This window comes from Atractosteus spatula, chromosome 15 (genome assembly GCF_055471065.1).
Source record: "Atractosteus spatula isolate fAtrSpa1 chromosome 15, fAtrSpa1.hap1, whole genome shotgun sequence".
Classification (NCBI taxonomy): domain Eukaryota; kingdom Metazoa; phylum Chordata; class Actinopteri; order Semionotiformes; family Lepisosteidae; genus Atractosteus; species Atractosteus spatula.
Window position 1 is genome coordinate 4,457,995 of NC_142720.1, and position 122,134 is coordinate 4,580,128.

General features: G+C 42.7%; 4 protein-coding genes across 13 annotated transcripts; 2 read left to right on the forward strand and 2 right to left on the reverse strand.

The window, feature by feature from the left end:
* The first annotated feature begins 20,104 nt into the window (after positions 1-20,104).
* oprm1 (opioid receptor, mu 1) lies at positions 20,105-36,315 on the forward strand. 3 transcript variants are annotated; one of them, XM_088933979.1, is made up of 3 exons: positions 20,105-20,434; positions 33,971-34,326; positions 35,783-36,315. In XM_088933979.1, exons 1-3 carry the CDS (start codon positions 20,181-20,183, stop codon positions 36,313-36,315), a joined length of 1,143 nt encoding a protein of 380 aa, XP_088790105.1. In that variant the 5' UTR covers positions 20,105-20,180. The 3 variants fall into 3 exon arrangements, with proteins under 3 accessions (XP_088790105.1, XP_088790107.1, XP_088790106.1); XM_088933981.1 differs by having other exon boundaries at positions 35,789-36,315; XM_088933980.1 differs by having other exon boundaries at positions 33,971-34,323.
* An 8,957-nt stretch (positions 36,316-45,272) lies between these two features.
* Positions 45,273-47,214, forward strand: sf3b5 (splicing factor 3b, subunit 5). Of its 4 annotated transcripts, none has more exons than XM_088934307.1 (2): positions 45,273-45,370; positions 46,616-47,214. In XM_088934307.1, the coding sequence occupies exon 2, from the start codon at positions 46,622-46,624 to the stop codon at positions 46,880-46,882; it is 261 nt and encodes an 86-aa protein (XP_088790433.1). In that variant the 5' UTR covers positions 45,273-45,370; positions 46,616-46,621; the 3' UTR covers positions 46,883-47,214. The 4 variants fall into 4 exon arrangements, with proteins under 4 accessions (XP_088790433.1, XP_088790435.1, XP_088790436.1 ...); XM_088934309.1 differs by having other exon boundaries at positions 45,273-45,345; XM_088934310.1 differs by having other exon boundaries at positions 45,273-45,345; positions 46,619-47,214.
* Positions 47,215-56,334: 9,120 nt separating this feature from the next.
* ltv1 (LTV1 ribosome biogenesis factor) lies at positions 56,335-66,337 on the reverse strand. Its single transcript, XM_088934276.1, has 11 exons — positions 65,953-66,337; positions 65,577-65,708; positions 64,796-64,987; positions 64,389-64,476; positions 63,777-63,909; positions 60,831-61,083; positions 59,667-59,794; positions 59,223-59,356; positions 58,640-58,692; positions 58,140-58,340; positions 56,335-57,285 (listed from the first exon to the last, which is right to left on the reverse strand). The coding sequence occupies exons 1-11, from the start codon at positions 65,953-65,955 to the stop codon at positions 57,172-57,174; spliced, it is 1,431 nt and encodes a 476-aa protein (XP_088790402.1). The 5' UTR covers positions 65,956-66,337; the 3' UTR covers positions 56,335-57,171.
* Positions 66,338-69,724: 3,387 nt separating this feature from the next.
* phactr2 (phosphatase and actin regulator 2) lies at positions 69,725-117,735 on the reverse strand. Of its 5 annotated transcripts, XM_088933786.1 has the most exons (13): positions 117,344-117,732; positions 91,831-91,998; positions 89,387-89,461; positions 86,925-87,053; positions 83,564-83,782; positions 81,466-81,982; positions 80,558-80,742; positions 78,889-79,045; positions 77,130-77,185; positions 74,950-75,011; positions 73,384-73,521; positions 72,155-72,231; positions 69,725-71,802 (listed from the first exon to the last, which is right to left on the reverse strand). In XM_088933786.1, the coding sequence occupies exons 1-13, from the start codon at positions 117,384-117,386 to the stop codon at positions 71,787-71,789; spliced, it is 1,842 nt and encodes a 613-aa protein (XP_088789912.1). In that variant the 5' UTR covers positions 117,387-117,732; the 3' UTR covers positions 69,725-71,786. The 5 variants fall into 5 exon arrangements, with proteins under 5 accessions (XP_088789912.1, XP_088789916.1, XP_088789913.1 ...); XM_088933790.1 differs by lacking the exon at positions 83,564-83,782 and having other exon boundaries at positions 117,344-117,735; XM_088933787.1 differs by lacking the exon at positions 89,387-89,461 and having other exon boundaries at positions 117,344-117,583.
* Positions 117,736-122,134: the final 4,399 nt, after the last annotated feature.

Sequence of the window (122,134 nt, forward strand, 5' to 3'; positions counted from 1 at the left end):
AAGGTGTGAGCCTGGTCAGTACCTGGATGGGAGACCTCCTGGGAAAAGGTAAGGTTGCTGCTGGAAGAGGTGTTAGTGGGGCCAGCAGGGGGCGCTCACCCTGCAGCCTATGTTGGTCCTAATACCCCAGTATAGTGACTGGGACACTATACTGTAAAAAGGTGCCATCTTTTGCACGAGACATAAAACCAAGGTCCTGACTCTCCGTGATCATTAAAAATCTCAAGGCGTTTCTCGAAAAGAGTAGGGGTATAACCCTGGTTTCCTGGGCAAATTTCCCCCTGGCCCTTATCAATCATGGACTCCTAATAATCCCCATCTCTGAACTGGCTTCATCACTCTGCTCTCCCCCCCCACTGATAGCCGGTGTGGTGAGCGTTCTGGCGCACAACGGCTGCTGTCGCATCATCCAGGTGGGGCTGCACACTGGTGGTGGTGGAGGGGATCCCCATTACCTGTAAAGCGCTTTGAGTGGAGGTTCCAGAAAAGCACTATATAAGTGTAAACAATTACTAATTATTATTATTAAAAAGTCTTAAAGGTATTGTTGACAACAAAATAATCTAGAGAGGCAACTTAAACTTCACCTTCGAGCACCTAAAATATAAACATTCAGTGCCAAAAACACAAATCTCATCAACATGCTGTGAACTGATGGAATTTCAAAAAAGAGATCAGATTCATGTCATTGCTTTTGTTATGTTTTTATTATTGCGAATTGCTTGAGATTAAGGTTTTGAAGTTGGTTGTGCACAGTACAAATCGAATTATCTTAATGGGTGTGATTTGTTTCAATAGCAGAAAGCGAGAGCTCTTCATCCATTCATGTTAGAAACGAGAACCTTTTCTTGGAAAACAACATTTTCTATAACTGCAGTAAGCAGTAGTTCCTGTGAGAGAATGCACCGCTTCTGGTCCAGCCTGTGAACTCTGTGTGAAAATAGTAAATGAAATGGCCAAGTGTAGTTTGACACCTCTTAGACGTGGTTTAAACTTATTAAGTAAATGAAACAAGTCACCAGCCCAGTAATCAGTCCCCACGAAGCCTGTATAACTTCTATTGATTTATTTTTGGACCTAGCCATGACCTCTTCATTTGCAATCTCGTAATGAGTAAATGAATAATGAATAAAAATGATCTTGTGCACCCAGTTGGATTCTACATGATTGAGCAGTGTCCCTCAGCGATTTCTAAAACGGTGCAAAACGGTGATGAGTATTTGTCTGCTTTTCATAGAAAAATACAAATTTAAAACAATACTTGGGGGTATTGTATCATATTATTAAGATGTGCGAAATAATGTTTTACAGCTTTTCTTCAAACTATTTTTGGCATTAATAGAAAGGTCCTTTAGTTTTCTGTGGTACCTTTAAAGAAACTGTAGTTTTACAAGGTACTTGCTGGAAAGTAACAACTCAGTAAGTATCAATCTACAGTATCTATTTTATTGCTCTTTCTACAGTTTGTGCTATATTTGTTCTTATTAATTGGAAGTAATAATTAGTTAGCTGATTGTGGCCTGATACTGTACAGTACAGTATCTCCAAAATGAGAAGATGGTAGTATTTTTGACTACAAAATCTGGCCATTTTTAGGGAGACAGTTGAGGAGGCAGATCTTCACCTCTCTCTCTGATCTGTCGTGTCGTGGGGCTGGTTCAGAATGGCTGCTGTGCAGGTGGGGTCTCCTCCCATATGTAAACTGCTATGGGAAGGGTTTGGAAAAGCGCTATATATACATATGCAAAGAAGTCTTAAAATTATTATAGCATTAACAAGCAAACTAAGGTTGCTGCTGGCAGAGGTGTTAGTGGGTCCAGTAAGAGGCACTCTCGCTGCAGTCTGTGTGGGTCCTAATGCCCCAGTATAGTGACAGGGATGCTATACTGTAAAAAGAAACTGTTATTCAGATGAGACGTAAAACCGAGGTCCTGACTCTCTGTGGTCATTAAAAATCCCAGGGTGTTTCTTGAAAAGAGTAGGGATGTCACCCCAGCTTCCTGGCCAAAATTTCCCATTGGCCCTTACCAGTCATGGCCTCCTAATAATCCCCGTCTCTGAACTGGCTTCATCACTCTGCTCTCCTCCCCACTGAGAGCTGGTGTGTGGGGAGTGTACTGGCGCATCATCCAGGTGGGGCTGCACACTGGTGGTGGAGGGTCGAGTGGAGGTTGTGTGGAATGTCTAGAAAAGCGCTATTTAAGTGTAAGCAATCATAATTAGTGGTAGTATTTACATGGCGTATGTGTTTTCCACTTGTTGGATTATAGACATTTACTCTTAGAGAACTACAGATCACAGTGTTTTGTTTCCCTTCCTTGGTGCTGTGTCTGCGGAAAGCTTCTGTTTGACCTCAGTTGAAACTGTAGATCATGTGGCAATTCTTGTTCAGTCCTTTTGCCATACTTGCTATTGATTACCAACACAGAGCACACCGAGCCGGCTTTCAGAAGGGCAAACAGAAGCACTCCAGGCTCCGTTGAGCCTTCTGAGGACATTAGTCACTAAAATGATCATGCAAGGAACATGTGTACCAAAGAGACCTCCGGTAATTCATTGATTACCTGTGCAAAAACATTAAAGCCATCACAAACATCAAACAAAAGCCATCTGTTTCTGTTTTTTTGGATTTTTTCCCCAACAACCCTGACCCCACATCAGAACATCCTTGCAACACAGCAATAGAAAAATAAAGCCCTTGCTATCACCCAGAGCTTGTCAGGAGATACACAGCTATCGTTTAGTATTTTTACCATGTTTGTTGCAGACATACTGTAGATGAAAGAATGACATAATCTACAGTACATTAGGGCCCTCCACCTCCAGTCCTGCAGAACTCCCATCCAGCAGGAGTTACAAGTAAAAACTAAATCATCAAGCTCTCAAGACTATAATTCATGACACATCCACATGCATAAATAGGGAGACTGGCATGCAGTTATGTTTATTGTTTGATCTTGGGTTGGGTTGTCCATTGATCTTAAACTGTTTTACATGTTGTGAAATTTGTCATTCAGCAGGCTCCAGGAGCAATTATCTCATATGATGCTTGTTTTTCTCCAAAGTACTAGAAAAATCCACCATACTTCCTTCAAAATAAGACTTTTCCAGGTATATTATGAAGTTAACTTTAGAAATATTAATGTCCAATTTTCCAGCTGAGCACCTGAGGAACATTTCTTTACAGGTACCTTTAGGCTAAGAACATTATAATGTTTTTCAGAAGCAGATTGCTTTGAAATGTGGGTTTCTTCATTTCTTAGGCAATGTTAAGGGCAGCTTAGAGGTTGTATTCTTTAAAACACCACTTACTTCACACGGTGTCAGGGTAAATTTGTATGGACAGCAGAAAATATTAATTTTGTTATATAACACTTTCTTCTTTTCTAACTCTAACCACTTAAATTAAAGTGGCTCAAGAACAGATTTGTCTCTCCAGCGTTATGAGTCAACAAAGCACTACACACAACAAAGGCCGCTATCCAACAGGGATTAATTTGGGCCCTTGTGCCAATCTATAATTACGGCACACAGAGGAGTCAGTTTTTATTGCTACATACAATAAAATCTAGAAAACTGAAATGACACTCATTGTCCCTTGGTAAATTTCTGTTTAAAAATAAGGATATGACTATCTTATTTTTATAAGGTATCTGGTTATTCAATTTGTGCATTTATAATGCCAAAGCAATATAAAGGAGACCTATTTATTATTATTTTTAACAGGTTCCACGCCATTTACGGTTTTAAATGCCCATAGCAAGTTCTAAATCACATGGTAGCTTTGTGCCACTGTAGAGGAAACTGGCACAGACCGTGTGGCACATGTGTCCTAATTGTCAGGGTGTCCTGAAACAGCAGAGAGCACAGAGAGTCTCGATTCTGCGAGAGGAGAAGTGGGTTAGCTTTCCAGCTCGCTTCCTGAGATCTTGTTATCCAGCTTAGCAACTGAGAGGCAGAGGACATGTCCCCCGGAGAGGTAAAGTGTACGAGAGGGGAGAGCACAGAGCAAGCAGCAGGCAGGATGGTGGGCAGAATCTGAACAGTGCAGGTCTTGTAGATGTATTTCCAAGAATCCTTTCAATTGGAACTCTTGTCTGGAGTTTGGAAAGGGATGACGACAATCAAGCCAATTTCATCCCAGCTCTTCTAACTCTTAATCATTCCTGACGTCATTGCTCAAAGCTGTATACAGTATAAATCAGACTGTAACCCCTCTCTTACATCTCTCCTCCACCCATCTCCACCTGTGCAGCTGCCTCTTCGTCCTTCCTCTCCCAGCAGGGGGGTCCAAGCCTCCTCAGCTTCTGGCCAAGTGGGTTTATGCCAATCTAACTCTACCTACTGTACATACTCAATAAACACCCTCGAACAAACGCATTCTCGGGTGTCGTTATTCTTCATGAAATAATGCTGCCTGGGATGGTGTCACAGCCATGATTGCTGTTCCCTTGCTGGAAAAGGGATCATACAGTAGATTGAGCAGGAAAAAGTATTTTCCCTTTTTTTTTAAACATGAATTCTGTTGTCACGGCAATGCACATGACAACAGCTGTCTTCAAGCCAAATATGCCTTTCTGCTTCTATGACAACAGAGATGAGAATTCATAAGAGGAACACAGGTTTCTGTGGCATTTTACAAAATGTGCAGAAGGGCTCAGTTCAGCATGTCTTTTCTTTTTTATTAATATTTGATGCTCCAGGTTCAAACAGCCCAGGGAACTGAAGTGGCTTCAAAGCCAGGAATTAGCACTTTTCCTAGAAGACACCCAAGTCTCCTCATTTGGTTCCAGCTGAGATATCAGTTACTTAATGATATAATCTGTTTAATCCGGTATTAGTGCTTCTCTGTGGTGTCTGTTACATCTGGGACATGCTCTTGAGCCGCAGGAAAGCAGAGATTCTGGACAGCAAGCCGCTCAATTCAAACGAACAGAAAGTGTCCATTTGGTCTGTTCCAAGCAACATTTGGAGATAAAATGCAAAACTCATTGTATAAAAGGAGGTTTGGTTGGTAATATTTTCCTCTAACATTGTTAAACATAATATTTTAAGTCCAGGGTTTTACCTGGGGTTATATATACTGTATATGAAATATTATTTCACCTCTGCTACACTGATGAGAAGTAGATGACGTTTCACAGTTATTCGTGACAGCTCTAAATTGGATGTATGGGCCAACACACAAACATACTAGCATCCACCAAGCTACAGCCTTGCAGGATACAAACTGGGGCATTCTTTGTTTAAATAAACAGTTCACAGAGATGATGTGCGATCAACCATCGCAAAATCTATGCATAATCAATTAAATCCCAGCAGACAATCACACTGCTGTTCAAGATTGAGAAAATCTTTAATGCTTTAATTGCTGGAAAATTAATGAAAACCATGAAAAGGATAGAAATGCTTGGCCCATACTTAGTGTGGGGCCATGTTTTTGTTAGATTTGAAACTCGAGCTGTGACCATAGTCCCTTGAGGCTCTGCTGCTAATCTGGTCATAGCCACAAGCTATGTCCAGATGGTATTGATTAGACTTCATCTCAGAGAAGACACATTTTAATGAATGATTCTGTCCAAGATGCTTATAATCATGAGATATTTTACATTACAAAAGACTCTTGACAAATTGTATTGGAGAACATCCATCTATCGGCTTTTAGAATGCTGCCTTATTCCAGCAGAAGCAATCTGCAACCCACTTTTTACAGCAAAATAAAGACAAAGAATTCATGCTAGAAACATTAAAAAGCTGCATAAATTTATACAGGCATGTTTCCAACATTAAACACTTAAATTCTGTACTGATTTCTTGAGACTGATCATTTGTTGCACTAAAATAAATTTAGCAAGTCCATCCAAAAAGACCGTCCTGAAGCAATTTTAGCATAGTCTCATCTTTAAGCCTTTTTAGTTTTGCCTAAAAACAAGAATATACCAACATAGAACTTATATTTCTCAAATAATCTGCTGGACTTTTGAATAGACTATACTGTATTCACTGTACTGCTCTGCCTTCTCATCAGTCATTGGTTTTTGTGTGTCTGATGTTATGTTTTTATCAGTATGATCTGTGATTTCTGAATTTGTTTTTGAGACTGGCAAACAGGCTCATCCCATCTGCTCACCTGTTAGAACAATTCACCTTCTACAGGTTACAGGCTCCAGAGAGCCTGAAAGAAAGGTACTGTGGCACACATCTTACTACTCACTGCAAGTCTGCCTGTGCCCAGCAAATTAAGAAAAATCACTTGCCATCTGGACCTGGGATTCTCCACGTGAAATGTTTTCTCTTGCATTTCACTGAAGTGCTTAGATTGAAAATTTGTTATTCATTAGAAAACAGAGAGCACAGATAAAGAATGAATACTCAAATTGGGGTGATGTAATTAGTGGAGTACCACAGGGATCTGTACTTGGACAAGTGCTCTTCTTAATTAATATCCATGATCTAGATTGGTCAATTGACCAGTTAGACACATGACTCCTTCCATTCTACAGCACCTTAAGAAAGTAGCCATTAAAGGCACTTTTGTAACTTTTCATGGGTCATTAAGGCTTTTAGTAGATACATTACCACATAATCAGGAATTGTCAACAGTCCATTATATTTTAAACTCCTCTTACTCCTCTGTAAGTTACAAAGCTCAACTCTGTTAACTGGAAAAAAAAATGGATTAACTGGACCAGTTAAAAAATGATTGGGTCGATTATGTAATCAATAATAAAGGTCTAAAGAGAATGGGAAAACACATAGACTGCACCAAATATAGTTGTCATTATTGACTTCAGGATTCCAGTAGTTTTGCTTAAATAGAAATGGGTGTGCAATCATATTAAAATAAAACAGATGTTTATTTCCTGTTGTAGGTTTTGGATTTAAATATATTGCATGTGGAACTCATTGTGGGAAACATATCTTTCAGTGGAATGTCTTGGAATTGTGTAAAAAAGATTGCATGCAGAGGTTGTTTAGAAATTGCTAGAAATCAAAAAAAACATTGGCAACAGGTCTAGATCAAAGGATACATTAATCCGGTAATTTTAATTAAAACATCAAAGCAAGGATCTGTCTAGAATTTTAATGACAACATCTGTTATATGTGCATACAAAACACTGCCACTCAAAGCTATTGTAAATGGAATGTTAATACTGTCTTTGATTCTTGGTTCATTTTTTAAGTCAATTAATATGAAATAATGGAAGAATGTCAGCACAAGTTAAATGCACAAATGCAAATAACACTAAACGCGAGGAATTTCTGTTTCAGGAGTTACACACGAACCTTGTATTAAATAAATGCTTTTGAAGTGTCCTTGACTTTAGCACGCATGGGCAAAGAGGCAGCACCTGGCACTGTGAACTAGGTGGCATGGGGAGGGTGCAGGTTTCTAGGCTGTGACTGCAAAAAAGGAAAGGCTAATTAGAATCAGAAAGACTATTACTGTATATTCATTATGTAGGGTGTTTGGTAGTATAAAATGGGGCTTGTCTTCTTCTTGAACATATGTTATGACTTCCAAGAGGAACAATTAAAACCAAAAAATATGCATAATCAAGAAAAAAATGTATCAGTGCATCTTATTTTCCAAGTACACCAATGCACACCCGAGGTGGACAAAACCTGAAAATATTCAAATGAATATTCAAACGATCATGATCCCTCAAGGCACTTGATAAACAATACCACCAAAAGCAGCATTCTGTTGAGTCCTGACCTCAATCTCTGAGACCAGCACTGGGCTGAGCTAGGACACCATCCCCTGGCCTACCAGGAGGAGAAGGCTGAGCCCACAAACTGTCATCCCTTTACTTTTGCTAAAAGAGTGGTTTACTGCTTGCGTAGTCAACTCAAGAATGGTGACAATTTGTCTACAAAGAAATTATTTTTTGCAAATAGCCAGAAATAAATCTAAAAATAAATATTTTCATCATACACAGATTGCATGCAAATAAAGTTTAAAAAAACATACATCCATACATAAAATAAACATATTACTGGATGTATTAGATCTAATATGAATTAGGATGTACATTGCAGAAATGCAACAACTCTGCTCTGCACAAGAGATTAACCTTATGGCATCTAAGTCCCATTACTGCGCTGGTAATTGCTTTCAACACCATGTTGTACCATATGTGTTGTTAGCAGCCGTGAGACAAAGTCATTTTCAGTGCCACTTTATCACTGTCAGTCTCCCTGCTATTATGTGCTTCAACACTTACAATATTGCCTGTCAATCCAGAATGAGTGATACAGAGTGAACTACACCTGAGGCATTGAAAATCTGCCCTTAAAACAACATGAAAACAGACAGAAAGAGCAGGTTCATTTTATTTAAACCCCTTCCTTCAAAGTACGAGATATACAGTATCATGACTCCCTGTTCTTAATACTCATATTAATGAATCTTACATCTGTTACAAATGTCAATACCAGAAGAGGGAAGTCATTTCCATTACAGCCTGGAAATGACATAAAATACCATAGATAAACTGGGCTGTGTTAATCCCAGAACTGGCGTGTTTATACAATACTGTACAGTGTAGTATTGCAGTATCCTTCCCTTGAGCCCATGCAGAATCATGCTGTATCTCCTTTCAGCAGATCAGTGGCAAAGACTGGCTGAAAGAAAATCAAGCCCAGTTGATTCTGTAGGTGGCATCTCGCTGTATCATCACCTCTTTGAAATGATGCTGAAATGACAACACATGCTGCCTTTTCCTTTGGCTCCAATGTTGCTCTCTGCGGACAAAGTGGCTTTGTTGTGTTTCTATATCTTTCTTTTCCTTCATCTCCTGCTGATTTCTCAGCCTGCTATCTCACAAGTGGCACCGGATGGGAGGTTTTGCACCTGCACCCAGTTGGCATTACACAACAATTCAGGGAACATAAAGGTCTGACAGGAATGGAGTTTTAATCTGTGAATTCTACAAATGGTTATATAAATGAGAAATATCTGGGCATCAGGAACATCTTAACAGTTTTTTTACAGATAAGATTAATGTTTGTCCTTAGTACAGTAAGTAAAAACACTAAAACATCTCATTCAAACAAGCCATTCTCATTTTCTTAAAAGAAATGTATTATATGTTGTAACCCACAAAGGATTCTATGCTCCCCTTAATTGCAAGAATTCTTCAGAGCTGAAGAGCTTTACTCACGCAGTAAAGATTTTCAAGGTAAAATAGTATATATAACTCGGTGGTATTTATATCAGGAACAGGCAAAACAATTTCCATTTCCATCGAAATATATTGATGTGTGTACTCGCACTTTTGGACAAACTCAGTTTGTCCTCAGCCACACTTTAAAGGCTGTGTTCAGCAGCTTGATAGCCTCATATGAACTTTGCTGTAATACTGTTTCTGTCAGTACTATCTAACTAACAACAGACAGCTTAATCTATAATATTTTAGTTGTCAAAGCAATTTCGTGCTCCTCCCCCTGATATTTTGCATCCATGAAAAGGATGTGGGACAGATTTATTATTATTATTATTATTATTATTATGTGGTCTATTAATTTGTTCGTGTTTTCTGCTACTGTATGTTGAGAACTAAACCTATTATTAGCTTGTTTATCTGAGGGTAGAAAAACTATGCACGGAAAAAACAACCAGCAGTGTGCAAGAGAAGCCTTGCTTTTTTTTCTTGAGACCTTTCCATTGCTTTGTTCAAACTTCATTTTAAACTTACATTTATTCTTTTATTTACATTTTGTTCTTACCCAAATGCTAGAATACCTTACCTCTGATGTTCTCTATTTAATAAATAACATGTATATATTTATTGACTAACATAGGAGGTTTTATATGCTGGGCTCTATTGGACACGGGTTCGATGGTATCCATCATGCAACCCAACGTCCTCCCACCTGACGCCCAGGTGGAATCTACTGACCTGAACCTGGGCACAGCTCCAGGAGTCGAGACTCGGCTGCAGCAGGTCTGGGTCACTACCTCCCAGCAGGCCTGCAATCTGGGCTGGGTTTTCCTCCGCAGATCGGTCCACTTCCTGAGAGGTCCAGCGCTCTGCCTGTGCACCACCTGGCTCAGGCTGCCCTGGACAGAGCTGCTACTGCCCCCAGCCCTGGTCTTTGCACCCCTTTACCCTCCTGGGGGGAGGTGGTGTCAGCCATTCACCCCATTATCAGTCGCCAGAAGAAACTGCTAGTCCACCTCCAGAATTTTGAAGGTTCCCTCAAGGGGAAACTGTAGCGTTCTTTCCCCAGAGCTGGGCTTCAGGGACAACTTTCCTGACTCTTCTCCCTTCCCTTATATAAAGGGGGTGGTGGACATTTTCATTTGGGGTGTCCTCAATCTCCACAGGGGCAAGCATCAGACCATGATGAATATCTGTACATGATGAATATCCGGACAACAGAATCATTCCATTCGCAAAAAAAAATCTAAAATTTCGTTCCTACTATGACTTTAACACAAATGCAGAAAAACGCCATTACATGCCTCATTCCTTTTTAGTTAATTTTGAGTGTGTATCTCATGTTACCTTTTTATCTTTCGGGATGTTTCTACTTTGTGGATTCACAGACCTTGCAACTGTTGCTAGGCTGTTAGGATTTCCATGGAAACAGTCAAATTCCCTTGCTACTAATAGCAGTTCTATATTGCAATTCATGCTTAAAAATGGCCAGTAGTTTCTAATAAGAATACATCCACCAGGAAGCATTCTCCTGACACACTGTATGTTCAGGTCATGTATATAAGTAACTACACGTGAACTGTACTGTACACAGTTTCAGTGATTTCCATCTCCTGTTCTGAAAATGATAAATATCCTTCCCCTCTAGCACATTTCCTTTTCCTTAATTGTAGATGAGTTTAAACTTCGCTTCAGTGCAGTCACAGAAGTTGCAGAGAGAGGTTTTGAAGGTACCTTCAATTGTCGTGTTATATAAATGCACAGCTAAATAAATTGAATCCCCTTCTCTTCCCGCAGTGAAGTCTGGATGTTTTCCTGCCTATTTTCTTGATGCATAGAGAAATATAGGTACTTTTCACCTGGCCCTCTATGTTCCCTCTAAGCTTTGCGTTATGAAAAGGTTATGAAATCAGCGCACATAAGAAATTGAGCTGTGCACACAAAATTAAATTTAAAAAAATTATAATAATAAAACAAACCCGGTCGTCAATTGAAAAATGCTAAATTGACCACATGAGACCGGCTGCAAGAGGCCCAACTTGGCTGTGTGCCTTATTATTGCTACTCAATCATCGATCTCTCTGTTCTCGTAGTCTCGTACCTCCCTGCTCATGCTTGCTCGGCACTCAGTCTCTATGACTGGGCTCGTTGAATTGCTGTCCTGCTCTTTTGAGTCTCTATGCTTCTATGAGGATGACTATATCAACAAAAAATAATTTCAGGTTTACAGTTTCACATACACGCAATTTAGTGCGCACAAGTTTTTGTAAACTTGTGTACAAGTGTAACAATTTGCATAACTTGAAATGTTTGCGCACATGGGCCATTAAAAATTAGAGGGAACATTGCTGCCCAGTGCCCAAGCACTTTAAATTGAATTTACATTCGTGAAGAGCATGTGGGACAGATTTATTGTGGACTATATCAAGGAGGCATCGTCAGAACCTACACTAGCTCTTCCTCCAGCAAGAGGGGTTATGTTCCAGTAAATCTTAAAAAAATAACTCCCAAGTACTCAGTTCAGTTGTTAATATTCTGTACGCAATAACATGTCTTATTGTGGAAACTCATATTGCAAACTCAGCTTTAAATTTGTTGATTGTGTGAAGACTGCCCTTCTGTTAGAGAAGTAATGACTGTGGACTGAGAAACAGGAGCACCGTCAGCCTGCCTTCTGAAACACGTGTTGCCATTACCAACTACAATATATTCCCGGTTGTTCATGAAGCTGAACTGTGGCTCTCTGAGGGAGAAGCTGAGGACATTAGGCTTTTATTTCAAACTGAGTCTCAATTTCTCTCCTCATTGCAACGTCTCTTCTCAACGCCTGTTGCTAACATATTCTCTCTCTCTCAAGGACAACTCTGAGAGGCAGGGATACCAAAGAGAGTGCATAGGGGAACAACAGCCAATTTGCTGTTAAAATTAAGTCTAAAACTATGGCTATAAATAATTTCAATGATAAAGGTGAAATGGAATGTATGAATGCCACCAAGTAGAGCAGCTAAACCATCTGTTAAACAACCCACTGCTTTCAAGGCCTTGGGTCTGAAACGGAATCTTACAGCGAATACAGTGAATGTTATAATTACATGATATGGTATCTGATTGTTTTCTGTTTATTTTTTTGCTTTGGCTTATAGTAAAATCAATGGGCTTAAGCGGTTTTTCCTCTACTAATTTTACACAATGCCTACAATGCCTGCAGGATGATCGTTTCCGGGTTTTTAGCTGTCGGCAGTTTTAGACATCGTTTTCCTGTCGCAGGTTTCCAGCTTCCTCAGTTGTTCTGTATATTTAGCAGTTTCCCAGCTGCTGACTCAAAAGATAAATGAGCATCACTCTCCATAGATATTATTACTGTTTTTTACAGTAGTGATATGTGATAAATATGTATTACACACTGTTCCCTTTTCTTTCTCATTCTTCCAGGTGTCCAGTGGCCTTGTTCCCAGGAGGTTCCTTTTTCATTTCCACTTACTTGGTGCTGATTTATGTGCCATTGGATTGTTTGTGAAGCTCCCTGCACTTCGTCCTGTAGACAAATCAGATTTCTGGTGTCACCAGGGGCCTGGAGTTGAGAAATCCAGCTCACTGAAACACCACTATAAAAGTTTATTCAATAGTTTCAGTGAATCACAGCAGGACTAGCAGTCTGACATTCTGAAGAAGGCAAAAGGCTCTGTCATTCTGTGTCATTTAGTAATAAAAGATTTTCTTTTTCTTGTACCAGCTGAAACAGCAGCCTGCCATTAATAGAGTAAAACAACCCAAAGCTCGTTTTTGTTTCAAATCTTCCTGCTCACTGAATCATACAGGTCGTGGTGGCAGAACTGCTGTCTTCAAGGGTTTATTTAAATTTCAGCCTAAAAGATAATTTAAGATTAATCTCTTAGAAATCTCCACAGCCCCACAGAATGAAGTAGAATACCCAAGAGACAGAGTAAAGAAGTGAAATCAATAAGTTTAAGATTGGGATTAGTTCTATGGAGTAATTCCAGTAAATTCAGAATTTCATTCTTTTGAAAGTGCCTCAGACTTTTTGTGTAAATCCTGCTTCCACATAGAGAACCTAAATCCAGATCACCGTGTTTTAAATGAAACCAGAAGCAGAAATCCCTGTTGCTTTCGTGTGTTCTTTTTAGGAAGCGTTGGTGACAGTGGTGCAGAATGAATAATTCTTTATCCAAAGGTTTATAGTCATTCTTTGGTTTAATTAACATTAACAGTGGCTTCCTTCACATAGCATTAAATACCTCACACAATGAAGACGGGGCCTCAAAAAGCCAACGCCAAGAGGAATTCCTGCAGCCAGAAGCTCATCCCGCTGTCCTCCTCGTCCACTTCAATATCCCTTCATCGTCAAGCACAATGCCGTTTTCCAGGGTGACCCTGTAACCCAGGAAACATGCCGTTACATTGCACATGTCAGAGCAGTGAGGACTGGAGAGCCCATAGTCCCCTTCTTACATCTCCTGACCTTGCTGCCTGCGTCCTTTCACAGGCTTTCAGAGACATGTAGATCAGAAAGGCATCAAAGTCAGAATGATCCTTAAACGTCACGACTCGCCTGTCACTCGATGATCTGCCAGTCTCTTTCCCGTCTCTCTGTCCATGTCCATATGCTGGCTTCTAACCTTCCCCTGGAATTTTTGCCCAGATTTCCATCTCTTAAGTACCTTTTCCCTCCCACCCTCAAAGCATTCCCACATCTTCGTTCTCTGGTCCTCCCCACTCTTGCCTTCACTCCTACACATATTCTCTCGCTCTCTTTCCCCCACTCTCCAGAAGAGACGTTGCCTCTTGTCTTCATTTTACCTTTTAGAGTAGAATTAAGCTCTGCTTTTTCCTTTACAGCCTGCACACAGACAAAGCTCCCCACTCTAATTCTTATTTTCCATTGGCACTCCATTCCCCAGTGTATAGTACAGGCATGTTCACATAATGAGGGTTCTTTGGCTCATGTTTTCTTGCCATAAGAGTCACACAGACTAACGAGCTGTGTGTGTACAAAGTGGCTGGACACACCTATATTAATGCCTTGAGCTCCAGACAGACCAATGCCAGTTTTTCTGGGCAGGATGCAGCAGGCTTATACTTTGTACTGTGTTCGTAGGCTTTTGTCACACAGCTGGATAATGAAACCCTAAACACTTTACAGCGCTGATGAGAGAGTTAAAGGGGAACTGCAGTCTCTCTGACCAGTTATTAAATCTCGGTAAAAAAAATAAATCCATTGGTGTTATAGAAAAATGTTACAAATTTCGAATTAAGCACAATATTGTAAACTTTGTGAAGGTACTGTAAGTCGCGATGTTGTCGCAAACTCGCATTCGAGTTCCCATGAACTGTGACGATGCTGCCCTTCCTGCTCACTAGTCACTGCAATGACTAATGTAATGCGATGTAGAGTACAGGTTGTGCCGCACACATTTCACCGCAGAAATATTCCAACTTGATCCGTATGCAGAGTTAATAAGTAAGTAATAATAATTATTATAATAATTGCTTACACTTATATAGCGCTTTTCTGGACACTCCACTCAAAGCGCTTTACAGATAATGGGGACTCCCCTCCTGGATGATGCGACTGCAGCCATAGTGCGCCAGAACGCTCACCACACATCAGCTCTCAGTGGGGAGGAGAGCAGAGTGATGAAGCCAATTCATAGATGGGGATTATTAGGAGGCCGTGATTGTTAAAGGCCAATGGGAAATTTGGCCAGGACGCTGGGGTTACACCCTTACTCTTTTCGAGAAATGCCCTGGGATTTTTAATGACCACAGAGAGTCAGGACCTCGGTTTTACGTCTCATCCGAAGGACGGAGCCTGTTTACAGTACAGTGTACTGGGGCATTAGGACCCACATGGACCACAGGGTGAGCCCCTGCTGGCCCCACTAACACCTCTTCCAGCAGCAACCTTAGTTTTCCCCAGGAGGTCTCCCATCCAGGTACTGACCAGGCTCACACCTGCTGAGCTCCAGTGGGTTGCCAGTGGGTTGCAAGTAGTATTTGTTGTCAAAACCGTCTGGAAGTTGAGAGCAATATTTGAATTGGATTAAAAGAGATGTATTCCCAAGCCTTCTTCTATACAATGTAAAAGGCCGCTTCACCTCACAGGACATTTTGTTACCTGCAGTGGCACTGCACATACCTGGAAATTTAGTTTATTTTGTGATGTAAATAGGAGGTTTAACAAGTTACTGTGCACATTCTACTTTTATTGTGGTTTGAAATGCACTTATTAATGCTGATTCTTTCTAACCCCGAAATATACAAATCGCGTTGCAGTTCGTCTTTAACAACTAAGACAATGTTTTGGTACGCTTGCAATACCAGTGTCTTCGTATTGCCATATCCCACCAAAAGGTAAATAACTGAAGATGCAGAATATCACTATTAAAGCCCTTTGAGGCCTGTGAATAGAAAGCAGTCTGACAAAAACACATTCGTTCCAAAGAAAATCGAATGTGTGAATTTTGACAGCATTGCAATCCAATTTCACAAGAAAGCTATCAGCGTGAAGTTATGTTTGCTAATCACAGACCACAAATGCACATTCTAATTTTTGAGAAAAAAAAGAAAAGTTTAATTTTCAGGTTCACTAACTCGAATCAGTATATTGGCTGAGATCTCAAGCTTGGTTAATTTTCCAGCAATAAATCCTAATGCCAGAGGCTGATAAGGAAACAGAAAGAGGAAAGAAATTACCCGTTCTGATTGGGATGCAAGTCAGAATCCAAGTATGCTCTATCTGGACAGGCCTGAACTGTTAGTAATTATATTGCAGTTATGTCTGAACCATACCTGTAGCTGCATATACTATATAATGACTCATCAGGGCCAGGTGGATGAGTGAATTAGTGGAAAACAAGAATAGAATCCTTGGTAACAGCACTATTCTCAAAATGTGCCACATGTGGGCAAATTAAATGGTCCCCTAATCAGTAGGCAATTCAGTACACAGCTCTCTTTGGAATGACTGCACACTGCTAAGCTCCTACATTGGAAATTCACACAGAAAACTTAAAAAACTATGATCTGACACCTGATTATTTAACCATATACAGTATATATGTTGCAAAAATATTGAGATTGTTTTCACATTTTCACATTTTGCTTTGAAGCTTGCAGTTATGATACTTGTACTATACAGCACACAACACACTCCACACGTTCAAAGCACAAAACTAAAATATGTAAATAGACAATAAATCTGAAAGAAAAATGGCAAAGTCAAGATTGCATGAGTTCTCAAACCCTTTGCTGTGGTTGCTGAAACCTCAGCTCTGCCTGATTGCAAAGCTGTAAAGCTAGCTGTGCTGTGCTGCTTTGCTATCAGTGTGTACACATTAAATAGATCATCCAAACTGTAACCTCATGAGTTCTATCTCTATAGCTGTCTGTGATGCACTTTAATGAGAAAATACTCTGAACAACTGTCATTAAACCTTTGTGCAAACTACATCGAAACCTCAAGTCTTTCCGGTCACAATTTTAAGACAGGCATCGCTGACTGGACATCTGCTGAAAAGTGGGCAGTATGTCATTTGCAGGCCTAATGTTTTGATGACATCCAGGCTTTGGTCTTTTATCATCATTTGCAGAACGGCCATAATTGTTACATATTGTTGTTACTATTATTGTTACTTTATAAATAGCAAATTCATTACCTCTTGAACTGTCAAAGAATCAACTTGATATTATTCAGAGTCCACACTCTGAATAATATTATTCAGAGTGATTATCACTCAGGGTCTGATTATCACCCTGATTATCACTCAGGGTCATAATCACTGCAAAACTGATGGATGATTTTGAGCTAAAGAAATTCCATATTGTCTTCATTTGTATGAATGCATTAGCTATTTTGTTGTTGTTAGATAGGAAAACAAATTCTGATCATGTTTGATTATGCCTATAACTGGACATCAGGATTATTGCATAGTGGCTCAACAAATAAATTTGTTTCAGGATCATTCAGTGCAGGCTTATGATTCTTTGATTAATTTGTTTCTGCGCTATTACACACATTTACTTTCCAATGTTGTCAATATTGTGGTGCATGATTTCCATATCAGCTCCCAGTGGGTGCTGCTGTGTCTGTGTGGGCGCACAGTGTGAAAAGAAGACGATGAAGTGCTGGCATACCCTCTGTCTTCTCCTGGGCAGGTGGGGGCTTGCAGCACACACCTGAGCTGATGGGAGGTGGTAAATCTGAGGTCGTCAGGAGCTCGGCCACCTTGATTCGATTCTTGGGATGACATGTCTTGAAAGAGAGAAATATTTTCAAATGCAGGGGAAAAGAAACACTGTGAAAACACCTTATTTTAAGATGTCGCAAGTTGCAGAATTCCCGATGCAAACTGGAGTGGGAGTCTAGGGGCAGTCGGACTGGTGTGGGGACATAGTGGCCCTACACCTGAAATTGGTAGATCAGATGATCCAAAACAAAAACAGCATTTAGAAATGGACCTGTTTCTTGATTTAGCTGTTTCTGAATCAAGCTACTATTTAGAAAAAAGGGTGTTAGAAGGCATCCAGGATTTAAAGGGCTCTAATGCTTGAAGTCCTTATATATCACTGCGACATCGCTACTGGAGATCAGGTTTCTACTGATGTTGAAGTACCTCTTGCTGATTTCCTCCCAGCCCACATGTGAGCCCAGCTCTGGGCTCTTCACTCCCATCAGCAGAGCCCGGCGTTGCCAAAAGCATTCAGATCTCAGCGCTCTGCCAAAGCCTGTCCTGAAGCTGCTCGTTTGGATTCTCACTCCGAGCTCGGCTGATTTTTTGCTTGTTTGTTCTGCTCTTTCATACCAATGAATAATCAGGCTCTTCAGTACTGATAGCCTGTCTATCGCTCAGCAGGCTCACAGTAAGTAGTCCTCACTCTTTGCCAGATATGGTCTAAGAATTCTTGAGCTTATGAAATGGATCTTTAACCCTGGTGATACAGGAGGTGTTTACTGACTTCACTGTCAATACTCCCACTAACAATAATGCAGCTCATCAGCTTACAAGCTCTTTTCATAGGTAAGATGGTTTTCTCTCTATTTCTTTCTACATGGGACCCCCTCTGGAATCCTCTTTTTTGCCACGGTCCTTTGAATGATCAAAAAGACAGCCCTCTTATCTCAGCTCAGCTGGGATATGAATGCCTTGATCAGTTTTGACTCAGGGACCTCAGCTCAGCTTTCGGTGAGTCTCAGGTTCGAGCCCAACTTGAATCCCGTAGAAAATGTGTGTTGACGATTGCATCAGCGATCCCCTATAGAGAATGAGCTAGGATGACTGAACACAATTGCACCATCCAACCATGCAAAGTGATGGAGACCTACCCAAAAATACTGACGGAAATCGTTGCTGCCAAATGAGCCTTAGGTGGCAGAATACGCAATCAATACATTTCACTTTGTGCATTTACTTTGCAGGTTTTGCTGACATCTCAGTTTCTGGGGTGCTATCTGTGCAGAGTTTGCATGTTCTCCCTGTGTGCCTGTTGGTTTCCTCCAACTGCTCTGGTTTCCTTCCACAGTCCAAAGACATGTTGGTAGGTTAACTGGCATCTGGTGTGAGTGTGTGTGTGTTTGTGTCTTTTTCATGCCCCGCGATGGAGTGGTGTCCTACCCAGGGGGTATCCCACCTTGCTCGGGCTACCCATGCAACCTTGCACTGGATGACTGGACTAGAAAACGGATGGAGGATTTTGCACTTTAAAAAACAAAAAAGGAAGTCGCAATATAACTTCAGCATTCCTTTTAAAGGTTTCAGTTTCTTTGTTTCAGATTTCGCCACACAGCGCTCTAGACAAACATTTCCACACGTTTTATTGGGGGTCTTCTATAAATACCTTCTATAGATTTTTTGCAGGACTTCCTTCATCGAAAATATATAAACAATGGATCCGGTTCCAAGGAATGGCATCGGAGGGTTTAAATATTCAGAATGTTTTAATTGCGTCATCAATCACACTCCGAGACGAGCGTATTATGTGAAACATCTCAAGCCTTGTGATTTGCAAATTCTAACACAACATTGGGTAATGCAAAGGTGTTTTTGGAGGAGGATGTTCAAGTCTCAGTAACGTTAGATTTAACAATTTCTTGAAAGAATGATCAGTAACAGCCTATTAAATCTATATGAAAATAAACCCATAACAAGAACAAGCGAATTTTTAAAAATGGGTGGATAAGTGCAATGAATATAATTTCTCTCATGAGACAAAACCTACCATTCCTATCTGAGTTCAATACTGAGGTGCAATACAACTCTACAGTATGTACTGTACAACACCAATGTAACTCTTACTGTATAAACGGAAAACTGCGCTAGAACCCAAGACACACGGAATTGATTTCAGAACCTGATTAACCCCAGGTATTTTTTGTTTTTGATTTTGGTAACACGTATTAATAAATGTGATTATTATTATTATTAAAGGCTTCAGAAGCCTACACACAAACAGGCGTCCGATTTAAAGAAGGATTCTTTTCGGCCGTGGTGGGGAGGCTGTTACGTGGTGCAAAGCAGATAGCGCAGCTTGATCTGCTTGGGTGCTGTTTTTTAAATAGACGTACTGTAATCAAACTCTCCAGCTGATAATCAATTCAAACCAAGATTCCCTTTTTTAAGGCTGTCGGGTGGTCATGTGGTTTATACAGTGACGTAACGTGGCTTGATAAAACGAGAAAACGCGACGTGAAAGTGATCGGCTTCAGCTGTACGTTACACTACAGGCTCTCCAGACGCGTGCAGACGGGATCGACAGTATTTGCAAATCAGGCGGCAGATCCGGAGAGCTGACTAGCTACAGTACCTGCCACACGTGTTGAGGCAACGGGTCCTGCGTGCAGGAGGGGCACAGCGACAGTCCAAGCAGTGCCGCTTCCCGCAGAGGTACAGACAGGGAGACTCTTTGGTTGAGCTGCTCCGAGCCCGAATTGACTGCTTGATTCGTTTACTGATCGCTTGATTGATCGATTGGTTTCCTCATCGATTGGTGCCATCATGGAGAGTGCGGGCAACGACACGGCAGCGGGGAATCACCTTGCCTCCCCGCTGGTACAGAACGGCACGTATTTCTGCAGGAACCTCAGCGACCTGTTACTGCTGGAAGGCAACCTGTCAAAGTGCGACAGGGCGGACGCTCTGAACAAGGGTTCGACTCCCATGGTCATCGCGATTATCATCACAGCGCTCTATTCCATAGTGTGCGTCGTAGGACTGGTGGGCAACGTGCTGGTCATGTATGTCATCATCAGGTAAGGCGCTCGGAAGGTCTCTGAACCTGCGATCATGTTAGCAGCTACTGTACGGTCAAGGTAACACTGGATTGCTATGACAACTAACTGTGAACCGTCCTTAGCTCCGAGGGTATCCATTCCTTACAAAATTACGACTTTTTAATCCTGGAAGATAACGCACATTGGGATAAACCAGACTCATATTTGTTCTGATTAGTGGTTATTAAAGCAACAAAAAAAATCTGTACTCGTATAGTTTATAACTTAGTTGCGTTTGATTGATATTGCAGTGTATGCGTTTATCTTAGCCGTAGTCAAGGGGACAATGAAGCACAACTTTTCGGGCTTTCTGTTCACGAACCATTAGTGCAACTCCGGACCGGATAGACAGACGTGTAGCTGTCAAAGAAAAGGCAAGAGTTTAAAGTCTCCCGTTCTCCTTTGCTCAAGATTAAAGCATTCCAGTCCAAGAGGAGGAGTGGAAGTAGACACCGAACCGAAAGCGTTTATCTGGTCCTGCTTTAGTGCCTGAAGTTCCTGTGGGCAATTACTGGAGACACCGAGCTCGTAATAACTGTGGCCAGTATCTATGCACCCGTCTACAGTTTATGCTAATTGTGAAGGGCAGCCAGGTAGATAAGAAATATGCTTTGTAAATGCGTGTTCTAACATTGTCTTGATTTGATTCTTGGGATGACTCCTCTCTGAATAAGAAATCAACTTTCTCCGGAACAAACAATAGTATGCATAGAAGAGCGTCGTGTGTTTAAGACATTTAAGACATGATATACTGTGCAGTACCCCGCGTATAAACAGCCTTGGCTATCATTTCGGGAAGCAATAATAAGATCTCGTCTCGCCAGGTCGCACGCGCTACCCCCCACCACCCGCATTCCTCTCCAGACTCCGGCTGCATGCAGTTATGTAACAGCCGTTCTTGTTGGATACAGTTTATTAAAGTAGGTCTGGTCATTAAAACACAATTAGCCAAGTGCACTGACTGCTCCGGGAAGGTCGCAATGTAGATTTCGTCGCCAGTAATCGTAATCTTTTCAAGTTTCCAATTCCTTTAGACAAAGAATCGCGAATTATGTGATGCCATCCTTTATTTAACGGGTGAAGTTAAGTACCGAGAGCCAATCCTCATTTACACAGACGATACAGCAGGTGAGATGCGGTTCCTTTACTGGGGGTACAACTGGGGCGTCCTTTCCTGAATTTGAACGCACTATTCTAGAATGAGGACAAGCTGTAGACAAACAAGACTTGGGACTTGGGGAGGGCAGTGATGTAAGCCCATCAGGTACAGGGCACCTGTCTGCAGTGACACAGTCTTTGCTACTGCCACTAGGCAAATGACATTTGTCTCACTGTTTGTTTTGCCCAGTATGTTCTCACTTTTTCCCCCACTTAAGCCAGATTCAGTCAACAACAGCCTCAAATTCAGTGTCTGAGGCTTTTATTTCTGTCCAACACCAGCCTTTCCAGGCTTGTTTTACTGGGTTAGCTGCATGATGCAACTTCACAAACACACCATATTACAAGTTGATCTTTGTATTTATTTACTACTATAACCTTCTGCTGCTTTTTAAAAAAAAATACACCTGTTTTCAGGAAGAAAGGAATACAGTAATAAATGTTTCTTTTTATCCCCTGAAATGTTGTCCTGGATTTTGTTGGCGATGTTTGTTTTTGTTGAGTTGGACTCGGCCACAAAACAGATTTTCCTCAGGGGACAAAAGAGCTTGCATTGAATACAGCCAGTCACTGGGACATTAGTGACATGGTGACACGGTGACACAGTGCTATAGTGACATAGGAAATACAAAAGCCCTCCAGGTCATTTTCATTTAGTACAGCTGAGTGCTTTTCCCCCCAGAAAATATTGTTACCAGAACAGGTATAGCAAAGATTTCTTCAGCCTTATAGAAATGCACAGATCTACAAACCAGCACCTCACTTTTTGTAAAGGATGGAACTTCAACTTCACCCAGGACTATGTTAAGCTTCAGAGTAATCATTGTTCAATTATTCTGTGCCTGATAGTGTTTACTTTGTTTTTTCATCCTTTTCCGACAGTCATCAGAAAGACTAAATAATAATAATTATTATTGCTTTCACTTATATAGCGCTTTTCTGGACACTCCACTCAAAGCACTTTACAGGTAATGGGGACTCTCCTCCACCACCACCAGTGTGCAGCCCCACCTGGATGATTTGGCCAGGATGCCAGGGTTACACCCCTGCTCTGGGATTTTTAATGACCGCTGACAGTCAGGACCTCAGTTTAATGTCTGATCAGAAGGACAGTATCTTGTCCCCATCACTATGCTGGGGCATTCAGACCCACACAGACCGCAGGGTGAGCACCCCCTGCTGGCCCCACTAACACCTCTTCCAGCAGCAACCTTAGTTTTTCCCAGGAGGTCTCCCATTCAGTTACTGACCAGGCTCACGCCTGCTGGGCTTCAGGGGGTTGCAAGTTGTGAGTTGTAGGATGCTATGGCACTTGGCAAGTAATTCTTGGTCTTTTTAAAAATAGGTTTTTCCCAGTACACTATTTTCAAATGATCTATAAGCTATGTAATCATGTTTTAAAATAAGAACATGAAGTTAGAGGTTTCATAAAATCCCTAAAGTTTTAACCACGTATTTCACATGTTCACTGAAGTACTGTGAAATCCCTGATTAGATTTACTCTGTAACCTCTGTAAATTAAGGAAATAATGTGGTGAGACAAGGATTTTATTTTGCTACCTTGCAGTCTGACTTGGGCCTGGTGGGGACTTGGGTGGGAGACCAGTCCCGGTGGAGGTAGTGAAATGGAGGTAGTGGCCCAGTAGGTGTTGCTCTTCCTTCTGGGCCAGCATTTCCAACCCAATGTCCCAGCATGGAGACAGGGGACACACCGCTGTAGGGGTACTGTCCTTCAGAAGAGACTTTAATCCAGGGGTCCCAGGGTACTTGTCCAGGAAAAGATCCATGCAGTTGCCTTAACCCCAGTGTCCTGGCTGCAGTCCTGTCAGGGCGTGTACAATCTGGCCTTCCTTAAACTCCACCTCAGTTCTGCTGGTGAAGTAATTTCTCACTCCGGCGCCAGACCTGCTGTGCAGGGGGGCCACAGTGTGTCGGCCAGGTGGGGGAAGTGAGTCCCCACTATGCAGTATGTAAACCACTTGGAGTTCTTCAGAATAAAAAGCATGATTTAAAGGTGATATAAGGAATTATTATTATTGTAACTGTTACCAAGCATTTTTCTTTTAGTAGTAGGACCTGTAATTTACAATTAGGGGCCATGGTCAGGATAATTTATTAGTCTTATATTAAAGACCAGTTTTTCAGTAATTTACAGTACTCCTCCAAGCACTAGAGATCACCTTAGTCTCCATAGTAAGTACAGTAATTAGCCATCATTAAAGCGGTTATCCACTACTTTTTTTCATCTTTAATAATTTGGTCGCCTCCTTGCTCAACCCTTCTAATTTTCTTCATGGAGAGGCACAATCTGGGAGGTCTTAGGGAGGTCACCCTCAAATAATTAATTCATATTACAATTAATTTGTTACACTTACAATTAATTAATAGATAATTTCTTAACACTTGGAGGTTCTGTTTTAACTACTTTAGCATGTGCTTTGTACAACTGAGCAGTTTAGAGATTTGTTTTTAATTACATTTGCCAACAACTCTAAAATACCACAGCCGGCCATTCTTGACTTAACTTAATTACTTTAATTACTAAATCGGACAACCCTTACAGCACGTGTTCCAGGCCTTTACAAGGCAAGAATGGCCTGCAAGACCTGCTGGATTTATTTTGGCTGTGCAGGACCAGGGCTGGCCACCTCCCTACTGTGTTTTAGCCGATCACTAGATTATAGGGGAACAAGTGGGGTATATTCAAACATTATGTTTCTGTAAAAAAAAAAGAGTTTTTATCATTAGTATTTCAGAGTATACGTAAGTTGAATTTTTACCTTTGTTATGTCGTCAGGTGTATTTCACTCAGCCATGAGGTCTGTGAAGACTTAAACCCTTCCAGTTTAAAAAAGGACCACCAACCTGAGACAGCTTTTGTAATTGTTCAAGACGTACAGTATAACTCCCCACCAAAAAAGAAAAACTATTGCCAGAGGGGGAAAAGAGAGCGATCCAATATTGCCTTCAACCCCATTTCACAATACAAGGCTGGCACATCCTCTGCATTTCAGAAAACCATTTGAAGGCTTCTAAGTGGGACTCACATTGTCAGATGTGAATCTAGTGACTTCACTCAACTCGGACAATTTTAAACATTTAGCACATTCAGCTCTTGATGTATAAGGCCAGGTGAATATGTCAAATCAAACACCGGTATTCGAAACAAAAGAAACAAAGCAATGCAGAAGAAGCAATATCATAAACCTGCTAAGTCTTAGCTGAGACATGTTCAGGTATCGGTAGGTGCTATTACCATCACAGATGAAGACCTTAAGTTCATAAGCAAGGATACAAATGAGAGAGTGCCACTCAGCCCATCTAATCTATTTGGTGGTTAGTGATTACTTGATTTAAGGATCCTATTCAGACATTGCTTGAAAGAGTCTAAGATATCCACTTCAACACCATGGATGGGCAGCTTGTTCCAGACCCCACAACATTTTAGGTAAAGAAGAGCTTCCTGTTCTCCTGTTAAGTGCTTCCTGTTCTCGGCTTAAAATGCACTTCCCTGAGGTTTTCATGCGTGACCTCTGGTTCATTCTGATTATATCTACTGGGTTCTCAGGGCTTTTGAGGATTTTGAATTCTTGTATCAGGTCTTCACGTAATCTTCTCTGTTCAAGACTTCAAATCTTCTGTTCCTACACTGTGGGACATTCCTTAAAGCCCCAGAATGCTTCTGGTTGCTCTTGTTTCTGGACTGATTCCAGGGCAGCAATATCTGCTCTGTAACATGGTGATCAAAATTGAACACAAAATTCTTAAAGAGGTTGACTGGTCGATCCATCACTCCATTTTCTGACTGCTTCATTCAATAGAGGGGCGTGGGGGAACCGGAGCCTGTCCTTGCAAGCAGCAAGCACAAGACAGGGGCCTGACTAGTGCGTTATACAATTTTAAACTCGCATGATTTAAGTAAAACACTGCCATATGCAGGCAGTTCAGTGATGTGGCAGTTACTACTGCTGTCTTACACCTCTAGGGTCCAGACTCCTGACTGAGGCTTCTGTCTGTGTGGAGTGTGCGTGTTATCCCCAAGGGTTTCCTCCCAGCAACATGCTGACTAAGTGAACTAGTGTCTCTAAATTGTGTGTGGGTGAGAGTATGTGTTGATTGTTTGGGAGCATTTATTGAATTATTATTCCTATAAATTTACGTAACTTACATTTTGATAATATTGACCACAGTGCATCACATGAAACAATTTGGCTTTATTGCCCATTTGCACAACTACAGGACACCCTGCTACTTGTTCTGCTCTACTGATTATTTGCTGTGCTAAGTAACTTCCAGAGAAAGAGAGCTTTTAAAATGACTTCTCATAATAACATCATCTTTGCACCAATAAAGTAAATGAGACATTAGCAGGCAATTTCAACAAACCGTTTCCTTCTATTTTATTGACTTTTATTTCTGTTGTTCCGTTTTTAATGATGCAGTGATACACAGAGAACATTTGGTGTACTAGAGAATGATTTACTAAGACCATTTTCCCTTAGCTTTGCTTATCAATTCTTCTTGATTGGCTATGAAACCCATTGTACAAATAAAATAAAAAGCTTCATAAAATGGGAAGAATGGCTGTCGGGTTCTATATTATGATGTCGGCTGTATACAAGCTGAGAAAGAGGAATACTTTAGTGTCACATTTAGAAAAAAACATTTTTCAAAGTGTCAAAAAACTTTTTTTTCTCTCTTTGAAGTATGCTCCAAAGAGATCACCATCATCAGACATACTGCAGCCTTAGTTGAGTCCCAACAAAACATTTTCTTACAGCTGATGTTTTTGATGACAGATTAGAAATATGCTGTGGTCATTAAGTTTCCTGTGAAGCACAGCAAATCATTTCTAAAATACCCTTGAAGTATTTTAGAGTAGAAGAGTATTAGATTAGAAGATGTCTAAAAGTAAGTGATGTACATTCATGTTTGGAAATTTGACATACGGTACCCAAAGATGGCTAAAATTATTCACAATACATTTAAGTCCACAACAGATCTTTTTAATATACAGTAACTCACTTTGTTCAGAAGGAAAGGGGCTGAACTGTGAATGCAGGTTAATGAAGGCTTAAAGAAAGGTGTCATCCCCCAGTGATCAGCCATCAACCTGGAACCAACCATCTCTTGAGTATAAGGACCCAGCCCACTGTCTGAAGTCGGATCTTTACCGGTGGAGCTGTCTGGCACCCCACCGTGTGCTTCAGTAGCCAGGCTCTTACAGAGGGAGCAAAGCTCTGACTTCCCCTGGGCCAATGCAAAGCCATCTCTCAGACACCTCAAAACACCTGACCTGCACAGCCCAGACAGCAACCCAGCTGTGCTAAAAGGCCAGGCCTTTGAAGGATTTGGATATTCTTTGGTTTCCTGGCGAGTAGCATCTTGATGCAGCAGTCTCACCTTCTGCTTCCCCCCTGAGGATTCACTTAACGAAGCCCATCAGATGAGGAGCTTGCTTTATCATTAACCCGTCTCGTTGGGAATGGCCTATGGTGTGCGTGGGAGATAAAAAGCACAAGAACAATGCTGCGCTGGTCTATGCAATGTCCCAGAAGAGGGAAAGAAATTCAGGCTCTTATGAGATCACATTGTTCTCATGCTTTCAGGGCATAATTTCCTTCAGTTGTCCTTTGCAGTCTCATTATCATTTTTCCCATTATCATAATCTCCTTTTCAGTTTACAGACCTTTCAATGTTAAGAAGCAGGGGAGGCATAGACAAAAGAGACAGCATATCAACAAAGAAAAAAAGAGAACCTAGAGATAAAAAAATAAAAATAAAAACTATAAAACTGTCAGAAGTAATTAACATTTTCTTTTTGGCAATGTTGTGGCTGAACAATTGTTTTTTAGGTGCTTTTGCCGAGCTTGAATCACAAAATTAGCATTGACTGGCATATTGTAATTTTCCTCTGAATGATGCATTGTCTTCTAACAATGTCTTGTAACGACAGAACCATAGGGTCTCCACAAAACATACCCTCAAGGGTTCTTCAGAACAAATAAGAGAAACTCTCTGCAGTGTCACGCACACACACTGCCATATGCAGAGCTCTGAATTTGAAGGCTGTAACCTTGAAACATTACCTCTTTTATGACCATTACCATTTAAATGTTCAGGCTTTGTACTTGAGACAACAGACAACACACTAATGTCTGTACCCTCCTGCTTTAATTCTTTGAGGATCTGTGTCAGTGCCCCCTTTCCTTAATGCAAGACTTTTGAAAAGATTCAGCTCAACACTATGCCTTCCTTTGTCACACTAGACAGTGTGACTGGTTATGCAGAAAAACACTGATGCAACACTGTACAAAGAAGGTAAAAAACATCCTTGCACATGCAAACAGCTCCATGTTCTGTCAGAAATCAGTACAGTACAATACAGTACAATAACTGTCCTGTTTGCAGCCTTAGCTGATGTTCCCTAGTAACAATCAAGCATATACAGTACAGTTGGTTTCCATTACAGCCCGAAATCTTTTTTTGTCTCGGTACACACGGAGTGACAGGGGTTGATCAGATTTGCATTCAGATGGTGAGACTGTGAGCAGATAAAAACAAGGCAAAAAGCTAGTCAAAGTGGATCCAACACTTTGTCCAGTTCTACACCAGATATTAAACCAACATACAGTAAGATTGCCCTTGTCCCAGCACTGACAAGACATGCATTTTGATATTGCCCCTAATGTTGGAAACCTAAATATGACCCATTGAATTTCAAGGTATGTTCTATATATTACAAGGTGTATAATATACACTATTGGTATTATTTGAAGATTCCCAGATGTTGTTTTCTTTTATTTTAGACCATTATGGAAGCTCTTTTTTGCTGTAATTAAGTATATTGTGCTTTTCATCCCAAAGGATTCAAGACATCTCTCTGGAAATGCAGACTGCATCCATCAGTAGCAGCAGTAAGACTGACTGATTGAACATGCTTATTGAACAGCCTGAAAGACCATTAACTTTTGAAGGCAGATCTTCTGGAAAACATAGTTTTGGTCAGCAATCTACCTTAATCAATGTCAGTGTAGTGTTCACATGTCCTGGGGTGGGTTTTTTTGTCCCTCTCAGTACAAACACTCAACAGGTGTTTGTTTTTGTGTTTTTCAGAGAGCTGTCGTGATCAGAGATCTTGCCCTTGGGTTTAGCAGTTCTGCTTTGTACGCTTTGCTTTTGTCTGATGGAATTATTCAGCCAAGAAGCTGCTGCAACGGAAACACAAACTGCCAGTCTTGTGTCTCCCTAAGTGGCAGATTATTCTGGATTTTACTAAAGCACTTCAGAACACAGATTGAAAAACAGGATCCTAAAAATCTATCTTAAATAAATGCACAATGTGAAGCACATTGCAGATTTAACCCCATATCAATCAGTATTCTTCTTTAGGGCAACAGTAGACTTCAGTTCTAATTGTAGCATCAGTTTTAACTGGCCCTGCAGTCACAGAAACAAAGTCCTGTGATAGTTTATCATTAATGTTGGAAAAATCTGAACTGATTTTCTACACCTTAAATTGTACTGTTAATGAATAATTTAATTAGCTGTAATGGCAGTTAGAGGAATTACTCATCCTACGCACTGAAGCAATACAGTACTTTTACTGGACAGGACATTCACTTTAATTGAAATTATTTGTTACACGGTCAATTTGTTAATCTCACATTTTGCCAGGTAGACAGCATTCTGTGACAGCAGCATTAGCTCAGCGAATAAATAGTTAACACAACAATAAGTAAAGGTTTGGGGTTTTGCTCCACTTTGAGTTAAAATAGAGCAGACATGTAATATCCTTATACAGTAGGTCCTTAAAAAACAATGCCTGCCTTAAGTGATTAAGTTCACAGGTAATTAATGCTGACATCAGAATTAGTTCAGACATCTTGTCGTGACATCAGTGCTCCTTACAAAACTTTGTTTTTAACAGCAGACAGAGCAATATATTTGTTAATTAACTTTTGAAGTTATTATAATAATTTTGGATTGGATTAGAAATAAAGGTAGTGTTTCTTGATGAACACTCAAAATGCTATACTCAAAACCGTAAGGGAAATGTACTGATGTAATTTCACAGATTCTTCTTGACCAGGTTTCTGTTTTTATTAGACTCTATCCATTTTAATTGGGGCGGAGCGGTGGCTCTGTGGCTCAGGATCTGCGCCTGTGGCTGGAATGTTGCTGGTTCAAATCCTGCAGCCAGCAGAAGAATCTTACTCCATTGGGCTCCTGAGCAAGGCCCTGAAGCCCAGCTGCTCCAGGGGTGCTGTACAATGGCTGACCCTGCGCTCTGACCCCAGGCTCTCTCCCTGTCTGTGTGTCTCGTGGAGAGCAAGCTGGGGTCTGTGAAAAAGACAAATTCCTAATGCAAGAAATTGTAAAGGGTTAATAAAGTGATGTTATCATTATTATTATTTTAGCACCTACAGATTTAGTGTTTCAATAATTCATGCTATCTTGGAAAATGAGCCAAATGCATCTCATTAAAGGCTCATTAATATGATCATTAGAAAAGTGATGAAATTCTTCCAAGGAATAAAAAAAAACTAGGGCAGGTTTCCAATAATCTCTTTCCTGTTTCATTTTTATGTGCTAGATTAGTCTTCGAATTTCTAGATTTACTGCATTATAGAAAAAAACTCAGCGATAAAACAGACAATATGTCCTGTTCGACTTCTTTAAGTGTATTACTGTAGCTCTCTCATTGGTGAGTTAGCACTACAGTAGTTACTTAGGCCTTCAATACCTGTACTACTGTATGACTCACATTTGACATTTGCTTTAAGTGAGCATGGTTGAACAAAAGGTTAAATTCACTTGGCAAATATATTTTTCATAGAAATCTTACAAAAAGAGGAACACGATTTGCAATTACAGTATTTATTAATGTAGTGCTATTGATGTGTAGTTTTTGTACAGCTCCCACAACCTAGAGTATAGGATTCCACTAGCTCAACAAACCATATTTAAGAGAAAGGGGTTGGTATTATTTCCACTCACCTTCATGAATATCAGCCTGTTTTGACATTGCTTCTGTACCTTGCTTATTTTCATTATCTCTTCCAATATATTCTCGATTATCTAGTGAAGAGATGTCTTGAGGGAAGGTAGTAATTAAATAAAAAATCAAGAGTAATCTTTAAGAGTTCTTCATGGTGTTCTCGGATGAGATGATCAAAAGCCATTTCTAGCTCCAGAAGGTAATTTTGCTGCTTGTGTTCGGGGTGCTTTGATGATATATTAAAAATATCCATATAAAAAGCCTGTTAAATAGGGAAAGATGAGTGCCTGCTCAACTAGAGTCACTTTATTAAACAGTCTTATTTTTGGTATTTCAAGTGCAAACAACTTGTGGAAAGAACACTCATTTCCCTCTTTCTGTACGGTAATAGACTAATTCTGCTTTTAAACATACCCCTACCTTGGGCGTTCGATCAGTTAATGGAATTCCACATTGAAATTCATAGGTTTCATGTCAATGGAATTGCCGGTCTCAATTCCTGAAGGAATCAAGATTTACAGCTATTGTATGTGGGGCTTCTATCTTTCAGTCTTGCTGTATTCAGCTCTTGGATGCCAGTGAAAATATAGGACTATTTTCTCTGTTTTCTTTCAGCTATACAGTGACGGTTTTTGGTTGGGTGGCATGGTGGTGCAGTGGTTAGCGTTGCTGCCCTGTAGTGCTGGGGCCCTGGGTTCAGTTCCAGATGTGGGATGCTGTCTGTGTGGAGTTTGTATGTTCTCCCCATGTTTGCGTGGGGTTCCTCCGGGTGCTCCAGTTTTCTTCCACAGAGAGAACTGGCCCTGGCGTCAGTGTGTCTGTGTGTTTTCCCTGCCCTGCCCTGTCCTGGCATCCCGACCAGCCAGGATCTATCCAGCCTTGTGAACAGTGATTCCAGGAATTGGCCCCGACTCCACCATGGCCCTGTACTGGACTGAGAGGGACGTGATGTGAATTTCAGGCTGTCGCCTGCAGATGGATGGTTTTTCTGGAAGGGCTACCATAACAGACCTCAGGCCTTTGCAATATCTGGGTAGGAGACTGTTCCTATGGGTTGTGCAGCATGGTGCCACAAAGGGAAGCCATTGTCAGAACTCTTTGCTTTCATCATGTCTTCGCTCATCGATGCACAACGCACTTTGGGATGTACAAGAAGTCTTGTCAAAATTAGCCCTTATAATCTGATATTTTTGCACAATATTTGGCATGAAGCAAGTGTTTACAACTACAATGTCCACTACAGTATTAATTACTTAAGTTAATTAATACCGTGTGCTTCTTTCATCATTTCTTTACATAGAGTTTTTCTGTGCAATCAGGAATAGTGATTTTAAGGAGAATTAAACTATTTCAAAAATAATTTTGTGTTTTACAGATGCTTAAATAATTTCTTGGTAGACAATGTCTGAAACAGTTGATGTAAGAACAAAAGAATTTAAGAGAGGCCGCTTGACCCATATAGGGCATTGCGTAAAGGCTTGAATGAAGAACTGATGTAAATTGAGATTATTTTCGTCTGTTCACCAAGATAGACTGCAGACTGCTTTCAACCCACGTATATAATTCAGGCCAGGAGAAATTTGCTTTGATCGTCTCAATGATCCTTATTTTCCTAATTCCTATTTATGTACTCATACAAAGGTCAGATTACAGTTGAATATAAACTCTTTGCTATTACACTGGCAGGAAAAATGAACAACAAACCCATTATGGTACTGTATAATGCACAATTGCTCCAGAAAATGATGATGAACAAAAATGCATAATGTTCACAAAGAGCAATGGAAGTTGAGGTTCTTCTCTGATAAAATATTTAATATCAACAGGAAGAAATTTCAATTAAAAAAATCATTTTATCGTAGTCTTATGCATCCATAATATTTTTGGCTATACAAAGTCTGAGACCTCTGACACATATACAGAAATCCTGAATCATAAACATGTTACAGTATAATTAATAATAATCCCTTTTATTTCTATGCACTTTAAAAGCTCAAAGGTAAACATCGATCTCGTGAATGTAGACTATTTTTTAATATAGCAATTATTTTAGGGCAATCAGTTTCCCCCCCTATAGTATTTGTAAGGATTATAAGCAAAGAAATTTCCAATACAAATAATTTTATTTAAGAAATGTAAAAATGCTGTTTATTCAAAAGGAGAAAAGGTGTTCATCTCATAGTTTCACATTGTTGTGATTTCAAGAGCAGCAGGATCTCCAATGCAGTTGTGAAGAGGTGGGCTGATTGCTGAGAGGTGACTCAAGAAATATGGGCATGGTCCAGACTGGCCCATTACAATTGTAGATCCAAGATTTGTTTTGGTTGTTCAGCTTGATTGAGAGCAACATGCATCAGCCTTTGTGATACTTACCAATACTTTTCCTTCCTTTAATTTGTTGCTTCATCCTAGTGGATTACAATCTTAATGTTGCTAATGATACAGTCATTGGAATGTTTGTTGTATATTGAAAGCGTCATAAAACACACAGCAGAGGAAAACAACAGAAATTCCTGCCAGCTCTCTCCCTGTGGAGAGATCACAAGCTGCCTTCCAATTTGCTCATAATTTTCTCTGTAGTGTGCTGCAGTGCTTTCCATAGATCGTATACAATGATAGGGCCAGCGTTTGAAGTAAAGGCCATGAAATATGATTCTTTTTTCACCCTGTTTAAAGGAGGCAGTGTTATGATGCTTTTAACCTGCCATTGCTGTGGTGACATAAAGATATTATGGCTGTCATTAAAGGCAGGACTCCTACGTGCAATTAATCATCCTCCCCTAATTATCCTTTCATGCAATCTCTCTTTAATGTGAGAAGAAGAATTGCACAGAACTGTGTATTATATGCAGAAAGGATTGGACTGTATGAATTATTTATATTGCATTCTTGGTTATATTTCTGATATGTCTATCATTTAATTGCTGTATGCATTGAAATACTTTGTGAGTAAAGATTTTAAAACCTGCCAAGGTTATACAGTATTTTATGATTTTAATTATTTTCGATATTTCCTTTGCTAATGATGGCCTCACATAGGGCTACACTCTGTTCACACAAGAGGAATATAAAACACCCTATTTGTCTTGGTTTGGTCGGTCAGTGTTGCTAAAACATGTGGTCTAGGCATTACTCTACTGCCACGATGACCTGTATACAGATGTCATGTTTCCTTTATAAAGGGCCCTTAAAACTATTTTCTTTTAATGAAAGTAAACACTTTTCCAGTGTCCAAAACTATATTCTTCTTTACCTTTTCTGCATAAAGAGGTTGTGTCTCTGACCACCTGCTGAAGGGTTTGTAGAAATGACAACTGCAGTAGTAAGAGTTCTTGTGGCTTTTTTTTCTTTTCCAGATATACGAAAATGAAAACCGCGACCAACATTTATATTTTCAACTTGGCCTTGGCAGATGCTCTGGCTACAAGTACTCTGCCCTTCCAGAGCGTGAACTACCTGATGGGCACCTGGCCTTTCGGCGACGTGCTCTGCAAGGTTGTGATGTCCATCGACTATTACAACATGTTCACCAGCATCTTCACTCTCACCACCATGAGCGTCGACCGCTACATCGCCGTATGTCACCCCATCAAGGCCCTGGACTTCCGGACCCCAAGGAACGCCAAGATCATCAACGTCTGCAACTGGATTTTGTCTTCCGCCATCGCCCTGCCCGTGATGATAATGGCAACCACGACCATGGAATACAGTGGCAAGTATCTCGTTAGTTTCACAGTCTTCTCCCTTCCACGCTCTCATCTAACGTGTCTCTGTGGATTGTCTTTCCCCAAAAACGAGCAAATAACAATCTTGATCCATCGGGCAAGTAATGCTCAGATCTGACCACAGGGTCGTGTCGTTGGTGTGGCGCAAGAAGTTCTGAAGTGATTGAAACATGACCAGTTAGTGAAAAAAGGAAAGAGCTGTTGGTGACACTTGGTTAGGGGCTGAAAACCTCAAGAACTCATTAACCACACGCATTCTGCAGGCAAACAAGATCTAGATTATTTTCTGAGTGAGGGCTTTAGATAGAGATCTGTATCAAAATAGACTTTCTACAGAAGATACAGTGAGAATTTAGAAGTTGAGTTATTTGTCTAATTTAAATCATTTTAATAGTTTTAATACAGTATGTATTTAATTTAGAATTGCTTAATTTAATGAATCATTCAAGTTTTTGGTCCTTCTTGCCATCTTTATTATTTTTTATTTGTATTGTTTACGATACTAGAAAACGTGCATCCTCACAAGTGGTCTGTGGTGTTTCGGGCTTATCGCTGAGCTTTTCTGATCACTGCTTGTAAATCTATTACTATGCATCCCTATGTACTGTATATTACATTACTATATTCTGTTCATAAACCAATACCAGTACATGTAGAATCACAAGCTCAAACCGTTGGCATGAGGGAATGTCTTTGTTACCAAGCCAGGATTAAAAAACCCTGCAGCTGGCAGACCTTTAAAAGGATCAAGATGCATGTTTGAAAAAAAGCCCACTTCAGCTTCATGTCCATAGATCAGAGAGAAGGAGCCCATATGAAGCAGCACTGTTTTTGGCAAGCTGACTCTCGTGACCTATCTTGAACCTCGTTGAACATGCTTTTGTTTATTCAGTTCTTTGTTTTGTTAAGTTCGGTTTGTTAATTGGTTTGTGATTACGCTACTGTCTGATGCAGTATTACAGCTTCACCACACTCGGCAGAATATGGCCTGTCATGCAGACCTCTGAGCATGTCTGCAGAGGGTAAAGCTGAAAAGTGTGAGAATCCTTCATGCCAGCCAAGCACAGCAATAGGGACAACAGGATCTGGCTCAAACATCAAGGAAAATCACTAAGATGATTTTAAGCCTTTGATCATTTTAGGACTGCTTACTGTATATTGCACCGTGTGCAATAGCAGACATTTGAATAGAACAACAAAGTACTTCCTCAGTACACAAAGCCAGGGCTTTTTGACTCATTCTGGAGTCATACTGGTAGCCAGCTTCTAGCACTCAAGTTTCCTGAACATGCAATTTTAAGTCTCATTCTTTAACACGGTCACAAACAAAGTGAGATATTAGTATCCCTGTGAATTGCATTGCATTAAAAATAATCCTTTAGTCATTATTGAATTGTGCTTTTTTACTGCTCCTTTGTTTCTTTAAAACGCATCTGATTTTAGCTCCAGGATTCACAGACTGCACTCTGAAATTCCCTCACCCCTCCTGGTACTGGGAGAACCTGCTGAAGATCTGCGTGTTTATCTTCGCCTTCATCATGCCGGTGCTCATCATCACCGTGTGCTATGGGCTGATGATCCTGAGGTTGAAGAGCGTCCGGATGCTGTCCGGCTCCAAAGAGAAGGACCGTAATCTCCGCCGGATCACCCGCATGGTCCTGGTGGTGGTGGCCGTGTTCATCGTCTGCTGGACGCCCATCCACATCTTCGTCATCATCAAGGCCTTGGTCACCGTTCCCAACTCCCTGCTGCAGTCCGTCACCTGGCACTTCTGCATCGCCCTCGGCTACACCAACAGCTGCCTCAACCCCGTCCTCTACGCCTTCCTGGACGAAAATTTCAAGCGATGCTTCCGAGAGTTCTGCATCCCAGCCACCTCGGCCCTGGAGCTCCACCAGTCCAGCCACACCCGGCACGCCAACCGCGAGCACAACTCCAGCGGCCACACGGCAGAGCGCTCCAACCACCAGGTATGACTAGCCGTGGAGATGTCATCGCTGGACTATAGCTCACAGCCCGCCGATGACATGAATTCGGAGATCACGCAGGTTACCACAGGGCTTTAACTAGTCCCAGCCTCGAGCCCACTGCCAGCTGTTGGAATGGGTGATGGCTGCAGCTCAGAACCTCTCTTGATGCTTTTTCCCTGACTTACTGGGTGTCAAGGGTGTGGCTTTTGAAAGTGCTTCATGCCAGCCCTGTGAGACTTTCGGCCAGGTCAGGCAGAGCTGTTTTACTGAACAGTGTGAACAGTCAAGCATTTCAGGGGAAAATGCTTGTCAAGCAGTTGTTTTACATACATTGGCTGTATATACCCAGTGATACTCTTCTGGCGTGTGATAAACTGTGCCCTACCTTGTGGTCCCAGAACAGCAAAATGCTACAGTGTATTCAAGGACTGGGAATGTTAATTAATCTTTTTTCTTACTTCAGACTTTTTTCCAGAGCAGAACATTCTGGAATCCCTGAAAAGACCTTTAACAGAACCTTTAAGAATTTAACCAAAAATGAATTTTAATGTAACTCCAAGCCAGTGTGTCTTTTGGGAAGGGCAGTGCAACTGTTCAGGGGATTGCGTGTGCACCAGTACATTCACTGAGAGTACCAGCTCTTAATTTATTGGTGACCAAACAGATCATCTCCTCTTAGGAAATGCAGAGATATGCTTTTCTAAGCATTTATACGCATTTTCAGTTGGATATTCTCTTAGTATCTAGCTGATTTTTTTTTATATTGTATTGTCAAACAACCTGGCAGTACATTTGACATTTAACTTTGATAAACAGGTAACTATGAGCTGTTGATTGAAGTTATCAGTTGAGGAGACTCAGAGGTCTTTGGAAATTTATACAGATGTTTTTCCATTTACAGACTGCTGTGTATTATTCCCTTCCACTGAGGGCACATTGCTTTGGTCATTCAGACCTTTCAGCTAAAGATTGTTATTGAAGCTTTACATGTTATTTATTGAACATCTAAGCTTACAACGCTCTTGTTTAGATATTTTGTACAGAAATGGTGGATTTTTACTTTTTTCTTGCTCTTTCTCACAGTTTGACTTCTTTGCAGCTCCTGATCAGAATATTGTATTTTTGTATTTGAAAGATATTCTGTATTAGTATGTATAACCTGTCCTTTCTGGGCATCCATTAAAGTTACTGTGTATTGTGATTTTGTACAGTGGGCTCTGATAGAGGAAAGGTTTGGACACTGCCACTGACTGATGATTGATTGATTGCAATTCTCAGATGTTATACCATTCCACTGGAAGGCTGTGCTAATGCAGAAACAATATACAACAGAATCATATTGTAGATGTTGCCTTCTATTTTAGTGCACATTTCTCAAACACTTACAGTATATCTCACTTCTTGTTTTTGTTCTATGCAGCCTTTAAATTCCTGATTAATTATTCAACAAGTTGTAATAATTTGACACTTCTTGGCCCTATTCTCTCTGCTATCAGCATACCAGATCAGCACAGCAAGTAAAGAATTGCCCTACAACTCAGTGCTTAGTACTATAAGATACAATTAAGGGGCTCTAGACTGAAGAAAAGAGGCCAAATGATAAGTGACACCAGGCAAGATGTATTTTAAATAATTAGTGACTTCAATTTGTATTTACAAGAAACAATTGCTCATAAACAGAACCCGTGTCTTCAGACTCCTTTTTTTATTCACATTTTTCCAATGAAATAACGAACAATGTTTTCTTACGCTGCACAACACATTTGATTTCTGAAGGTCGCAACACATCCAACCCCTTCTCAAAGTTCAGCACAACTCTTTCTTAAAAGCTTGGGTGTGAAGAATGAGGACTTTGTGTCGTGTGGAAGGGTTTGAATGGTTTTCTTTCTGCTTCAGGGCTTGCCTTTCGCGTTTTATTTTGACCGGATTGAAGAAAACAAACAGCACACATTTTCTGCTCAATTCAGGGTTGTATAAGCGCGACTTCAGGTTTCTACAAACTACAGGCTAGAAGGATAAAGGGCGATAAAGATATTATTGTCTCCATCTAAGAGAAAAATTACTATACTTTTCTTTACTTTTTGAAGAAAAGAGAAGGGTTTGATTTAAACCCCTGTATTGGATTTTGCAGACAGTAATTTACCTTGTCAGATCCTGTCCTCCATTTGTGAAATAGCCTGAAAGTGACTTATTCAGATGGGTGCCTTCAGTCTCCATTGTAACTATTGTAACTATTGTCGTGTGTAAACTGAGCACCATGAAACTGACTGTTCTTTGTATTTTATGTTGTAAATTAAAAGTATACAGTTGATGTGTGGCTAATTAAGCACTGGTGAATGTACATGTACAAGACTTCTTACATTCAAGTTATGTTTTATTTTCAGAATTCTGAAATTTGCATGACATTGTGTTTGACGTTTACATTTCTGAAAAGTATATTTGCGTCATTAAATGTCTTAATGGATCCCATATTTTTTTATGTTTTAGGCTTACTTGTGTCATATTTTATTTTTGTGAAATACAGAAATTACTATTAAAAACACTTGCAATATTTATTTTATATACTGTAGACCAACTATGTCATTATTTCTGCTTTGACAGGGGAACAGGGAACTACATCAATAATTCATACAGAGGAAGAGGGGCATTACCATAGTGTTTTCTACATGAGCCTGCATGTTGGTGCAGCAGGGAGAGTTGTATTATATGTAATAGTGGCATTTTTTATATTTGTAATAGTTGCAGGAATCTGTCCAGCTTTCAGCAGAATAACGGGTGTCTGACAGTTAAGTTGAAGTGAACATCATAAGAGAAAGGCTGAAAGGCTAGTGGGGTTTTTCTGTGTGATTTCTGTGTTTCGGAAACAAACATGTCGAAAATGAAAAGGGAAGGCCGACAAGCAGTTACAGTCTCCTCGGTTTTTTACACTTGCTCCTGGGCTTTCCAAGCGTCACTTGAAAAAAATCTTACCTGACAGAGTTTTGTAATGACGAATTTTTTTACAATGTCCCTGTTTTTCTTAGGTGCACCTTGATTGTGTTTGCCAAGGGCAAGTGGGAATGATTTCCAAATATGCAAGTAAAGGTGTCTCAGGCAAAGTCATTCTTGAGGAAGACCTGTGATGGGATTATGTGTTTTATGCTTCACATCTGGACAGTGCTCTGCTGGACACGTTAACCAATGAGGGAACCACAATATGTATTGTAATAGTATTGTAACGCTTCGGGGTTCAGGTGGGCGCCCTTGCCGTTGCCCCTCACCGTCGGGGACGCGAACCCGGGTCTCAACAGGGACCCAGCCCGGTGAGCTAAAGAGAGATCTCCCCCCAGCCCAGTGGCTGTGGCCCTGCTATCACAGGGAAGGGCGGCGACGTCACCGCTCTGGTAAGCCGGCTCTTACAAAGTACCTGTCGACCGTATGCGTTACAACATTTATTATATATGGTGTTTAGAGCTGTATGATGTGACAAGAATGGGCTCTCCTGCTGATCCCAGATTGCAAGCCCAGCACTTAATGGCTGCATTTTGTCCGATAAACACTGGGTGTCAACTGGGTGCTGTTGCTGGCCAGGTCAAAATTCTGATTCAATCCAGACAATTCTTTTGTTTTTCGTTTTTTGGGGGGGGCGGGGGGAATTGGGGTTAATAAGTCTGCTTCATCATACGTTGTAAGAGGAATTTACATTTTGTTAAAATGTTGAAGTAATCATGCTGAGCCTTTTTTTTTAAATGAGTGAATATTTCAATAAACAAACCTAAAAAAAAAACATTCATTATTTCTTTTTCATATTATATATGATTTATATATCTTATCTATAAAGTGTCACTTTACTTCTTTCACCATGAAAAAAGACATTTCTGAATACCACGAACAGCTCCCATCCAAAGGATTATGAAAAAAAAAGTTTTAGTTGGTGTTTAGTTTTGCGTAAATGCTGATATTAATCTGATATATCTCAGGGTTGTGATCACCGTGATCGAAATTGGCCTTTTAGCCTTAGCTACTCCACAGTGCTGCTCCACAGAACCTTTTGGTACACATGTGCTCCAGAATACTTGTGAAGGTAACCCTCACTCCGTTCAGTTTCTCAGCCATGGTGCAGATATGGTACTTACTTGCAGCCCTTAGTTTGCAACAGTCCTTGGTTCTTCGAATGATTTAGCCCTGACACAACAACTGTAACCCAATTAGCAGATACTTCCTGGACTGGTGATGATGTCGTCAAAAGGAGACAGCTCTTGTTTATGAGCAGCTACAGTATATGCCCCTTCATCAAATACTCTTTATTATCGGAAATTATATCTTCTTATCTTATAATGTTGTGAACAGCAGTGTAAATAACCTTTTCTGTTTTTTCAAAAAATATGACTGCAACAGTCAGCATGCAACAGACACCCTGGAGTGTGAAACATATTTATCTGGGCTCTGACAGGCCCCGTCTGAAGAATATTTTTCTCTCTGTGCTTCAGAAGGTTTTCTGTAGACCGTGCCACTTGTTGTGCAGCCTTGGGTCGTTACCACGATAGGCAACATGCATTTAATGAGTTAATTAAAATTAGTCTGGGTCTGTAAATACGTTGAAGCTCTAATGGAAAGGAGTGGACATACCGTATAGTTGATTTCACGTAAAATATCCTGCAACAAAAGTCCAGCAACTGACTACCTGTAAATTTTATTCCCAATGGCACAGTGTCATTGTGAGCGTGCTCTGTCATATTGCACAGTGTCTCTGAGGTACTGATGTGTGAAGGGACTACAAGCAGGTCCTTGTGTTTGACTCAGTGGCCCGAAAGTTTTCTCATGCCCTTAGGCTGTGTTTCCCGTTAAAGAACAGCCAGCTCTTCACCCCCAGTTTTGTGTAAAACAGTGTTTTCACTGTACGAGAGCATCTTATTTAGTATTCAAAAATCTAAATTTAACCCTAATAGAGGGTTTCGTGCACAGAGCCTAGGACTTTACACATTCTGATTGGCTGAGAATTTGGCAAATTTAGCATGGTTCTCTTTGGAGGTAAATTTCTGATGAGACTGCATTTTCTACAGATCGATTCCTCCCTCTTTTCAGAAGGAGGCACACATCGTGTGATGTTGTGTGCTTTCCTCTATTCTCTCAGTGATGCACCACAGCTCTCAGGTGGAGTGCAGAATGGCTCTAATGCTTTTCAAGCAACAGCAGATATGCTGGATTCTCGCCAGCTACTGACCCCACAACAGGAGATCATATCCTGCAGAGACAGATTCAAATTAAATTCTATGGGAAATTAAATAATGACATATTAATCCTTTTATGTCAATTTTCAACATTTGTTATCCTCCAAATAGCACGTGCTATTTGGCATTGTAGCTTGAATGAAATTAAATAAACAGCTGCTCTGCACAGAAAATAATCATGTCTGAAATGTCACAATACTGATATTAGAAGAGATGCACAAAAACAGTGGGTGGTATAGGAAGTGCCAGTTTAATTATGTTTGTCTTTGATATTCCAGTATTGTGCATCAACCAACATTTTAAAATTTTAAATTGATTTTACATGTTCTATTTAATACTTCTCAGTGACCAAAAGATTGCTGTTTGAAAAGTGCAACAATATACTGTAGCTGGAATGAAAGAATTTCAGGCTGATATAAGTAAACATGTTCTTTAGTAGAGGGTTACTTGTTTTTAGCTGGACAATGCAGTTACTTCTTTGTGCCCTATAAAGCTTTGTGATACAAAAATGAAGAGAAACATTCCTAGTGGAGCCAATTCATAAATAACAGTTGCAGATCAGTTTCTATGGAGCAGGGTTCTTAGAAACTGGAAATTAACTAGATTATACTGGGTTTATTGTGAAGGGATAATGTCACAATAGTTAAATGTAAATGTTAAAATATAAATAAGAAAACGAATTACTGCTGTGCTGTTGCCTTTTAGTTTATGCTGTTAAGAACAAAAAAGAAGTTCATGTGAGCAACGCACATACTGTAGCTCGGTTAAAACAAAATATAGGGTTTAGGAGTGGGCTATCATTGAAGTTGGCACCAGTCAGCTATCGAGATTCAAAGGCATCCTGGAGAAGATTCAGGTCTGCAGTTTCATTCACTTAGGGTTACTTAGCAACAGTGACATAAGTGACTGGAAGGATGAAGCAGTTTCATTTTCTACCATTACCACCCCTTTTCCTACGAGAGCACAGAGCAGGTAAGATGTACCTTGAGAAAGCCTGGAATTCCACCTTTTTACTGGAAAATATGTTTTTGAGCTTCCACTCTGCCGCAAGTGTGTTTATTCTGGACCACCTGATGAGGAGGGGCCGCCTACAGATGCATCAGGATGATTGTTCAGTAGCACCGTGATCATGTTGCACATGCTGGGGCAACTCTGTTGCACTCAACTAAGTGAACAAGACCTTATATGTCATTTTCATTCATTTTTTTCCCCTTCATTTCCCAGAGCTGCAGGGGAGAGAGAGAAGCAGGGCCTGTTTTCTCAACTGCAGTCCTCAGACAGCACAGGGTCTTCTGGTCTTCTGGTTTTCCTTCCCCCTGAGTGCTATGTTCTGCACTCAGCTTGTCCTTCCCTTAGCACTGTGACCCCTTTCCCAGACGGTGAAGCACTGGAACTCTCCTCTTCTTTGCAGCTGCCTGTATCCCCAGCCTCCTGGCAGCAGGAGAACCTCGAATCAGGCTGAAGTTATTCTGACTGCTTCAGCTGGGGCTGGGGGGGGGATGCAGTGAGGGGAGTCTTTCTCTAGTTCTGTCAGTGCGGACCTCTGCCAGCTCAGGCAGACAGTGGCACTATCTGTAACATCAAAGACTGCAGCTTAAACGGTGCCCAGTGCCAGCTGAACAACCCTCTGCATGATCACAGGATTCATGTAATCTCAGCACCTCTGTGGACTTTGAACTGTAGGGCGTGGGGAGTTTAGTTTTCATTGATCTACAGCTTAATTGCACAAAGCATCTGGTTAAGCAGCAGTCTAAACCAAACTGATTCAAGTGCTTAGAAATTGGGTATGACCCCATATACTGTATAGGCAGGTTATATGGGTTATATATATATAACCCATATAACCTGCTGGATTGTTGCTGTCCAGGACCAGGGATGGCCACCCAGACAGGAGTTCCTCTCCCCAAAGCAGGATGGCCAGGTTTGATTGGCTATCCCAAGTCCTTTCTTCATGGCCCTGTGATGGACTGGATTCCCCTCCAGGGGCAGAGTAGTGTTATTGACTTTCTGATAATGGGGAGATGGGTATGTGATGGAGCCTGTGCACTTTAACCAAGCACACACCTGTTAACTGTTGTGAGTCTGAGCACATTATACATTAACAGTAGGAAGGCTGGTGAAGTCATCCTTCACCTGGGTCATATTTTCTTTTTCAGAGGTGCTTCTACAGTACCTTGCCTAGTGTCCCGACTCATTACAGCAAAAATCAACGTGGTGAATTTACAACTGGTGATCACCATACCGCCGGCATTTACTGATACTAGAAAAAGTGTTAAATTATATCACGGCCTTTTTAATTTTCACTGGTAGCAGCAGTTTAATTAGCAAGCAGATGAGGGAAAATCATGTTTGAATTGGAGACCCATCAAATTCCTTTCAGTGTAACGGATATACAATTCTAAGAGAAGATTTAAAACTAGAAATGAGCACAATAAAAATGACACATATCCCTTATAAAGTGCATTCACATCAAGGGGATGGGTACATTATACACTGGTGAACTGCTAACGGGTTGTACAAATACTAAAAATTGCCCTGAATTTTTCATTTTTCAGTGAACTAGCTATTTTTGCACATTATAGCTACAATGTGTACTTGCAACCTGCTCCTCGTTAAGAAGCTAATTATATTTGCTCGGTAAATGCAGGACGTCTAATCTGCGTTTGGGAGCTTTGGGAAACGGCAGGAAAAGTTTCATGTTTATGCGGTCCGTGAAGCCACAGCACCACAGCTGTGCTGCTAATTGAGCCCATTTCCTTGTTCGGAGGTCTCTGCCTTTTACTTCTCGTTACTATAGCAATGACAGCAAAAGCACTAGCCCCGCTCACTGGTAAATACTCCACAACTGGAACATCATTCACTCCAACAAGCCATGAAGGTGAACCCTCAGGTTTTTGGGTGGTTCAGCAGCAGGGTGGAAGGCCGGTGAGAAAGGTGTGTGAATTGCATCTGGTGGCCTGAATCCAGAAATAAACAACCCCCATTTCCATCATCTTTTTTTTCATTTAGGAGGAGATAAAGAGATACTGTATGTGGGCATCAGTGTGCAGTAGTGAGACTTGTGGAGTAGTGAGTTTCAACGTAATTGAAACTTTATTTAAATGAAAATAGAGCAGTTCCAGTTAAGTTGATAGTCCAACATGGAATGCATGTAAAAGGCCGGTTTTGTGCGTAGTACAGGATACTGGACCAGTCCAGTGGAATTTGCCATTCAGTGACCGGTGGTGCTGAAAGGTCAGAAAGACAAACTTAAAAATAGTTACCCCAAAGGGTATTAAGACGACATAGTCATAGTCCTGAGCAGCCTTCATGCTGGAGATCCATCAAGACTTCGGATCTATGGCTTTCTTCCGTATATTAAAAGATCAGATAGGATAAAGATGAGGGCAGGCCATTCTTTCAGGAGCTATTTTAGGAGCTGACGATCTCAGCTAGGTCTATCTTGAAGAAAGACAGAGTATCAACCCCAACAACATGGCCAACTAACATGGTCCAGACTCTAGCATCCTTTCGTGTAAAAACCTACTTCCTTTTCTCAGCAGAATTGCCATCAAATTAGATATTTACAAGAAAAAGAGTTATATTTATGGGGTACATCAAATGAAACCTATTGTTAATTTATCAGCGAAAGATAAATCCTACTAAAATTCGTTTAATTACGTTCACTTAGGGAGTCTACTGTCGACCCAATGTCAGTGTTTCCGCTCAATCGAATTTTGCGAAGGCAAGAGGAGACTGTTTGTCCTTGCTCGCTTCCTGTAGAAAGCGATTTCAACGTGTGCGAGTGGAGCGGTAACTAATTCCGTAGGAAGAAAAGGCTATTCAGGTTGTTTATTTTAAAGTCATCGGTGGTAAGAATTTATTTTTAGAATTGTTATACATTAAATGTCTGTAAGTTATTTATGTGAAGGTAAAGGGAAGGTTTTATTTCATGTGCGTTTGTTAACCGAATGTGTTAAAGTAGTTTACGACGCCATTTTAAGTATTTTAGCTACTTTAGACATGAGTTTTCACGTTATTTTAAGCGAAAAAAAAAGATTTAATTCCATTTTTTATCGTACGACGTTCGTTGATCTTCAGGAATAGGCTGGGATTAATTTGAGATGTATTTTAACTAGTTTTGAGATAGTTACGTAAAAGCAATGGGATTGTTTTTGTAATTCATTCGAGTAGCCTTTCTGCACTCAAAACCTAACTCAAAACCTAAATTTACTTTGTATGGCACATTCTGAAAAATAACTAACATTGTACTCTTTGTATCACAAGTTTTGGTAATTGTTTCTAAGCCACTTAGACTGATTATATTGCGTTTTATCTTACGAATTAATGCCGGAATGTTACAAATATTTTACTTGATTACTTGAAAACACTAGTCTCGTATCAATTACTTTAACTGTATATGTTTCAGTATGAAATAAATACCAATACTCCTACCACTATAATTGCTACTGTAGGCCTCCGTCTGCAATTCAGTTCTTAGACTTAGTCAGGTGATAGCATTTATCTTATTCTTGTCTTCACAATTGAATATTTTAGTTGTTTTTAATAACTTTTGTTTCTCTTATATCTAACGTACTCTCCCACATTTAAGCCGCCGTAAGTATGCTTTGGCAGGGTATATTTTTCCAATTATATATGTAAGTCGACGGAATAAGACCTGGTTTGTTTCCTGATACCTATTCAAATGTCTCTTAATCACAAATCACTAACATTAGGAGCTCAAAGCTCTTTTCTGGCACATGTTCCTGAATGACAGCCTCTATGAAACGCTTTAATGATAATTCAAAGTGAATGAAATTTCGGAGGCTCTTGTGATTTACTGTTTCTGTACATTTACTGTAAGTTTACTGTAGCAACAGATTGAAGATGCAAAATCTCAGGCACCCACTAGGACATGAAGCACCAGATGCTAGAAGCCGTTTGGTTAAAAAGATTAAAACTAACTTGTGTTTTGCTTGTACCCTCATCTAAAGTGAGCTCAGTTCTTTAACTGATATTTAAACGCAAGGAATAAGAAATGATCAATCCGACTCGCGCTGATTAGCTGCTATTCCCGATGGGTCTCCTGTTTTGATCGTTTTGCGCTGTTCTCGCAGTAGAAGATGACGGACCGCTACAACATCCACAGCCAGCTGGAGCACTTGCAGTCCAAGTACATCGGGACGGGCCACGCCGACACCACCAAGTGGGAGTGGCTGGTCAACCAGCACCGGGACTCCTACTGCTCCTACATGGGCCACTTCGACCTGCTCAACTACTTCTCCGTCGCCGAGAACGAGAGCAAGGCCCGGGTGCGCTTCAACCTCATGGAGAAGATGCTGCAGCCCTGCGGGCCCCCCGCCGACAAGCCGGACGACGCCTAGCCGGGGGGCGCTCTGTAGATCGTTTCTTACCGCCGGCAACATCTGGACGCCTCCGGGACTGCGATGATGGAGACCGCAAGCGGATTCGTGTTGGAAAGGAGGGCCGGAGCAAGTCGGTTTGGACTTTGCACGGCGCGGCGGTTTTATCTTCATCAGCTTTCGGATAAGCCAGCGGCGGCGGCGTTTTCAACCGATCAGTTTGTTCATCATTTCAGTTGTGGTGTCTGGTGCTTTTATAGAAACAATTCATTCTGGTGTTCTTCATTGTTAGGTGATATTTTACTGATTTAGTTTTTTACATTTTTTACAATAAATTAATGCTGACTGATTTGACTCTGCTGTTGCTTACATGCTTATAATGAGGGTTTTGTCCGTTTCAGGTGTATTTTGTTGTTATTATACAGTGGTCTTCATCAGTTATCAGGGCGTTGTCCATAAAAGTCAGACAGTATTTGCAACCTGCTTAGAATTTGGCTGTTTTTTTTAACTGTCTCCTTTAATTCGGAAGGGCTCTTCAGCTGAGCTGTCTATCCTAGTTGTAGCTCTGATCCCCCAGTAAATATACCGAAGAGGAGGTAGTTACCATTCAGAGATGCACAGGATTCAGAGAATTGAGTGATTACAGTAAAGAATCATTGTTAATGTCTCCCTTTGTCTCTGCGCAGTGTTTCCAAACTTGATTGATTAGTACTGTAATCTTACAGCACTAATAGAAAGTTTGTATTACTGAAACTTTCAAAAAGGGGATATTTCTTATAAAACTGAGCAGGAAAATAGGTAGTATTTAGGAATCCTTCTGCTGTTTATCTAAATCAAGGTTTTTACTAGACACTTGTCCAGAGAAACAGACATTGAACAGCTCATTTTCTTACTGAAGCTACATCCTAGTTTATCCTATATAGTCAAAACAAGAGGGATTGGGCCACTGCCTGAGCACTTCAGGACAACACAAGTCTGACAAATTGGTGCCAAACCTGGGGATCCTGTTTCTGAAGGGATGTAAACTTCGAAATGGGTAAGCTACTCCTGAAAATTGTAAAGTTTCTATCTTTCCTTTTTGATCTTTAAAAGTGAAGTACTGTATGACCAATTACACTAACTCCAAGTTAAAACCAGCTGTGAAATCTGTAGTCGGCAGCTGTTAAGAACATGCACTTGTAACTAGGGCTGGGTGATATGGCCAAAAACAGTCGATATCGATAATTATCACGATAAATGTCAAATCATTATTTCTTTCAAGTTTAAAGGCAGATTTTTTCTCCTGAGTGAAAGTTGAAGAAACCAGACAGTTAATTGGTAAATTAAACAACTCTTTATTTTAAGAATACAACAAACACTTGCCAAACAGCAGAAACATTAAACAAGTCTGAGGTAGAGAGTATTCAAGTCTTATGTCAAAATATGCATGAGTAAAATTTACAAAATAAATATCTTAATAGAAAAATTAAATACTGCAGTGTGATAAAACACACATAGAAGATGGCTCAGACAGACTGCAATGTTTAAAGTGCTCTGTTTTATGTCTGATCGTAAAAAGCCAAAATATCTCCAAATGACCGAAGTTGAATGACCTTTTCTGTCGACGATGCATCGTCCTTCGAGCTGGTCGTTGGCAGCACTACATTTGCTTCAGTGTCGCTCATGTCTCCACTCTAACTACAGTCCTGTCAGCCACCACCGTGTGGGTAAACAACACCGCGTTAGCTGCCCGGTCTGCAACACGCACCCGCATTGGCGCAGTATTTTCTGCGCATATCGAACATTTATCGAACTTTTAAAAATATATCGCGATAATTATCGTTATCGAATTATCGCTCAGCACTACTTGTAACACAGCCATTTTACTTTTACTTGCAGGGAAGACGTTGCAATTCCTCCTACTGCTAAAATAATATTGGCAAGAATGCTGGTAAATATTCAGTTTTTGAAAACTTTGTTTAACACTCTTAGCAGGATGAATTTCAGTGTGATTGGCAAAAGCCAGACTGGTGCATTTGGCTGCTGCTTAGTTTCCAAGGTTTATTTTGGTGGTGATGTGCTGTTAAGCTAAAGTTGACGCGTGATTGTTGAACACGGGCCCTTGAAACAGCACTGACATTTAATGGCAGTCTGTTCTTGGGATTTGCCTTTTTTTCTGATTTGCTTTTAGTCATGGGGAAAGTTTGATGATCATTAATGCAGTACTTGTCTTGTTATGGCATTTAAAAAGCAGACCTATTGAAATGCCTGTTGGAGTTTACAGAACTCTGTAGTGTGCTTCAAGGAGGACAGTAATTATCTTTTGATATGTCATGCATATGGTATTTATCAACCATTTGATAAAGGAAAGAGTAACTGAAATGGTTTCCCTTGGCAACCACAAGTACCATAGCAACAACAGGCTTTTTTTACAGGCTTTGCATTTGTATTTGGAGAAAGAACTGTGGATTTTGTTAGTTTTCTTGGCAGCATGATCGCATGTTCTGTGTGAGAGAAATAGATTAGGCATGTCTTACGATTTAAATTCAACGGTGACAGATGTAAAGCATTTGTGTCACTGAAGGACTTATTTTATCATTTCACTTTCTTTGGCTAACAGAAGGAACAGTTCTAAAATTTTCTTCTGGGAGAAAGGTTATTTGATCATAGTGTTTTTTTGTGTGGTCTGCATGTGTCTACATGATACCAAGATAAAACTAGAACAAATTCCACCGTGCCCTATCGAAGAAAATTACTTGTTTTGCTCCAGTGCAGTAATCCGTATAAATATAATGTCTTTGAAAATGTTCTGTATAAATCTCTTATGTCCCCAGAGTAGATTTATGCTATAAGCCCTGCATCAATACAAAGCATTTAAGCCAAAAATACATATTCAAAGTGTAACAAGCTTTTTATATATTGAAAACTAAAAAAAGAACAGTAATTTAACAAATGAGATAATATAACATTGGCTGTTCTCTTCTGTTTCACTGATACCTTTATATTTCAATGAGAAATCCAGCCTCACACAACAATAATTAAGTTACTTCTGTTGTGCATGGAGTGTTTTCAAGTAAAAAAAAAATCAATTAGTAAACCTTACAGCTATTATATTAATGGTTTGTCTTTACTCTTCCTCACTAGAAAGTAAATACTTAAGAGCATAGTTCTTGTAACATTTTGAACTCGGCAGCAGCACTGAGGGTTTTTGAATTGCAAATTGATTTTTATAACTGTCGTGACATTTACTTGAAAGTGGATGTTAATGCAGTGTGCCCTGAAGCATGCAGGGCATGTTACCCATCAAGCCAGGAGCCATTAGACACCAGCACTGAATATGTGGCTCAGGTGAAGAGAGAAATGGCAGCAAGCTTAAGATGCTGATTTTATAGGCAGGGGAGGAGAAAAGAAAAGGCAGAAGGCACTTCATTACCCACACAGTGGGATTCTGGCATAAGCTAACTAGCCATGTTGTTAAAGCTGATAACCTGGTGTCCTCCAGGAACTAGATGGATGAGATCTTTCTATCAATTGCATACTAACCTGCAGGCTTAGTTCCACAGTTCTGGCAAAGCAAGATAGCACAGATTAAGGGAGCAGCATGTCTCTCTCATGTCACTACAGGGCTGCTATCACTCCCAGGTGATGCTGTTTTTCCAGAAAGCCCATAAAAAGAACATCCCTACCCCTGCAGCTGCAAGGAGAATCCTGGTCAGTCAGCAAGTGACATGACCCAGTCCTGAATTCTGTTTATGCTACTTATCAACTTTGTAAAGCCAATCCTGAAACCCTATCTGTAGATGGTTCTGTACTTGAGTTTTAGTCTAAATTGAAAAACCTTGGGGTGATATTCGATTCTGGCTTAACATTCGACCCACCTGTGCAGCATATTGTCAAAACATCTTTTTTGCACCTCAGAAATATATCTAGACTACGCCCTATGCTATCACTAACTGGTTGAAAAGCTAGTCAACACATTTGTGTTCTCCCGAATTGACTTCTGTAATGATCTACTCGCTGGGGTATCTAAATCTACTCTGAACAAACTGCAGTATGTCCAAAATTCAGCAGCCAAAATCCTGACCAGGTCTAAGTGATGACATTACTCCTATCCTGGAGTCCTTGCACTGGCTTCCTGTCAAATTCCATGTGGACTTTAAAATCCTCATGCTCACCTATAAGGCTCTGGTTTGGCACCTCAATACCTGTCTGAACTATTATTGCCCTACTCCCACCTCGCAAACTTCGCTCTTTTAATTCTGGTCTCCTAAGTGTCCCCCAAGCCCGTCTACACTCTATGGGTGGCAGGGCCTTCTCCTGTTATGCCCCCAAGCTCTGGAACTCACTCCCCAAGGATATCAGAGTCACCTTCTCTAAACTCCTTCAAATCCAGACTCAAAACCCTCTTCTTTAGAAGAGCCTTTACTGAACTGGTTCCATTCTTTACCCCTCTGCTCCTATTTTACTTAGGACCACCATCCACAGTCTCCTCTGTGTATTGTAATTGTGTTTTATCTTGTGTATTCTTTTTTTATCCATTGTTGCTGTCTTTCTGTAAAGCACTTTGAGAAGCCGCCTTTAAGGGTGCTATATAAAATAGTTTATTGTTATTTCCAAAGCAAAATATTTAATTATATATATACTAGTATATACAAACTTGTACCTCATGTACCAGACCAGATTTGCCTAAGTAGGGGCAATTCTGGCTTCATGAAGTTTTTGTTAAATTATTTAAAGACACATTTATTCCCGTTAAAATCTTATTTCTTACAAATGAGCTGTCAGCAAAGCCAATTAAATATAACAAAAGAAAACCAAGCTTCCCTTGCTGAAAAGACAGATATACAGCAACGAGCCATGACTGGACGGATGATTGGTTTTCTGTCTCGCGGCTTCTCGGGGGGAATTGGATCTGTGAGCAATAACAGCTTGTCAAGTTGCTGGAGATTAAGGTACTTGAACTGGAAAGCAGACCTACTGGCCTGTGCTGTGTGAGGAGCGAACTGCACACACTGGCTGGCCAGTTCCTCTGAGCGCACACATGGCAAACACATGGTGGCGCAGTGGGAACTCTCGGAACTCCAGAGGCTAGGAATCCACATGCCAGAACCCAGGCAAGGAGATTTCAAGGAGTGGGGAAGCAAGACGAGGGTGATCTCCTGGTAGAGAGAAGAGTGTGCAGCTGGCTGTGCTCACAGAGATACCTTTCATTTAGCCGATTGTGCACATCCCAGATGGATAGCAACGAGAGCAAAGTGTGAGTGATGCACTGAGCATGAGAGGATCGAAAATTGGTGCATTGATGGACAATTTAATACTGTATTGAATCCATGAAGCAATTTTAAATGCAAAGCATGGTGCAGATTCACAGGCTGAATGGGAAAGCAGTGCGATGGAGGATAGTGACATAACAGGCACCTTAGAAAAGGATAAAAATGTTAAATTGTACTTTTGGAAGTCACATGAGTAATGAAGTTATTGAAAGGTTAAAGTTTTTTCAGGATGGAATTTGTTATGCCTAAGGTATAAACTTCTAATTCAAAGAAGAGATGGTGGCTAATTGCAATGTCCTAGTCATGAGTGGAACAGACCCTACAGCTGTTTCTTTAAGGCCACCATAGACTTCCTCCTGCTTGCCAATTGCTCTCTGCAATCATGCAGCTCAACAGAAGTCTTTCTCAAGGGGTGCATGCTGATTTATGGGTAGACAATTACATATTGGATTTAACTTTTAAATTAGAGCTCATCTCGTACATGCCTTGAGCCTTTGCATTCTGATGGCTTGTAAGCAAATGTAGCATATTCAGTATAAAGAACGAATGAAAACCTGCTGGATTTTATTCCAGTTACACAATGGAACCTTTAATTGACTTAATAAAAGGATTAATTTGGACGCTTTGACGGTTTTCAGCTCTTAAATGTGTTGGAGACTGCCTTGTGACTACAGCATTTTGTCTCTCTTTCCTAGCGTTAATCCCACATCAGCAGGGTCCGCTTGTCGGCACGCCTGTCTCCATTTGGTGGTTTGAACCAAATCTTTGAGCTGACGTTGCCATTAATTGCGACCGAGAAATACTCCAACCGGCACGTCGCTCCGCCTGCCGTCGGGGAGGAGAACAAAGTAATGTAGCCAATTCATAGAGGGGGATTATTAGGAGGCATGGGAAATTTGGCCAGGACACCAGGGTTACACCCCTACTCTTGTCGAGAAACACCCTGGGATTTTTAATGAGAACAGAGAGTCAGGACCTCAGTTTTACGTCTCATCTGAAAGACAGCGCTTGTTTTACAGTCTAGCGTCCCCATCACTATACTGGGGCATTAGGACCCACATGGACTGCAGGGTGAGCGCCCCCTGTTGGCCCCACTAACACCTCTTCCAGCAGCAGCCTTAGTTTTTCCCAGGTGGTCTCCCATCCAGGTACTGACCAGGCTCACACCTGCTGAGCTTCAGTGGGCTGCTAGTAGTGAGTTGCAGAGTGATATGGGTGCTGGCGATTATAGTATTTTCTAAGTAACATAAAATTCCCAACTTCTGAATTGAAAAGCAAGATGACTGCCTCTGCAGTCTTCCGAAACTGCGGTGCCTCAAATGGGCCACTGTGTACAGATGCCTTAGACAGACTTGTTTTTAAGCATTCCTTCTTTTGGCTCTTCTTTTCCTATGGATTTAGGGATATGCATGTTTTGCACACAAAGTGCCACATTTTCATCGTAATGGGAAAAAAAAATCAGTTTGTAATGTGCATGTTTGCCAAACCCCTGATATGGAATTAATGTTGAAAGTGCATCTCCTTGGTGAGCACTTGCGAACACACAGAGGCTCCAGATGGCCTCTACATCAAGCGCTCCCAAGCTGGGTCCTCAGGGCCTACAATCCAGAATGCTTTCTACATCACCAAATTATCAGCAGCTTTTCACCTGACAGAAATATGAAATTGAGACAATTAAGCTTTAACTGAACCCGTCTTCACAGCCTGTAGCTGTTAACCGTTTAAAGACCCAGATTCCAGAACCTGTGGCTTAGTATAGTTGGATAACCATTTTACTTTACGTTTCAGCTAGTTACTCCTCCCATAGTTCAGTCTGTCTTGCTTTGTTAAGTCAGGGTGATTACAGCACGATGGGCTGTGGGGTGGCTCTGTGGCTGAGGATCTGCGCCTGTAGCTGGAAGGTTGCCGGTTCAAATCCTGCAGCTGGCAGAGGAATCCTACTCTGTTGGGCCCCTGAGCAAGGCCCTTAACCCCCACTGCTCCAGGGGTGCTGTATAGATGGCTGACCCCAAGCTTCTCCCCCTCTGTGCCTCTCATGGAGAGCAGGTTGGGGTATCTGGAAAGACAAATTCCTAATACAAGAAATTGTAAATGGCTAATAAAGTGATCTTATCTCTCATTTTGTAGCATAGTAAATCCCAAATTCTATACTTTCCCATGACCTCATGGGGGCAAAAGTCACATTTTACTCAAACAGGAATAGACGGTCAAAGTCAAATGAGTGCTGGGTTGTGCGTAGGGCAAGAGGTAGCATTAGGTTAGGGAGGGGTTATACCTGGTTCAATCATTTAGAGGTTCTAGAGGTTAGGATATAGAGGTTTAGGCTTTCATTAAGGGGCTGGGCATAAGAGGGTGTGATTAAGAATTACTGTTACCTTTCAGGTTTGGGTGTATACAAACATAGACACCCATGTATATGTACATGTTCTAAACAAACCACGTGCTTGCTGTATTACTGCTATTCTATATACCCATGAACAAACACACCTGCACTCTGTAAACTGTGGCAATTAAAGCCAAAAACAGGAACCACTTCTTTACCCAAAGAGTTGTGGCAATATGGAACAAGCTACTTGGCCATGTTATTGAAGCCAGTTTTTTTTCCAGAAACGGCAGGATGAGATCTTGTCTTGAATTAACTCCTAATGAGGACTGATGGGCTTAGTTGCCTCCTCTTGTTTGTAACATTTATGTTCCTACACTTTAATATACTTGCTTACAATTTACAGAGGGAGTTAGAAACAGCAGCACAGTTTCACAATTCCTAAAACAAAGGAGCTTTTAATTAAAAAATAGTCCAGGCACCTCACTCTTTATTGAGTAACAGTTGTAGTCATGATGGGGACTTTGTGGCTGGTGTTAGTGACTCTAATCTTTAAGACGTGAAAGCACAGGTCAAGCTTACCGACATGAGCCAATGGCAGAGTGGAGCAGCGCAAGGCAGTGTTGTCAGTGAGTCACACATCACCTTGGTAACCAGAAAGGCTGAGCTCCTGGTGCCTGGAAATGCAGTATCCGGTGTTTTGTAGCTCTAACACAGCAGCAGTCATAGGATGGGTTAGTGTGTGCAGAGGTCCATACAATTTGACTGTTCACCCAGGGGACCACACACTTGCTGGTTTTCATTCCACTCGAGCTTAATTACTTAACTGAACCCTTGATTGAACTAATAAGTTGCTCAAATGGAATGTTTGCAATATTTTTTTCCCACTATTCGAAAGTTCAAGTTAGGAAATGCACTAGTATAATGGTAAGTTTAAAACCTGAAAAACCATCAAACAGTTCAGATTAATTCTGTTAAGTTGTAAGTAATTTTGTGATTGAGAGCTGTGCTGGAACAAAGAACTGGCAGGTGTATGATCCTCCAGAAGCAGGAATGGGGGACCTGTTTAATCCACAGGGATCTGGACGAATTGGGCTGTATTGCATGGCTTTTAAGAATTACACTGCTGCTGCTAATACCACCCTATAGCATTTCACACCACAATTCATAAAGAATAATTTATAGAAAACTTGGTTCTAAATAACGGTTCTACACATTTGCAGACTGAATATTGTTTTGACATAGCAGATGTAGGGTCTACAGGATTCAGGTACTGTTGTTAAGTCTCCTTTTTCTCTGTTAACAAAGACTTTCCAAAAACCTGGCTCACTGAAGTCAATTCTCACTGTTTTTAAAACTGTGAAACAGCTTTAGGGGGAGACAACTCACATATCTGTCTTTGCCGATTTCACACAAAGGCTAAAGAAGCTGTAGTACTTGCAAATCTGTCCAAACAAGCTTGGACATCCACCTCAAGCAGCCAGAATTTGGGACAGTCATTCGCTGATGAATGTATGACAATTCTCAAAGGCTTGACAAAGCTTCCAAGCTGGCTTGTCCCTGATATTGACACGTGAACATGGCTCAGAGAATACAACCAACTGCAGTGAGCCAAAGAAAAAAAGTCAAATGTACAAGAATATCGAGAACATATTAAACATGAAGCCACTTCTGGGATGATCAAACGTTTTCACTGCTGAGAACGTGGACTTAAAATTGGAGAATGTTCCCTGTGATCTTGCTTCGTCTGAACAAGCACTGCCGGTATTCGAAATTAACTGATGAAGTGTAAAGATGCCCAATAAGTTAGGGACCTTTAATAAACACTTCATGTAACTTCTTTCTTATGATGCAGTGACTGAAATATAATATAGATTTATGATTAAAATGAATTGGTGTTTACCAAGGGCTCTGGAAATGTTTATTCAGAATTGTATATATTAGCTGACAGTTTTGCTCAGAAATACTGTATGTTGCACTTCTGTGAGTTGTGCACATTTAATAACCTTGAAGTCAGATAGTCAAGAACATCAATTTAAACCACATAAAAAAATCGGTAATTGAATGTTTTGCCTCAGAGACCTAATATAATACATTTTTCACAAACTGCAAATAAATAGAATGTTCCCAAAAGGGGTGACTCAAACCTGAATATAACAATAAATGTATTACTCTGGAAAAATACCTACATCCACAGCTTTTTTGAATTTTGCTGACTCACTCGCATAATCTGCAGAGAAATATCTCTAACTCAAGATATATATATTCGTAATCTGCTTAACAGGAGTTCCAGGCAGTGACCTTTTACAAATAGGCAATGTCTTCATACATGAGCGAAGAGGTGGAAATGCTCAAAATTAAAGCTTCATCCGAGCCTTGGTCTGTTCACTGAACCTATGTCTGCAAACCTTCAAAATGTGTTATTTCAGGCACTAAAGTAGTTAAATCAGTGAGTAACTGAAACTGATCCAATGAGGACAGAAAGCCTGCCAAGCACGTGTGGCCCTGGAGAATTGAACGCTATTGACACGAAGCGCAGCTCCCCGAAGAAACTGGTATTTTCATAATTAACAGCATAAAGAACCGGGAGCTGCTACTGCATACATGAAGTGTTTATCTGAGAAAAAACAGGCATTACAGCTGAGGTAAAGCTCTTTGGATACTCGCAGTCTGACCATTAAAATCATTGATGTCTAAGACGGTCTTGAGCACGTGAGCTCCCTCAGTCCTGCTGCTCAAGAGAGTTTGAGGCCCTGCACGTTCGCTCGGAGATTCAACAGTTCTTTTTCCTGCCTGGCCTTTTCTTGTTTAAAAGCCATTTTGTTTGCTTTCTTCTCTGTCCTCCTTTCCTGTAAAGGAAAGAAAACAGAAGTATTAATTCTTGCAAGGGTATTCGGTAGCTGCGAGATTAGGAGCACAAGGCAGAAATGTCACTATATTAACTTATGTTTTACTAATGGAAATGTCTGCATTCTGCAGTAAAATGAAATCCGAGAATCCTCCGAACACACGGGAAAGTTTTTTTTTTACCTGTGCACTACACTGAAACCAGACTTCCTGTATGAACTGTGTTACCTTTGCTAAACTAAAACCAGACTTCCTCTTTTAGCAACACATGCAGGCTCTTTCAAGATAAGAGAAGATCACTTTATTAACCATATATAATTTCCTGCATTAGGAATTTGTCTTTTCACGTACCCCAGCTTGCTCTCCATGAGACAAACAGGCACACAGACGGGGAGAGAGAAGCTTGGGGTCAGAGTGCAGGGTCAGCCATTTATACAGCGCCCCTGAAGCAGATGGGGTTAAAGGCCTTGCTCAGGGGCCCAACAGAGTAGGATTCCTCTGCCGGCTGCAGGATTTGAACCGGCAACCTTCCAGCCACAGGCCCAGATAACTTAGCCACAGTGGCACTGCTCAGCCCCATTCAAGAGCCCCATTACTTGCTGCACCAAGCAGTGTACTATACTTGCTGTGTTGTGTTGGGATTCTGTTTAAGTAGTAACCAAAAGGAAGTGAAGGTGATTAACTGTACGGACTTTTAACATACCTTCATTCTAGCAAGACAGGCACCATTACTTCTTGTATATTTTAGGCCTGTCTTTAGTGAAACACACAAATGATGAAGCTCAGCCTCTTAAGACATGAAACATCCAACCATGCTCTGCACGCCTGCGCTAAGAAAGCTGGTGCCGCGACTCACTTTCCGTTCCTCCTTTATCGCCTGTTTCCTGGCCTTTCTCTCCTCCCTGGTCTCTTCCCTAGGCCGCGGCTGCATGCCGACTCTGGGCAGGTCGCTGTCCGTGATCATCTGCATGCGCTCAGCCTGCTTAGCAGTGAGACCCCTTTGAGGAAGAACGTCCAGAGGAACGCCAGTCTTGCTGGACACCTTGATGGGCTTTGGCTGCAAGCAGAGATCATCTCACTTCAGTCAGTTTCACATCTAGAACAACGGCTTTGCATTGCAGGTCTTGTATTATACTAAACCAATATTTCTGATAAGGTTAAAGCATTAGGGTCAAACCAAGGCAAGACCTAGGTTTTTACAACTGCAGCTTCATTGCACTGATTTTGACCTGTATGGTGGTCTGCAGCACGTCTGTGTATCAGTATTTTGACCAACACGGAGTTGAAATGATAGAAAATGAAACGACCTATTAAACAACCAGCAACAGAAGTAAAATAAATTGGTAATAGTTTCACCTTTGGTGGATCCTCTATGAGTTTTGGGTGGTTATACAAGTTAGAGTAGGTACCTGAAATAAAAAAAAACAAGGTTAGCAATTTCAATTTCATAACTCTGATAATCTGTTAATCTGATTGCTGCCTTGAAGTACAGTGATAAGCCATAGAGTCCACTGTTAACACAGGAAAAATAAACTGCAAATGCTTTTTTTAACTGTATCCTGTAAGTAAAGCCCCAGGGTGGCTCATCAGTAACTCTCCAAACTGTGAATTTTCAGAGACAAATTCAGAGAACAATTCTGCCACAGCTCATGACACTTACCTGAAGGGAACTCAGTGCCCTGGGCACACTTTCTGCCTGTTGTGTGAGCACCTCTATGCAATCAGAGCCGGAAATGTGGTGCCCTGGAAGCACTTTTAACAGGGCGATTTCAAAAAGCTGATTGCTCCAGGGATCAATCTTCCCCCCCCATTTTCTGAAAGCAACTGTTTAAACATTTTAGGTCTGAATTTAGCAAGAGACAAGACAGAGCTGAGAGCAATTTCTGCCTTGCAACAGCAAGCTGTGAGCGGGTCAGTGGAGACACAATCAGCAACCTACTCAGTATGGACTCGCAGTCCCACTTCTCCCTGGGCTCTTCCACCACCACAGTCTCCATCTCCTCCTGCTCCTCCTCGCTGTCCTCATTCATCACTGGCAGCTCCTTGGGACCCAGATCGTCCGGCTTCTGGCATCTGCATAGACAAAGATGCCACAGACTGTAGGAAAGCCCTGAGTTTTGAATGGAAACCAACAAAATTGAAGTTGTTTTCTCTACACCCCAGTGGACCACATTCCTTGAATAGAGGAAGCCAGCCTCACACTCCCCTCAGAACTGCAACTGTGTCAGAACAGAACAACAGGAAGGGAGGAAAGGCGACTGCATCTGAGGATCTGCACATTGCAAATGCCCTTTACCGGAACTAAAATATCCTCCAAAAACTTGAGTTTTTTTTTTTAAAGCAGGATGAAAACCAGTCTTCAGAGGAGGACTGTGCCACTCACTCTTTCTCCTTCTGTCTGTAGTAGTCCTCAATCACTTCCTCCAGTCGCATGCTGCTGGGGTCTATAAACCCTTCCAGCTCTGCATTGTCCAGAGCCCCGATCTCATCGTCGTCGAACTGCTCATAAAACTGGGGGGAAACAGAAAAAAAAACTTTATCCAATTACACAGAAAAGATATGCTCCTTCACGATGACTGTTTTATAGCTCAGTCCTCTCTCTTTTAGCCAAAGAAAACAGCCGGAGAAAGCAATAAGGTGTGAGATAAATTCCTCTTTTATTGCTTTGTCTCTTTTCAGAAATAATTACCAGAGCAGCAGCTTGGAGGAGAACTGATAGAGTAACTCTCACTCTCCTGCTCCTCTCACACAGTATTTGTGCAGAGCTAATTGAAATCTCGAGCTGAAAGCATTTGTAATATAAAGAGAAACAAAATTCTATCTGTATTATCAAGCAGCTCACTCTCTGAACCAACAGGCTTTTGGCAATTGCAAATTAAAATTCAAAGATTCCACAAGAGATTTGGAGCAAATATACATCCAGTATCCTTTCAAAAACTAAGCTGCACATTTTCAGTTAATTATAAAATGCTCCCATGATGTTTTGCATTACACACAAGAATATCTGTCCCAGTTGTACAAAATCCCCTCAGACCCATTCAATTTCTTTATACTGGTTATCTATTTTCATAAACAGAAAACTGTCATTTTTCACTATCCTGCAAGGTTTTAATTAGTAGTACTGATTTACACAAGAACCAAAATAAAATAATTACATGGGCAATCTAAACTAAGTATAGATTTCCTGCCAAACAGGAAATATCCACTGCAACAGATCTACATTATACATATAACAGTCTCCTTTACTTGAAGCACGTGTTTGTCTGGCTGTATAAGACAGGGGTGTCAAACTCCCTTCTTGATGAGCCTGATGTCTCCTGGTATTTGTCCTACCTGAGCTCTGAGTTACATACTTGGTCTGATTATTTAATTTGCTGTATAAAGGTAATGCATCTGATGAGATGAATGTCTTCAGTAATCAACTGCAAAGGAGGCTGAATAGAGGCTGAACTGAGGCTGACTGATGTAAAGCAAATTAAAGGCTTCTACCAGCAGAGCAGCAACCCCACGACTGGCGATCGTCTTTATAAACAGCAGCTGGCCTCACTTTTTCAAACCTGTCGTCCAGAAGCGTCAACTGCTCGTTCCTCCTCATGACGGAGGAGGTGATGGAGTACTCCGTGAAGCGACTCCTGGTCTCCTCGTTCATGAACAGGAACTCCTTCACACCCTCAGCTCTGCTCTCCAGCGGCGGACATTCGTCATCTGAGAGGAGATCGTCCGAACTGTAGTCCTCCTCCTCTTCACCGCTCTCGCCCTCATCTGCGTCTTCCCAGTCGTCATCGTCATCGCCGGAGCCACTGAGGGTACGAGTGAAGAAACGCTCAAATGAGAGATGAGGGCAGACTCTCTGTTTTTATTTCTGTCAGTGGGTGAACAGCAGTGGTCTCAGTCAGACTCGTCCTGACCAACCTTTTACAGGGGATTCTGACTATGAAGTGTTCAGTTGTCTATGGGATTATGGGAGCTTTGCATCACTGGCTCCTCTGCTGTCAGAACCTGAGGTTTCTCTCTTATCGAGTAGGATTGCTACTGCAACAACACGTTATCAGCATGGTGAGACTAACCTCTCTCAAGAGGGCCTAATCCCTAGCATTACAATCTAATGTTTCCTGTTAGTGGGTGAACAATTAAATCAGACGATTTTCCCCCATCTGAAAGTTTCTGACCGAGGTTAATAAAAATACAAAACAGCCCAATTACAAAACAAACAGGATTTCATATTTAACTTTATCACACACACTCATATCAAATTCCCCTCCTTTAAACCAATAAATTAAGTGAATTTTAATTAACAGAATTTACAACGGGGCCTCCTGAGTGTCTCAATTGATAAAGGCGCTCATCCGAGTGAAGACAGGGCTCTGCGATCACGGGTTCGAGCATGGGTCGCAGCAACTGTGTTTGGGTGTCCTGTATCCCCCTGCAGTTCCGTCAGGCTTTCCGTCCTGTAGCAGAGTTCCGAACGAAAGATGCAGCTTCTGTCTCGGTCTTGAAAAGCGTGACTTCTGAAAGACGGCAGCCTGCACAGGTCAGGACCCAATGTGGGACATCAGCTCCATTCCCATGGGTCACTGCATGGGTCCGAGGGGCGCAAAACCGCCCTCCCTGCACGAGGCGTCTCACCATCCACACCTAGAACTGCGCTGCTCCTGACAGGGACCCCATTACTGCCGGTCACTCGCTGGAAAAGGCTGGGATCCCTTAACTCAGTGGTTCTCAAACTGTGGTGCGCGTACCGGCAGTGGTACGTGGAGTGCCGCCAGGTGGTACGCCAAATGACCCTGGAACTGTGTCGTGTGCGCTGAAAAATCGGGACGGGTTTTCATATTTTGTATTTTAATACGTGTCGAATACGCAGCCTACGTACTACGATACAGTGTGCGCTAATACTTCAGTGGACACAAGAGATACTCTGTAATTCTATACCACTCTATAGGAATGCGTGCTAAAGATGCAAGCGACCAATTGTATTTAAAAAAAGCTACTGTATCTCCAGCAAATAGGGAGAAAGGAGAATGTGCGTGATTTTGGAACAATGCCAACGTTGTAAACACAGGAATGCATAGAAATACGTGCTACGAACGCAGGTCACCTTATAAGCACACGAAAGCGTGATAACAGAAAAATATTTAAGAACTGTTCTAATTTGAGAAAAATACCCCGAGCGTCTCTGTGTTTCGCTCCCATGCGCATGAAATAAAAACTTTAAATAAATACGGAAATAAAAACGGAAACGCGGAAAAATGCAAGCTTGCGGATTGCTAAAGCAGGTAAGCTACACTATTTTTGAAGAACCTTATTTACCGTTGGCAAAAGAGCTGACACGTATTATGTGTAGAGAAAAAGCTGCTAAACAGCTCGACCTGCTGCCCCCCTCCCCCTGAAAGACACAGTCATTCATAGAATTATTGAAATGAAGGATTATATCAAAAGTACACTGATAGAGTGCGTTAAGATGAGCAGATGTTTTTCACTGCAATTAGATGAGTCTGTAGTCGATTTGACCAATTTGCTCGTTTACGTTAGATACGAGTTTGAGGGCATGTCCCATGAAGACTTTCTGTTCTGTAAACCGCTACCAACAGGAACTACAGGAGAGCACATATTTCAGCTTCTGAATGAATTTATCGAATAGAATGGCCTCGACTGGATAAAATGCGTCTGAGTTTGTACAGACGGTGCTAGAGCAATGACAAGCCGACATAACGGTGTAGTTGCACGAATTAGATAGGTTGCTCCAGAAATTAATGTACGCATTACAACATCCACCGCAAGACCTTTGCCGTCAAGAAAATGCCTGACGATTTAATATCTGTTAGACTCTGTTGTGAATTGTATCAAGGTTCGAAAAATTAATTCACATCTGCTTTGCTCAACTAAACAGGCTCACCCCTCTCACTGAAATGGTGCTTTTTTATTAGTTGTTGTTAATGTTTTTTTTCTGTAAAACAGTTTGAGAAGCCACCTTTAAAGGCGCTATATCAAATAAAGTTTATTATTATAATATTTATTATATGTATGTGTGAGTGTGTGTGCACACGCGCTCATGTTGGTCATTGAGAATTTCTGGGGTTCCTATGAGATGATGACTTGTAGGTGGTACTTGGATGCTTTGGTTGGATTAGGGGTGGTACTTGGTCCAAAAAGTTTGAGAACCACTGCCTTAACTTATTCAGAACCAACAGAGAACCAGAGAACAGGGAAGCATGGAAACTACGGATAAGTGCCTTCGAGACTGAGAACAGGAGGCAGTTTTTGAAAACAAACTTTTCAGCAATGTTGAAACCAATGCAGTGGCTTCTTCCAAGAAACGGCTGGATGAGATCGATCGTTGAGTCAAAAAGCTACAAGCAAAGGAAGGGCCCTTCTAGTGCTCTTACGTTCCTCCGCGCTGGCACGGGCAGACAGGGAAGATATACAGAGGAGGGTGGGATCAAGCTCCACAGTTTGTAGGTCGACACAGAGAGCGATAAGCGAGTAACAGACGTACCCCACGTCGGCGTCCCCCCCAGGCTGGTTCGCCTTCAGGACAAAGTCGTCCTCCAGGATGTTATCCGGATCGTCAAAGTTGAAGTCCTCGTCAAGAGCCGCCACGATGTCAGGATCCATGTCCAGCCGAGGGCCTTGGAGACGGAAGCACAGGGTGACTGCCATGCAGACGCCACTAAGGCACAAGTGCACTAGTCTGCACTGCACCAGGGGTGGAGGCGATGAAGTCTATACAGAAAGACATCTTCTAGAGAAGCCACTACAGCCCTCTACAGCTATACCGCAGGGAGCAGTTGGTAGGAAAAAGTATGGTATTGAGTGGATTTATCTGATTTATGATTGCTGTAATACCGATTTTCTAACTGGTTAATCTCCAGTTAATTTAATTCCATCTGTAGCTGGATATTGAATGGTTTCCAAAGGTTCCTACGTCAGAACTAAAAGTGCTCCCTTTTATCCCGGCAAGCTAGTACTGGCTCTTGACATACTCGATCCGTTTATGGATCATTTCCACGGCCCGCATCCTTGCTTCCGCGAGTGTCAAGTCACAATGTGAAAAACCAGCTCTAACTGCACTCCCATCGCGCACAGCTCCCTCGCCACAGCGCCGTACCTGTAACTGGTGCCGCTTTATTGAGCAGTCCCACCTCCTCCTCGAACTCCGAGGCAAACACAGAGGAAGGCAGGTTGATGGAAAGGGCCTGCGGAAAGACACCCAGCAGTTTGAGGGTTATAAAAGGGAAGATTTCTCCTTTCAGGTGCGAAATACCTGTGCCATCCTTAAGCCCTGGCTGTAGAGACGGGTTACTCATATACTCTTCTGAGAGACCAGGTGGCTCATGTATTTTTGATTGATAGAAAAATGATATTATTGCAGGAAGCACTGTTGGACGTTTACCTTTATAGTTGTTCTTACTAGAAAAACACCTAAAAAAATAAAAAAGACTAAACGAATGCTTTCACTGCAGCATCAGCACTGATAAGACAGCTGCTCTGTAGCAGTGCGTTACAGGGCCTTACGGGGATGGTTTCGACCTCCTCTTGCACGGGGCCGCCTTCAGTGACGAGCAGACGCCCGTCTGTGTGCGGTCTGCTGGAGGAGACCAGCTCTGTGGGGGCGGAGGGCTCTTTGAGGTGCTGCAGGTAGTCATAATCGTCATCAAAAAACACCCCATACTCCCTCTGCTCCTCCTTCCTCTTCTCTGCATCTGCCTGGAGAAAGAAGATCTGCCGTGAATCACCTCCTTTTACACACTGACCTCTCGAATACAAAAACACAGCATTAGCTAAAATGCAAGCAATAATTTGTTCAAAAACGAGAAAGCTGTGGCACAGTTGCCACTGTCGTTTACAGATCTTTTTGTTTGCTACCGTTTCTTTGCTACTAAAGTTTCGGTTAAATGCGAGAACACTGGGAGCTCAAAGCAGTGACTAAGTGAAGCCTGTTCTCCCTCTTTTAAGGACTGAAGTTGAGCAAACTGGCCGTTGTTATTACACACAGCAGGGCTGAAGACATGTGGGGCAGTCGAGCTGTCTTTACCTCTGGTAAAGTTTTGATAAGCGTTCCGTTAATGCATTTAGTACATTAAAAAAAACACAACATCACTTTATTAGCCCTATACCATTTCTTGCATTAGGAATTTCTGCAATTTCCCTCACGGGATCAATAACGTATCTATCAATCAATCAATAAATAATTTACTACATTAACTTTTAACTCCTCCTTGGCAGTTCTTTTTGATGGCGTGTAAATGAAATGGAACAAAGCAGGAAATGCAGAAGACGAGAGTGACAGGCTCACCTTGCTGGCAGGTAACAGCACATGTTGGGGTGCCTTCTCATCCGCGGCTAGGGGGTCTCGCTGGCTCCTGTGCACCAGGTGAAAGGTCACTGCTTTCTTCTTCTCAATGAAAGGCTTCTTCTTCTTGTGAGGCTTTCAAAATAAATACGTACGACATCTCCAATTTAATTAAACACATTAGAAATGGATTTCATACCTCACATACTGAAATTCAGAATTATCTGTTTTTATTTTATTTGAATGTTTAACCCAAAGTGGAATGTCTTGGACAGCAAAGGTCATTAAACCCAGTTAAGATAAATTCAACACAACGAACACAGCACAAGCAGGTAAACTGAAAACACATGTTAAAAACGTAATCGGTAAAGATTCGTACCATGCCTTTGCTGAAGTTCTGTAATTATTCCAGTGAGATGCAACTACGGGAGAAGTGGATGTATTTTCTGACTCGCAGGTAACTTAATCTGAAATCACAACAGACAGCTTTCTAATTAATTTCGTTTACTCTAAAACGCATATAAACCACGCTTGCAGCCCAGCTGGGAACACGCTACCAGCGCCATTACGGAAAAGACCATCTCATTCGTGTAGCTGCGGTGTCCTCATAGGCGTTTTAAATTAGCCATTATGTCTTCATCTTAAATGTTGCCATAACGATAAAGCAAGACACTCAAATAGGTCATTTTTTGTGGCGTCTCAAAATAAAATAATATAAATGTTCGAAAAAGAATGTTTTCTTCACTTGGTACTTTCCATCAGACGAAAGTAATCGAAAATAGACCTTCGACTGAACACTTCCCAAGACATATTAATCAAATTCATGCAATCCAGTTGACGGGGTTTCGGTGAAATGTTCAAAACAGGATTACCACGTTACAAATGCAACAGATAACAATTATACATACACTGAAAAAAATAATGAAAAGGAATAAGAGAGATTTGAGTTTTTTCAAAAGAAATATTAATTTCTTACAAATATATAGTGTTTAATCATTCTTTCCATAGTATCCCAGAGTGCTTAACGCAGGGGAGAGTCCCACTACAGAGCAAATAAATTCAATATTTGAACTAGAATTTATCCAGGACACTGGGGCTGACAATCCTACTCCTGAAAATAGTGCTGCCGAAGGAACTGCTACTTACTGGGCCACTGAAACTTGTTTTCCTTTATAGTACAGGACTGTTCAAGTGTCGAGGGGAACAATAAGGGCTCATCCTGATATCTAGAGTAAATATCCATTAGGTTGCATCCTTCTCAGAATTTTTTTTTTTGGATACGCGATAGGGATATTTGTGAAATAAAAGATATAAAGCAGACTTTCGGGGAGGATGAACTATTTTTCGTTAGCGCTAAACATTCAAAAAAGCGAAATAAGTATTCCAAGTGATAATACTGTACCACAGTTTACGCACAGCCTACTGAAACAGGAATTCATCTAAATTGTGTTATACATCAACCACAAAACTCAACCCCCCGAGAAAGATTTTTTTGCAATTTTCTGAAATTTCCTTCCTGAAACGACCTGTAGTGACGGTTTATACAGTTTATGTAAAATGAACAGAAAAGGCGATTTTAGCAAATGATTTTGAAATAATAATAATGACGATGATGGTGATAATGAGACTGACTACACTTCCCATAGATGACATCATAGTTCCTCAGAGTTATATAGCGCTTTTCTGGACACTCCACTCAAAGTGCTTTACAGGTAATGGGGACTCCCCTCCACCACCACCAGTGTGCAGCCCCACCTGGATGATGCGACGGCAGCCAGAGTGCACCAGTCCACTCCCCACACACCAGCTCTCAGTTGGGAGGAGAACAGAGTGATGAAGCCAGTTCAGAGATGGGGATTATTAGGAGTCCGTGATTGGTAAAGTCCAGGGGGAAATTTGGCCAGGACGCCGAGGTAACACCCCTACTCTATTCGAGAAACGCCCTTGGATATATAGTGTCCCCGTAACTATACTGGGGCATCAGGACCCACAGACCGCAGGGTGAGCGCCCCCTACTTGTCCCACTAACAGCAACCTTTCAGCAGCAGCCTTTGGTTTTCCCAGGAGGTTTTCCACCCAGGTACGGGCCAGGCTCACACCTGCTGAGCTCCAGTGGATATACATTGTGTGTTACAGCATGATATGGCTGCTGGAAAATAATAAATCACATCTGTTTTCTAGTATATCGTAATGCTATTTTCCAAGATGTTAACACAATGTTGGAAGCTAATCTTATTTCTCATAACATGACCGATATGCCTGGAATACTGTAATATGCGTGACTTCGTCATGTCTGCACGTGTGAAATGCCATTTAGATAAAGACATTACTGATAACCTATAGCCTCTCGTCCTACATTTACTAGCGTTAATATCCTGTGCTCATTACCTTTCCTCACCTAACAATGCTTTGTGGCAGTTAGTGTATCACAATGTTGAAATAATGGAAGAGAAACGTTGGTCTAAGAGCACAGTTATTTGGTTACCCGTTGAAGTGATCGGACAGTCAATGTCTGTTTATATCCAAAGTTATACCGGACATGGTAGAAAACAGTTAGAGTGCCCTCTTCTGGCCTAAGATAAAGACCCATCTTCAAAAACTAAACAGTTAAATGTTTCCTACTAATGGAAAAACGTGTTTTGAAATGTAGAAACGTTAATATTCAATTCAATTTATTTTTATATAGTGCCTTTCACAACAAGGTTGCTCCAAGGCGCTTAATGCAAATGACCGTACATGTAGTCAATACAGAACAGAAAGGAGAGGAACCAAAACCTCCTTAGTAAGGAGAACAAAACCTCTAGGGGTCCAAGGTCAACTGGTTGCCCAACCCCTTTGGGCATTCCAACATTATATAATTAAAAAAAAGGAAATAAATGAATGAGGGTATTAATCCATCCATCATGTCTTCTGTGTGTTAGTACTCCATGCAGATCTCTGTAGACCAGTAAATTCCTCCTAAACGATAGCTATATCCACGATGTCCCTCTTGGATCCCATGGCAGTGATGCAGCATCCAACTCAGATGGTGCCCAGCCCGGGCGCCATCTGGACATGTGGGGAGGAGACTAGGATAGTTTGGTCAGAACAGATGTATCTACCTGGTGGGCCACCAACAGAGACACAATGGCATGTACAGCAGCCCCAGCAGCCATGGCTGCAGCAGGCTATAATGTACTACGACACCAGGGCACGCTAGCTGAGCGACCTCACTCACCTGGAGGAGGAAGCCAGACCTAGACCTACAGAATTGAAACCCTCAGTCGAGCTGGGAGTAGGATTCATTTGAAACTCCTAGATCCTAAAACAGCTGGGCATTGCCTTTTAACCTCCTGTGTTTTGGAAATACTTTATCTTAAGATCTGCAGCTTGAGCAAAAAAAACATATTTAGAAAAGTGCTAATTAACCAACTCATTAGTTCAATGAAGCAAAGAGCTTGGAGGAAACTAGAGCCATCAGGTGTGTGAGTTCCCAGAACAGGGTCCTAATAAATAGAGGTCTAAAGCTGAGCATTTCTACATATCGTGTGGTAGAGGTTAAAACAACAGGGAAGCCAGGATAGGTCCTGTCTAAATTCCAGTTCAGGTTTCTTCAGACTCGCACCCCGTAGCTCCACTGGTTTAGTAATTCTCTGCCTTACCCCCACGCAGTGAGCAGCTGGAGCAGCACCTAGGGGACACGGTGGGTGACATCTCCTGGATGTACAGTACTGAGGGACCTTGTGGGAAGAGATGTGCCTGACCAGTGAGCAATGCCAGTCACAGGGGAGCTCCAAGGGGAGCACTGCGGCCTCACAGCTCCTGGGTCCTGGGATCATTTCTGGATCTCCGGATTCCATCCAGAGAATCTGTGCTACCTGGGCCCTGTGGTTCCAGGGATGAGTGCCTTCCTGATACTGTACCAACAGAAGTTAAATCAGTTGATTGTTAGGGATTACTGAGCGTCCAAGTGTGAAAGACCTGTTATTTGAACAGTACCGCAACCCTCTCGGACCAGTTGTCCACCCCTGTACTACTATATATAATCATAGGATGTTGTTTAACAAAGGACAACCATTTTCCACTACATTACTTAAATACCACCCCCTAAAGAAAATTAAACAAGCTTAAGGTAAGAAGCAATACCCACACACAGCTTCGACATGTAAAAGTTTCAGTAAAACCCTTTTATTGTACATTTGGTAGTTTCATACTACACTGTGCAGTGGACATAGTCAGTTGATGCTTCAGTAAAACGTCCCACAACCACAGCTGTGCCTCAAATTAATGCTACAAAAAAGGTTTACAATTGGCAACTCAAACACACTTTACAATACTTGGACAGCCCAGAGTGTGGAATGGCAGCAAAGTTTAACATACAAAGTGTCCTTAATGTTTTGCAGTGAATTTACACAAATCAATGTTAAGCGGCTTTTAACATAAAGGGCATTCTGCAAGAGATGAAGAAGTCATTCCAACACAATCCAGTTCCCTCTTCAACATCAGATACATGCAAAATATTTAAGATGTGTAGTTCTGGAATGTGGGACACTTCATATTTTATGTCTGCATGATACTTTTGATGCCTCTTCACAACGTGAAGTAGATAAAACAGAGCCCCCTGAAATCTCTTCACAGAAACTTCACATTCACACTTCAAGTGAATTGAGGCTACTGACTGTTTGGAGAAAGGCTTTGAAACTGTCACGTCCTTCAAAGAACTCCTGTTTATCAGAGCTCAAGAGCTGCTCCACTGCAATGTAGCTGGCACAGAAATAAATACAGTGTTATATACAAAGTAATATATGCAATTGTGTTTTTAAATGTTTTCACTATATACTGTAACAATGTAGGTTTTAAAAAATACTCAAAATGATTTTTCACATAATATAATAATTGTTTACAAGAACACTCCCTTCGAAGGTAAATGAGAATTTAATGTAGTTTATATACATTCTGTACAGGACACATAGAATTTAAAAATAATTACGTTCATAAATTACATTTACAGTTTCTAAAATATCACCTAGGCCTCAGCTGATGTTATTAAAACTCCATCAGGGCAACATTAAAAAAAATAATCAGAGCATTAAAAAAATAAACCTGACCGCCAAGGGTAACTGTCTCAATACAGACAAGGGGAAAATGGGCAGGGACTGGTGAAATATTTCCTCCTGCTCACATATGCGACTCCAATCATGACTCTTGCAAGGCTCACAGAAACAGTTTTGGCCTTTTCCATTTCCCGAAAACAGCCCAATTCTGAGAGGCTTTATTTACGGTATCAAACAAGACAGGATATTGATCTGCTCCGTCCTTTCCGAAGGAAGATTCCAGAGCCCTATAATGGTGCTTTTAACCCAGATACCATCTATTATTTACAATCTATCTTAATAAGTAGCCGGACCATTTCTGGAAATTCTAATTTTAGAAGATAAGAGGGAGTATGGCAGGCTTGCACAGGAAAGAAAATCAATATGTTTTTACCTCCTCTGAGGTGTTGATATCTAGTGTTTTCGCTGCACACATACAGAAAGTTCTATGACAGCAGATACACAGGACTTAACATTATTTCTGAGAAAGTGCATACTGTATCTACGGTTACTTAGATTAATTATGAATACTGGCAATGTTAAGAAGCACACCACATAAGAATAGAATAATCCTAGACCAAATCTTCCAGCTCTCTCCTTGGTCTGACCCCTGTCTGGGCTCTTGATTTTTAACAGAAGATGAACTCCATGTCTCACTTATGCATGTCGATTCCGAGACTATTCCAGCTGGCACAAAAGAACCATAAATACAACTGAAATGACAATATTTTCAAAACACTGGATCCTTCCACAGTGCTGAGTTTTATCATGGAAAAACAAGGCTGAGTGTGTGCAGGGAGAGAAGGGAGATATGATAAAAGCCCAGCTTTCTTCTCATTGTGCGCAAAGATCCTGAGAACTTCCAGGAAACTGGACTGTCTTTCACATTACATGGTGAACAGGAGAGCATGTAACAAAAACTGAACACAGGCATGTTATGTTCTAAGCAACTTGGTGCTGTGCCCAGCAATCTTTCTCCACAGCTGCACAGAAAATACCAGCCCTGGGCACAGGAGGCTGGATCTGTCCTGGGCACCATCTCCCCCAGAAGGCAAAGCCTGGCGCTAGGGCTCTTCAGCTGGGCACTGTGATGAATGACAGAGTCTTGAAGCACAGACTGCTTGTGTTCCGCCCCAGGCGGTCAGGGGCGATGATACCTGGAAAACAATACGATCACCACATTTCTGAGGACGTCATTTAATACGATCTACAAGTCAGAAAAGACAAAAACGTCCTACTGACGTGAGCTCCCGGTTGCAATCTAATCTTCAATTAAACTATACTTTAGCTGAGCTCAGAGATTATTTTATTGAACCTTTAACTGTACAGACATTCCAAATTGGCTCTGTACAGCCGTAGGTCACTTGAAATCTGAAACTTTTTAGGAGATTAAATCAATTTAAAATCAATTAATTGGGCGGACAGGCTGCTGAAAGAACAGCAAGACGTCACTGGACCAGGAGTGGACAGCCCTGCTGTCCGGCTTGGAGGGCCACTGCAAAACCCTACCTTGTGAACTGCCTGCTCTCTTCATGTACGGCCATCTCTTTGCTTTTAAACTCGTTGAGCTCTTTCCGAATGGCGGCCTGTGGAGACCAAAAACAAGAGCGCTAAGTGGGACACAAACGGGTAACCACCCCTGCAGGCACTCCTCAGCATTTCCTTCACAGCATCGTGGCACAAGCTCTGCAGAAAAAAAAAACCCTCTCTTCTCTCTTGGTAGCAGAGCTACACAACGTAACTGAAATTAAACTGGGGTTTTCACAAGGCTGTTCTGCTACATCAGAGTTTCATTGCAACGGGGAACAGGACTTCACGCTATACAGCTCCTGCAAAGCTTTCTTAGTTTGCTTGTCTAGGGGATGTAGTGAGGGGTTCTACACTCCCAGTTCCTTTGAGCCAGTGGCCTGAAGGTCTTACAGGTGTTAATCCGGGGCCAGAGTCTCGCAGGTTCTCTGGTCTGGTCACAGGGTGGGGGGGGTTCTTGTGTGTAGTGGTGGCAGCAGGGAGCAACGCTGAGGTGATGAAACGGCCCTCGTCGTCCCCGAGATCACCTCCTGTCCGTTTCTTCTTCGCTCCTGGTTTTTACAGCGAACCTTTGCGAAGACCCTCTAAGGGCCACATTCGCATCCTCCCTCTTCTGCTTCCTCTCTCGTATCTCGCCCCCACTGTAGTATTTTCTAAATTTGTCCCTCTCTCTGCTTGTGCTCGCCATTTTCCCCCACCGGCTAACTTTTTTCCCCTAAGCTAGTTTAGTTGTGCCGCGATCACTTTTAGCTCGGTACTGATGGCCCGTGACGTACTGTAGGTGAGTGTGGGACGGGCCTCCAGTTCTGAATTAAGCATCTACTCTCCCACTGACTTTAGATTTCATCTTGAGTTAAAATAAGAGTTTTGTGCATCTCTTTATTAAAATATTTAAACATATATGTATTTATATTTTTATATAACTAGCGGGAGGCGGGAATGGGAACTGGCCAGCATGGCCCTGTCTGGGTACATCATCAATAGCTGGAGACCCTAGAAAAGTGTTGGTTCACCTAATAAGTCTACAAGGACACTAAGACGAGAGACTGGACTGGAGCTGTACACCACTGCACTGAACTGCCACATGAATGTGCACTGTACATGCAAATGCTTGATACAATTCAGTCATTCGGGACTCGGCCCTGTCCAGAATGTGGATTCCTAGTGCACCAAAGCATCTGAGCCGCAGCCCCGTGGGGTCTCGGCTGTACCTTATCCGCAGGCGTGAGTCTAGTCCAGGGCTTGTCGGCGCGGCGGTCGTAGTCCTTGGCGTCGGTGACTTCCACGTACTCGTTGAAGCGCAGGATCCGCCGCGCCACCAGCTCCGCCACTGTGGGCCTCACGCTGAGCTGGGGGAGCGAGCAGGGGTCAGGGGTCGGCAGAGGCAGTAAGGGCCGGACAAATGGGATTCGTCTAAAGCAGAAGTGGTGTGGGGGTTGAGCACAAACCCCTTCCAGAACCTGCCGGCTTTCAGTCCTGCCCGGCTCGTCCCCGAAGTGAATCCTCAATTCTGCTGCCCAACTGGCACCTTTGCCAGCTTTGCCACAAAAGTTGGGAGATCTCGCGTAGCACAGCTAAAAGGCTACATCAAACATGTTTAGCAACAGAAAAAGAGTTCGGGTGTATTTTATTAGCAGGTCAATTAAGAATTTAATAAAGCAGCTAGGCGCTCAGTTGGGACAAAAAAAAAATCAAGCCTGGGCTGCCCAGGATCAGTTTTTGGAACCCCTACCTGATTTCAGATCTGTTTTTCTCTCCCGACATGAATACACGGTTTAGCCATCGCGCAATCTACTTGAAATATTTCACCACAGGTACAGCTATTTCAAGACTGTTCGGCGTGCCATGTACAATAAATTCAGCTTTTTGGCCAGCTGTAATGTTAGACATGGTCACAACTGTTTATTTCAAGAGGTGGTTGCATACGTCAGACTTGATTCGCTAGTAGTTACAACCATGACTTAGTTGAGGCTCCTAAATTTGTAGCTGTTAATGCAACAATGTCAATGCCAATTGACAATAAAAATGAACAATACAAGAAAGAAAAAATAATAATGAAGTTCCTAATTGGCCCACTAGGTGGAGCTGTCGATCTGAAGATGCAGAATTTAAAAATTGCTTTATACAAAACTCATATGCACCAACGTCTATCTGATAGTTAATAGGAATAAATTGTAGCTGCCAACATTTCCTATGATGAAACGTTTTGGGACTGCTCTCTATATTAATTATTTAGAACCGTACAAAGTAAAGTCTATAAGAAACTCAACTGTAATTGACATTTTAACAAAATCAATAGGTAAATCACTAGAAACCAATAAAGTGTTTGAGAATAAGATACCAGATAATCACCAAAAAAAGCTAACACCAATATGTTCACAGTGTCTACCCTTTTCATGATGGAATAAAAAAAAATAGACATTAAAATTAAAATGGAATTAAAATGTTGTGGACAATTTTTCTGAGTAAAATCTTTAGGAATTTGTTCAGGAAAGAAATAGTTTTAAAAGACTAATGTATTTAAACCGTGTTGGTTAAGTTAAGTTGGAATATTAGAAGGAATTTAGGTTTTGAACATTTTGCTTCACATTGACTGAAAATCATCCTGTAACTGTGAGGAAGTTCTAAAGAACAATTTGGGAACCTCAGTCTCTGAAGATAGAAAGTTTCCACATTAGTAGGTAAAATACATCCATTTGGCCAGTCATATTTACAGTACAACATGCTGCTGGCTGCTTCACAGTCAGTTTGGCAAACTGATACTGTCAGCCTCATACCTTTCGCGAAAGTCTTCGTTTTATTTCCTGTTTGGCCTCATGTTCTTCCTCTTCATTTTTCTCTGCAATACAAACAGAGAAATTAAATCTTTAGAAAAAAAACATACTAAACAGTAAACAGCCTTTCACACTCACTGTTGATGGGAAAAAAAGGTACAGAAACCATCACTTACAATCCTCATCTTGAAATTAAACTGCTGAGGACAGTGTAGAAAAAAATACAAGCTGATAAAAAAATCTTTTTTTCCTATAAATGCAAAATCTCTACTCTGTGCATTAAGTAACGGAAAAAGTGCAAACAATTTTCCTGAGCGAAGAACAACTCCAGGAAAATCTCATACTTGGATCTGTCCGTATTCAAGAGGAGATCAAAACCCTGCTCAACCCTGTGCACACTGGTATTCGTCTTTCCTCCCCCAAGTTCAGTTCAAGTTCACGTTTATTTTTCATTCCAGCCATATACAAGTATACAGTGGTCCACGGTGCAAATACAGGTAGGACAGACAGGACACCGACATAGACATTGTAGACAGAATACACATAGTGCAAATAGTGCAAATTACTAAGGCTCATACATAATACAATGTACACAACACACTGGGGGGATTTAAACCCTGTTTCTGGAATTGGAGTGGGAAGGCCAGACCTCAGAAGTCATGAGAAATCAAAAATTCCAGTCTTTTAATTTGCACATTACAGTTGCAAATATGTAGAGATACTGGCAGACGTAGGGGACATCAGCTCTTGGAGCTGCCCAGCTCTCGTCGGCAGCGGAGAGACCATGATCCTGAATAACACAGCTCCTCATGGGCAGATACACAGCTGTTGTAAATAATGCAACAGTGAAACCACTTTTCTGTCGCCACCATTATCATTATTAGTACAGGAACAAAGCGAAGAATGAATAATGTATCATGACACCCAGGCTCCCACCCCACCCCCACCAACACCACCTTCAGACCTCCACATTAACGCGGGGAGGAGCTGGGCATCTGCTTGGTCCAATAATGTTCTTGGTTTTCAGAATAGTCTCTTCTGAACAACTCGTATGTATGAGAAACCTGAGAGCCAGGTGGATTTTCCTTCTTTCCTCTGGTGATGGGTGATCCGAGAAACTTTGCTCACTAGTGAATTACACTGCCTCCCCCCAGTGTTCCTAAAGCATTCGACTAAACTGGCTCATCGATGGGCACCCGGTGAGCTAACACAGGTGTCAGAGCACCTGTCCTCCCAACAGAGTGCCCCTCCACTGAGAAGCAGACACCAATTTGCTCTTACTCTTGATGCTTTTACGCAGTGGCAGACTTCAGACTAGTGTGGCAAAGAAAAAAATCCTTGAACATTGCCCGTGTCTTAAAAAGCACTTTTTGTCAATTCAAACACTTTGTACACCTGAGAGGATTCTTCAGACATACTACATCACGCACGGAGCCGTTCTAAATCTTGTCTAAACATTTGTAGAGCTCATTTTGGAGTCTGCTAACACCTTTATTTGTGGATTTGTATATTTTTTTAAGCAAGTCAATTTCGTTACTGGTTAAAACCGTTAGAAAACAATATTAATCGCTAACAGAAGGGAGGGCTTTTAAAAGCAGCCCTCTGTAGAGGCCCTGGCATTCCAGTTAGAAACAGGACACTCTGAGGTCATTTATTATAAAATGATTATTATTATAATTGCGAGTGGTCTTCGCAAGCACGGTGGGATTCTCTTCCCACAGACACTTGTTAACCACACCACAGGCCTCAGCACTGAGGATGAAAAGTCTTCACAGCCTCAGCTGTGAACTTGTGAGTGCAGAGCTCAACGCAGATGGATTCGACTGCTTAACAAGATGACCCCCAGATCACAATATTTACCAAAGGAAGCAGAACTGAAAAGTAAGTGACGACGGAGACGGGAGCCAGCATGTTCAGAAGGGAGGGAGGTCAAAACAACCCAACCATTCTGGAGCGGATCAGCTTGTCGGGGCTCTTGAACGAAACCCAGCCCCAGCTGTCGAGCATTTCGAGTGTCTTAACTTGTCCTGGGCACATCTGTATGGACGGGCATGAGAATTCGCTCTCGGCATACTGGTTTTTCAGCTGCGTCGGCAGGATCCGTACAAGGCACCGCAACTGGGGGGACGCGAAGGGGTCGGCCGGCCGCAGGAGAGGACGAGCAGCTCGTGGGCTCGACTTACGTTTCAAGATGTTGCGCTGCTCCAGCTCCTCCGTCGTCGGCCTCTGGCTCAGGCGCCTGACGGATACAAGAAGGCGGAGGCTCAGCACCCTTCTGAAGGAGACAGGCTGCCATTTCTTTAGCTTGGCATTCTTGTCGGACATAAACACATTTCTCTTGACAACCAGAGTTCAAAGAAGTTTCGAGTTGTCCCCGAAAAATTAAACCAGGGTATATTAAGCCCTCAAAACAGCTTTTTTTTTTGCATGCAATTCACTTGCTTAAATAACACGCGATCCAGCGAAAGAAGTATCTTTGAAGCCCCAAATGAATACTAATCTTTAAATCAAAACTTTTCAGCCTATTAAGAACACAGTGAGGGGGCTGTTAAGACTAAAAGATTTGTGGGCAACAACTGTCACATGATAAGAAATTTCTCAGAAGTCAAGTAAATCTTCCAGCATTTTTTTTTTTGCATGGCCGAGACTCAATCACATGGCTCCTAGAGCTGCTAATGACCTTTAACTATGACACTGCAGACGGGAGTCTGCTGCAGCATTCCAGCCCAGCAAAACCAAATTCTGTTCATGTTCCACGTACAGCAGGCAGGCTTTTAGCCAACGTGAGCATGAAGCTGGGTGACATGGGTGACTTCGGGTGTCATGATAACGGTATCTCCTGGTGTAAATCTATTCCAGTTGTCTCAGCAGTCTGGATGCTGGAAATTTAGGGAGAACAGTTCTAAGATGCTTGCTGATATGGCTGGACCTTTGATGTTACCCAGACCAGTAACTGTTCTAGACTCTGTCAGATGAAGAAAAAAATGTACAATATATATGCCTGCCAAACTGGAAAACTTAAACGTATATTGAAATTCATCTGAGCGATAAAGCTGTGTGGATTGCATAATGCCAGGAATTTTCTTCCAGAAATGTGGATTTCAAATGTGCGTGTTGCATGGAACAACACTTTTTTATTTACTAAATTCCTGATATCCCGAAACTGAGTGGTACAAATTTTCTACCGGGGAAGTATAAACATTGTTTTTTTCAGGTGGTATTGTCACTTACTGACTACTCTTCTTCTCAGATAATTGTCTTAATGGAGAAAAAGACCATAAACATCTGAAATATTAACATTCCCTTATTAGTGCCTCCAGTTTGCCAGACGTATCGGGTTCTGTACCTCAGCTGTTTCACGATGAAGAACCCAGACTGCCCAGCTCCTACCGGAGCCACATTCCTGTCACCCATCAGCAGCCTGACTGCACACTGCTGCAGCAGAGCCCTCACTGTCATCGCCTTCCCTCGCTACAGCGGTGCCTCACCCTAACCACTTCCTCTCCCCTTTCAGAGCTCTCCGAAAAGACTGGCAGCTTAAGCTTGCTCACTCCTTTAGTTTCTTCGGTTTTCTTATAGCGGTTAAACGTTTTTTTTACGGAAACCTATTAGTGCCACAGGAGAGAAAAAAAGTTATTGCGTTTGAACAAGACGGCACTGTTGTTGTTTTTTTTTGTGGCGCTAATAGGGTTCCGTAGTTTTTGGGATCTTACATGGCAGCGCCGAAGACTCTCCTTCTCAGCTTTGTCTGGCTGGGCACCTCATCATCTGTAAGAGGGCGATTTTGCCGAGAGTGATTCTGTAGGTGGTCCACTGTGCATGAAGCTATGCTGTCCTTCAGTGAACACAGCAGGCTGTTAAACCTGCAGAAATTCCCCTCCCCCCCCCACTCCCACCCACTGGATGTGCCAGCTGACGCACTCTGCCATGTCAGCTCTTTACCTGACCAGCTTCGTGCCAATCTGCTGTCTCAGCTCCTGCCTTTCCTCTTCCGACGTTCGGGGTAAAATGTTCTTCTCCTCCAGCTCCCTTTTGCTCGGCCGGTTGCCCAGTTTGATGGCAAGCGTGTCCCTCCTGCGTATCTTGCTAGCAAGGGAACCTGCAAAAACAAGAGTCCCATTACGTTTTGCTCCAGCTTTCAGCAGTTCTAAAAAAAAAGTGCTCAACCGAGAACTTGAAGGAGTAAAACATGGGAATGCTTTGAGGGATTAGATGTCAGAGAGGATATACATTACAAGCAAGACATTTCATGCTCCTGGCACACTAAAACAATGGTGATCACCCATCCGCTTCGCAAAGCCAACAAATGAAGCACCTTATGTTAACATAAAAAAATAATTTATTCTGGAACAATTTTCCACCCTAAAATGAATGGCACGCAACTACTCTCAACACCTGCGATTTTACACGATGTATTCCTTGCTGCAGGCAACAGAATCATAAACTTTGTTAATCACAGATTAACAGAGACGCACTGTGCTGTAACAAGATCAATGCGTGGAACAGAATATTCATGCCCGCTGGAATAGAAAGCCCAATCCTTTCATCTGGCAAATGCTTTAATCATTTTTGGATCCTTTTACAAATCTCAATGTGATCAGGGGCACTGCCTGGAATACGGTCTACATCTCACAAAGGCTTACTGTAAACAGCAACTCAGTGGAAAGTTTAAATATTGATGCTTACATGTCACCTTACATGTGCTTTACAAAACCTGCTGAGCGTTTTGCAAAACATCACGTTCTAGGTAGCAAGAGTGAAGCACAGAGACCGTGCGTGACTGTGATTCTTTGCACTGGCCCGATACAGAGACATCCGCAGAACACCTTACAGAAGAAGTGACACCGAGTGTTTGACCTCTCTCAATATTAACAGATTAACTAGACTGGGCGGAGCGGTGGCTCTGTGGCTAAGGATCTGCGCCTGTGGCTGGAAGGTTGCTGGTTCAAATCCCGCAGCTGGCAGAGGAATCCTACTCCGTTGGGACCCTGAGCAAGGACCTTAACCCCAACTGCTCCAGCGGCGCTGTACAATGGCTGACCCTGCGCTCTGACCCCAGGCTCTCTCTGTCTGTGTGTCTCATGGAGAGCAAGCTGGGGTATGCGAAAAGACAAATTCCTAATACAAGAAATTGTATAGGGCCAATAAAGTGATGTTATGTTATGTTAGATTCTAGTCCCTGAGCCATACAACCTATTTAAAGTCTTGTAATAATGCAAGCTGGAGATCTCTTTGCAAAAGGGGCTTCTGACATACAGCAGGAACACCCGGGAGGACACTCTTCTACACTTTAGCAGTTCAGGCACATCTTGCAGAATCCCAGGGAAAATTCTTCATTCCCAGTCAATCTCCATACTGTATATCATTGCCCCCATCCTTGTTTTCACTTTGATAACATAAGTGGGGTTGCTGGGAAACTGGCAATGTTCTGATTGGATGGCATGTTTTTTCATTTCATTATTAACCACGATGACTTTGTTTGGCTGATGCTTTTAACCACATAATACCTGCTCCATGTCTGAGATGCAACACAAGCCACGTTTTATCAGTTTTCTTAAAACTCCTACACGACACGCGAGAGAGCATGCATACAGAGAAGCAGAATTCCTACTTGACGTGTACTCGTCCTCCTCATCTTCCTCCTCCTCTTCATCCCTGTACAGAATGGGTCCGTCCGAGTCGGAATCACTGGCGTGATTCTCTTTGTCGTCGGGGATGACAGTCACCTCCGGTGAGTTCGGAATCCCCACCCGGACCCGGTCTTCCCCATTTTCGCTGCCTGCTCCACCTGCCTCACTGAGGAATGAGAACAGTGGAACAGACGAACCGAGGTCACACTTCTGCCTGTCTAGAAACACCTCGGGTACTAATCAGAGCCCAGAGGAAAACTCATTTCCCCCCAACTAAGGTACAGCTTAAATGTGTTTACCACCTTTGGGCTCATGTACCACTTAATGGAAAAGCAAAGATACTTCTAATAAATGGATATGTAACCCATAGAGCACATTCATAACTCCAGGTAAAAGCTTAACAAGAATACAAACATTTATGGGACAAATGAACAAACGAACGACATTAAAATTCATTCAGAAATGACTTTTTTCACATCTCTGATCAAAGCAAAGGCAACAGCTGAGGTAAAGAATGTGACTCATTCAGGAGAATTCCATGAAGACACTCTCACTTCACACACTGGCAGAAGGAAACCGTGTGTGACTTAAGGTGCAGGTGTAATCTGAATCATGCAAAAGTGACCCTTTGGTTGCTGCCAGAGAAGATAACCAGATTAGAACACAAAACATCAGTTTCTAAGGCTCGGGTGCATTTCGGTAATGCAGCTGGGGCAGTTTTAGAGCACTAGCAGAGTGACCTCTCGTCCAGCAACGAATTCTGGAAACGATCAAACTGCCGCATCCCGAGTCTTTTTTCTGTCCTGCACAAGAGAAGATGGACGTCTGTCCCTCAAGACCCACGGAGAGAGACTGCGAGGGCAGCAGGGCGAGATGAGGACGTTCTCACCGGGGGACGCTCGGTGATGGAGGATCCCCTCCGGCCGGACGGCTGCCACACTCTTCCTCCTGCCCGGGCCTGCCGTGATCCCCGCGGGGTTCGGGCGCGGCCTGCGAGGGAGGGCTCGCCTCGGCGGCCGGCGGCCCACCGGGCTGCTCCCCGCTCCGCCCGGGCGTCTCCTCCTCCGAAGAGGCCTCCTGTCCTGCCCGGGACGCGGCCGGATCCTGGGCGGACGCCTCCTCCGAGCTCCACACGGCCTCCGCAGCCGCCGGATCCTGCCTGGCTGCCGGGGGAGGGCTGGCCGGAGTCGGGGCGCCCGTCCTGGGGGGGCTGTCTGTCGGGGCGCTGGCGGAGTCGGCCCTCTTCTCCGGCTTCTTCTCCGGTCTGGGTGTTCCTGAGCCCCCCGTTTTAGCCCTGGCCCCCTCTCTGGGGCTCCGGGACTGAGCCGTGGAGGAGGAGGAAGATGATGAAGACGGGGGAGCTGCCTTGGCAGCAGCAGGAGACTTTTTGGGGTGGGAGGATTTGGCTGGGGATGGAAAAAAACCAAAAGAATCACCGATCGATTCTCTTTGTCCGTGATCACAACCCCGAGATTGTAAGAAGAAACAACAGGAAGGTTCTTTTTATTGCACGTGAAGGTTTTTTCCATAACCCTGCTGCTGCTGCTGAAGCAGTGAATCTCTGGGGAGCAGGCATGTGAGAGCAGAGCCCTTGTTTTTCTCTAGGTTTGGCACCGTTTGCTCTCAGCAACGGGACCGAGTTGCGCCATTTGTCTTGAAGTAGGGCAGCCAAGAAACAAAAGTGTCACAAAAAACGTTTTTGCAAAACTCGGCCCTGAAACCTGCTCAGTGCTGCTATCTCACCCTGCACACTCTGCCACGTGCCTGCCAGCTGCTGCCACACAGAGAGGGCAGCAAGCTCACTCCTGCCTCCTCAGACATAGTCCTGCGCTCCTTTTATTTAACTGTTCATCCAACTGTTTTCTTTGATATTCTCAGCTTTACTTCCCTATGTAAGAAATGGCATAATGAGAACCAATCTCCCCGCAAAGCGTCACGGGTCGAGGCATCAGCTACATGATTTGCAACACTTTTCTTACGGTTTCAGAGAGATTTGAAAGCAACCTCTTTGTTTCCATTTTCCAAGAAAGACGCATAAGATAAGATATTTTCTCTGCTTTCTCAAATGTCACTTCTCCTGCTGCAGACGGACTTACCTCACACTTTCACACATCCGCTGTTACACGTGATCTAGTGGATCCGAGAGCTGGCGTGACAGTGGAATGGATGCGAGTGTGTTTTTGTGATGTGTAACACACAAAGTTCTGTGCCCTGCATCCCAGCCACTGAAGTGCAATACATACGTGTCCCCATTTACCCAAAAGACAACTGATAACGTTGCATGTACAGGACTATTGCAAAAGACCAGGTTCTTTATGAAAAAGAAGTGGATTTAAATCAAGACATGCATTCAAACAACAGGAACACAAAACTAAACAGGAATGATAAGAAATGAAATGAAGCAACAGAAACCACAGATAGTTTGTTAACACATCTGTCTTGCATATCAAATGCAAGCCTGTTAATTTCAAAATGCAGTTTACCCTGTAAGGCTAATTACAGTGGGTACAAACCACAAAAACAACCCTCCTACGTGTAGTGCTCTGATAATGGAAACTAAGCTTAGTTAATCGCTGGCTTCTGGCCGTGGAAAAGAGGGTTTTCATGCACCGGCAACAGACAAACCGAACACCCGTGCAAAAAGAAGTGCCTGGCCAGCGGCCACTGATTCGAGGAGACTACACGTAAGGACCCACCCAGGACTGCACTGACATCTGCCGTGAGCTGTGCCTTTTTATAGTCGTTTAAATAAAATCACTACACCCTAGAAGTATAAACGCACTTCCTCACTGTCTGGGTGCACAGGCAGCAGAGCAGTGCCTCAGTGAATCCCAGTGCACTCTGGGCGCTGGCCCTTGCCCCCCCAGTCCTTCGCCTGCCCAGGTAACAGGTGTTGCCCGGCGGCGGGAGGGCGGGGCTTCACGGCGTGCAGCCAGTAGGCTCAGGCTAGTGCAGGAAGGGCATGCAGGTCTCACATGCGTACTCACCGTTGGCACGGTTACCGTTCCGCGGGCTCTGTTTGGAAGATGGGGCGAGAGGCTGCTTATTTGAGCCTTTGGGCAACTTTTTCGCGTTTGCCCCCTCTTTCCTGGCTCCGCCCGCCACGGCCCCGCCATGGGCTTTGGGAGGCAGCTGAGACTTTTTAGCAGGCGTGTCCTGGGTTCGGGGCGGGTTCGTCTTTGGAACTGGCCTGTTGTCAGTCCTCTCTACAGGGACAAAGGGCGTATAGAGACCCCCATGTATTAGAAACAACAAGCCGGAAGAGCTAAAGCACACGCACAGAGGAGGTGGGTGGAGAAAGAGTCACGTGTGGAGTTACGACCTCTTTAAAACAGGGGTCGCCAACCCTGTTCCTGGAGGCCTGGAACAATCTACTGTGTATATATAATCCATTAAACAGGTGGTGGGTTTATTTAAGAAAATTAGAGATCATTTGGAAGAAGAATCAGAATATCCTGCAGCCCTCAAGGGGCTGGGTTCCCTTCATTGAAACATTACTTGCTGAATTCAGCCATGACCTAAACAGGGGTTGAAGAAGTTCAAGTAGGGAGCTTCGTCAGCGTGCGCAGGCGGCAAAGAAACGGGTAAAAGTTTATTCCATGCTTAAAAGAGAAGAGACGACGTTTTGGCAGTCAAGCCTTCTTTAGGTGACTGACTTCAGGTGAAGAAACGGAATAAAACCTGTTCCTTTACTTATACAAGTGCTCCTAATCTTTAAATAACGGGTGATTAAGGGTGATCCAAAAGAATAACTGGATTGAGGTTCTCCAGGACAAGGGTAGGAGACCGCCGATATGAAGCTAAGGACCAAATGCTAACAGACGCTGTTTTTCAGATCCGAAACCCAGGACTAACCATTTAGAGCGCTTGTCTTCGGTCACCCTGAGCCGCTCCCCATCTACGCCGCAGTTCGAAAGTACATCTCGTCCATTTTTGGGCCAACTAGCAGCGACACCATTTCTCAGATTTCGACACTGCCTCGACATTTCAGGAACCTGGTCCACACACACACACACACACACACACCACCCCCTTCTCCTCAGAAAGTAAAAATTGCAAGATCCCCTCCCCCTCTGCCCCCTTAAAATGAGAAATCTTCCCTTCCAATTTTCCCTGGAAAGGGAAAAAACCTGCAATGATCTTCCAGGAACGTGACTGTGAAGTATGTGACAATCGAAACTGTATTCTCAGTGGAAACCGGAAATTAAAGGAAAAACCCCAGTCACTCACTTGCTTTCTTTCAAGAAACAGGCTAGATGGGCCAAATGCCCTCCCCTCATTTGTAACTTTCTGGTATTGCATGCACTGCACAGAAAAGGATCATTCTGAAAAGCTTTGCACCCAGTTACGGCTCGTCCTGATTTCTACCGGGCTGAATTTCTAAAACTTCAAACACATCTAATGAAATCAAAAGACCTGTATAGCAGATGATTTCCGGTGGCTTGGATATGAATCCAATCACAGGCCCCATTGAAAAGGCCGACTTTGACACAATGACTCACAGAGGATTAGGATTCCCTTACTGCTAGGTCTTTCAAAATGACCTCCGAGAGAGTGCATTTCACTTCTGCAGGAGTCGGCTGGAGCGGAGGCTTGCCAAGAAACGTCTCTGGGCTCCATCAAGAAGCACAACAAAGCATAATCTGCTTAATCAGTGTGAAGGGGCAGACACAGCACTGCCCACAGGAGTCCAGATTGAAAGGGTTGCAAAGACCTCCCCCACAGAGCAGGCTGGACTCTACTGGGAATTTGTTTTACTTTCAAAGATCAAGGAAGGATTTCTGACAGGCATAGATTACAATGTGTGAACATAACGTACACCGCTAAAAACTCATTTTCCTGAAAAGAACCAGATAATGGGAAAAAAAGAAAGCAAAAAAAATCTGTTCGATTCTGCCATCTTTTTGCTACGAGTTTTTACATTCTCCTGCCTGTCAGATACAACCTTCCCACTGCCTTGCTTCTGATGGATACGAGATGCTGTTTTCACTGCATTAACCTGAATGAGGGATGGCTAGGAGTTCCCGTGCTTAAAGGGGAACTGCAGTCCCAATTTTTCAGACTGGTTATTAAATCTCAGGAAAAAAATAAATTCATTGATGTTAAAAAAAAATTGCGAATCAAGCACAAAATCGTGAACTTTGTGAAAGTACTGTAAGTCGCCATGTTGTCGCAAACTCCCATTCAAGTCCCCAAGAACTGTGACGTGAAGCGGCCCTTCCTGCTCACTAGTCACTATAATGACTTGTGTGATGTGATGTACAAGTGAAAAAGTACAGGTCTGCAGCAGACATTTCACCTCAGAAATGTTCCAACATGATCTGCAGGCAGAGGTTACAAGTAGCATTTGTCAGCAAAACCATCTTGGAATCGAAAACAATATTTCTGTTGAATTAAAAGAGATATATTCACAAGCTTGTTTGTTTACGATGCAATAAGGCCATATCACCCGTAGTTTTCTTGCCTCATTCTGAATCGCAGAACATGGGGCATGTTCAGAACACCTGGAGATTTTCTCTTCAGTGTTGAGAATTGTACAAGTTACTGTGTACCTTTGACTTTTACTGCAGTTTTGAAATGCACTGATCAGTGCTGATTCTTCCTAACCCCCGAAATCTGAAAATAACGTCGCAGTTCCCCTTTAAAGTAAGGGGCTCACCGCCATAGGACCCAGCAACACTGCCGGCTCATGGTTCTGTGACAGCGCTGTGCACGCACGCGCTCTTCCCTGAAAATCACATCTGGGGACACTGGGGACAGAAAAGCAGGAATGCAGCTTCAGCAGCTTCCCAGTGATGGTTTATTCTCTCACTAATAGAGACAAAGGCAATTATCAATGGCAAAGCACACAATTCGCAGACACACCAAGCTAACCTAACAGTCAGTTGTTATGTCCTTGCCCTGGGTGTATATCTTCACAGACCGCTATAAAAGACCCGGGTGACAAGACGGCTATGGTTTCCAGTGTGTATGTTGGAGGAACCGGGCAGAAGAGAGAAACGTACAAGAAACTGGCAGCTACCAAACACAGATCAGTATCCATCAGTGAGCAATGAGAGGCATTATAGCCCGGAACAGGTCAGGGAATGCAAAGCAAAGACATCGCTTGTGCTTCATAACAACAAAGGTTAAAAATATGAGGAGGGCATTAGCTAATTAATACCAATTAACACTTCTTCACAAGGTAGCATCCAGTGTGGACTTCCTGCCTCTTCCACTTACTCTACAGAACACAGCTTATATAAGGTCTGAATGCCAATCTTGCCATTTTTTATAAACCTCAAGTGTCCTGGGACGGTGGATCCCTTCAAACTGCCACCTCCCTGCACCGGATCCTGGGATCATCACCTGGTTTCTCCTCCAGCGCGGAGTCGCACGGAGTCTCGATGTCGACCCGCACCTCCTCCGCCACAGGCTCCACCCTGACCGGAACCGTGTGTCCGTTTGAGGTCCCCGAGTTCACTGTTTCGTCAACGTCTGCAAAACAGGACACAACCGGCAATCACGACAAACTTACACTGCAGAGGGAGATGAACGAGTACGACAAGATGCTTTATATGCTAAAACCGCATCTGGATTCATTGGTGTGCGTTGGCTTTTGACACCTGGCTTGTGAAAGGACGGCTTTGGCCGAGACACAGCATGGGCGGCTGTTTTAGAAGCTCAGCCTTGGTCACCTTCACAAGTCAATTCGAGGTTCATTATCCCCGGGAGAAACGGGTGCCATCGCCAACAAAGGGGTCAGGACATTTTCAGTGACGCTATGGGTGAAATTATAGATGAACAAGTAAAGGTGTACTCCATGCTGAAAAGAGAAGAAAAGAAACACAATGTTCCAACTGCAGAGCCTTCTTCAGGTGTGAGACCCTAGTTGAACTACTTCAGATGACAAAACTATTTCCCAATACTATTCCGTTACCCCCTGGGCACAGAGCCAGATGGGAGTAGTGTAAATTCATCAAGGAGTGGGGGGGTGGCCACACACTTCATTATGCTCTCAGCGTTCTTTAGAAACTGTTTGCTTTTAGACAGGTTTTTAGGTTGATCGGATTTTCCCCCAATGATTCTGTTCACTGTATTACACAAGCAATTACAATTTGCAGTATTGGTGTTATCTTTTGGCTTGTTAAGACCGTAAAAACACTTTCAATAAATAGATTTATAGAAGAGTGTTAAAATATTTCTCTCTGCCTTAAAGAAGCTACGCTTTCTCAGTACAAAAGCCTGCTGGCCTTTTTTATAAATGGTCACAACATTTGCCCCATATTAAACTATGACTAGTCCCAGATATTTGTAATCAGCAGCCTCTATAGTCTGTCCATTTATTACAGCACGATGAAGGGGAGCTACTTTTTTAAATTAATTAGGAATTCTTTTGTTTTCGAAATATTTAACTCAAAAGTGAACTCATAGCATCATTCAATAACATTTAGAAGGGGCCCCGAGAGGATATTCTGAGTTCCTCAATCCCCGGCAAGGGTCAGGTAAGCTGACAGGGGACAAAGATGTGTATTTTGAAATACAAGTGAATTTGTTCAGTTAATTCTGTTCATGTTGTTCCAGCTGGCTAAGTAAGAAGAATTTTGCAGTCCAAGAAGACCACTCAGACTTGAAAAATGGCAAAGAACCAATACAACATTCTGCTATGTTGCCTCTACAATCGTCTACACCGAGTTATGACCAGAAGTCTTCCCAAAGAACCTCTCCTACCACTGGACAGTAACAGGTTTGGGTTGGAACGACTAAATACCTACGTATGACTCGTGCTCAATAAAACCCTCCACTGTAAGTGAGGAGAAGAAAAACTGAATACATGTCTCTATCTGCTGCAATAATTTCAACAAGCACAACATTCCGGATCCTCCAGCGCAGTCACGAGGCTCTAGTCAACAAGGGGCCTATTTTGGAGAGGCTATTGGTTGCAGAAGATTAATCAAAACCTGTCAAGTCTACCAGGAGCCAGTGGAAAATTCAATAATCCAGAGGAAACCTCTCACTCAGACTGGCACTGCTCTATTCCCCTCCTGTCCATGGGGGGACACAATAAGGGCACTGTGGCACCCAGAGAGCTGCCAAGCTCAGACCGGCAGCCACGTGGGCACAGCCTGCCCTGGTTTCACTCGGACACACAGCCTGGGTTCTGTGGCTACACCCAAGGCCTTCAGGCCACCAGAACACTGTTTCCCTCCCTGTCCCACAAGACAAAAGCGACGTAAGCACACTCAACACTCACCTATGGCTGGAGAGCCAGGTGGCAAAGCAGAAGGAAAGAGAGAATCTGCCTTACTGTGTTACAGGTCTGAGCATGAACAGCAGCACCATCTCTGTCCCTCTATTTCTGGTTTTAGACTTCCACACCATTTTCTGGGACACTGCAGTCCTGAGGTCTTTGTGTATCCCCAGGATGTACAGTTAGTGCTAAAGGTCACTCCCGGATGATGGAACACACTTCCTACAGGCACTCTTGCAGTTGGCATTGTCATTTTGAGTAAGGTTGCCTTGAAACATTTGCTGCAGGCACATGGGGCACTATAGAGATCTGCTGATTTCAGCAGATTATAGCTTGACTGACTGATGCTAGATGCAGTACACAGAACACAGATAGCCAGTGCTGCAGATCCATAACGGAATCGCAGTAGTGATGCCATCTCAGCTGCTCCTGACAGGAGGAGCCACAGATCACCCTATGGCATGCACCTCTGCTGCTCTGCATTGAAAAGGAGCAACGGTCAAACACAAGTGCAAAAGGCCCTTCAATGGACACACCACTACCAATGCAAGTTGGGAGATTTGTGCTGAAGGAAACGCACCTTGATCAGGGATGAGAACCCCTCTTCGTATCAGCTCCTCGCGGCTCTGCCTTGTGGAAATTTTTCTCTCCAGCACTAGGGCGTAAAAGAGGAACAGAAAGCAGTCAAGCAAAACTGTCCTTGGGAACCCACTTGAAACAAAAAGATCCACAGACAAATTCAAGAAAATACAACACTGCCTCTAGAACGTTGAAGCATGGTGCTTCTTTACTCAAAACTTTTCTCTTTTTCTAACCAAGTTTAATACAGCTCCGGGCTTTGTTTCAACATGACAATCAATGCCAGAGCACTTCCCTCTCCTGTGAGCAGCTCTGACGTGGCTCCTCAACCTTCTTGAACTTCAAAGCCAAGTGGCCGAGTTAATAATAGAACAACTGCTACAGGCGGCCACTTAGCCAAGCAGAGAGCCCACAGAACTCTGCGTCAGGGCCCTGAGCATACGACCAGTCAACACTGTTCTAGAGCAGACATGCACACAGCTGACTTCGTTTAGCAATTATTCACTTCATAGTAACAGGATTAAACTTTACATTTGCTCATCTTAAAGCAGGATCTTTTTCCATCTCAAGACTGAGCTTTGACCACAATAGCGCCATTGCAAATTAAATTATTTATACAGTATACCTGTATTTATACAGTTACCTCAGTAACAAGGTCATACCCTTTTCTGCATACAAATATAGACTCAGTGTTGTGAATCAACAGGGAGTTTTATTCACCAGCGAGAATATGTATATTGCTACAAGATCTTAAAATTTTAAATTTGAAACATCACACGATAGGAGATCATATAAAATTAGATGCAAACTGTAAGACAAGAATGCATGAAAAAAAGTTTGGGGAGATGAAAATAGGGTAATCGCTGAATTTCTTTAATTGTCAATGGTTAAAATTTAACATGAACATTTTTGAATGAAGAGAAATGAGCTAAACAACTTGAAGCAAGCATCTGGCAGCAGGGAAGACGAGATGCATCTAGCTTTGCGTCAGAGAAAAATTATATAGAACAGGAACTGAATTCGATTCTCAAATGAAAATGGAAAGGACATAAAACAACAATAGTTTAAAGTACTAAACACATTTTCCACATTTTTCCCATGCCGAGGTCAGCATTTTGCCTGCGTGAAGGTCTCTTTTTGATGTGATTCTAAATACGCCCTGACAGTGTAGGTGGAAGTACATCCATCACTCAGTGAGGGCTGATCTACAGGATACTGCGAACCTGCACCCTATAAATAGTCATCCATACCTTTGGGCTTTGCTTTAGAAAGACTGGTTGTAGGGGGAAAACTAGTCATTGATGTCTCAAAATACAGTTTGCTTGCAATAATCTCAATTTCCCACATTTTACTAGACCTAAAGCAAAGATTTAATCTAATCAGCAATCAAACATTATGCCCTACAGACTAACTAAACATCAATATTTCATGCTGTTCTCCTGTGTCCTTCTACTGTAAACCACACCTTTCATGTACAATAACTAACATAGTGTAAACTTCAAGTTTAATGCATACTGAACCAATTAGCCTATTCGGGATTTAAAGATTACTTGCTGGTGTCTTAATAAATGCTTACACTTATATAGCGCTTTTCTGGACACTCAACTCAAAGCGCTTTACAGGTAATGGGGACTCTACTCCACCACCACCAATGTGCAGCCCCACCTGGATGATGAGATGGCAGCCATAGTGCGCCAGAATGCTCACCACACACCAGTTATTAGTGGGGAGGAGAACACAGTAATGAAACCAATTCATAGGTGGGGATTATTAGGAGGCCATGATTGGTAAGGGCCAATGGGAAACTTGGCCAGGACACCGGGGTAACACCCCTACTCTTTTCAGGAAAACACCCCAGGGTTTTTAATTACCACAGAGTCAGGACCTCAGTTTTACGTCTCATCCGAAGGACGGTATCTTTTTTACAATATAGTGTCCCCATCACTATAATGGGGCATTAGGACCCACATAGACCACAGTTTGAGTGCCCCCTGCTGGCCCCACTAACACCTCTTCCAGCAGCAACCTTAGTCTTAGTCTCCCATCCAGGGACTGACCAGGCTCACACCTGCTTACCTTCAGTGGGCTGCCAGTTGTAAGTTGCACGATGATATGGCTGCCAGCTTAATTAATAGTACTCCTTGTACAATAATTCTCCTCCTTCCTTGTTTTAAAACATTTGTGTGGGTATCACGTCTATCCTGAGCAGGGACAGTGTCACCCGTTCCCTCAGCGATAATGCAGACCAGAGCAGAGGTCACCCCTTCTGAGCCTCATGGCTTTGAGTTTAGCTAAAAATTAAAATGTAATCAAAATTTGAATATGACAAAGTAAGCTTTCCAAATGCTTACAAATCCCAAAATCTTGCCATCAGTCCATGATCTCATTGGGCTTCTTGTGTCCCCAAGTTTAACGAATAACAGTCTCACACCCCATAGGAATTACCTTTCGAGAGGTCCTGAAACTTATCGCTGGTTTTCTTCTTGCGCCATTTCCAGGGCTTGAAGATTTTGCCCAGTGAGGAGAGTTTGCCTTTCTGTTTCAGCGGAGGCGTCTGCGATCCAGGGATAGCCACATCAGAGTTAGCGAGGGAAACCTTCTCCAGACCATCAACTAGAGGAAGGTAATTGAAAAGAAAAGATTAAAATACTAAATGGCACAAAAAGCCCACTTTTTTCAGTCTTAATGTACTTGAGCAACTCCTTATAAACAGTGTTGAGAAAGTATCCTTATCAATAACTATTTTGCTGCTGCCTGCCTTTCAGCTTTTGTTTTAGAAAGTATTGGAAAATGGAAACAAAAAACTGGAATTAACCCTTCAAGTCTGCCTTCAGTATCGCAGGTCAAACAACTGTAATAAACCTTTCGGAAAAACAAATATGGTACTGCCACATATCTGTCATTTCGATGTTCAAGTTATTAATGGCTGAAAACCTCTGTGTAATTGTTGCTGGGATCTTCTCAAAAGTTCAACATCTTATACACTACATCACAGTGCAGACAAGGCTGAAGTATGGTCCTTCAAGTTCTAGTTTCTAGCTTCTTGTATTTTTCTAAATGAAATCAAGATGGGGGAGGGAGATCTATTCACAGCTAAAGCAGCTGGAAAAGGAATCAAATGTCTGTGCAGCAATTATGCTTTTGTGTTCTAGTTTAAAAGAAAGAGTAAACAACTAGCACACAGGTAACCTTTTCATAAATCCTTTAATAATAATAGCTTACACTTATATAGCGCTTTTTTGGACACTCCACTCAAAGCGCTTTGCAGGTAATGGGGATCCCCTCCACCACCACCTTTAATATTCCCTGCATGCTCCTGAAGTCCAGGACTGCATACTGTAATGTGTACTCCAACAACTGTGACAGTCAGAAGCAAGATTTTAAAAAAGCTACATGCAAAAAAGGGTCTAGATTAATATCAACTTGTGTGGCTCCAGTTTTACAATACAGAGGAGACTTGAAACATCCTGTACAAAGGAGTTAAACAAAACAGCACTTGTTCATTTTGCCTAAAACAACTCTGAATTTCTTTTCGAGCATAAATGTGCTTTTCCCATCCCTCAGTTTCACTGATGGGGTGAAACTTCCATTCCAGCAACTACATATAGGACACTTAAGACAGCCATTAGGAACATCGCACGTGCTGCTACTGTTGATGGAGAGCTTGAGGAGAAACAGATGCAGAGTAAATACTGCTTTTAGTCCTTTTTTATGCCTGGTTTGCCACAAAGCCATTTGAATTTTTAGAAGACTTCTATAGGTCTGCTGTGATCAACATCTGCCCAGTGAGGGAGAAAATAACAAACCTTCCTTTCCAGACTGTAAACAGTGAAACCAGGGCTTCGGCCTTGGTCTCTGGCCGCGCCTGGACGCCTCTTCCCCCACCCCAGGCCTCTCACGGCTGCAGAGTCGCCCTCCCACTCGTGAAGACAGCAGCCAGACACAGGAAGGGGAGGTGTGGCCTGTCTGCACTCCAGAGGTTCAGAACAGGGCTGTGCCCTGCGCGGTGACTGTTGCAGATTCAACCCCTGGTGGAGCAGATCTGAAGCCTCCTGAATATTTTTCCTGTACCATGAACATTCCGAGTTTCCCGTTCTACCCTGGGCACGCCAGAGTGAATGAATCAGACAGGCTGCCTATAGCGGATATTCAGGCCGTACGAGTCTATAAATAAGAAATCTGCTGTATGGTTTGGCCATTAAAAAGCTGGCTTGTCCTGATTTTTAAAATATGGAAGTGTATAAAATGCACTTATAAACACAAGCACAGCTATGAAAAACCACACAGGTTTCTCACACATTGCAGGTGTGTCACACCCCCTCTCACACACACTGCTTCCTTCGTGCACACAGCTGGCCGAGTGCTGTCAGGGTAGGGCCAGGTGCTGCTACTTGTGTGTCTGATCTCCTCCTGGCTCAAGAGCCCCCCAGACGTTTCGGTTTCACAGTGCATAACGAAGCAGACAGACGGCAAACGCACATTTCAGAGGACTGGTGCATTTCCTTCATCTCTGAACTCCTTTTTAGAACCTCCTGAAGCCAATGGAAAGTAGTGATTTCTACTTTCGACTGCAGCAGCCAGATCCCACAAACTGAACAGCTGCAACCCCTTCAAGTTATGAACCAAAGCAGGTATCTAGAAATTCAAGCTAAAACAAACTCATTCTTTTCTCGACAAAACCTTTGAAACGAGGAAAGCAGATGTCTTCTGATCAGATGTGGACTATTTCGGAATGGAATGACGTCCAAATCACGTCCATCACATATTTAAGACGTATATGGAAGGGGAAAAAAGGAGGGAAGCCGGTCCAGATAGACCAGCGAATGACGTAAAAACAACAAAATGGCTCCTCTGGGCATTTATCGCTACCTCTGAAAAAACAGTACATGTATATCATACATACAGCAAAGTCCCTGGTGTACAATAAATACACACATACTCGCCAATCACATAACACATTGTGAGGTGAGTGCTTTCAGGGAAAGAAAAACTCCCAGAAAAAACAGGATGTGTTGGCAGTCTCATGAGGCAGCAACTGGTCATAGGTCCTTCCTGCTAAGAGCAAGCACTGGAAACCAGCATTTGGATCCAGGATACACATACTGTACACACACAAGCTAGAAAAGAATCAAATTAAATCACAGCTGGGAATTGGTCGAAACATAACTCAATAAACAACTACACTTCATCCTAAGCTACGTTTAAATAACGATAAATTCCACTGCGCACTGCGCTGGAACACAGCAGGTAGTGTGTTCTGCCTCAGCCTCCACAGCAGACCTCTGGGGACAAAGACTTTGGGCCACAGGCCTGTGGGCTCCAGCCCATCCCTGTGCTGCTTCCCCATCGTGTGGCGATGTGTGGTCCGCACGCCCAGGGCACACACAGCTCAGCTGTGGCTGGACAGACACATCTTCCGAACTGCACGCTCATACGACTGGTTCAGAATCCAAACAACTGGGAAAAGGGCAGCAGTAAAAAGATGGCGGCAGCACAAATGAAAAGATTTGGCTGCACAGACAGTCTGGCCCACCGTCTGCACACCCTACTGCAACGCACAGCAGGAAATACTCAAGATTCAACAGATTACCCAAGTACATTTTCTAATTTAATTCTCACAAGTCCCGATGATGAACAATATAAACTAAACCACTGTGACAAGCCCAGAATAATGTCAATTACTTGAGAAAGAATGACTGCTGACAGAAAATGCAGGTTTGCACACTCAAACCTACAGTAGGAGCATGCGTTCAATAGATTTATTCATAACCACATACAAATCCTACAGTACGTACTGAAATATTCCATCCACTTTAATTAATTTGTGGTTTTATGAACCCATTTACAAGTGAATGACAGGAACTGGAAATCCCGAAAAGCAATATAAAGGAGTTGTGAATAAACACACATAACATGGTGGACAACAAAAGCACGACTAAGGGGCTAATTCTGCAACTGAGGTGACTACAAGAGACCACTGGTCCTAGTTCATAAACTAAACTAGAAAGGAAACAAAAAGGGAGGATTCACAAATTCTACAAGCTGCACAGAAAATAAAAATATTTTGGACAATTCAAGACTGGGCAAACACATGGAAGATGACATTTAATGTAGAGAAATGCAGAGCGTTCTATGCAGAAGTAGCTATCTAAAAAAAAGACAGTGTGACACTTTCACCTTCACTGTAGTGACAAAATAAAAAAGTCAAACTATCAACATAGTTAAAAACCATAGCATTTAAAATCATGGGATCTTTTGTTAAAATTCAATGTACTAGTAAGATCTCACTTAGAACAATGTGTGTAATTTTGGTCACCAATTAATACTATTTCTGCTCTCGAATAAGTCATTACCAGATACATCCCTGTGTTTAAAGACATTCTATAGTGGCAGGCAAAAATAAACTTTTTCATCTTCCTTATTTAAGGCTATCGGAGAACTTGATTCCAATATTCAAAATCATAAAGGATCTGAGGTCAACCCAATGGACCTTATCTGAACCAGTAGTGAAACTCTAACATGAGGATACACATAATATCTGCATTTCTCGCAAAAGCATTAAAAAACTGAGAAAAGGGTTCTGCAATACAGTATCTTGGCTTATTTAAAACACTGGTCGGCGAGACCCTCAGATCAATTAGATGCAAGCATACTGATAAGAAGGTTACAAGAATCAATTTGACATGAATGTTCCACAAATACAAATTTTAAAAAAACTGCTGTATAGCTATGATAGCCCGTAATGAGGTAATTGAGCCACTTCAACTTTTTAAAGCTACCACAAACATGCTGAAGCACTAATCAAATGATCACGTTATTTAAGTATCTTAAATTAAAATCACAGAATTGTAAGCCAACAGCTTTCTTAGAAAGAACTGGTTAACACATAAATCATTTCCACACTGCACCAACTACAGTACATGCAGTTGAAATTGTTGTGTGACTGGGAGCTGGGAGTCACAATCCAAGTTTGTGAAGGATTGTGAAACTAGATATATTCAGAAGGTTTCTCAAAACAACAAGGCAAACACATATATATATACACTCAAAACACTTGCCTCAGGAGTAGAGAAATTCAGATCAAGGAGAAACAATTTCAAATATACATCTGCAATATATCGAGTTTCACTCAGAACGTAAACAATTCACTGGAACTGTAAATTGTAATTGTTCATATGGAGCTCCATCATTGTTTTGGTCAGTAAAGGACCACAGAATCATTAGCTTATTTTACTGGGCACCAGACGCATTTCCAGCCCTCGGTTGAAAACCACGACATTTAAAATTTGGCAATCTGCTCCACTCCTGGCACCACATTCTCTATGTAGGGCGGAGAGTTGTTCCTCCTCTGCCACCGTGCAGGGCAGTGCTAGATGCTGCAGGGGGGACAGGGACTGTGAGACGCTGCCCACTTCCATCGCATGCACAGCTGTCCGTGAAAGAAAAACGCACGCCAGTTTCGGATTACACCTCCCAGCCGCAAAGGCTTTTCACAAGGGGTCTGCTGTTGCATATGAGGATATCCACTCCCGTCAAATGTTTATAGTTTTGGAAACAGCTGAAGTGTGCTTATGAAGTGTGACTATTGCTTGAGAAGACGGTGAGCAGCACCAGTGAACTGGGATCAGATTACAGGCTGAACAGCACTGAGCCCGCCTGTATCTTTGCTGCGCTGGGTCGGGCTGGTGATGCACAGAGGAGGCGAAGGTTAGATAAAGGGTCTTGTGCCAACACAAAGGCTGATTAGAGGGTCTTGTGGGCCAGGCAAAAGTCCAGGACTAACACAGCTACATACCGTAATTCACCCTTCACTACGTTCTCATGATGAACTGTGCAAGCACAATGAATCTAACAAAAATCAGCTTTGCTAAGAGTTCTACTTAAAACACACAATGTACTGTAGATAAATGGCTCGTTTAATAAACCTGTGCACCAAGAACCGTGTTGGGTTCTGCAGTAATTTCTAACGCTCCTGCTATGTTCAGTAGCTCGATAAGACTATGCAGCTCGTCACCTCAGAGGCTCAGCTTCAAGCAAACGGACCGCGCTGAACTGAAGGGGCTCCTTTGGTAGCCTTTCCGAGACACGATGAACGATGGCTCACAGAAATAAGAAGGGGGTCGATCAGAGGTCTGAGACTAACACGACGAGAGCTCTAATCACAGTTAAAGCAGGAAGACAGACGGTTCAAGCCTCAAAGTGGAAAAGTGAAACAAAACCACAGAGCAAGCAAACTGCAAAACCATATTCTTCAGAATGAGTGTTTCCACTAATTCAGTCTCAAGAGTGATCATTCAAAGGCTCTAATTGCAGTGTAAGGAACAGCTGCATGTGATGAAACAGGAAACAAACACTAACATCTGCACTGATTGAAGAGGACCTTATAGTGCTTTTTAGTCTTTTGCAAATGTCTCCTTACAAGCTTACTTTACTAGAAGAGCACCATGTTCTGAATTCAAACCATGTAAAGGTCTCCTCCATCAGAACCTGATCTTACAATTGATCATTAATAAAAAAAATGAAGGACAGGCCGTGGTGTAGGATACGTTAATAACTTTCAAGCAAGTGGCTTCTAAAGCAATGCCTCGGACCAAACTAAACTTTCCTCTCCTCTTACCCTCTGGAGAGGCCTTCAAGCGTGCACAAAACACACGGCAGCTGATATTTTGTGTTCACAGCCTTGTTCCTAAGCTGCTGTACAGTCACGGCTGAGAACTACTGAAAGGGGATTCTCTGGTGGAACGACTTTTTAATGCTCTTGTGCACAGCCTCCAGATAAATCTGTATAGCTGAAAACAAAACATTTGAGGTGGCTTTGGATAAACAGAAAAACTTTCTAAGCCCTAAGAAGAATAACGCCTTCTTTATACTTTCTTCGGCGTGTACAAGATCAAGATCTCCAGGGTGATCATCCTTCAGCACAGGGCAAAACACATACCCTTCCACGTCAACCTTCCATACAGAGCTGGGGGAGAGGTTCTTGGTTTATTTAAGCACTGAGGCACAAGGCCTGGATACTGTCACTTCTTCGTTGCTGAACAAGAGCTACCCAGACATGACAATAGCCAGGTGGCCTCCCACCTTGAGAACATCAGAGAGGCCCAGAGGAGGCCCCTCAACCCACCCAGCCGCACTGGAAGTTATGGCTCTTTAATCCGGGCTAACCCAGCCACGCTGTCGCCCAAACGCTGGCCGTTTTCAAGCAATGGGAGGTTGAGACAAGCTAGTTCTATGGTCCCAGCATACACAGTGGGAGTTATTAAATGGCAATACTTGTGTAAAGTTGACAGAAGTAATGCAACTTTATATAAACGTGTAAAAAAGTCTGCTGCTGTTTTTAATTTGCGGCAATAGACCGGCCCTGGAACTCTTTCATCCTGCAGCCCGCGTATTTCCACAAAAAGATCTCGTTAGAAAGAACCCCCGCGGAAGACAGGAATTTTTTTATTCTTTTCTTCTGTGTAAACACTTGTTCATGACAGCACTTCAACATGCATTTTCAGAGTCAGCTTCCAACCTAGGCACTGATCAGTGTGCTCCCCCTTTTCACACGTTTTCACAGATTCACACCCCAAAACATGGAAATCATGGACAGAAAACTAGTTCAATCACAGAAATTCAATCACTGATTCTTTTAGAACTTGAGGTGAAGTGAAAAAACAATTAGTTCTGGAGTAAATAACCCATAAATTTGATCAGGTGCAGTGCTCAGTACTTTATTACCAGATAAAGTACTGGGATATGAGGAGGTTTCCTCAATTTTAACAATCTCTTCTGCATCATCCTAAAAGCTTTTTCCTTGAAGAGCAAACAAAAACCATATTTCTCCAAATGCCTGCCCACCTGTGTAATGGATGCAGTCTTGCTTTCAGCAGGATTTTTAAACATTGCTCAGAATGCTAATTGCAACCCACAGCCAACATGTATACTTCAGAACGCCCCTGAAATGCCTAAGCTGCAACTAAAGATAGCAGGTCCTGTGTTATTCATAAACCAGAGTAATTTTCTTTTCACCATAAACCACCAATTAACAACATCTGCCCCTTCCTACGTTTTGACAGTCGGCGTTTCAGTTGTGAGAAAGAAACCCATGGAATCTCTTCTCTAAGCTGTGGTACAATAAAAGTTCTGTGTCAACTCAAAATAGACACACAGACACTTTCACTGTGTTCGTGCAGCATCCCGTGGGCACAGCACGAGCTTCTGTATGGATGTTTTCCAAACGTCTTCCATAACAATTTCAGAATGCCCTAACTTTATACTCCACCATGCCTATGCTGCAAGTATTTCCTGGAAGTGATTTAACTGTGCTCTGTCTGAGGGGTGATCGACACTGGAGCTTCCATTCTAAAGAAACAAACTCAAGAGCTGAAGATCGTGCTTTTAATTAAGAATCAGATGGAATGAAGACAACTAGGAGGACCACAGTCTGGGCTAAATGCAAAAATGTCCTGTGGATCAATGGTAGCTGTTCGATCCGTCTAGCATGCACAATAATTTCTTCAGTTCTTCCAGAAGTGAACATATATGGTTCTGGGAGGCTGTGGGACAATCCAAATGACATCTAGGCTACTTAGCTGAGCAGTTATTGCACTTGCCTCTGCAAAACACGACGAGCCTGTTCCAGGTCTTCAGGAGTTGTTGATATAAGTTATGTACAAGGCTTGAGCTGATCTGCAGCTCTAGGAACAGGGTTGACCACAACATCAGATCCTCTTAGGAATGGGTCAGCTGCATTTTCATTTGCTGCTAAGCTTACACTGCCACCACTCCCAAAACCCTTTCGCTCAGCATGAACACACCGATTCCACAAAATTGTTTACTTCAAATATGCTGACTATGTATCTGCAGGATTAGTAAAGTCCTGGAGCAGCAGGGCTAATAACCTAATATTGAACGTTAAATCCAAACCGCCTGGTTTTCCCAGCAATGGCTGGATGAGTTGGGCCTTTATCTGCACTTGCAGTAAATATCTTTCACTCTTTCCATTGGCTGTGATGGGAATCATCACCACGTGCAACTTCACACCAGTTAGGCAAATACCGGACACAGACAGGCGCGGAGATGGTGAAGTCAATTTCCCTAAATACTACCCAACACCCCAAAACAAGCAGCCTTCGTTTAAAAAAAAAAACGTGTAATTCAACCATCTGTTCAAATAGTCAAACAAATTTAATAACCACTGCCGCTCTGGAGGAGTATATAAACAATGCAAATGGTGGAACAGCACTGATAAAGGATGAAGCCGGATTGTCTTGAACATGGCCTGGGCCTGAACCTTAAGTGGATGTCATGAAGACAGGGTGGAAGACTCCACTGCCCAGCACCGACATTGCAAAATCACCCTCACTATGCTACATGTGGCACAATTAAGGTTTTACCAAGGATCTGGTTCACCCGAACAAACCGGACAGCCATTAAGAGATTCCAGAACCGCCTCGTTTTCCAAACAGATCTTTTTCTTAAGCAATAACAGAACTTGCTGCAGAACCCCTTCCTTCCAAGAGAGCCAGTGTGATCCGCGCACAGCTCAAAAGCCAGCCCTGAACGAATATTCTGCTTTGCGCTTCAACATGGCATTCTACAATACTTGAAGCCATCTCACAACCGCTTCTAAAAAGTGCAGCGGACACAATCTTTGGCACAAGGAAAAAACCTCATTTTCACATGCACCTTTCAACATGAAATGCTCAACTCTTAGTTCCAAGTTAAAGTCTGTTGGGAAAAAAATGGGAAAGAATGCTCTCTGTGCAGGACTTTGCATGTCCTAAGGAAAGCTGAAATCCCTGTGGCAATTTCAAGAGCATTGTGCCTTCAAGGGACCGGTGAAGCTGAACCAAAAAGTATGAAGCAGGGGGACTCTTATTTTGAAACACAGCAGTAGCCCCACCTCTTTCATAGCAGCACTCATTAGCTATGTAAAGATGGCTAAATTATTCAAACTAGATTTCATAGATTATGGGGATACCAGGAGCAAAAGACAGACTTAGACATTTAATACGATGCAACTACGCCCACACTGCTAAATCCATATAAATGTCCTGTACAACAAAAATTACAGGAAGGATCAATTTGCACAGCAGGGAAACTGCTACAGATAAATGCAGATTTGGAAAACTGAACACTACTCGCCTCCACACTGTAAAGACTGATTCCAGGGCTGAGAACTGAAGCAATTTTTTTCAGTATTAATTCAATGAATGACAGTTCATGAGAGAAGATGTAAAGCTCTTTTTTTATAGGTGTAACCAAGTTTTATATATGAAATATGACAGCAGGGTTTTGAGCCGTTGAAATTGTTCCATAAGGATGGGGTTAATATATTAGCGTGTTTATATATTTAAAGTAAATGCAGACTCCGGATTTGAATCGGTGCTCCTGTCAGTGCATTCGGTGCATTTTATAAAGTCCTAATTTCGCAGAGGTCATGACAATGGATGAAAAACAGCAGCAGCCGTTTTTAGGGATGACAAATACTCCACACCAAGTGGGGTCTGTGTAGACTATCAGGTTTAAAAGGCACTTACTCCACAGCATGTCAGCCCAGTGCCAGGAGGTGGACCAGTGATAAAGTGTGGTGAAAGAGAGGTCTGTGGCAGACAGACGTCCTCTGAACTCACCACTGAGCTAGTCTTCACCTGTCAGGGCCTGTCATTGTCAGCGGAAGATTCTAGATCTACAGGCCTGAGCTCAAAGGCAAGAAACTTCCCCTTCGTCTTAGAGGGCAGTCAGCCACAGACTGGCGTCGGGAAGCCAGTAAAAACACTGTCTGATCAGACAGAAACTCATGGGCAGCCCTTCTACATGGAGGCCTCCAGCAAATGTCCACTGTACTCCCTACCGACTTTCAATTCCTGTTTACAGTTTCTCAACCAAAATACTAAATAGAAAGCATTTTGTCCTGTACTTGAGAGACCACAATGTTACTTGTGCTGTGATTGAGTGCAGCAAAGAATCCGAGTTTGAGGACTCCTGGAGTGAGAGAAAAGGACATAGCCAGACCTTCGGTTACGGAGCTTCACTAAAGCAAACAGCACTACCAAACCCACGAGTGAAACTGCAGAAGGAATTTCCAGATGTATTAAGTAAAAAGAGTAAGTGAAAACAGAGGATGTGACCACACCAAACACAAACCGCTCGAATCATTGTCAAAACATAGCTGAAATGGGGTTTTGCTTTGAGCGCTACAGTATTGCAGATTGACGTTTAACCATGATAGTGAAGCCTCTTTCACATTTCCTGTTGCTCCAAGCACTGTCACTTCAGTCTTGGGCATTGTTTTTGTTGAGACCTGTGACAGGCTTTATCTGGCCTCCAAGAAAAACGCCATTCTAAACCTGTCATAGGACTCATCAAGTAGAACGCCAGTTTTTAACCAGTCACAGGACTTGCCAAGTAAGACGCCAGTCATAGGTTTAATTCAGTCATAGGTCTGGCCAAGTTGAATGCCAGTTGAAGTCAAGTTGTTGTTCAAACTTTCCCCCTCTAAACACAGCAACTGAGCAGCATCAATCTCCTTGATGTGCAGCCTGGCCCCTATGTCAGAAATGCTGCTGGTTCCCACAGTTTCAACTGCCATATCAGACAGGGTCTCCAAGCCCATAAATCAGGGGTCCCTCACCCTGGTACTGGAGTCCTACATACTCACAGGTTTCTGTTCCAGCAGTTTCACAATCGAACCCTTAACTGGGTTCATTTGAACTGTTCCGACGGTTTACAGCTCTTGAACGTGTTACAGGCTGCATTTTAAGAACTGCATTTCATTAGAAACAAAATTCCAACCCTTTGAGCAGAAAACAAAACGTTCAATTAAGGTTTCAAGTTAAGCAATGAAGCTCAGCTGGCATGACCAGGATCAGGAGAGGCAACCCTATCTATAAACAGTGTGTCTATTAACTTCAGAAGAACATCAACCAACAAGGTCTTGATATCACTGTAACATTATTACATTGTAATCGTTACTCACAATGATCCATATTATGGCTGCCCTGCTGTTCTCATGGATAGAGATGACTTTAGGAACCAAATATAGCATACTGAAACTGAGCAAAAGACTTGCCTGAGGATTCTCCAATTTGTTTTGTCCCTTATTCCCAATTATTAGGATGCTGAAGTGTCATAAGCCCAAAGTTATCCCACCTTTTAGGTAATTAATAAGCCAGTTTTCATACAAGGACAATCTATGAAGTCTATCAGGAAGGCTTAGACAAGATCGAAGCTTAAGTTCATTTTAAAAAAAGGCTCACCAGTAAGGCAGGCATTATGAAATCTTCTGCAAAGATCATGAGATCAGCTTCAGGCTGGAGGACATCAATACTGGCTAAACCAAAGAAAACAGACCAGAAGATAAGTGAAACAGCACTCTATCAAGGCTCAGCAGTCTCCAAGCTGGAGTCAGGAGAAATTAAAGGCTGGCAACAATTATAAAGAGAGAATATTAAAATGGAAGCATGGAAGAGAGGCCTTCAATTATTACGCCCAATCCTTTGGTTTTCTTCAATGCCTCTCCCAAAAATTTAAGAGGCCAAAGTGCCCTAAGAGGCCAAGCCAGTGAAGACCTTTACTCAGAATCTAGTCAGTCCCTAGAGTCCACACCTGGCTCTGTCACCGCCCTGCTGCAGTCAGCGAGCACAGCGGATTAACTGCTGGCACTAATCAAAACTGGACTGGGTAAAAAAAAAATCCAGGTAACACTAAAAGGTAATCCTCTCACAAAAATTGAAAAGGGGGAAGGTTTTGAAAAACATCTTACCTAAAGTAGTACATCCTGTTCTTTCTAAGCCAGATTTTGCCCCGCCCTTTGTACCACAGTATTCATGATGAAAGTCAGACCTTAAACATTTGCCATAAAGAACCTGCATCTTTAATTACGGGGGTTCCACCATTGCAGGATGCTGCAATAATGAGCCCATTTCATTTGATTTGGAAAACGTTAACTCTGCATCTTGGGTTTGAGCCTAATTAATGTCACCCCAGAATCTGGCACTGTCCAAACAGCAGCACTCAGTGAATGGAATCGGCATTAACAGCTCGGACTCTGTTCTCCCAGTGATGCAGGAATCTGTACAATTTCCCAGGATCCGACAGGCACTGGAAGCCGTTAGGAGGAGTCTTTCTACACTTCCTTACTCTCCCGTGTGCGGTCACAGGCTTTGTAATCTGAGCCAGAATGTGAAAAACACACAAGTGATTCTTTCAAATCAGGTGGGTATAACACGGTTGGGGAAAAAAAATGTAAAAAGGAACTATTTCTCAAAATCATAGGCTTCTTTCTCAATATCAAATCAATGCATTGTCAACAACTGACCATTAGAAATGCAAGAGCTTGGATTAATACCTGCTGTTTTAAAAAGAAGAACTTCCCTAACCTTAGAGCGCGGCTGAGATGGACAACTTCATAAAGAAAACTTGGAAATAGTCATAGAGCTGGCACTTCTGACAGATAATTTGCAGAATAAGCTCTTTTAAAATGTGATGACCAAGATGTGGTTGCAGCCAGTACAGACAAAGAGCTTGTTAGGTTTCTACTCTAATGAGCAAAAGAGGGAAGCCACAGTAACAGGAAGCAAATACGGTCTCACTGGCCTCAAGCAGCGCTTTCACCAGCAGGCTAACTGCCCGTGCAGAGTGCAGGCCACCTTAAGCCTGTGAAGACTGAAATCAGGAATGACGCACATTAAAAAGGGGAATTTGTACAGAAATGAAAGTGTCCGTGCCGTGCAGATTCAGTAATGACTGCAAATTCACAAGTCAATTCTTGGAAAAGCAGTGCACATTGCTTATTTTTCCACCTGGTTTCCATGATTCAACCAAAAACATGGAGCAGTACTGTACTTTAAATAATGACTACAACGCGTACATAAGTATCCGGAAAATAAAGGCATCTTTTATGTATTCATGGTGGGTGTTTCAGGGCTATAATAAGTACAGTTTAGCTACCTTTCAAATTAATACAAACAGAATTAGGAGACAACACTCAAAACCTTACGACCTTACGTTTTGGAACAAATGAAGACAAAAACAGAATGTTTCAGCATGAGGATGATGTTAGTATACAAATCAACGGAGCCAAACAGAGAGCATCTAGCTATTACACATTTCAAAATATGCTATAATTAACAACAGCAATTCTGCAAAATGAGAGATTTTTTAAGAAAGGAACATGTGTTGAATATGTTTTTCAAAAGCTGCCCCCTATGTACACGTTCATACTTTGGCAACGGAGAAAGATTCTAGAATTATTTTTTTCCAGGCTCAGATCAATGGCATCCCATTGACTCCCTTGTTTCATCACAAACCATAGCTTCCTACCAGTGATCATTTTTTACTCATGTGACAATGCTAAAAAAAATCCCACACTGAGGCATTGAGTTTTCCAACTTATGTTTGGGGAAAATTTTACATTTCTCTATGAAAAACCCACCAGAGTGAACATTTTGGTGCCAATAAAATATTCATTTCAAACATTATTAGCCTTTAGAAGTACTGTTTTTCAGAATAGAAAAAGGTGCCACCTCCCTTATATACAGACACATAAATCACTTTTACAGAACTGAAGATGTGCTGCTTTGCATCTAACCTGACTGTCACTGAGTGACCCTGCTACTGTGTGACAGACATACTGAGAAAACACAAGCGGCATGCATTCCATGTTAATCAGACTCAAACATTAGCTGCTTTAGTCTCTCTGGAAAGACATGGAAACTTACTTTATCTAGAAAATACTTTATGAATCACTGCTCCCGAGTCAATGGCTTGCCAGCTCTCATTGCTTAACTTCCAAGCTATTCAATATCCTGCCAGCTTGCACAGTTCCCATTAACAATAATCACTAGCCACAGCTGCCCAGTTGATAACGCCCTCTGACAACATAAAGCTCTGGGAAAACCCGAGATGCACGTTTAACCAAAAAACAGTTATTAAAAGAGAATCAATCCGGGATGAGTCAGAACTTAAAAACATGTACAAGTGTTTCACTCTAGTGTAGACACAGACGCAAGTCTACCACTCCTGGTCACAAACGCCAGCAAGCCCGATCGCACAAGCGACTTGGTGCTTTGGTCCCATAATGCAATGAAGTGAAAAGAGGCGAAATGCAGAAGATGCTCAACATCACCAGAACTGCTGTCTTTTATGATGAACCGAAGTGGAAAGGACACTTAGAAGAAAAGGAACTTGTCTAATGGAGTTCAAATGAGTTTGAATTTAGATGACTAAGTCAAAGCTGAGTCAATGCTTGTTCTCCTTGCTGCAAACGGGAAATATCAAGCATCCTTCCTGGAAATACCCTTCTTTTAAACCCTCAAAAACAGCTGAACTATAGCACTTGTTACCTGTACTCTTTTTTTTTCCCCAAAAGCTTATTCCCGACGTTCTAGTGAAAACTTCCAAGAGCTGAATGGAAAAATAACCCCGTCTGGGGAAGAAGAGAGCGTTTCAAAGTGAGGCCGCATGCTGGCACGGCGCCTCCACACGCAGAAGAGGACTTCGCACCTGAATGGAGACGCCTTGCTGCAGAGAGAGACCGGAGCGGTCTGCACAGCTCAGCAAGGAGAGGAGGGGTGTGGGGGGAAGTCACCTCAGCAGACTCCAGAGCACAGATTCGATCCATCGCACCCCAATCCCAGTCACCAGTGACCAGGCTAGTATCCCACATACCCACCTCATGAGGCTGGGAAACAGGTTGGTTAAAAATAATACAGGCTACATTTTTTTTAAGTAAAGGGAAGAGGACTCAGAAAATTGCCCACTGTTCATCCCTCAATCCAGGTGATCTATGTTAATACTGTGTTTTGCCATATTCAAACAACAAACAATGAAATGGCCCACTGTTCCCCACAGCACCAGAGATCAGCATTCCATTTCTACACCATCATAACCACGAGTATCTACAAGACCCTGCAAGGTACACACCACCCACCAGCCAGATGCCAAACTGTCAGCTTCTTACTTTAAGTGAATGCAAATAGGACAACATTCGGGCTTGTTTTGCCATCTCCGAATTTCTGCTCTTTAATAAATAAACACTAACCTTCAACACTTAAGTTTAAAGGGCAAATGGAAGGTACAAACATGAACGCTGAAAGCTTGCAGCTCTATTAAGTTTTATAGTAGACCTGTCCAACAAGTTCTTCCTCAGAGTTTGCTCTGTTGTGGCAAGAGATCAGCCCAAGGTCAACATCCTGTCACTAACCGAAAGGCAATGCGGAGTTTTCACACAATCTGACCTATAGACCGCATTATCTGTAGGTTGGTCTCAAACTGTAGCAGATCACAATGTGTTCCTTTTAAAATGTGATGCCTTTTTAAACTAGGTAAAAATTGAATTGTGCAAAACCTAAGCCCCTAGATGTAAAAAAACAATACTAAAAATAAAAGAAATAATGGAACAAATTAAAATGTTTGCGGTTGTCTATGTTGTTCGTGCTTGTTGCAAACACATGTTGTGCAAGTTTTTTGGTAATACCATAGGACTGCACGAGATATTTAGGTATTTTTTTTTATATAGTTGCACCCATTGCGATATATATTCATACACATAATCCAGACAACTTCTCATATGGATTCTGTGCGCGTTCCATAGCACTGAAGAAAATGTTTAGTCAAGCAGACGTTTCCTCAGTTTAACTCCCTGGGGAGCAGTGATGTGGTTTTAATTTTCCATATTCTTCAGAGGGGATAAACGGACAGAGAATCAGGTCCTTTCCCAGAGATGTGTAATGACAGTAAGGAGCGAGCACGGCCCTGCAGCTCACAGTTTGTAACGCTCAGGTGTGACCACCTCAGGCGACCTCCTCCTCACACCTGACTGTTCAGCTAGCAGAGCTGCAGGTACAGTGCTCAGGTATGGGTTGCTGAGCCATTTGGTAGCCTCTGCCAGTGCTGCCTAGCGGGGGATAGTTTTGTAATCGCAGCACGTGGGCCAACAGACGCACCCGAAAAGGGTGAGCGTGCCTTTCGTTTTCCGTCGCTCTCAGCCATGAATGACCTCGACGCGGTGAGCCAGCAGTCAAGTGTGAAGGTGTGCTGCTCTGCTCCTGCCAGAACACGAGGACAGCAAGCACACACTGCAGCACTCCCTGGACAGAGGCCATCTCAGCTCTGTCAGAACACCAGGACAGCAAGCAGATACTGCAGCACTCCCTGGACAGAGGCCATCTCAGCTCTGCCAGAACACGAGGACAGCAAGCACACACTGCAGCACTCCCTGGACAGAGGCCATCTCAGCTCTGCCAGAACACGAGGACAGCAAGCAGACACTGCAGCACTCCCTGGACAGAGGCCATCTCAGCTCTGCCAGAACACCAGGACAGCAAGCAGACACTGCAGCACTCCCTGGACAGAGGCCATCTCAGCTCTGCCAGAACACCAGGACAGCAAGCAGACACTGCAGCACTCCCTGGACAGAGGCCATCTCAGCTCTGCCAGAACACCAGGACAGCAAGCAGACACTGCAGCACTCCCTGGACAGAGGCCATCTCAGCTCTGCCAGAACACGAGGACAGCAAGCAGACACTGCAGCACTCCCTGGACAGAGGCCATCTCAGCTCTGCCAGAACACGAGGACAGCAAGCAGACACTGCAGCACTCCCTGGACAGAGGCCATCTCAGCTCTGCCAGAACACGAGGACAGCAAGCAGACACTGCAGCACTCCCTGGACAGAGGCCATCTCAGCTCTGCCAGAACACGAGGACAGCAAGCAGACACTGCAGCACTCCCTGGACAGAGGCCATCTCAGCTCTGCCAGAACACGAGAACAGCAAGCAGACACTGCAGCACTCCCTGGACAGAGGCCATCTCAGCTCTGTCAGAACACCAGGACAGCAAGCAGATACTGCAGCACTCCCTGGACAGAGGCCATCTCAGCTCTGCCAGAACACGAGGACAGCAAGCACACACTGCAGCACTCCCTGGACAGAGGCCATCTCAGCTCTGCCAGAACACCAGGACAGCAAGCAGACACTGCAGCACTCCCTGGACAGAGGCCATCTCAGCTCTGCCAGAACACCAGGACAGCAAGCAGACACTGCAGCACTCCCTGGACAGAGGCTATCTCAGCTCTGCCAGAACACCAGGAGAATCCTGCACCGTTTTAACTTTCAAGGCCATGACAGCACTCAGCCCATTACAGAAGTAACACTGAACCCTGCTACACATGTTCTGGGTTTGTGACTTAACGGAGTGTTCCCGCTGCCTAGAAGCGTAAATCCCAAGCAGATGCTGAAACCTTAATTTAATACAGGCCTTGTGATTTAGCAGATAAGTATAACTCTTGATTCATTTCCTGCCTTATTCCCAAACAGACAACCTAAAATTGTGGACTTTTTAAGCCTGCAATATCATTCTCAGGGTTAGATCCAGGTTCTTTCCTTATTTGAAAAACGAGCATTGGGAAAGCAAGTTCAGGAGGCCAGAATATAGGGGGCGCATAGCAATCTGGAGACCGATTCAAACAGTGTCGGTGTCTTGTGCTGGTTTGCTGTCTCAGGGTTTAGAAAGAGCAGTGTGACCACCTTGTCTTCTGACGGGTTTCGAAAAGTAACCATGGCCCTGTCTGGTCAGCACTGGGATAGGAGAGATCAAAGGAAAACCAGGATGCTGTTGTAAGTGGATGGCAGACCAGTAGGTGGCGATACTGGACAATTTTCCAAACCAATATTCCTACGTTGGCAGGAGATGCAGTGCTGTAGGTGATGCCTTCCTTTGTAGGAGAAATTGAACTCAGATCCTGAACTGAAAGACAAACATTTCAATGGACCAAACTCCTAAACTTAAAGATAAGCAAATGATCAAGATGAATGCAAAACAGGGAATCCCAAAATAGCCTGGAATTGGGAGCAGCATCAGAAAGCTTTCCCTCAAAATACAAAAAGGCATTTTTTCATGTTATCATCACTGCATATAAACGGGGGGAATTCCATCAGGAAACTGTTTATAAGGTTTTGACAAGTACAGTATATTGAAAGATTAAAATGTTAATATGCATAATAGCTCCACAAAAAGGTACATTTCAGACACCTGTTCATGGTTGAATTACAGATTAAAAAAGTTTCTTTCTATTTAGGAAAGTGCTCTAGTTAATAAGTGAGAACTGTATGCGGAGAGTGTGCTTTCACAAGTTTCAGAGAAATCGACCGGAACAGAAAATTCTCATGCTCCCACACAAAACACCCTTCAGGGAGCTGGAGTTCAACTGTATGTGCAATATTCTTGTATTTGCGGAGTTTACAAATCTCTGAAAGCACTATATTCTAGGCAAATGAAACAAAAGCAACTAAAATGCCAATAATCTCAGCTGTTTTTCTTTTCTCTGCACAGCAATGCTGAATGTTCGAATGAAAAAAAATCATCTCATTGTATGCAAAACCATCATTTGATTTCATACTTGTTCCCATTTCAGATGCCATGAGACTGCAAACCTAGCACTCATTCTAGAAGTGAATTAACACTTAAAAATAGCCTGGCCTGATTAGATCTCGTGCACATTGGACAATCAATGGCAATCCAAGGTGGCAATTAAGGCAGGGCTGCACATCTCCAGTTCTGGAGGGTGGAAGTGTCTACAAGCCGACATTCAAACCTCTCTCTGAAACTAGGCCGATCTACTGCATCTTCCCCACTTTGGTGGGGTACAGAAAAAGGTCAAAGAATCTGTTCTAGAGGGCTAGGATCCAGCAGACATTCTGCACCCCTATATTAAGAAAATTAGTCCTAATTACCTCCATTGAGACGAAGAAAGCGCAGTTGTAATTATAAACAGAATGCCCATGTCCACAGGACCCCTGGCACAATCTCTTCAGTCAGACAGTAGACATTTCAGCAGCCAGCAGCTGTATCCCTGTGCAACTCACACCTGGCAGCCCACTGAAGCTGAGCGGGTGTGAGGCTGACCCAAACCTGGATGAGACCTCCTGTGCCTCTTAATGCCCCAGTATAGTGACAGGAACACTATACTGTAAAAAGGCGCCATCCTTCAGATGAGACGTAAAGCTGACCCTCTGTGGTCTAGGTTGTATCTCGAAAAGAGTAGGGGTGTTACCCTGGCGTCCTGGCCAAATTTCCCCCGGGCCTTTACCAATCATGGCCTCCTAATAATTCCCATCTCTGAACTGGCTTCATCACTCTGCTCTCCTCCCCACTGAGAGCTGGTGTGTGGGGAGCGTTCTGGCTCACTATGGCTGCCGTCGCATCATCCAGGTGGGGCTGCACACAGGTGGTGGTGGAGGAGAGTCCCCATTACCTGTAAAGCGCTTTGAGTGGAGTGTCCAGAAAGGCATTATAGAAGTGTAAGCAATTATTATTAATTTTTTCTTCAAGGTTTCAGAACTGACCAGAGACAAGAACAAGAGATATACCACTAGATTCAGTACTGGACTGGGACTGGGATTACATCTGACAAGGAAAACATCAAGGTGGGGCTCAAACAACTCACATATGTAATCAAATACAGGGTGGGAGAGATTAACGGCAGAAGAGGTAAAAAGTACAATAAGATAGGCTGCAGCTTCCAACGACCATGTATTAGATCAAGTGTTTAGAAAATGGATGAATGGAAGTATGTAACATTACGAATAAGCAACAATACTAGTCTCTCAGATCTGCTGTCATTAAATCTTCCCCGTTAAGCACAGTATTTTAGTCTAGAGTGTTTTATAAGAAAGCTTTCTGTGGTTCTTCCCGACAGGAATTCTATGGGAGTAAACAGGAAGGCTCTCTTCCCTAGAGCCATACAGTAGGCTCGCAGTTAGCACGCAGGATGAGACGCCAACTGACGACTCGGAAAAAGAAAAATGCCTGCCGAGATCGCTGGCAAGTCTGCCCTCAAAGTGCGCAAAGTATTAATTTGCCGGCCCAGTTGCAGTTAGTTGTATTGCAAAGGTTCATTAAAGGCCCCCCACTAAACTGAAAGCTCAGTTCATTTGATTTGACTGTAATTGTTCCAAGCAGACAGCTTCAGGGAGGCTGCAGTTACTCTTGATTAGAGGCTGCATCTTCCTGAATAGAGCATCTGAAGTGCTAATACAGACGCAAAGAGCACATGGCACAGGCGTCTTTACATAAAGGTCACTGAGGCTATCATCCCTCCCCCTGCCCCCATCGTCACAGTCATGTGGGTACATCAAACTTCCACATTTCCACACGGAGTGGAAGCTCATCGTGTCTGAGGGTGACAGCTCTGTCTCTGCTAGAAGAAACTGTGCAATTTCTCTCACTTAATTTCTGGAGTTCTGCTGCCCAGTGCCAGAAGTGAAAGCGAAACCACAAAACGTGAGACAATTAACGGACCGCTTTGGGCTGTGGAGAAGAATGACAATGAGCCATGTGTGCTTTTGCTTTTCGGTTCAGAAACATTTTGAAAAATCTGAAAAGGCACTGTCGGTGAAGGGAACGTGCAAAAGTTAACCAAAAGGATGTGTTTGGCGATATCTGTAAAATGGGCTCTGGTCAAATTAGTTCCTTCTCTGTACACTACAGCCACTTTAGAGGAAGTGGAGGAAGTTTCAGAATGCTCTCCTACTGTAGCTGTTACATTTTTCTCCTTCTCAAAAGCACACAAATGTTAAACATTCAACTTAAAACTGTTCTCACATTTTTGCAAGGAGTTGAAAAGATTTTAGCTAAGAAAAAAAACTACCATAGCTTCCAAGATACAAGGACTTGTTAACTTTCAAAGGACAAGTTAATTTTTTAACTTCATTAAGACACCCTTGACTTCCTACCACGGATAAAAAAAAAAAAAAAAGTCAGTCAGAGAGGCATTTTGTCACAGCCTTAGCTGCAGAGGTTGCGATATTAAACATTCTCAGGAAACTGTTCCAGTCACCATGGCTAGGATCTTGGCAGCGTGTCATTTGGGAGCTGATCCCACCCTCCGACTCGTGTGCGCACACGAGCGGGACTCTCCGAGGTCCAGTGCAGCAACTCCTCCACTCCCCAAAACTCTCAATCTCATTCATTTCCCACCCTGCCTCCCGGTTTGATTTTAAAATATCTTTGTCACTTCAATGACGGGACACAAAAAAAGCTGAATGCACTGAAGCACAGATTTTTAAAAGATTTGACCAGTACATCAGCCTTTACATCTCTGATGCACAGACCTGGTGTTTCCAAGCACGATGGCCAGAGCCGGGCCACAAGCAATTTACGTTTTAGACATAAAACCCCTCTTCCTTCAATAACGGTGTGCAGTTCATGTTAAACTTTCTGGAAGCAACGAATGTGTTTGTTGTCCGTTTACCATTTGTGCTACAAGACATATAAAGACATATAAATCACTCCACTCAGGGCTGAAGTTCGACAGATCTGTACCACAGGTGGTGTTGTAGGGGAATACTTTTATAAGAAATGCATTTAAATTTAAAATTATACTGTGGAACACAGAAGCAAGAACTTTTTTTTTAACAAAGGGGAACCTAAACACATTTAATAGTATTTAATGTTTTCTCTGTAGGTGCCCATATAGCATTATACTGTATGCGATTTCTGATTCAATAAAACGTCTCAGGTTCACTCATCTGATGGAGAGGTGGAGATCCTTGTGTATGTGGCCTTGTCACATTAAGGCTATATAAAATGCTTCCCTACAGGCTAATCACAGGCTACTTTCTACAGGCTAAAAAGCATTGGGATACGATCTAATTACACAATTGAAACCCCTGTAGATGTAACCTTCAGGTCAGGCTGACCACGCCAAGCACTGGACTCCAAGGTTAATTATACTGGGCTTACCAAGCTGATTGAGTTCCCAGGTAATACATATGTATGTATATATATATCTCACCATACAGTCTGAAAATGCATACTCATGTACAAATATATCATAGCTGACATGACCTGAAATAAGCATGCCTAGTGATGTTTATTGTGGGTAATTACTGAGCCTGCTGTTCTTGCAGCTGAAATTGCACATACTGTACACATATAACCAGTAAATGTGAAAACTCAGCACTCATTCTAGGAGACATGCAGATGCTGGACTTTTACTCTTTTCAACCATTCTGAAGACATACTGAAGCTCCCAACTTCACTGTTACGAGGGTGTGAGTGAAGAACATGATCCCACTACTGGCAGTCAAGCCATTTTGGTGCATAAGGCATCTTTCTGACAAGCTGCAAAGAAATATCAAGGAATGACGATCTGTTGTTTAATGTACCCCATCTCCTTCGATGCAAACCTACTGTATACGGGCAGGGTTTTAATCTCTTCCCCAGATACCCGCCCCAGTGACGCAGAATATTAGCCACTGCTGCACAATTCAGGCAGAACCCTTCTTCTCTCCTCAAAGCAGTTACCAAATCAACAAATATCAACGGGCCGGACACGAGGAGGAATGATCTTCAGTCAGGCAGGGATATACTGGAAAAAAACCCCATCGGGATGATGACCTGGACAAGGTCCAGCTGGCTTCTGCAACCTCAGCAGGACGTCAGCCAAGGCTGATGAAGGCCATGGGTGACCAAAGATCGCAACACCTTAACAGTGCACTTGGTAGCTTCCTTGTTAGTCAAGCTCCATGTCTGCGAAACCCTTCTCCTACCCACTCCAAAGACTCAAACCCGCCCTGTAAAAACAGCCCTAGCCAAGCTCTCGTTAATCTCCGAACTAGAAATGTTGAGTTTATTGCCCAATCTTAGTCGCAGCATCAGAACACACTACCTCTGCCATGGGCCCTATTAAAGGAAGCGTGGTGGCAGTCCCAACACAGAGAGGTTCCTTGCTCAGTCCCCAGCTGCGGCACTGGTCTCTCTGCCATACCCCAGCAAGTAACAAACTCTCTCCGTTCTCCATCTGCTGCACACAACACGCGACCAGCGTCCCTCAGAGGGTGTGAACGAAGAGGTCATTGTGAGCTGTTCTGGAGTGAAGGGGAGAAAAACCTGAAACCATCTTTAGCTTGAATTCCAGCCCTCAACGCGGCCTGTACTGTCTATACTGTACGTTCGAAGATAATGTGAGATTTTAAAGGGCACATCCATTCCAGGCAGAAACAGCCTCTGGACACCCATGCTGAATAAGATAAGATCACTTTATAAGTCATATATCATTTCTTGCATTAGGAATTTGTCTTTTCGCATACCCCAGCTTGCTCTCCATGAGACACACAGACAGGGAGAGAGAAGCTTGGGGTCAGAGCGCAGGGTCAGCCATTCATACGGCGCCCCTGGAGCAGCTGGGGTTAAGGGCCTTGCTCAGGGGCCCAATGGAGTAGGATTCCTCTGCTGGCCGCGGGATTTGAACCGGCAGCCTTCCAGCCACAAGCGCAGATCCTTAGCCACAGTGCCACCGCACTGCCCCTACATAAAGAGAGGAGTGATGACATCTCAACAGGTGCTCTTCGCTGGAAGTGGACATGATGGCGAGCACATCTATGAGGATATAGTGCAGAGTGGCCCAAAGAGATGCTTGCTCTCAGAAGAACGTGCCCCATCTTGAAACATCTGGCCCAGTGTGGGACCACACAACTCATGCCCTCATCAAGCCCCAGGACTTTTTCCCCGAAAAGGAGACTCACACCCTGGTACTTCTACATCCACAGAGTAATGTATCTTTTCATCTTGTAGAAACTGAGCTGTAATATTGTCCCCGCCCCTATTTATTTCTGGGTACTTTAAATGCGACTGGCCTTCTCACCCCCCAGTCACGTTGTGTTTTGAGAGAAACAGAATAGTAGGGGAAAACACGCTAAGCAATGATGTACCACAAGTCAGATGGCAGTAAGAAACTGTTCGAAGCGATGAATAGGAAGTTGTTGGGTTTTTTTTCACAAGACGACAAACCTTCCAGAAACGCAGAGACAATAGCAAGGAAATCAGTCCGAGAAATGCCATATGGGAGTACAGAAACGCAGGAAATCATGTCATTTCAGCTTAGCCTTCTCCAACCACGAAATTCGCATTAATTGGGTAATAGTTCACAACAAGACGCAATTTTCTCTTTAGAAATGGGCCTTGATTTGAAAAAAGGGTTACTTCACAACGTTTGTAAAATCCTTACTTCCTTCTTTATTCGCTCAGCCGAAGAAAAAAAAAAACTTTATACACGCGGTCACATACCCCTCAAGAAAGTTCAACATATTTAAGGACTTTGGACCAGCACCCATCATATAATACCAAGGAAAAACAATTAACGAAAAGCTACTCCTCAAAATAATATACTGTCCTCTTAAGACCACGCGTCTGCCGCAGGATGCGAACACTCCCAGTTTGCAGGAGAGACCGCTCAAGTCCATCCAAATTCGTTCGAGCTCGCTTTCGTTTTACCCGTTAACTAAAAAGCCCCGCCGTCTCCAAGCGCGCAAGCCGCCCCTCTGCGTGCAGAACTCGAGCTGGACGCGTCCATGAAGCTCAGACACGGACAGCCTCATCTGTTGTTAATTTCCGTCTACACGGAGTTAGTCTGAAAAAGTGGTTTAAGGGGAATGAAATGCAAAATATACGAATAAAATACCAGGAAAAAACACTCTTCACTCACTTCCTAGAAGAGGCACTTTACGCTACAAGAGTCGTACCCTAGGTCTTGCATAATGAAGTCTAAATCATTTTCATTATAGTGCTTAATGTGTTTTCATTTCAACAACCCCACTTAAGCAACTGGCCTCAAGCGGTAATTTACTGAACAAAAAAAAACGATCCAAGCCAAGAATTCAACACTTTCCAATAACTTTTTCACCAAAAAGCAAGCTGCACTTTCAGGCAGAGCAACTTTTTTTTTTCCCCCTCTCCTTCGTCTTCGATACGTGACTTCCTTCATTTGCCAGGGCAGGAGCTGTCAGCAGAATGAACCGACCGGCGACGGTGCTCCGGACCCGACCTCTCCGTGCGGACCGCGGTGGCGCCCGTCCGGGACGCCCGTCCAGCTGCACCTGGTCTGACCTGCGGGCTGATCGCGCCGGAGCCCACACGAGCCCCTTCTCCTGCAGATGTGCAGCCCACCCGCCCCTCGCTCGCGCTACTCACCGCTCGCGCTGTGGGACAAGGTGGAAACTGACGTCTGGCCCATTTCGTGCTCCTCGGGCAGGCTACCGGACCGGCACTCATGCGCTCCCTGCTGCTCTCCGACGACGCGGTCCTTGCCGGCTCGCACTCCGGAGGCTCATCGCCCCGACTTGAGCACCGGCGCTGCCTCTGCGCGGTGCCCTGGTTCAACTCCGCAGCGGCTCCGCGGAACAGAGGCGTCCCCCCCTTGCGCTTCAGCGCAGCCGAATGCCTGTCATTCCTTTATGTAGATTACTCCCTGTCAAAGGTCACGGGGAGGGAGTCCCGTCAAAGCCCAGAGCTGGTGTAGGAGACGCCGAAAGGCGCCTTAATCTTTGTTACGTCTCACTCAGGAAGACCCACATGTAATCTCTGCGAAGATCTTGCAGAAACTGTTCAGCGCACTCAAAAAAAACCTATGATGACGTAGGACTGTTAGGAGTCCTGTGTTGCACACTGCTATTATTAACTCAGTGATGGACCTGTAAATACTAAAACATCGCAATTCATTTACAGTCATCGTGACGCATCCGAATGAAAGCAGAGTAAAAGAGCAGCGAACTCCACAACGAAAACCGCGCTTCCACTAAATCATGTAGTAGGAGATAGTGTTTAAAACTGTACAGTGGGTATATTGCGTTTATAAAGACCAAAAAGCGTCAAAATTGCACTTAACCAAAAGTTTGGCGTGGCATCGAGATGTTATACAAGCAATCTTCCAGTGTGTGGTCGGGGCCACTGTACCGGAGTCCACAGTCCACAGTGGGCATCCTGGAAAGCAGGCTAGCTCAGTCCATCAAGGGCGTACACACACACGGCCAGTGTTAGACACCAATTAACCGAGCCCGCGAGTCTCTGGAGGGCGGTAGAAAGGCCACATTGTTTTTAATTAAACAAACAGCACTGAAGACGAGAGGCGTCTGGATACAGACTCAGAACTCCTTCAGGCAGCCTCGTCCGGGATGTATCACGTAGGTCAAATTACAAAAAAAAAACTGCACAAAGAAATAATGAAAAATATATAGTCTAAATTTTAAAAATACTAAATCTCCAAACATTTTTGAATATTTCTCACATTGAAACGGCACCCGATGTTCCCTGTGTGCTACAGAATGGCACCGATTTCCTCGGGCTATAAAGTTTCCCTAGAGGCAGGCACCACCACCTGGAGCACAATCTTCATGATCACCACTGCTGATGCTAAACACTCTCCCTTTTTCTTGTGGTTTGTTTACTTTAACAAAAAATTCCCCCCGGGACAGGGCACAACAGCCGGTCTGTGCCAGCAGTCGACTACACTGCAGCTCAAAGGAAGAAAACGAGCCATTACTGAGCCAGTTCGACTGCTGGAAATTCAAGCTGACCAGGGCAGGAAACCCTAAAACTTTAGCTGTGGGTCTCAGGTTTGCTCCCTTGCAATTTGAAATCTCCCCCTGAGATGTGAAATGATGCTGTTAAGTCAAGGCTTCGGTTTGAAAAGGATGCAGAAGACAGAATTGCCCACTGCGGTTTCCACTGCTACTGGTTGTGGGCTAGGAATTTCTGATCCAGTGGCAAGAGCGCCACCTACTGGTCCTCCTCCACCACTCCCAGCAGCAGCACAACCTTCCTCAAACTCTATTCCCTGTAGCCGTCACCTTCCCTGGTGCAGCCATTTAGAACTGAGCAGACTGCACTGCCTCTGTCAATCAATCTGACCAATAATTGACTGGCACATTAGCGATTATAAAACCTTTTCTGAAAACAGGAAAACCATAGCCTAGAAAACAAGCATACTATATAACCCTAAAACTGAAAACTCCAGGTTGCTTTCTTACTACCTGCATGTAATACGTGACACTTGTTCAGCACAAACGTTCTTTGCCAAGTGTAAATCTTGAATTTTTGCCTTTTGAATTTAGTTTGCTGCTCCTGCAGTATTTCAGTGTTTGCCAATTCTCCCATTTTTGTGTCACCTGCAAACCTGAATAGTTTACTAACCATACGAGAATCGAGATCATTGGTATAAACTAGGAAGAACAGTGGTCCTAGTACAGATACTTGTATGCCTTCTGTCTTAAGCACTGTTTTGTTTCCTTGAGTACAAATTGCCATTGGATCTAAGGATTTATTAATCCCGAGTGCTCCTACTACCCAAAAACACTTAAAATACAGAATTGTGACTTCCTGCTGCCTGAGGTATGTGGCTCACTTATTCCTCAGTGAGCACTGGAGTGAAATACAAGTTTTGTACATTGGCCAGCCATTTCCCTTTCTTAGTCTGTAACTCTCCAACACATTTTAATCTTTTGTGGCTCTTTTGCTGTTGTAGTATCGAAAGAACCATTTAGTTTAGCTTCTACTGCAAAATCCCTATGCATCTTGTGGCATTTATCATCTTTTTATCTGTGCTTCTAATTCATTGTACTCATTTTCTTAACTCATTGCTGTTATTTTTAATTACCTGCAGCAATTTACTCTAATATTTTTCCTAATTGATTTTGGGGGGATATTGTTCTTTAGGGTATGCTTTACTACCTCCAGGGATAAATTTGTTCGGTCCCTCAAGCAGAAGCTGTTTAAATCCAGATCTAGACTAGTCCATTTTACTCCACAGTCTGGTTTTCGGATTTGGCTTTCAAATTTGGAGATCTGTACAGTTTCACAGTAAAAGTCAAACCTCTCCATGATCACAGGTCCCTCACCTCCGCTGGCCTCAGTCTGTCTGGATTGTTTAAAAAGAAGAAATCAATACAAGCATTTCTGCTTGTAGGTGCTCCAACAAACCCAGTAAGAAAGCAGTCATTAACCAGGTCTACCATTTCAATGTCTGCTGCTGACATTCCTGTTTGAAAACCTAAGAGGCTTTTTTTTATAGGTCTCCTGATTTTGTTCCCTAAACCCACAGATGGGAATTCCCAGTCTGGACACCAGTAGGTGGTGACCTATTGGCTAGTAGTCAAACATGATGGGACACATTCCCTCGGCTTTTTTAGATGTTTTTTAGTTGTCTACTGGTATTACTCAGGTATTACAAATAGCCGTGGTGGTGCATGGCTATTGGAGAGAATCATGAGAAGAAAATCACCATCTCTCTGAAAACCAGATTTTTTTTTTTCTGGCCACATTCTGAAACTTTACTATATCTTTAATATTTTTACTTTTACTCATGTCACAAACACGGTATTCTAAAAACAAGAATCAGGGCGGCGAGATCCTGCAAGAACAGATTAGTCAGACCCTGGAAGTGTGAGACATGACAGAAAGAGCCAGGTTTGGAGATGCAGGTTCTGTCTGCACGCTTCCTTTGCAAAGATCTCAGCCAACATCAGGGCTGGAAAGGCTGGACATTTGCTTCCAAGTTCTAAAAAAAAAAAAAAAAAACGGAACGAGAGTGAGAGCAGAACTACAGGCTCAAAGATCCACAGCCATGTGCATTTTTGGAACCTGAAGCACAAACCCGCTCCCAGACACACAGAGCAGCAGCAGTGCCAGTTCAATCCTCTCCTGGTTTTTCAGAGGAAGCATCACGAGCTTCACACAAATGTGGCAGCATTTTTTTTTTTAAACAATCACACACAAAAAACGGACAGTCTCCAAAAACGCTGCTGTGATTACTGCCTCTCCAAAGACCCGGGCCCCAACTCTGTCCCAGCTCTTCTGAGGGATGAATAGCAGGCTGGTGGGGGGCAGGCCCTCCCGGTCTGCACACGGTGTTGCCCTAGGCCCCGCGGCTCAGGTTACTCTTCCTGCTCTCCACGGTTTCCTGAGGATACGCAGCCCCTGAGCCCGGCTGTTCCTGCTCTCTCGTGAACTCCCTGTGCCTGTGCAGCTGGGTGGAGCTGGCCACGGGAAGAGAAACGGGGCCTTTCTGATGGCTCGGAGCACTGTGTGTCACAAAGTCTTAATGTCATCATCCACAGCTGGCTGCCTTGCAGCCTTAACATGAAGCTCCAGTCCCCATGCAGGACACTTCCTCAAGAACTGAGTCAGGGCTGCGGTTGAGCTGTAGCCGAGTAACCCAGACTCTACTTCCTAGCTCGTCAAAAGTACTACATACTGTACGTAAACTTTCTGCTTTAAACTTTCTACTACTGTTGTATCCATTTAATATTACCATGCTATTCACTACTTATATAATGAAATGTGCACTCCTCTATAGAATACAAGTTTACATTGACAAAGCCTGGCTTTTTATGGAAATTTAGCAAATTCCACTTTGGATTTGTTTTCAAAACAGAAGCTCCCAGGGTGCCAGACCCTTAACCTAATCTGGGCTATTAATCTGATCAATGAAGTTAATTTCTTTAAGATGTGATCAGATCATAATACAGCCCCCAAAACACACCATTACATGAAGAACAAATGCATATAGTGTACATAGGCTTTCTGGATGTTTTTACTTATTTTTTTACAATTGCTATCAACAGTCAGTGACAACTGATCCTATGCCTTTATCATAGCTATAGAAGCTCTTAATTTCACATGTCGTAAACTGTATGAAACGCACCGAATACAAACTCCCAGCCTCATCATCTGCCCTGCCCCAATACCAGCTGGCCTATACTTGGCCCATATTTCTGTCCAATATTTCTGTGGTACAGACAAAAATTCCCCTTCAGCAGATTTTTCCATTAAGTCCTGTGTGTTAAACAAAGTCCGCTAAATAGACAGGGGACTGTATTTGGTATCGTTTCCTGCAGAGGTTACAATTTGGAGCACTTACAGTTTGTACTAGACTGTAGGACACTGGAGGACAACCACAGCACTTCAGACTGTATCATGCTACAGTAC

Bases quoted from the DNA above. Each gene is read 5' to 3' on its own strand.
- ltv1 (XM_088934276.1), bottom strand. The intron at 61,084-63,776 runs GTACGTCTGTTA...TCGTACCCTCAG, and splicing joins GGGGGGGACGCCGACGTGGG to TGGCTCCGGCGATGACGATG. The intron at 58,341-58,639 runs GTGAAACTATTA...CTCTGCTTGCAG, and splicing joins TCATAGAGGATCCACCAAAG to CCAAAGCCCATCAAGGTGTC.
- phactr2 (XM_088933786.1), bottom strand. From the start codon at position 117,386: ATGGGCCAGACGTCAGTTTCCACCTTGTCCCACAGCGCGAGCG. The intron at 80,743-81,465 runs GTGAGAACGTCC...CTCATTCCTCAG, and splicing joins CCATCACCGAGCGTCCCCCG to TGAGGCAGGTGGAGCAGGCA. The intron at 79,046-80,557 runs GTAGGAATTCTG...TTGTTTTTGCAG, and splicing joins GGAGGACGAGTACACGTCAA to GTTCCCTTGCTAGCAAGATA.
- oprm1 (XM_088933979.1), top strand. From the start codon at position 20,181: ATGGAGAGTGCGGGCAACGACACGGCAGCGGGGAATCACCTTGCCTCC. The intron at 20,435-33,970 runs GTAAGGCGCTCG...TTTCTTTTCCAG, and splicing joins GTCATGTATGTCATCATCAG to ATATACGAAAATGAAAACCG. The intron at 34,327-35,782 runs GCAAGTATCTCG...ATCTGATTTTAG, and splicing joins CACGACCATGGAATACAGTG to CTCCAGGATTCACAGACTGC.
- sf3b5 (XM_088934307.1), top strand. From the start codon at position 46,622: ATGACGGACCGCTACAACATCCACAGCCAGCTGGAGCACTTGCAGTCC.